The sequence below is a fragment of the Scleropages formosus genome, chromosome 13, assembly GCF_900964775.1.
Source record: "Scleropages formosus chromosome 13, fSclFor1.1, whole genome shotgun sequence".
Lineage (NCBI taxonomy): Eukaryota > Metazoa > Chordata > Actinopteri > Osteoglossiformes > Osteoglossidae > Scleropages > Scleropages formosus.
This window is the reverse complement of record NC_041818.1, coordinates 20,702,908-20,824,803: the sequence shown is the minus strand read 5'-3', so window position 1 is coordinate 20,824,803 and position 121,896 is coordinate 20,702,908. Positions and strand designations below refer to the sequence as shown.

General features: G+C 42.4%; 4 protein-coding genes across 11 annotated transcripts; all 4 read left to right on the top strand.

Annotated features, from left to right (window-relative positions):
- The first annotated feature begins 957 nt into the window (after positions 1 to 957).
- On the top strand, positions 958 to 6,125 carry LOC108923023 (arylsulfatase I). 2 transcript variants are annotated; one of them, XM_029257534.1, is made up of 3 exons: positions 958 to 1,065; positions 1,488 to 1,682; positions 4,562 to 6,125. In XM_029257534.1, the coding sequence occupies exons 1-3, from the start codon at positions 1,040 to 1,042 to the stop codon at positions 5,952 to 5,954; spliced, it is 1,614 nt and encodes a 537-aa protein (XP_029113367.1). In that variant the 5' UTR covers positions 958 to 1,039; the 3' UTR covers positions 5,955 to 6,125. The 2 variants fall into 2 exon arrangements, with proteins under 2 accessions (XP_029113367.1, XP_018588989.1); XM_018733473.2 differs by having other exon boundaries at positions 958 to 1,682.
- Positions 6,126 to 17,960: 11,835 nt separating this feature from the next.
- On the top strand, positions 17,961 to 68,281 carry LOC108923134 (calcium/calmodulin-dependent protein kinase type II subunit alpha-like). 2 transcript variants are annotated; one of them, XM_018733678.1, is made up of 19 exons: positions 17,961 to 18,223; positions 22,217 to 22,311; positions 36,822 to 36,881; positions 42,802 to 42,856; positions 47,412 to 47,477; positions 48,088 to 48,160; positions 50,144 to 50,246; positions 53,145 to 53,228; positions 55,162 to 55,256; positions 55,351 to 55,473; positions 55,563 to 55,646; positions 56,277 to 56,319; positions 58,292 to 58,332; positions 59,748 to 59,780; positions 60,156 to 60,204; positions 61,313 to 61,388; positions 63,047 to 63,141; positions 65,039 to 65,281; positions 67,000 to 68,281. In XM_018733678.1, exons 1-18 carry the CDS (start codon positions 18,162 to 18,164, stop codon positions 65,269 to 65,271), a joined length of 1,470 nt encoding a protein of 489 aa, XP_018589194.1. In that variant the 5' UTR covers positions 17,961 to 18,161; the 3' UTR covers positions 65,272 to 65,281; positions 67,000 to 68,281. The 2 variants fall into 2 exon arrangements, with proteins under 2 accessions (XP_018589194.1, XP_018589195.1); XM_018733679.1 differs by lacking the exon at positions 59,748 to 59,780.
- A 3,571-nt stretch (positions 68,282 to 71,852) lies between these two features.
- LOC114912140 (uncharacterized) lies at positions 71,853 to 75,318 on the top strand. 4 transcript variants are annotated; one of them, XM_029257660.1, is made up of 7 exons: positions 71,853 to 72,451; positions 73,259 to 73,368; positions 73,470 to 73,576; positions 73,960 to 74,214; positions 74,505 to 74,720; positions 74,867 to 74,971; positions 75,073 to 75,318. In XM_029257660.1, exons 2-7 carry the CDS (start codon positions 73,289 to 73,291, stop codon positions 75,198 to 75,200), a joined length of 891 nt encoding a protein of 296 aa, XP_029113493.1. In that variant the 5' UTR covers positions 71,853 to 72,451; positions 73,259 to 73,288; the 3' UTR covers positions 75,201 to 75,318. The 4 variants fall into 4 exon arrangements, with proteins under 4 accessions (XP_029113493.1, XP_029113492.1, XP_029113491.1 ...); XM_029257659.1 differs by having other exon boundaries at positions 73,259 to 73,576; positions 74,888 to 74,971; XM_029257658.1 differs by having other exon boundaries at positions 73,259 to 73,576.
- A 4,834-nt stretch (positions 75,319 to 80,152) lies between these two features.
- Positions 80,153 to 114,075, top strand: LOC108922844 (hemicentin-2-like). Of its 3 annotated transcripts, none has more exons than XM_029257656.1 (12): positions 80,153 to 80,372; positions 80,966 to 81,177; positions 85,782 to 85,888; positions 86,275 to 86,529; positions 87,154 to 87,408; positions 88,034 to 88,288; positions 88,911 to 89,165; positions 110,868 to 111,122; positions 111,498 to 111,815; positions 112,467 to 112,721; positions 112,957 to 113,124; positions 113,262 to 114,075. In XM_029257656.1, the coding sequence occupies exons 2-12, from the start codon at positions 81,131 to 81,133 to the stop codon at positions 113,408 to 113,410; spliced, it is 2,319 nt and encodes a 772-aa protein (XP_029113489.1). In that variant the 5' UTR covers positions 80,153 to 80,372; positions 80,966 to 81,130; the 3' UTR covers positions 113,411 to 114,075. The 3 variants fall into 3 exon arrangements, with proteins under 3 accessions (XP_029113489.1, XP_029113488.1, XP_029113490.1); XM_029257655.1 differs by having other exon boundaries at positions 80,966 to 81,716; positions 85,571 to 85,888; XM_029257657.1 differs by lacking the exons at positions 110,868 to 111,122; positions 111,498 to 111,815; positions 112,467 to 112,721; positions 112,957 to 113,124; positions 113,262 to 114,075 and adding exons at positions 89,793 to 90,047; positions 90,469 to 91,272 and having other exon boundaries at positions 80,966 to 81,716; positions 85,571 to 85,888.
- The last annotated feature ends 7,821 nt before the right edge of the window (positions 114,076 to 121,896 follow it).

The following is a 121,896-nucleotide window of genomic DNA, read 5'->3' as shown; positions in this document are numbered from 1 at the left end:
TGGACCACAGTCCTGCTCTTTGGTGGGTCTGGGGTTTGAGTCCTGCTTGGGGTGCCTTGTGACAGACTGGTGTCCCGTCCTGGGTGTGTTCCCTCCCCCTCCAGCCTTACGCCCTGAGTTGCCGGGTTAGGCTCCGGTTCCCTGTGACCCTGTATAGGACAAGAGGTTCTGAAAGTGTGTGTGTGTGTGTGTTTTAGGGGTTTGCTAATATTTTACATTGTATTTTAGAAGAAGTATTTTACATGTTTTGGAGATTCATGAAATATGATGTTTCAGGTTAGGCTGCTAATGAGGGACGGTCCATTTATGGTCTTCTTGGTGTGTAGAAGATGTAGGTCAGTTGTATTTTTTTTTAAGCCAGTAAGGGGATTGTTTTTTTTGAGTCTTGAATGCATGTTCTTGGAGAAAGCCTTTATATGATTTTATTATGACAATGTATTTCATGTAAAGATTTTTTAGTAAGTTTGGAGGAAATATAGCTTTTCAAAAAATTGTTTAGATTTCAATTGTGTGTGTTATTAAATAACTTTATTCCAATAAAAAGTTAAAAAGAAAACATCTTTTAAAAGTAATACAGGATAAACATTAAACATAATCATCAACCCTTTTTAGTTATATTTATAAATCTTAATAGCATGCCTTCAAGTCATCAAGGCAGTTTTGAAATTTTTATTAATTAATTTTGATAAAATTCGGGGAAAGTGTGAGGTGCAAAACGCAAAAATAAGGAAAGCGCTAATTAACGTATTTAAAGACTCCCCGTGCACGCGCTAGGCGCTCGCGACGCCGTCTTTTGAAACACGCGCAGCGCACCCGCGTTACAATACCGGGTTCACGCTATTCCGCAGCGCCCACCGAAGAGCCCCGCGCTGGCGTCACGTCTCGAGGGAGGTTTATTCAAGCGGCTTTCTCCTATTGGCTGGACCGCGTTCAACTGGGCGGTCCTAAGACGTCCATGGAGAGTGGGACGGAGGAGGCGGGGGACAAAAAAAAAAAGTTCTGAGGGAGTTTAAAAACTGGATTGAAAACCCAAACTCAAATGAACAGTTATGAGGTTACATCAAGGTAGGCGTATTTCGCCTCAAGGTACACATAAACGCTCAAAAGCGAGAGGATACACTCAATTACATATCATCAAGACTTGACACCACCAGGGCTCATCCAGAGGACACTTTACGCAGCATGCTCGTCTTGCTTTTTAGGCTAAGTGGAGAATATTTCAGATTTTTACCCTGAATTGTCTTAACTGAAGACAGCAAGTCTGCTTCAGATTATAAACTTAATTTTACTGTTTACAGTCAGGCATTTAGCTCTAGCTTTTATTTAGAATTGAAATATTTATAGAAGAGAGGAATCATGGCAGTACATGCGCTGACCGGATTCTCCCTAGTCAGTTTACTTGGGTTTGGCTACCTCTCCTGGGACTGGACGAAGCCCAACCAGGTGGAGAATGAACCCCTTTCGGACTTGACCAACAAGATCTCCAGATTCCCGCCCAGACAGGCGCAGCCGCACATCATCTTCATCCTCACGGACGACCAGGGTTTTCACGACATCGGCTATCACAACTCGGACATCCGAACGCCGACTTTGGACAAACTGGCGGCGGAGGGCGTCAAGCTGGAGAACTACTACATCCAGCCCATCTGCACGCCTTCCCGCAGTCAGCTCATCACGGGCAGGTAAGACTTATATTCCCGCCATTTTCGACCGCACGCGGGGGAGCCTCCGCGCGCGAGGCACTGCAGCCTCACGAAGCCTTTTCAGGTGATCGAAAAATGAAGGAAAAACACCGAAAAAGAAGTTTAACAGAGTGAGGAAAAAAATTTGTCTGCCCCAATTAGGGCTATGCATGTAAACATTTTTGGCAAGACAGCCTGAGCCTGACTCGTTCGATTGTGAAGTCATCGTCCAGTAAGTAACGACAGAATTAAAACAAGAAAACAGTTTACATCATTGCCAATTTTTACTGGAATCAGTGGAAGAAGGAATGAGTCACTGTGGGAAGATAAGCACTGTTATGTTGGTTTAACCTTTCAAACACATGGCATATGCACTCCCTTGCTTGCTTGCCTACTTTATTTTCTCTACCACCAGGAAACATTTCTATATTTTCCTTTATCTGATGCTTTCTTTAATACGTCTTACAAAGATAAGCTTCTTACAACGATTTACACATCTGTTCAGGTGGGTTTTTTAAACCGTGCAATTTATGGTAAGTTCCTTGCTCAAGTGGGATGTGAACCTGTAACTTTCACATCCAAATTCAGCGATAACCACTGTACACCCTGCTCCCCGTACACTAACACACTTAAAATACTCACTGCCATTGTTGTCATATGATTTTTATATATATATTACACAAATTGCATAAAGGGGAATGCTGAGGCAGATCTAATTTGTCCCCACAATGTGTCGGTGAGACTCCATTCCAATTGCCGATAGTATTATTGCTAGTATTTTTGGTTCTACCAACACTCGGAGAGTTTTTATGATGCTGATTTTGCACCAGTTCACTTCATTGGCTGCATCAAGTGACAATCATGTGGTTTGGTTAGATTGCTGGGATCAGTTAAAAACTGGAGGGAGTGCAGTGATGCTTTTATAGCTTAGAATGGACCGACACAACAGAGTTTTATTGTCTACAGCATCCCTTTAAGGTCCAAAAAAACTGACATCAGTTTTGTTTTGTTGGCAGTTTGACAAAATGCAGAGTACGGAGATTAAAGTCTTGCTTTGGCTTGCAGTAAATCTCTCTCTCCGACAGCGGCAAGTCAAGTTTAAAGAGATTGAACAGATAGTAATATTTGAACTGGAAAGTGATTTTTTTTTTTTTTTTTTCCCCCCTCCCCCCCCCACCCTTGGAATGCAGGTTGTGAGCTTTAAATGGGATAGAATTTTAACCCTGGGATGTTGGTCATACTGGTAAATACCTGTTTGAGATGTAGAGTGTGTGGCTTGGAACATCTTTGAGATGCATCATTGAGAAATTATGAAAGGGATGGGGTTGGCAGACTTATTTGCAACCATTTTATTCACTGCATTTGTACAGTAATTGGCAATTTTTGACAAATGAATCAGTGAGTCTGAAAGTCTCATAGAGTCTTAGTCTCATAAAGAGAAGCATGTTTGCTGTCTTCCTGGTGGGGGACTCTAATCTCACTAATTACACATGTGATCAAAGGAAACTCCCTGTGGTTTTTGTGTTTACTTCCAGAAGTAAATAAATTAATATACCGTTAAATTAATTTGTTGAAGGGATTATAACTAGGACTACATTTTTCTAGTCTCATGTGACTTAATTCATAAAGAACAAGGTGTGCATGTTTTTTGGAGGAGGAGATTAGCAAGGTTTTTAACAAGATTTTGAATGGCAAGTCAGACTTATGCTCAAAGGAGGAACATTATAGTCAGGAAGTTGACAGAGATGTAATAACCCTATTTGTTTTTATCCTGGGGAAAGACTTGTATTCTTCTGTTTAAGGTCACTCAATGCAGTATGTTTATAATTTATAGTGTTCAGCAGAAAGTGAAATGGAGAACCTGGCTTGAGTCATTGATGAGGAATGTTACTTAGAAGAAAAATAAAGCAAAGCTGTTCTGCTGAAATTAACTTTGATACCATATGTTTCAGACTATCTGTGAATGAAAGAAGTGGATTGCCACTCTTAAAAATATTTAGTACTACACAGCTAAATTTCTTTATGTAGATGGTAATGAGAAATATGTAATGTATATTGATCTTTAAGTAATTAGGATACAAATTTATCTCCTAAAATGAAGTGGTTATTAAATTCTTTATTGCAGTGGTTATCACCATTTTAGAGAAATTTTGTTAATCTTTGTGGTTTTAAGGCATGGTTTGCTTTGACCAGCCTAAATTTCAAGCTAGTAGGAGTGTGTAATCACAAGTTTTTTGTGTAGCTCTGCTTTGCAGGATTGGCTGTAACCACTGTGAATGTGTATCTTGTCAAACAAACCGTTTCTGTGCTTTGTGAGCTGCAGCCAGGAGAAAACAGCTGTAGGTTGTCCTGGCCAGTTAGTTGTATGACCTTTTTTACGTTGAATACTCAGCAGTCAAAGTGTAAACAGTTTTAAGGGAAGTGATTTTTCCACACACATGTGTGTGTGTGATTTTTCCACCATTCTGATCCCTCTATGTAGAAGTTTGCTATTGTATCATACAGTACATCTAAGTCTGGAATTACATTAGGTACCTGATATCTGTTTATCATATAGCTACACAGTTGAAGGGTTGGGCAAACTTTTTCATTAACTTAAATCCCCCATGGGGATTAAAAGAGTAATAACCTCCCAGGTTAGAAAATACAGTTAAGACTGGGTCTGCGTGGTCCAGAGAGGGACTGCCACAGACTATGGAGTAAAGTGTGAAAGCACTAAATGTATTCTTTTTTTCCAGGTAAATGATCTCAGTTCTTTTTTGGTTTACAATTTTCTCATGTTATTAGGCTTCTACAACTGTTTGCTTATACAACAAAAATCTTTTATACATATACATGATGCTTGGTTCAAAATGTTGAAATCAAATAATTCTTTTTAGATACCAGATCCACACTGGACTGCAACACTCCATCATTCGATCGCGCCAGCCTAACTGCCTGCCACTGGACCAAGTGACGCTCCCACAGAAACTGCAGGAGGCAGGGTATGCCACCCACATGGTGGGTAAGTGGCACTTGGGCTTCTACAAGAAGGAGTGCCTGCCCACACGTCGTGGTTTTGACACCTACTTTGGGTCATTGACGGGCAGTGTTGACTACTATACTTATGAGTCTTGTGATGGGCCAGGGATGTGTGGATATGACTTGCATGACGGAGAGACGGTAGCCTGGGGTCAGAGGGGTAAGTACTCTACCCACCTCTACACTCAGAGGGTGCGCAAGATCCTGGCCAGCCATAACCCCCGCCAGCCCATCTTCATCTTCCTGTCCTTTCAGGCCGTGCACACGCCTCTGCAGTCACCCAAGGAGTACATCTACCAATACCGGGGAATGGGTAATGTAGCCCGCAGGAAGTATGCTGCCATGGTTTCAGTTGTAGATGAAGCAGTACGCAATGTGACCTATGCCCTGCGCAAGTACGGATACTACCAGAACAGCATCATTATTTTCTCTACAGACAATGGGGGGCAACCGTTTTCTGGAGGCAGCAATTGGCCGTTGCGGGGACGCAAAGGCACTTACTGGGAGGGAGGCATCAGAGGACTAGGTTTTGTCCACAGTCCCTTGCTGCGGCGCAGACGTCGAGTGAGCAAGGCCCTGGTGCACATCACAGATTGGTACCCCACCCTAGTCACTCTGGCAGGAGGAAACATCTCTCTGAGTGAGGGTCTTGATGGTTACAATGTGTGGCCAGCAATCAGTGAGGGTAAGGAGTCTCCCCGACTAGAGATTCTGCATAACATTGACCCACTTTACAATCATGCTAAGCATGGCTCCTGGCAGGATGGCTTCCGCATCTGGAACACAGCTGTTCAGGCCTCACTCCGTGTTGGGGACTGGAAGTTGCTCACTGGAGACCCAGGATATGGAGACTGGATCCCACCACAAATGCTGGCCAACTTCCCAGGTAGTTGGTGGAACTTGGAGCGCTGCACTGACATCCAGAAGTCTGTGTGGCTCTTCAATATCACAGGAGACCCTTATGAGCGATATGATTTATCAAAGGAGCGGCCAGATGTGGTTAAACAGCTGCTGGCTCGTCTGGCCTACTACAACCGCACTGCCATCCCTGTGCGCTACCCAGCCAAGGACCCCCGGGCCAACCCTGAGTTTAACGGGGGTGCATGGGGGCCCTGGGCTGGCGATGATGAGGAATATAACTGGGATGAGGTATATCACAAGAATACAAAAACCAAGAAGAAGTGTAAGATCTGCAAACTGAGGTCTTTTTTCAGAAGGCTAAATACCAGGATCATGTCCAACAAACTGTAGTAGGGCATTATTGGCAGGGTTCCATTTAGTAACTCCTGTTGACTTGTGATAGTAAAGTACCACATTTCAAAAAGGTGCTTGAAATAAAATTGCTCCAAAGGCAGACCTTGACAAAGCCATTCTCTGAGCCCGCTGTGTGTTTGTTGTAGGACTTTGTAGGAGTTTTATTTATTCCAGCGTTTACACACAGAATAGACTTTTTTTTTAAAAAAAAAAAAAAAAAACTTTTTCTGTAGTCTGTATACAGCATGTTTTATGCCAGTTTGCCTGATTTTGTTACTGGGTTTAAGACAACCAAAGCAAATGTATATTGCTTTGGGTAAAAAATTCAGGTTTTATTCTTGCCTTAAAAGTCAGCATTGACAGCATGCACATAATACAGTTTAAGCCAGTTTAAGTGAGATATGAAAAACACCAGATGATAATGACTCTAGAGCACCTTGTCTTGGGTCATATGGATGAGATCCACTAAGAAGCTTGGTGGTCCCGCGCACGAAAAGTAAAGCACAGAGGTTCTTGGTTCTGCCTCCGTTGTGATGGAATGACCTTCCCTTCTCGCTCAGAACTGCAGAAACTCTGTCTACATTCAAGAAGGGTCTGAAAATGTACCTTTTCTGGACCCACTTCGCCCAAGATCTCTCCAGCTCATGTATGGTGTAAATGTTCATGCACTGTAACTTCATGATCATCCCCAGATAAGCCTTTACACAGCCACTACTCCAGCATTGTATGTGAATGTTTGTATACCTTATTGTAAAAAAAGTTTTGTAGGAGGTTATCAGGATTCATCTATCCTGCGTTTTATGCACCTACTCGAGCGATGAACATCGGTGCATCAAGTGGAAAGTAACCAACTAGGTTTACTTAAGAATCACATGTCTGCAGCCATGTTTCTTTCTCTTAATGTAATGCACAAATTGTATTTTTGCTGAGATGTGTGTCACTTTGGAGAAAAGCATCTGCTAAATGAATGAATGTAAATGTAAGAACACCTCCCATAGGCTTCTCAACACAGTACCTTTTGAAGCCATTAACCTGTCAAGTGGGCATTAGACATTCCATTGGGAGCATGTCCGTGCTGCACCAATCTTCAGAAGGATTCCATGGCTGCAGGCGATAGACATATGAGCAAGATGTCATTCACATGTGCCCCCAATTCTTCCTGCCTGTTTTCCTAAAACAGGCAGAGGGAAGGGATCTCACATCGATGATCTGCCCCCCTAACCATTCCTTCCCATCTCACTAGTTCAACATGACCAAGTTTTCTAATGTAGGACCGCCTGAAATAGTTCAGTGATGTAATGGCTCCCAAATGCAATAAATGGTACCAGTTTTATGCTTATGTAATTACCCATATTATTCTGATAGATCATCTTCTGGCTGGTTTGAAGTGATAGCTGGTAGCAGAGTGGTTAGAACTGATGCCTTTACACCTAAAGCTAGCATGTTTGAAATCCACCTTCAGCTGTAGTACCCTTGACCTAGGTACTTACTCTAAATTACCCAGTATAAACGGGTTAATAATTGTAAGTTGCTTTGGAGAAAAGCGTAAATAAATATATAAATAAAATATATATATAAGCATAAATTGGCAATGTAAACTGGTTTTACAGTTTATGGTGCCAATGATCAAACTAGTGACAAGGGTTTTGCAACTGGTTATGTTCATTATAGGAAAGAAGAAGTATGCTACATTATTGAAGTCTGTCTGGCACTGGTTTTAACATCTTCCTTTTCTTGTCTGTAACATGATTTTTGGTGGTAAATGTGCTTTCTATATTCATTTTCTCAGTCTTGACGGTTCTTTTCCTTCATAACTTAAATTATGCGTTACCATACATATGCAAACATAAAAAAACCCATCTTTAAAAATATTGAAATATCAATGGGTGATACCTTTTAACAGTTGCACATCACTCATCTGCCATTTCTTGATGTCTAGTATTACCATTTTATTCTCTGTCACATCTTCCCTGTAAGTTCTACTTCCCTCACATCTACGAGTGGAAACATTGTTCTTCCAGCAAATTTAAGTGTCATCAGGTCTCCAGAAAAGTAATACAACCAAGCAGCAGCTGCTGAAATGAGCTGTGCTAATTTCATCAGATTGCTACCGGTGCATTCCAGAAATCTCTTTATGACAAAATGAATAATCAGGTAAAGCTGACAATGAAAGGAAATCTCATCACGGAATCATAACCAGAGGCATGAGCCCATGGCAGGTGGGGGATGCTGTGAAAACCATTAATTTTACTGGCTGTGGTATGCTGCCACTAAAAACTACCAAGCTAGCAAACATTCCAAAAAGAATGTGTGGAGAGTCTGACCTAATTCTTGACACTTTAAACAAACAGCAATGCAGAAAGGGACAGTTCCTTTGCAAACCTCTGTCTGACATGAATGTCCGCTGGTAGTAGAGGGAAGCACTATCCTGAGGAGGTATTCATGGTACAGCTGGTATGGATTTGGTTACTCAGCAACACATGTCCTACTTGGGCAGCCTGAAGAAAACATGCCGTGGAACTTTTCTTGCTCTGTTGCACAGGGCCTGCAGACAGGCTCCAACAAAGTCATGAATGTCTTTGAGATAGTCCTCCTTGCAGGATCCACCTAATGAGGTGTCCCTGATTGGGTTTGAGGAGCAGGCAGAAGTGAAAGACATCCCATGAATAACTTGAGGATAGGCTTCAAGAAAGGACAGACTTCTGGAAACCTTCATCACTCTACTTGATGCAGAGGCCCTCGGGATGCATGTGTCATGGCATGTTGCAGGACTTCAGACTGTAACAATATTATTTTGACAGGTTTTATACCATTGCAGAAACAAAACAGATACTAAAATTAAAAAAAAGACATAACTTTATATGAGACAACTCATCTGATGTCATTTAAAGGAAAAAATAGTTCTATCTCGCAAATTCTGTTGAAGACATTTGTGGGAAAGTGAGGGTTTTTAGTGTGCACTGTTTTACTTAGCTTTACACAGTGTGTTCTAATGATCATGAAGAAGCAATCTGAAGTTTCTCTTCCTAGACTTTCACTCAATTATAGTCCTGCCTTTCACTGTGGAAAATACATTTATCCTGTCTTAGATGGGTACAAGGCTTAATTTTCCATGTGAAGTGAATAGTCCCTGAAAAGGCTCTCATGAACTGGCACTGAAGTTGCATTTTTCTCATTTGAACATTCTTTGCTGCCATATGGCTGTGCGTACTTTGCAAGAAACAGACGTATCTACCCTGAATATGAAAGAAATAGTGAAGAATGTATTAATTTTACTAAGTTATTGCCGTATTGCAAAATTTTTTCTACAGCGAGTGGTAGCCCGATCTGTTGAAAATAAATGGACCTTGTGCAGGTGCACTCGGGGCTCAGGTAATCCCACTCAGACTGTGCCATATAACTAGTGCAGATATTAGTTGGACCTCTGATACAATACGTTGAAAATGGAAATTTCAGTCTCAGTTGTGAATGTCACGTACGAGAAAGTATCTTGCTAAAATCATTTTTTTTTTCTTGTCTTTTTGGTCATTTTAATTGGATTTATTTTTCCATCCAGTCATTGTCAACAACTGCTTGTCCCAAGCGAGGTTGGGGCGAGCCGGACCCGGCAACACAGGGCGGAAGGCCAAAGGGGGAGGGGACACACCCAGGATGGGACACCAGTCCGTCACAAGGCACCCCAAGCAGGGCTCGAACTCCAGACCTGCCACACAGCAGGCACTGGCTGAACCTGCCACGCCACACCATGCCATGCCACTGCACCTCCCCCGATATATTTTTCAGTAAGTCTAATTGAATATTAAAACATTGGCGAAATTAAGTCAAAATAACACATCACAAGGCTATGCCCACTTCCTTACACAACACTTAGGGAGTGTATGTCTTTTCCAAATGGCTTTCCATAAAGAGCTGGTTTGCTGGATGGTCAGGATGTGAAGGACGCATAGACATGTGCTCTCAGAGCCACGTGGAAGTGCTCAGATTGTGCCAAGACCACCGTCCAAAGCCTAGACAACAGAGGGCTGCCGAGCCAGTAGAAACGGACCAAAGTTGGAACTGGCAGGGCAGACAGTAGAGAGAGGGCAAGCCAACAAGTCAGAGTACAGTAAATATGGAGCACAGGTAATGAGGGAAAGCAAAGTCAGATGCAGGTTTGTCAAGCGGTTTTTGTGATATTTCTTAAGTCCTTAGGAGCATTATCACTAGGGTTGGATAACAGCTGTAGCCCCAACCTCCTCGCCATCCATCCTGTGCTGTTTTCCCTATGCATTGCTGTGTCTTGGATTCTTCTCGTTTAGGGAAAAGCAACTTCACAAAGGCAATAGACAGCAGCGTTATTTTCATTTTCTGATATGCTTACTGTTCAGTTGAAGTCAGGAGATACAGCAATTCAAGCTTCTACTACAAAGACTGTGGTTAGAAGCAAACATTTGTGGTACATTTTGTGTAACAAGCTACTTTGTCTTGTGGTACAGAGGGGAGCCTCCACTTTGAAGGATGATAAGGTAGCCTCAGAGGAACTGGGTTTAACCACACTTTCACGGTAGACCGAGGAACCTGACGGTGTGTAGAAAAACACCAGCAGCCCCACTGAACTGTGTCCCTAAGGCTGAACATGAGATGATGAAGGTTTTTCATGACCTGGTGCTGCAAAAAAAACGCTGTTTGTTGAAGATGTGATGGATTCCAGTTGAAGGCCTATGTAGGATTGTGCTGCACTTTTACAAGCTGAGAGAAACTGCCAAGCTTGTTGCCAAAAGGCTGGAACAGGAATTGTCATGTAATGTGTGCAAGGTTCCTTTTCTTTTTACGGCCTGTATTGATATGCCATTACTTTAGTCCCATGGATTATATTTTCAGATGAGGAATTTAAATGTGCCAAAAAGTCCTTGCCTCATTGTGTACACCGTCCTCCTTCCAGTCAGCTGTGTACTGCCGTACTGTGCAGTCTGTTTTGTAAAATATCTTTTATGAATAAGAGGTGTCTTGAGGGCTCCTTTCTTTGCCTGGTCTGCCTTCATGTAACCTTTACCCAATTCATGTAGTGTTCAGGACAGCATATGATCGCTCGAATTAGCTGTTAAATATGACGGGTCTTTTGATAGTTCTCTGATAGACAAATAACATGGCTATCTCATACTATAAGAAAATGAAGTAAAATAAATGTTTTTCTTTATGGGTTAGGAAACTGGAGTCCTTTCAAAACTTTCCCTCTGCGTCTTTTAAATGTTTTTTTTTTCTCTACGTTGCTGGAATTTGACTACAAATGCTGTTTTTGCAAACATTATAGGAATTATTAGACTTTTTGTAGTACTTATAAGGTGCTGACCTTAGTCCACATTGAATGGTGTTTTTGAATTTTATTTATATATTAACAGTGAAAATAATTTGTGTGGTAAGAGAAAAGTGAGTCCAGATCTTGGTTAGCTGTAATGCTTTGTCTATTTATCTGTTTCCTTTTTGGGCATGTCCTATAAAATGACATATGGAATTAAGAAAGTATTTTGTGCTTCAAAACTCTAAAAATACTAATTCAAAATGATTAATGCAGTTTGTTGAAATAGATATGCACAAGTATGAAGAATACTGTGTTTGTAAATCTTATGTGAATAGCTGTGCCCTTAGAGCTGTTGGTTAATTTCACAATGTCTAAACTTACATGAGTATTATGGTTGATAATTAGATGGGGTGATTGCAGTGTTCATGAAATTTATTTCCTCTTTCTGCCTTAGTCTTTTTTTTCTGGTCCCAGAGGTTCTTTTTACTGGAAATATAATTCAAACATGTTTTCATTAAAATTTTGAGAGGAAGTCTAAAGAATCAAGCTCTGTTTGAAGATGTATAATTTTCTAATAATTTTTTTTCAGAAGAAAACACAATTAGAAGTTTAAACGAAGGGGCTTTTCTACTCACTGTTCTGTATTGATTTACCTTTATATTATTACTGACTGATTTTTGTCTTATCTTGATATGTTGTCTTTTGATACCTGAAAATGCAAATGCTGGACTGACTTCAAGTGCACAGTACTGGATTTCTTTGACTGTGAACTTTTCGTCATACCACATCCTGGAAATGTTAACAGATGGATGTTCTTCTGTAATAAAAGTGAGTGCTATGGAAAAAAAAATCTGTATTCTGCCTGGTTTGTCCATTGATTTTAAACATTTTACAAAGATTGCTGCCCCACTGGCAACTCTCATAGACAATGGGGCTCCGTTTTTAAATTGACATTTGGCTCAGGTTGGACCAAGGACAAAATCTCCTGCAGCATCTGAATCACAGTGGTATGTGTTTAGGGTTTGTTGAGAAATAGATCTTGTTCAACTCTAAGCCAAACACGGCTAATCTGATCCAGGCCTCTACATCTCCAGTGCAAACTTTCCAGTCTTTCTTTGCTTACATTCTGACTGTGACTAGGACTGAGTCGGGCAAATTTTGAGCAGCCAGCTAAGTAACGAGTGGATCAAAGAATGCATAATCTATCAGCAATCTCTTTATGATATTCCATAATATGTTATGGACTTGTATGAACTTTTATGTAATACCATATGATATACCAGATAGTTATCCTAATGTCATAGTGCTAAAGCTATCTTCTTACAGTCAAAGGACTCAGGTCCAAACACCTCTTGCTGTAGTACCATGAATAAGGTACTTATTCTGAACTGACACTGCAAAAAATTACATAGCTGTGTAAATCTCTAGGTAGCTTAATATTTTAAGTTGCTTTGAAGAAAAGAACCTACATGAATAAAAAATAATACCGTGATTAGATTACACACACACACACACATTTTCAGAACCGCTTGTCCCATACAGGGTCACGGGGAACCGGAGCCTACCCGGTAACACAGGGCGTAAGTTTGATAAATAGAGCATCATATAACAATCAAATGGCTGGAATTCAGAACACACCTGCTACTGTAGAACCCCTGAATAAGGTGCTTGTCCTGAATTGATACAGTAAAAATAGCAAGCTGTATAACTTGATGAATAAGCATAATTAGTTTGGTGTGGGGGGCATGGTGGCGCAGTGGGTTGGACCGGGTCCTGCTCTCTGGGGAGTCTGGGGTTCGAGTCCTCCTTGGGGTGCCTTGCAATGAACTGGTGTCCCCTGCCCCTCCAGTCTTTTGCCCTGTGTTGCCAGGTTAGGCTCCGGCTCCCTGCGACCCTGTATGGGACAAGCGGTTTTAGATGATGTGTGTATAGTTTGGTATGCAAACCTAATGTTGAAAGTCTCTTTGGAGAGGAGTGTCAGCCAAATGAGTAAAAAATTACACTGTGCTTTACATTCCTGGTAAAAAGGTCATTTTCTTCCTTAAGGTTGACCTGACCCAACTGTGACATGATATACAGATCTGCTAAGGAGTTTGTGGAGCACTTGTTCTTCTCAGAACTGCTCATCAGTGTTTTTACGGTGTCTGCCAAGAGAAGGCAAAGTTCTGAGTCCATCAAGATAACGCATGAAACCGAAGCAATGTTTTAGACTTGTGTTTCACGGAGGAGTCAGTCGAGTAGATGTGTGGCAATCTGCCATGCTCTGCTAATGCGTTCCCCCAAACTCAAGCAAAGGCATTGTTGCAGTGGCCATATTTAATTTAATCTTGATCCTTCAAGTATCTTGATGCCATCTTACTCCGATCAGTGAGCACAGAGCAAAGGGAAGAGGGTGTGGGACTAAATGTCACTGAGCACAGCTCTCAGAACCTACATCAAGAAGTCCACTTTCATCGGCTTCCCGTCGCCGTGATGCTATGTTGATCCTGATGGCTTCTGCCAGGTGAGTCTGATGGCCGCTGAGCCGCAGCAACACCTTGTTCAACCTCCACAGCAGGCTGGGAAATATGGCTCAAAGGTGGTAAAATTGAAGTCTACATTTCTTAGGTATTTTCCCTTTTTTCAATCAGGCAACTCCAGAGATGAAACATTTGGGCAGTTGGACTCATGGTAAGTCTCTTATCAGTCTCCTGGTAGCTCAGGGCTCGTGACACATGGAGAGAGTGAATGTTGGCTCCCCCTCTCTTGTGTAAACACTGGCAGAGCCAGCGCTCCCTGTGTGCTTGTGTGTGTGTGTGTGTCAGTGCAAGCATGTTTGTGTCTGCTGCGTTTGCTCTGGGGGAGGAATCTCCTTCCGGAATCTATAATCACTGTTGACACTGCAGTCCCAGCTGGCCATTCCGGCTCTGGAACTGGAGAGGAGAGGTATTATGGGATATGAACCAGAGTGGGCTGGGGGTGATTTTCTGTGTGAGTGTGAATGATGAAACGCCAGAGCTTGGCAGTGGAAGGAAGGTGATAATCAGAGGGATGATCGCCGAGGTGGCTCTCAACAGAAGCCTTTGATTTTCCCAACTCAAATTAATTGTGCGGCGCTTTAAATTCCCCTGCGTAGCGTTTCATCTTCGACATTCCTTGGATATGAGTTCTGAGATGAATGAGGCAAATTACATATGAGACAAATGCCTGACAAATTTTGTGAATTTCTTTAGAAATGACTTGAGTCATTTGTAGAATTAATGAAATTAATAGCTGCTTTTGTGTCAATGTGACCCACGCTCAGTGAAATTTGGTCCTTTTCCTGCCCGCCCCCCATTGTCCCCTTCATATCCCTGTGAAACTCTGTCCAGGTCGTGTACAGCTTTTATTAACCGCCCACCCATTTTCTGCTTGTCTCACTTCCCACAGACAGTGGAAATGGGTCTTTATCCTTAACTCTTCAACTGTTACTTTGTTATACGCTCTTTATCTGTACTTGGATCAGCTGCCACCTTCCATCCATGGCCTGGATGACCAAATGACATTTTACATCCCTACCTCACAGTTCCCAGGAGACAATAATCATTTTTCACTAGACTTGCTTTGCCAAGCTATGATCTTCGCATTCAAGAGCCAAGGGAGCACTAAGAGTACAAGACCATGAAGTATTCTGTGAAGTGCCTTAGTTGTCCACATTTGATGCCACATCATTTGCTTGGGAATATACATTTACATTTATCCAACACTTTTCTGTGAAGTAACTTACAATGTTAAACTGCCTACAGTTATTTACACATTTATACAGCTGGGTAATTTTAGTGGAGCAATTTAGGGTAAGTACCTTGCTCAAGGGTACTACAGCCAGAGGTTGGGATTAATATTTGTGACCTTTGGGGCCAAAGCCAGCAGCTGTAACCACTTTGCTACTAGCTGCTCCTACATACTGGACTATACCTCTGCTGCTACATGCATAATGTACAAATGAAAAAAGAAGTACTGAAGTGCAGGACTTTGACACACACACACACACACACACACACACACACACACACACACACACACACACACTAATGAAAATGCAAAAACACCATAGATAGAATCTTCTCAAAGTATACTATACCTATACCATATAATCAAAGACTCTTTGAAATGTCAGAGCATAGAGACTATAAATCAATTCTCAGGGCTCATGTATAGATTTTTCTTTATTTTTAAAATTATTTTGGCTTGCAGGAGCACACAAGTCAATAGTATTTTGTCACTGCAAGGAGGTGAACTTGCTGAGAGGAAATGCTGGTGCAGTTTATGTGCTGTACTAGTTGCTAACACTAGGCTCCAGCAGTGAGCTTTCAGTTTCACTTTAACTGCCTAAGAATCACACACTGCATTTGTCTGTTTCTCTGCATTTCAATTATTTACTTAATAATCCTCAGAATGCATGTTTCTGTCCAGTTTTTGGTTTTTTCTGCTACAAGTTCCCACGCAAAGCTGTTCATATGTGTTTGCGTGGGTTTTTCTGTACCTTGAGCAGGCCTTTTATTAAACGTCCCCACAGGGAAAGTAAACACGCAGAAATAAACATTTTGGAGATTTCCTCAAAAAAGCACTTTAAAGGTTTAGTTTGGAAAAAGAGAAAACAGTCGTAACAAACTTGTAGTTTGTTAGGTTTTAAGTTTAATTGAGGGTAAAGTTTGCAATGATCAATTTTTGTGACAGTGAGTCAATGTAAAATCTCCTTAAAGACAGAAAGAACATGTCTTGTGTGTTTGTGTATGTGTCAAATTTTGAAACAAGGTTTGATTTGCCTCAAGAACATTTTTTTTTCAGCTGGAAGATGTACTGAGGGCTGGCGAGAGACCACTGTCAGCAGTACAGGGAGCATTTGCTAAACAGGTTTACAAGAGAGTAGGGGGGCGCGGTGGCGCAGTGGGTTGGACCACGGTCCTGCTCTCTGGTGGGTCTGGGGTTCGAGTCCCGCTTGGGGTGCCTTGCGATGGACTGGCGTCCCATCCTGGGTGTGTCCCCTCCTCCTCTGGCCTTACGCCCTGTGTTGCCGGGTAGGCTCCGGTTCCCCGTGACCCCCGTATGGGACAAGCGGTTCTGAAAATGTGTGTGTGTGTGTGTTTACAAGAGAACAAAGTGAATTAATCGTGTCCAGAAAGTTGTTGTTCCTGAGTTGTAATGGGGTCTCAGTTTCCATATCAGGTAAACTATTGCACCATCAAAGCAGGATCTGATCATCTTCCATTCGACAAACAAGTTCAAAAAACAAATCATCGCGTCACAACGCTTGATCGCATGTCCAAAGAGAAATCATCACTTTGCCGCTGTTCCTCAGACGTGTGGGGCTGAACATGGTTTGAGTGACTTTGTGAAACCTGCAGCATTAATCACACCTGGCTGGTACAAATCAGGCAGGTTGGATGAGTCCCCAGTGATGGAGTGCCTGGACTTAGATGGACCTGTGGACCGTGCTGAGGGATTCTTGCAGAAGCAATGAGCTTCTTACTTCTAGCCCTGTCTGGGGAATTGTCTTACTGTATCTGTGTTCTGACACCAGCTGTGGCCATAGCAGAAGGCTTAAAAATTCACCCTTATAGAAGTGTGTGATTGATTTTCCGTCCTTCCATGGCTGTCAATCAGTGTGATGAGGAGATCTCTCTATTTTTGAAATCTGACATGGAAATCTAAATACCATAGATGATCAAATATACACCATGCAATGGACAGAACGAGGTGGATGAGGACTGACTCTTTATTTTAGCCAGTGAGGAAAAAAGCTAGAGCCCAAACAACAGGGTGTGAAGGAGAAGGGAAGGGTAACCTTGTACAATCATGACAAGGTCCATGGTTTGCATAGATATGATGAGGGAGGGACGTGTCCCCCAATGTTCAAGCTGGCCTAATGTGTCCTCCCACTGTCTCTTTTGTAATTTTACTGATTATGGCTGATATTTTTTCGGTTTGGACAAGTTGTTATGCCAAGATGGTTTGAGGTAGTGTCTGCAGGTCAGATACCCAGTTGCTTGTTTGCCTAGCAGTCAGGATGGGGTTTTTCAGGATGAGGTCATTTCAGTTCACTCTGAGCGATGAGCACAAGCACAGCCCTTGCAGGATGATAAAATGTGGGAAACATCCACCAGCTGATCCGCCAATCCATCAGTCTCTTTGATCAGCCATAGAGACACCCTCGGGGTCTGCAGACGGTGAGAGCCGTGTGAATTGTGCGATTCTTTTGAATCTTTTCAGTCTTTGGCTTTTCTGCCTTAGAAACGGACTACCTGGTGATTGGATAAAGAAAAATCTCTCAGGGATGAAATTTACAAATGTGGAGAGATTAATAACTGAAAAAAATGTGTGATGGAATCAAAGGATCAAAGTGTCTGAATAGAGAAACCAATTTTTCATGTTTTAATATATTAACAGTAATAAAAAGTGTAACATAAAAAAACTGCATTTACGTTCATTTGTATATTACATCATGATCCCAAATTCAAACTTTCTTTTTGACATTTGTCTGAGGCTGGTTGTTACAGCCACATATCAGCTGGCTGCAATTTCTGTGCTTATGTGAGTGTGTGTTGCCCAGTTCTGTTTGACTGCGCTCCTGTGTACACTTGCATATGTGTGCCAGCATGCAATACTGTGTCAAACAAGTGTGTGGAGGGGGATGCAGTTGCCATGACAACGGGGCTGTGTATTACAGACCATGGGAGCTTTGGGATTGGAGGAGAGGGAGGCACACGGGCAGACCAGACACCGAGCAGAGCCGTCAATCTGCAAGCAACCCCCCCTCCCTTGTCTCTTTTCGCTCTGGAGATTGGAAAAGTGATTTAGAAGCTCTGCTCAGAGCCAGGCTTCTACAAACCACATCTACATCTCCCACAAACCACACCAGGAACAAAAGCAAACATCTGCCAAGGATCCACGACGACCCCCCTCCCAGAATGGCCACCATCACATGCACCCGCTTCACCGATGAGTACCAGCTCTTTGAAGAACTGGGCAAGTAAGTTTCCTTTGTTCACTTCTTTCATGATGTCAGTGAGCATGAAGCAGAACCTGAAGGCAGAAGAGTGACAGGAGCACCTTAAGTGTGGAAGGTAAGGGGATTGTAAACTGTCAGAGATTAGCTCTTTGTTCTGGCTGCCTGTAAGGCATACCTTGTGGGAGGGAGAGGAGGAGGGACTGGGGAATGAAGTTGCTAAAATTATGGCAGGAAATAAAGATGGTTGTGGATGGAATGCTTTGTATTAGCGTGATGATGGCTGGAACCTTCTGAACTGTGATAGATGAACCTTGAGAAGTTTGTCGCATGCAGAAAAAAGGAGGTGATTGACACAGTGAGAGATGATTCCCCAACGGTTGCAAAAGAAGCTGCGGATCAGACAGAAAACTTCCTTTGTGCCGAGGAAGACTAAAGCTTCAATTTATAGAGTAAGTCAGAGGCAGCAGGTAGTGCAGTATGTAGAGCTGCTGCCCTGCACTGTGAAGGACCTGGGCTCGAATCCCACTTCCTCCTGTAGTACCCTCGATCGTGGTACTTATTGTAAATTTGCCCAACTGTGTAAATGGGAAAGTCATTGTATATATCTTGTAAGTTGCTGTGGAAATGAGCCTCAGCTCAGTAAATAAGTTTAAAATTACACTGACCAAGTAGTGAAACTCAACACAAAGTAACTCCATAATGAATTCACGTGTTTTACACGCACAAACAAATCAACTGAATCAATCTGTTGAAAACATGAGGAACCATTTCATTCCCCTGCTATGTTAATGTTTCAGCGAGCAACTGTTAAAAAGACCTTGCGTATTTTTTTTTTGCCAGTCCTGGTCCTGTTAGTTCACATGTGATAGATGTCATTTACTATCCTCTTCTGGATAAATATTATAAGTTCACTAAAAAATGGAAGTACAGAGTATAATCGGAGGAATGGCACAGATGGCTCTATGTGTTTTGTTCTGTTTTATTGATGGTGTGTGTGTTGGCATGTGTTCAGTTTAGTGTCTATTTTATGTCCCGTGTTTGTGTTTGTGTGTATGTGTGTGCATGCGTTTGCAGCACCGCTGGTCTCAGCGACGGCTTGGAGTGTGTTAATGAAGACGGATTTCCCTGCTGGCGAACAGGCAGGCTCACGGGGGCTATATCCCCCAGTAATCTCTCAGTAATGGGCAATAAGTCCACTTAATTTAGGCCTTTTCCCATTCCCCTGCCCACACAATATCGGAAGAGAGTCCACCACACAGGAGATGCAGACACCTCCAGATCGCGGCTGGCTCCACCTTCCTGGTGATGACTCCCACTCGCTCCTTCTCGGCCCACGCCAGACAGCGAGAAACTGCTTATGTAATTTGATTTTGTGTTGGCGAACAAATACACTTCTTCAGCTGAAGTATTTCATAACCCAGTATCCTCCAAGATGCTGTGTGTCGCTCTTACAAAGGGAAACAACATTGCTGCTTCTATTCATTGAACTGCTTTTCATTTTTTGACAAAATGAACTTAAAATGTTGGATAAAGACATGCAAGCTTATTTCTTATTTGACAAGACATGCAGGAATGCCTGATAATCCTTCTTTCCAGTTTCAAGAACCGCTTGCCCTGAGCTGGTCTTGGTGAGCCAGAACCTATCCTGCAATCATTAAGCACATGTCTGATGGGAGTACACATTGATAATCTCTCCATGAATTGTACGAAATCTACCATGAAATTATGTCAACATTATTGATATTGCCGAATGACTCTGACCCCTTGCCCCGTTTCAGCCCTTTATCCTTCTCTTCCTTCCTTTGTGATTTTTGTTTTGAGTGACAGGTCAGTGTAAGCAATAAAACATCCTCACCATCGTCAGAAACTCATTACAGACAACATACACTGCAGTCCATAAATTCACTTCTCGCAAAATCCGTAAAATCAATCAAGCAGCCGCCTCACAGCCAGAGGATTACCACAAGGACGTGCCAGCATGTGGAGCCAGATGCGCCTCTTTTAATTGTGTTTACTATAATTAACTGGCAGCGGCCTCTCGCATTGTCCGGTAAGGACGTTCAATTCTTCGGTTCCTCCAAGGGCTGCTTCTGTTAGCGCGGAACCACAACAAAAGCTGATGGCACAGTGAAAGAAAAAGGAGTAAAAGACTGGAATATGAAGTGAAAGAAAGGTTTAGAAATCCCTTCCTCTCTCACCAGCTCTCCGCCATCCCAATTTGCAAAAGACTCTGGGGATCGAACATTCAGAACGTCAGCCAGAATAATAAAGAAACACCACTTGGAAAATATGTCAGTCTTTTGTCCGATAAGACTCGAGTGGGCTAAGGGGGTGGCCTGCAGTCAGTCTGAAGTCAGTTCAACAACTATTTAGCCTGAGGCAAGGAGAGACGGCTGTAGACAAGAGCCATGGAGGAAATGCACAGCCAGAAGAGACTCTACTGTGTGGCTCCACCTGGCAGCCGTAACAGTGCATCCATTCAGACAGGTGGGAGATGTTGCATGTTGGCCAGCTGTTTCAAAACCAGTTGCCCGGGCTGAAAGAGCCCTATGATGAAGGATGAATGAGCAAATAAATTCAGTAAACCCTTATGTCATGTACAGGACCCAGAAGAATGGCCCACACGGCAAAGTCAAAGGCAATTAGAAACACACATCTGCTCCACCAGAGCAAACGTAAAACACTCAGGCGCTGTCGTGTACTGTCCTCCCGTCAAGTGAAGTGCCGCTAACAGCAAGCAGTTAGGCTGCAATTAAACATGTAAATGTGAGCTTTCATTTCATTGTCATCATCCTCTTACTCAAAACACTCCAGGCTGCGCTGAGCATTGCATTGCAGAATTAACTACAAAATAAAATACATAGTTAGCTGTTTTCACTTCTGCTGTGTGGGGCTGGTTCTTGTTCCTCTGGGTATTGTGGCTTATCCATTCTCATGTTTACATGTCTTTCTTTGCATTTTCATCTCCCTGCAGCTCCAGACATCAGATGAACCTCCATGAACTGCCCCAACTCCACACCCACATGCACCAGACTTCACGATAACAAATACATGCACTGATATAGACTTCTTTTCCAGAGGAAACCACAGTCCATCTATGCTATGAGCTTCAATGAATCCTTAGTAAACATAACAATCAAGCAGCAAAAAGACACTTGGTATATAAAAGCAATTTTGAAGGGTTTTAAAATCTAAAAATTATGTCTATGGGTAACATATACACCTGGGCAAGCATGATGTTTATGCTGCTTGGAAGGTAGTCATTTAACTGTATTTATCCAGGAGGTCCAGGATTGGTGATGTGAATTGGAGGTTTGAAGATATAGATGTTACCATTCCATGACTCTTTGTCTAGAACTTCCATAAGTTGAGCCTTACCCTTTTCACTAGTATCTTGGCCCTTTCGTAAAGTAAGTCATCATAGCACAATCATCACAGCAATACCTTTATTTTTCAGGCAAAGTGATTCCATCCTTTCTCTCAAGGGTACACAAGATTCATGGCCAGTACTCGCGTTAACTTCTGTGTCCTCGCTAGTTGCTAAAATATGCATGACCCACGTCCTCTGTGGGGGAGTCCTGTCACTGCTTTGTCCCATAATCTGGTTCCTCGTTGGAACACTCTGCAGGAAGCACCGCTAGGCCGTGTCACTCCTTTGAGGATGAGAATAAGCCGTCTCCAGAAAGCACTTATTGAGAAAATGGAACAAACAGGGGCTGCAGACGTTTTGAAATGTCACAAGAAGTTAACGTCGCGCTGGATCGCAGGCAGACCCTCAACAGGATTTCAGAGGTGTTTGAAAAATCTTCATGCTAAAACAAAAGCTGATGCCAGAGAACGGTATCAACATCAAGTCCCAAAAGGCAAGCGTGAAGTAAACAATCTCCAGTTTCATTGTGGGCTTCTCCCGTAGCTGACTGCTAAATGCACACAGGTCTGTAATCTCTTATTTCCTGGAGGATTCTCACATCTCTCATGGCCCACCTGTCTCTCCCTCTTCCATGTCTTCCTCAGGGGAGCCTTCTCAGTGGTTCGCAGGTGTGTGAAAGTGTTGTCGGGCCAGGAATATGCTGCCAAGATCATCAACACCAAGAAGCTGTCCACCAGGGGTGAGCACACTCTCCTAGCGAACCTCTGCTTACTGTTGTTCATCTGTTATACTGCTGTTGCTTTCTCTTTTTTTTTCCAAGCCAGTTTTGGGTAATTTTCTAGGCAATTCATTTAACCTTTGGGCAGACCAATTGCATTCTCAAGTCTAAGGTGTTTGGAATCTTAATTATTACTATCATCAAATTCAAAATTGTGGCATCGTTTATTACATGCTTGAATCCTTTCTATAGCTAATGTTAAAATAAAGCACAACTGGGACTAACGTCCAAATCAGTTTATTATTACTAACATCATGACTGTGGTACCATTTGCATGGCCACTGAGAAGATTGTTTTTTTGGGACATTCACGAGTGCCCGTACACCCCTCCCCCAAAACGCCTTCTGTACACGCTCTTTGATTGCGGTGGGCAGGGAAGGGCTCTCTGCGGCCGCTTATTGGAGAGCAGATGGAGCACATGGCTTTTGCTGTCCAGGCTGCCCCCAGGATCCCCTTCTCCTTCAGTGGAGCAGAACGGTACAAGGGGCACTCTCGCACAGGAAGTTGCAGACCGTTTGTGTCTAAAGCCTGTAAGCAACAACTGTAGGAGAATCTTTGAAATACATGATCGTGCTGTTGTTTTGCAACATCATGAAGACAGTTCACCTTTCATATTTGTAGAATTTAAGGTTTTGCTTTTGGTCTTCTACATGTCCATTGTGCTCCCTTGCCAGGTGGCCGAGACAGGCCTCATGTAGAAGGTGTTGCTTTGGGAAGCGGGTATCAGCAACTCCCGTTGAGTCTGGATTCTGTGAGAAAGTTGTTTATGTGAAAAATGATTTAAACACAGTTGGCCCTATTAACTGTTTCATTCTGAATTTAACAAATGCAATAAATGTACAGACCACTCTTAGACCTTAGCATGGAAAGGCAAACCTGTGTGTATCTTAACGGCAGAGGAAAACATCTTCTTCTGAGTGTTTTCATGTGTTTTGGAGCCTCTGGAGTCGCTGAAGCTCAGCTTAGGCATAGTTCTGAAATTGACTGGACCATTTTTACAGTATTTACTGCCATTATTACATCTCAGATAAAGCATCACCTGTTTTACTAGCACATATTATTTAAAGTATTTTTAGATAATTAAAAAAATTTGAAGCTCTTCTATCGAGCTATTATAAAACATAATAGTAAAGGCAGCTATATTGATGCGTTGGTGTCCTGCATCGAGCTGGTCTTAGGCCCATATGGGTTTAGTTTTTCTTGCCCCATTAGCTCAATTTTTTGCTTTGCAGATGTGTAGGATCTTCCTACTGGTTCTTATGCATAGCTGCAAGGTTTGGAAAAGTGCTCTGTAAGAATATACTCAACTGAAGACAGTATTAGAACGGGCAGTCAGTCACCTTTTCCCTTTTCTGCATGCTCAAGAAATGGGTGTGAAGGACATGGGACTGCTGAACGTTGGAAATTCAGAACCCCTGAAGACATTCTTTTTAATGTCATGCAATTTTGATATTCTGACATCAGTCATGGTGACCTTGTGAGCAGCTGTAATATTTCAGACTGGTAAAAAAACAGGCAGTAGATTCACCATGGCCCTTTTTGACAGGGTTCATGAATTTTTAAAACTTGTTGTTTGTTGCTTTTCCATTCCTGCAGCAGAGGGCTGGTGCTGTCTCTACCTGCCAGAGGAGAAGCCCATTTCCATAACCTTTTGGGAATGGACTTGAAACCTCATAGTTGCTGGATCATTTCTCAGTACTTATACTTTAAGCAAAGAAGTGACCCTGATCCAATGAAATAACTCACTAGCACTGTAGGATGGTTTGATGAAAGCTACAACTAAGCAACAATATGTCATCCACTTGTTTTTGATGGTGTGAGCAGATCCCTGACTTGCTCGAGAACCAGTTTATAAATAAGTGAGCATCTTCTATTTGTGGAAACTGACTAAATGTTCCACACATTTTACTAATATGTGTTTTTGCGAGCCTGTGTCAAAAACACACTGAGATGCTGCACTCAACATTGCTTTAGATTGATTTTTTCTAGAAGAAATAAACCAACAAAAGTGAAATTAAAATTTTTTTTTTTTTCTGAAGTTACAATGGAAATAACTATACCAGAAGTAATAAATTTTGATTTTAGCTTGTTTCTGAACTGTAATGAAATGCAGTGGGGGTGGAACTGACCCAAAGGTATTTTAGAGATGAGCTGTGAACACCTCCTACATTCCGTTGCTAGGCACATAGTTCATGTGTAATGTATGTTTTGTCATACAGTGGACTCTTCAATGGGAAGTATTTCAACAGTGTCATAACTACGTTGAAATTAATACGGAAAAAAGTTTAATTCGATAATGCTGTTATTCAGTACATGCAAGTGCAGCATTACAGCAAAGGAATATGAATTTATAGATTAAATCGTCATCCATAAACCACAATTTATATACCGCACAGCTTTTGTATTCCTCAGACAATGAAAACAAAATAACAAAAAAAAGGAATATTCAAGTTTTTACGTGTTAAACTTTTTTGTGAATGGAGTGCATGTGATGAGTTAGAGACATTGTCAGCAAAAGAATACACACAAAAAATACGAAACGGGATCCTGGCATTGTTTTTGCGTCATGTTCAGATTGTTCAGATTTTCCATGAATTACTGCTGTAAGTGTGGTGAAAGGGCAAGCCGTTTCAGCAGAGGATGGAGGTGGTGTGGTCGGGTGGGGGCGTTCATTTTCTCCCGTCGGATAATGATTTTCTACCTTGCGGAGGCTGCAGATTACAGCCAAGTGGACACAAGGGAGCCATAACAAGGGGCCACGGGGGGTGGAGGGTGGGGGGTTATTGAACCCTGCTGTGCAAGTGTTGAAGTAATCTACTGTAGCACTGCGGCTGAGAGCGATTTGGGGAGCCATGGGGGAGTTAGACAGACAAGCACAGGAAAGGGATGGAAAGAAAAAAACTGGCATATCGACCATGAAACATTCAAACGTTCCTGTTATATAACTGCTCTTACTGCTGCTACCAGGAATACCAAATACTTCTATAAAAGACACCTTGGCCTGATTTATTTTAAAAAGTGAAGACTTCTTACTGCAACAGTTATTTCCTTGACACTTCATGAATTGCATATTAGTAACCATTCCATGAACTCTGATGAATACTTATTTAGCATCAACCATTTATAACACTATATTTACCATTAATCATTCATGATACTAGGAGAAAGAACATGAAAAGATGGCTAGTTTACCAATCTAATCAAAAATGTACTAATAATGTAATGCTCACATATAACCTATATAACTCAAAAATTTCTTCATGTGCTGTTATTTGCCATTAATTTAATGGTTATCTTTTCTTGCTAATTCCTCATCCAGTGATTAGAATTATGATACCAATAGAAGGTATTTCAAAATCAGACCTGAAAAATCTAACCATAACTGTAATGTGAATTAATAATCTGAATGATCCTCCAAATTTCCCTTGACCTGGTCTTCTTAACCATGAACTTGTTGGTTATTTTTATTTGCTCATTTCTCACAAAAGTAATTGTAATTCTAATAGAATCCCAAAACATGCTCCTGCATGAGGTATCAGTAAGCTATTTTGGACTATGGGCCAATACTAGGATTTAAATGTTGGTATTGTGTTTCATTTGGATTCTGTTCAATATTTCCAAGTAATCATGTGTTCATTTATGATTAATGGGTGTATTCATTGTGGGGTGGTTTCATAGATTAGTGACAACAAACTTAATTGGTCATATGAAGCATAATTATTCACCAGTGTAATGAATGAAAACCTCATGCAGATGCAGTTAATGGTGGATTATAAGCACTCAGTGTGTGTTATATCTAACCATTTGACTCTCTGTCATTTCATATGTCTTATACATCATCTCATGTCAAGGGTGCAGCTAAAACATACTGCAGACAATGTACATTTGTTTATTTAGCTGAAACTTTTCTCCGAAGTAGCTTGCTTTGATACAATCATTTATACAGCTGGGTAATTTTTACTTTAGCAATTGAGAGTACGTACCTTACTGAAGGCACTATAGCAGTAGGTGGGACTCAAATCTGCAACGTTTCAATACGAAGGTGGAAGCTATAACCACTGTTTTACTTACAACACCCTACTGTGTGAAAAAGAGAACTATGTGAATATTTTAAATATACACAAAAACTGATCTAAAAGGTGAAGATGCAAGAAATCCAAATGAAGAATTATCGAGAAAATGAATAAATATTCAACAATTATGTACTTCATCAACAGTTCAATGGTAGTGTCAGAGCTTACTGAGATGCAAGGACATAGCTCCCCACGGGAATCGAAATGTTCTGGGTTATTCGACAGATCACTGACACTCTGTCACTGAAAAGCTTGACTCATGGTGGGTGTGAAAAAAAAGGCTCAAGCCACCCCCAGAGTGTGCAGGGTCACCAACGAGGTAGTGGAGCATTTGCAAGCCCGCCGTCTATGTGCTGGGGGTGGGATGTAGGGTGGGAAGTGAGTGAGTGGGCAGGTGACGCCCTCGCTGGATACAGAGCCATGGTGAGGGATGCAAATGACAGCACTGTCCTTTGTTAGCACTCGCCTCCAGTGTGCTGGAACTGCAGCCTCCATCCCCAAAGAGCATTTTTAGCAAGTCCTAATAAAAAGGAAGGAAAAGGTTGTTATGTGATTTCTGATCTCACAGAGCTTGCTCCAGTGTTGCTTTTACTTTTCAGTGGTGAAACAGTTAAATCACACCAAGTATAGCTATAGCAGATAGGACACATTGATGACAAGCTCTGGTCATTGCTCTTGTATCATATTCAGGTTGTTTATATTTTCCATGACGCAGAGTTTCTCAGACCGACTTGTACAGATGTAACAGGTTAACTTGTAAAGCCAAGCCTTAGAGGATATTTATCCAGAAAGTAAAATAGTTGAGGTGCAACATCTATCACCCCTGTCATGCGGAACACAGGGAGCCGGGATGGCTGAACCCAAGTGCAGCATTGTTCGTCAGAAGTTGAGGGAAGAGGCAAGTTCTCAAAACCAGGGCCAGGCGAAGGGTCGGTCGAACAGGACAGGAACGAGCATCCATGGATGTGGTCGGAGAACAAAGCAAGGAGTCAAAAAACCGGAGATCGTGAATACAGTAAGAGTGTGTGTAGTAACGCGAGGAAGGGCGGTTGTCCCAAACGAGATTCCGCAACGGTACGGGAGCTGAAGAGAGTCTTTATAGGGTGAGCTAGTGCAGAGTCAGGTGTTGTCGCTTGTGTTATGGGCGTGGACGTGACAACCCCATTGGCTAACCAAGCATTTTTAGATGTCAAAATTAGGGGAACTATCATGAAAAAAAGTTCTAAATAGGTTCACAGCAGTGGAAAGTTTACATAATTTCTTATTTGACTTCATGGTTATGTTGTTGCTCCTTTTTGATAAACATACTTTTGTGTTCATACGCATTTTGATTAAATCAAAATGAACATGGGCTACTTATGAATGCAGAATCAATCATTTGCGCAAATATCTTAGTGTAATGCATTCACTGTCATTAGACAGTGACTGTGGTCTGTTTGCCAGATTGTCCTCTGTACTCGCTCACCCTTGACAGCTTAGGGTTTAGAACAACTTAGAACATTTCCTCATGCGATAGTTTGAACAACAGTTTTAGGCCAGGTTTTGATGCTTTTTTCCGATTTTGTAAATGGAACAGAAGACAGAAAACCTGCGGCAACAATGGAATTTCAAATAATGTGCCCTTCGAAATGTGACCCAGCCCTTGTGTCCCTGTTTCCTGGATTGAGGATAATAGTGCAGCTCTTCTGAACGTCATCAGCGACACCCTTAAATGAGGACCGTGGAGAAGGAAAGGTGGAAAAGGCAGTGAGAGTTACTTGCCTCAAGGTTGGTTGAAGCACAAGGTTCCCTCATTAGCTGCACAATTACTTTGAGTGGCAGCTGAGCGTTGCGACTGGATACAGCCCTGGAGGCTTCCAGTCTGTAAGGAAGAGGAACCAGTGGCACAGACCTCACAGTGCAGACATGCTACCCTGCTGGATGCAGACTGCAGGGCTCGGGTTGGGTTTATACACCTACACGGGGCGTGTACCACGATGCCAATCTGATCTACAAAAGCCCATTGTGTGTTGGGTACATCAGCACCGCAGATGACAAAATAAGACGCTGATAGACCGGTCCAATTCTTTGCAAAGTCATTGAAAATAAACCCAATAATTTGGGCTTTCCCTTTTCATTCATTTAATGCCCAGTAAAGAAACAGATCAGGAAGAGTTATTAATGGCCAATATCTTTTCTTAAATTACATTATTTCAGTATTCTCACCCATGAATACTGAAGAAAGCCATCTGCTAAGGTCCTGGCTCATGACATGGCTGCTGATACTGTAGTGGTTAGAGCTGCTACCTTGCTGGTTTGAATCTTACCTAATGCTGTAGTACCCTTGAGCAAAGTACTTACTCTAAATTGCTCCAGTAAAATTACCCAGCTGTAATAAGGGATAAATGACTGAAGATACCTTAACATTGTAAGTTGCTTTGGGGAAAAGTGTCAGCTAAATGAATAAAAGTGCATAATGTGTTAAATAGAATATTAATAGTATAAATGTCTAGCAGTATTAGATATATTTTGAAGATGTGCAATTGAACATTGTACATTTGACCTGTGTGTTTTGTTTTCTGTGAATAATGTGATGTTGAATAATAAGCACACAAGCGCAAAAGGACACATTTCAGTAAATGGATGACACTTGTGAGTACTGTTGTATTGTTGCTCTGAGGACTGGACAGAGGCGTACTGTTGGAGAGTGTGGAATAGGCTTGCTGACTCACAGGAGAGGGTCCGGGGGTGGGGGGTTGTCGGAGGGAGCCGGTAACCCTCGTTCACCCAGATCGTGTGGTGGGAGGCTTCCTCTCCTCTTCAGTCGCTCCTGTAAAGAACATCAAAAAGGCAAAGGGAAAAAGAGTCTAGAAAGTGTAGATGGAAGCAGGAGCGGCGGTGGAAATCGGCAGGGCCGAGGGAGGTAGCAGATTCGGATGGGGGATGCGTTCGGCGCGTCTGTTGTCAAACCTGGGAGCTGCTGTCCGCTCAACTGCGCACCCCTGGAGGACACGAGAGCTGAGCCATGCACTCCAGCCACGTACCACCGCCATCAAAATATGACACACACATTAAAAAAAAAACAAACTTACCTGCATGTCACTAGCTTTTAGCTCAAACTTACATAAATGTCAGACGTTTTTTCCTGTTACTTTGAGAAACTCGGTTCTTTCTTTCCTGCATCCTTTCAGGAGAGGCGACAAGCTGCTCCAATTATCCATTGTACTGTAACTGAAATACAAAACGGAAACACCGCTGGGCACTGCCCCCCCCCCCCCCATACCCACAGAACAGAAACCATCTTATTAGCTGTGGCACGTTTAGAGCTCCCGTGAAGGCGCCTTTCTCTTCTCGGAAACAATGGTTTGTCGGAGGCCGGATATGTCCGCAGGCTGCTTCACCGCGTCGAGCCGTCAGCTAAACAACAGCTGTTGTCTGTATGTCTGCCCCCCCCAACCACAGTCGCAACGCTTTCACCTTGTCATTTCTACCCTGAAAAGCTCGAAATTGAACCATTATAAAACTAATAGCCATCCAGATTACTCCGTGGGCAGACATGTTGATACTTACACTGGATTGCTGCCTTGTATCTTGGCTCAATCACCATGTACTTATAAAAGGTACTTTTTTTCTACATCTTGCTGCTTGACAGGTTTTCTTCAGTTACGTGAAGCTTGGGAAGCTGACAAGTTTCAAAGGCGAACAGACATTTCAATATCCTCTTTATCAAGTGCACTTTCTTCTTGGTCTGTAGATAAATGGGAATCTATTGGGCTGCTAGGCCTTAGATCTTCGGGGCTGGGTTTAAAGTGTGTGGGGGACTTGAACAGCCTTTTACTGGAGTTCGAGATTGGAAATATTCTTCATCCACCTCCCCATCACTGGCCGGAAACAGAGCACCTCCAAGGTCAGCAGGGTCAGCAGGTTCCCTCACCTGCTCTGCTTCCACAGAGGGACCGAGCAATAATGCATTATTATGGACTGAGGTTTCTCAGGGTGGCTTCGATATTGGGCCACACTCTTTGAGCAGGATAGCACTGCATGGTAGAGGAAGGAAGACTGTGTGTCCTTGGTAAAGGCATAACTTTTCAATTAACAATGTAAAAAAAAGATTTATCGTTCTTTTACTTGCCAAACTCTGAAGTATAAACCCAGGAGAAGGTAGGTCAGGAGATAAGAGTGCAGTGCAGTGAGTTACACCTTGTCAAAAAATTTATTCTGGTGTAACGTCATAATCCACAGGGCGAGACAAGCTGGAACATATTTCTTGCAAAACAGCAGCACTCAAGGGGTATTACTGGGTCCATTTCAGGAAAGTGAAATAAAAATGTTAATGAAATCATTTTGCTGAGATCTTCACCTGCTGTAGGCTTTTGGAAATAAAAGGATTTGTTTGTGTGTGTGGAAAGGGTTGGTGATGCTGGTGGGGCAGGGGGTGTTATGGTGGTTGATTGATATTCTGTGCAAATGCTCTTGTCAGGATAAATAACAGCTTTGATGACTGTGGAGGGAAATCACAGTCTTTCCTCACTCTCGGTTAACCTGCTGTGCTGTGACTCACAACACAGCCACTTTGGAGTGACAGAGGTAAAGAAGAACCTCACACTGGGTCTGGTTCTGCCAAAGTGGATTGGATTTTGGTTTGGAGTATGAACTCATTTAAAACTCATTGTGATGATACAGATTTCAGGTGTTCTTCCTTTTGTCTGAGTTGCTGACAAGAAATCATATTTTACTTGAGGGTTGTCATCAGACACACACACACACACACACACACACACACACACAGACACAGAGTCTGAAACTGCTCATCCCGGGCAGGGTCGTGGCAAGATGGAGCCTAACCAGGGCTGGAGGGGAAGGGGACACACCTGATGGCACACTAGTCCGTCACAAGGCACCCCAAGCAGGACTCGAACCTCAGACCCGCCAGAGAGCAGGAATAGGCCAAACCCGCCGCGCCCCCGCACCCCCCTTCTGTTATACATAAGTGTATTCATAATAAAAAGGAAAAGTGTGAGTGTACTTAGCCAACACTCATACGGGATGAAATGGACAGAAGAGGGAAAGCAAAGCAACCCACAAGTGTCCTGCCTCCCTGGGAACTGTTGCAGGGAAGCACTGAAGACATAGCAGCTTATTTCTTGGCCACACCTGTTGAAAAAACAAGTTTCCAACAAGTGTACTCAAACTTTTGACAGGGACCGTGTGTATGCATGGCTCCGTGCTTGCACTGAGGATTGCAAACAAAGTATTGTGAAAGAAAGATGTTTTGGAAAACCTTTCAGTGACCTCTGAGTTTTGAGGGACTAAAGCATTTCTCACCCAGATAATTAATCCCTGTGCTGACAGGTGCTTTCACTACTTCACAGCAAACTTTGACCCCGAAAAACACATTTATTTTGGTTAATAACCAGATTACTGGAAATCAGAGCTGTATGGCAGATTGCCTCTTTATCATCATTTTTTTCCCTACCGTTAATTTGAATTAGAGGTGATTCATCAGCTGCACCTTGCTGAGCATCAAATGCTTTCAGGCAGAATCACAAATACGAATTCTCACACAGACTTGAAATGGCAAGAAAGAGGCAAATAATTTTATTTTTCCAGCAAATGTAGCAGAAGGGTTAATGGTTATTACCATCTATTACTTAAAATGTCAGTATTTTTTATGATGAATATGTTAATTAGATGAAGGGTTGGTTGATTGTTGCCGTGGTTATGTATCACAGCTGTGTATTAAAATGCATGCGGGAAAATGCAGACTTTAAAAAGGCGCTTGCTTAGAAAAGACTGTAGCAAGAAGACACGTGTGCGCAACGTGCTCTAATGAGGAAGGTAATGCTTGACAAGAAAAAAAAAAATTTTAAATGATCAAAAATTACTGCAAGACGCATCCATCTGCACTCAGTACCCTGGCCCAAACCATTCATATTTCACTTCACTTTTATGATTGAACATACTAATGTAATGGGATGTTAAATCTAATGGCCCTTACAAGTACAACTGCTAAATGCTCATTGCTTCTAATTAGACTGTCTATAAAACACATGGAGGTCAGCCAGACTTTTTAAATAGCCCTATGCGTGTGTGAAAGGCCTGTCTTTACATATGCATCTCCCAGTAATGGGTCACACTTAATTAGCATGTTACAGTAATTAGTACCTGCAGCGGGTCAGGAGCACATTCAGCGCTATGGCAGCTGCATGTTCTCTTTCGTTTGTGCAGGAAGAGCAACGGATGGGGACGGAGGGCAATGCAGCCTGCCAAATGTAGTTTGTCTGTCACTGAGGTGGGAAGTTTGGGGTAGGGTTCACATCCGTGATCTCGTACAGGTAGATAACATGAAGAGAAGTGTCAGGGGTGCTTTCCATCTGGCGGTAAGCGCAATGTTTCCGGCACATTCTGTGACAAGAGGGATGCACTAATGAAGTAGCTGAACAGAACATGCATAAAGAGGTGCACAGCTGGTAGAGAATGTATTATACAACCGTGGTGCTATATCCAGTGCAACAGCTATACACAAGGCTAACTGCATCTGAGCATCTGAAAAATTACTATTTTAATAAATCTTTAGACAAAAATATAGAAAAGCACTTGGATTTGCCTGGTTTTATGTTATTAGTTGCTTTTAATTTCTTTCTCTGTTATTGAGATAATCCATGATTTGACATTGTGAAGGTGTCGTATTTTGAAGGTATGTATGGAGCTGTGGTTTAACTGGTTGTTGAGTTTGTGGAGTTTCAGTATTTGTTAAGGGTGAAGGGCATCTAACATGTGTGTGGAGGAGGGTGGGTCTGGGATGCCAGACTGCACTGTTGAGTCTTTCAGAGGTGTCGTGGGCTTAATTCAGCTAAACACCGACGAAGGGAGGTGCCCAATTGACAACCTCAATGAAATACTCATGTGATACCCTGTGGTTATGTTGATTGGTTGATTAGAGAAGGAAGTTAAGCTTCTTGGTCTCAAGTCATGGAGATATATGTTGGCAGTGCTGGATGTTGTTCTCAGTGGTTTCATGTTGATCTTGGTTGGACTGAGTCTTTATGTACAGCCGTTGTAATATACACATGGAGTATAACATCTTGTCCTATGTATCTTGAATGAATGATTACTATTAGTAAGTTGCCTAAGTCAGCTGGATTTAACCGAGTGGAACGTGGTTCATGTCCTTGATCTGAGGTACTGCGTGATGTCCCAGCACCATCTTTCAGGGTTATTGTCTTGAGTCCGATAAGGACTTGAGCAAAGTCAACAGAGTGAACAGATAGCGAAATCCCCTTGCAGACATTAGCCACATGTGCAAGAGGAGCTGTAGGCTCCTTTTCAAGTGCTCCAGAGCAGGAACACTACCAACCCCACAGTGCACAAGTCTGAATCCTCATGTGGCCTTGTCCGACTTTTGACCTTGGAAACAGATAGGATATGAGCAGCAGATGCTAGAATTATGGGAGGAAATGAACAGAATGTGCCTCAAGTGCCTTGAGATGCTTTGCTGCCACCGCTACATCGCAGCTCGTGGACTCCAAGGAAACACTCTGTGTTGGCAGGATCTTTCCTCTAATTTGCATATCTTTTAAAAATCTTTTTCTCCCGTCAGGAATCAACATTTTATTATTTATTCTGTCAAGCGACTGCCATTTTAAAGCATTTTACAGTGCTCAGTTTTGCAGATATCCATTTATATAGTCTGATGTTGAAAGCACTGCATCCTTGCTCAGCTGTACAACAGCAGTTAACCCTGATAGAATGATCACTATTTCCAGTCTTGGCTCTGACTGTAGGACTCCCATATTTCCAGTTTGAGAGACATCTGCTCAATGGAGTCTCCAGGGATGATCAACAAAGGCTTTGAACAAACTCACACCCTTGTCTGCAGGCAGCACGTCATGATGTGCCACCTCTATGTCACCCACTCTGCAGAACCCCTGGAGACCACAGTGTTTGGACTCAACAAGAACCCCTCTGTCAGAGAACCAAGCCAAGTGAGAATAACACCCCTCTCTTGCCCACAGTAAAATGACCTCAATGAGAAGAATGATGCTGGGAGAGGGAAGAGCGTTTGTCCGTGTTCAGTGCAAGACCAGTGTTTTCACTATCAAAGGAAATTATTTCCATTTGATGGCATTCCTTGTAACAATTAAATCTCAGTTTAAGGAAGTGAATAGATTAAAGCAAAAATCTAGTATCAGTTTTATCGCTTTTAAAAAATTTACTTTGTTCGTGAAGCAGTTCTCTGATGCTGTTGGCATGAGAAATTAAAAAATGTGTTTTTCCTTTTTAATAAAACTTTTATACTAGCATTAAAAAGCACTAATGCTTGCTGATGTTATGAAAAGAGTTGTTCAAAAGAGCCTCAGTCTGTGGTTCTGGCTAATCCATCTGCTCTGTCTCAGTGACAGAAGTACCTTCTGGCTATGCCATATTGGATAAGTGAAGGGATTCCCCTCTTGAGCAGAGTGGACAATTATGCAACAGATTATTACAGATCAATGCATTGATAGGTCACTGAGCTATCATTCAATCTGTGAAGCATCTTGTATTTGATATACACAATTCTGAGACTGGAGACCTTTCCATTCAAGGTTATACCACGCCATGCCACTTTTTACAGCACCTAGGACTTGAACTCACAAGCACCCAGCGCAAAAAATGGAACCAGAATTGCCACTGGTCCTGCCAATTTGCACCCCCACTCTACACTACTAATGTAATAAAAACATGCATTATCCACAAAGAAAGAAATAAAAGTCATAAACACCCACCTGCTCACCCACATAATCACTTACTCAATAAGATACTCATGAATGCTGTGTTATAACAGCATTGTTTGTTTTGAATGATGGAAGAAAACCAACTCAGTAAGAATAATAATTGCCTTTGGGTCCAGTGTGGAAAAATACTGTCTTCACTAACTTTGGGCTCCCTCTGAAAACCAAGTAAAGGTGTTCTTTTAGGATTACAGCATCTCCACTTGACTTTCCCTCTGTGCTCTTTTTTCCTGTTCCAAGTGCATTCTGCAGTGTTGCTTAGCAACGCCAGTTTCCAAAGTCCAGCACATATCTTTGCTTATGGTATTTCTAACACTGACAATATAGCAGTGAGAGATGGAAGGAAAAACTCCCTGTTGAATAAGGTTTCAATGGTTGGTCAGCAAAGGGAATAAAGGTCACTATGCAAAATATGCATAGTAACAAAGGAATGCGGTACTCTTGGTCTCTTCAGTTAGAACTTGTTAAGTAACCTGGTCATGTAACTTGGTTTTGAAGTACCTGCCAGTAATTTATTAACACAGATCTTTCAGTACCCTTTTGGGTAAAGATTGCAATTTTGACATCAATCGTCTCCTCTTCTGTGGTTGAAAAGTGGCAGAAACAGTGAAGACTACTGGGGGACAGGAAAGAGAACGTGAGCAGTAGCAATGTCCTGTTCTCAAATATGAGCACTGTACTGTACCACTCCCTTTCTGTGTTCAAATTATTTGGATGAACTGCTGTAACATGGTCATTTTTTTGGCTAAACCCTGGGGCCCCGATGTCACCATTAATTTAGTTTTGGTGGAGAGTTGTAGGGGAGCAGGGAGACCCCATCATAAAAGACTCCTAACTCATTTTTTATTACAGTGTTAAACATTTCAACCCTCTTCCCCTACAATGTGGCAAGCCTACGCCTGCCTTGCCTAATGCTTTATTTTATCCTAGCTGCCGCCCAAATCCAATTTCTCTCATTTTTCATTTATTCCGTGTGAAAGTGCAAAATCATTATGTTTTCGAAGCCCTCATTTTTTTGTATAGCTTTCAAGAGTTGGATTTGGATCATCTACCTGGAATTTTCCATTGCTTTTGAAAAAAAATGACACGAGCACCCTAAGAGGAAATCAGGAGACCATTTGTTTCTTGGCGTATGGATGTGAACAGTTGTGTTATGAACGAGGCCTGCTGGATATGAAACTCTTGGGGTGACTGAACAGGTCCTCCTACATAACGTAACCACCTGCGTTACCGCGAGTTTAAGTGGGAAAATGTTAATTGTAAATGGTTGCATTCTGGGTAAAATGTGATCTAAGTGTTTAACCACTAGGGCGACATACGGGGAAAATAATGGGGCTTGTCAATTGGAGGGGCTTGATGGATTTTCAACTGTGATTGATAATCAGGGTACAGCACTAGCACTAGCACTAGCACTAGCACTAGCACTAGCACTAGCACTAGCACTAGCACTAGCACTAGCACTAGCTTTAGGTGTTAATAAGAAAAATTAAAATAATTTGCAAGCCCTGGTGAATTTTTAGCCCTCTCTTTAAAGGCACTTTTACCTATTTTACCCTTACATCTGAGATCTCCTTGGTTAGACCTTTGAGAGTTGTTTAATTTCTCTAAAGGTATTGAAGGAAAAAGAAAACTTTTTCTTTTCTTTCAGATCACCAGAAACTGGAGAGAGAGGCACGAATCTGCAGACTGCTGAAACATCATAACATTGGTGAGTGGCATTAGCGGCGAGGCCTTCTGGGCATCTGAAAACCTGATTGGCTCTGAGATCCCCCATCACAATAAAGTTTTTTCGGGAGACTGAACGCAAAATGATCCAAACAAACCATACATCACCATGGGCCTGTAACAAGTGGAGTGTGTTAACTTGGCCAAGCTACCTCCATTCATCTGTGTCGTATCAACCCCAATTAATAAGTTGCAGAGAGAGTGTGGCTCCTCTGGATCCCTCTTTGTTGGAGGCAGGCTCCCATCTCTCTGAGGCTGGGGGCGCTCGCCGAGACGGTTTGGCAATGAAGCCTGTCATTTTCTGATTAAGAGATCGTCAAAAGGCCCTTCATAAAATCTTATGTGCTAAATAATGTAGCTTGCTTGCTGCAGAGAGCAGCTGCTGCAATATTCATCTCTGGTTATTCTCACCAGAAATTCTTTGCTCACTTGGGGGGGCCGTGAAATAGGAAAGAGAAGGAAGGGAGTCAAAGTGCGACCCTTGATGGGTGCAATTTCAAAGCGACCACACATATCTGATCTTGACTGAAGTGACAGCAGCAGGGCCGCAGACAGTCGGTTATTGTGGTAATCTAGACCAGTTTCCTTCACTCACAGTGAAAGAAGGAACCCGTTAATCGACATCTATTGGACCTTTCCGTATTTGCTTTAAAAGCCCTTGTAGACAAATTATTCAGATTATGTTAGAGCTGATGCCAATATGAAAAGCATTGCATAACTGCAGCCATTCGACCTTTGATATTACAGCTGAAACAGCCAAGATTCTTAAAATGGCTCAGATCTGATTGACCTGTTACATTTTCACTGCAGGGAGCCAGCACCACTTCAGCAGCATTTTACTGCTCCATCTATAGAATAATTTCTTGTTCATCACTACCATTGATCAGAATTATGTGCCCAATTCTCCTGTGACCCTGTGCAGAGTTGAGAGGCCACTGTTTGGCAGAACGAGAGCCTCTGCCCACATCTATGTCTGAATAATTGCACGTAGTCCTCTTTACCCTAAACTCAGATTGCGGGACAACTCCAACAAACAGAAGTGGATGTTCTGATGCAATTTTGCTGAAAGTTATTCCATGTGCTTCAGGCTGTATATACTCCACTAGAAACACCACCTGACACTGCCGGACTATAGATGTTACATATCATGTCTCTCGTTATTATGTGATCTGTCATTATTTTATCCTCTTAAATAGACATTTGTCAAAGACACTGTGTTGTGTCTTCGGTAGACAAGAGAAGCAGGAGAATTATTATTCAAAGATTTTAATAATGAAAACGAACAAGCATCGAACACACCAATTCAACATCACCACTGCACATCCTCTCTCTTCTTCTTCTCTCTATCTCTCTAATTGCATCGTAAAACTTTGAACGCCAACTAGTGGTACGCCAATGCAAAACACCACACACTGGGAATAGATTATAGTTTCTTTCATATGGAGAACTGATTGAAGGTTATTTATAACACATTGCCGTAACAGTAGGATTTCACTTCTCTGTTTTGAATCAGCTTTTGTCTTTTTTTGCTGAAAACAGCCCTCCCTCCATCTCTGGTTCCTGGGTGATATATTCCATTCTCCCAGAAATTTTCCAGAAACATAAACACACTCAAAATCACACACAAGTGCATGTCAGACATATAGGAGCGTTTCTTTGGTCAACGATATATCAGGGAAGAGGGCGAAGATGAAAGAATCACCAACTGGTGTAGTGAGAGGACAGAGTGCAATTTGAGGAGGAATGATTTCAAAGTCTTGTTGCAGAAATTAATTCCTTGCATTGGAAATTATGGTGGAAGAGGTCAAGGAGAGAGGTATGCAGAATTTTTGGGATGCATTTAACTTCACAAAGATGAAAAGAATGGAAACAGCTTGTTCTCCAACCTTGTACTCCACATTCATCTTATTTTAAATTATGTTCTTGTTCATTGACTGTTTGGAATGGAAAAACATTCATAACTGACCTCACAAATCCCTCACGGTCAGTCTGGGATCAGGACACATCATTACATTGTTCTCTGACACAGCAGGGAGACCTATGATGGCTATCAAGTCCTGAACTTTCTCAGACCTAAGTATACATGTTAATTTGTAATACAGATGAGGATCAATATACCCCAATCAATATAGACTGTTTAATAAGACTTAACACAAAGACAGACTGGTTACTCAGGCTAGCCTACTGTCATAAGCACCCAAAATACACAGTGATGTGCATCTTTCCCCCAAAAATTATCATCATCCCACAAAAAAATGAACTGTTGAGTAGAGCTTGGACAGACAAAATCGTGTTATCAAATACAATTCTGCATACAGCTAGAAACAGTACAGATGGTACAAATTCCTATTTTCACTTTCACTTTTACAAGAATTTGTTGCTCTGTGGGTTTGTGCATCGGTCGCATGCTAAACCTCAAAAACACCTGCCGTCTGTGTTACAGCTGCAAACTATATTTTTCCTCTAGCTGATTTTAATATTTTGCAGACTAATTGTGCAAAGCATAATCAAAGGAAGGTGCTATGAAAAGGTCATTAGATCATTTTAGCTATTTTTAAAATGTGGAACCTAATGAATCCAGTAATGAATGCAGATGAAAAAATTATTAGTCCACATCATGCCATTTGGGTTTGAAAGCATTTAGAGGAAAACTCTGACTGGAAAATGAATCTGGTTTCCTCAAAAATTACATACATCCACCAAATAATTATATGCCAATTTTTCAAACTGAGTAGTTTACACCAGAGATAAATATATTCAGTTGTTTAGCTCATTGCAGTCATTTACTATAGGTTTAATAAATGAAGAAAAGCCTCAAGCATTGCAGTACATTTGCAAAAAAATGGTCTTCATTAACATTTCTTATTGCGCTGCCTTGCTTTAAATTCTAATTGGACTTTGAATGTAGTGCCAACAGTCACAACACATAAACACTACCAAATAGACTGAAAATATTCCTTGGATCGACCCATTCAAATCTCTTTAAATGATTTTGCATTGAAGTCCAGACTGTTAAAAGATTAAGAGCAGTGTGTCTCATGGGGTGTTGAGCTGCATGAGGTGCTTCATTTAAACACCACTGAGACACAGGAAAGAAACTCTTTTCGATCATCAGCATCCACTCCCAAAGTCATTAAGTAAAACACTGGCATTATTTGTAGATCCGTTCAGCACGAGAAAACTGCTGAAACTCATCTAATCGTTCTTCTTCTGAGATGTGTTCCGCTTGAGCTACTGGAAAAAAGACACAGAGAAGGAAAAGGAGCACATAGCTGTTCAGTTCCCATAGTTGACTTTTTGGGAATGCTAAAAGTAGGGCTGTAGGAATGACCAGCTGGGAAGTAGCTATTAATAAATAATATACTATGTCATGTTCTGACATTTTTGCACTTTGTGCTGTTTTGTTTGCTTCAGAAGAACCGATCCATTTGACCATGCACATGGCTCCGATAGCAAAGTCAGTAATGATTTCAGTGTAAATGTGTGTCAGTGATGCAAATGAAACTCAAACACTTGAATGAGGGTTTATTTGGTAATACATGAGCAGTCAGTGTCACAAGATGCTAAGCAGGTGGCTCTCTCAGAGAACTGATGCACTGAAAAGGAAACACAACCACATACTGAATTGTAGTTATTTTCTGTCCGCTCTGGCATGCAATAGACATAGTGGTTGTGGTGAATATTTTCAAATGCTTTTAGGTCTTATCTCTTGACATCTCTTTTATTCCTGCACGGGCACTTTTCTCTTCCCTGCCATCTGCAAAACGACTTAGGTCTATTTGAACCTGCACTGCTAGGTACAGGAACAGCTTTTACCCCACTGCTGTAATACTATACAACACTAACCAATGTGCCACCTTTAGTAACTAGAGTTGGACTGCTCCACCCAAGCACATTGGTAATTACACTGTCACTTTAAGCATTCTTATTCTCATTCTCTTGTTCTGAGTTCTCTGGCTGTCAACTGGTATTATTGTTATTACTGTTACCCTTATTTATTGCGATTGCTGTTGCACTACTCACTGTCATTGCCATTATTTTGTTTCTGCAGTATTTCTATTGTCTCTGTCTTTGCCCATAGTCTGTGGAGAAGCATTCAGGAAGAATTTCATGATACTTGTACGTGGTACTTGTACCTATGACAATAAACAATAAACCTGAAACTTGAACTTGAAGTTATGTTGTGATATGACACAGAACAGTTCTTTAACAGCTCATATGTTTGGATCCTGATCCCAGCCAGGCAGCTGCAAAGCTGCAGCCATGATGATTTCCAAAAAGCCTGATACGCTATGTATTGGAACTGGAGGTGTTGACCTGTAACTGTCCTGCCGTCTGGACATACTCTGCTTCAGTAGGACTGCAGATTGTCAGAAAATGCTTGCTGGGCAGACAGCTGGCAGGAAATGACTGTGGATGCGAGTTTGTGAAGTCCACTGGGTAATGGTTTTAGATTGATGGCTCTGCAAGGCGGTGTGGAGTAGTGTCTGCCACAGAGGCAGACAGACACCCTGCTGGGTTGCAGACGACTGGCATCGCTGCACAGCTGTAATCAGCTCTGAAATTGCCTTAATTTGCCTTAACTGGTGTACTTGTCAAGTCTCATGGAGACGAAGAGGAAAAGGAAACTGACCACTGCGGCCGAGTAGCTCTCAGCATCTTGGCCACCTGACCATGTCATCGATAAAGAATGTAATCAGGACGAAACAATAAAACCAACAATAAAAAGTCTGTATCTAGGGGACGGGTGATAAATCGTCAACCACAAAAGGCAGTCACTACAAATAACACATAAATATAATACTAAAGAAGGAGTTTTACAGTGGAAAAGGAGAGATGAGCTGGTCCGGTATTCGGTATCTCCTCCAACATCAGATCTCAGCTAGCAGTCCTTTTAAAGAATATAACTGTCAGTTATTTCATATGTCACTATTTCAGGCTGGTTTCATGCCCATGGACAAAGACAAACATGTCTATGTTCCACAAAACAAAGGCCAAACTGAATACATACTTGGGGTGGAACTGTACCAGAATGGAGTTTTGAAATAGTCTGGATGGTGGTAAAATAGGAACCAGTGCACTAATTTTTTCAGTGCAAGTTGGAAGAGGATTTACATTCACTGGATAGAATTTGGATACTTTTTCTGGTTGCAGCCCTGGCTTTGCTGTTGTGCAAGTGTAACTGCAGGCATCTGAAGTGTCTTAGCATAGGCACAAACTTCCAAAAAAATGCAAGGGAACTGCAATCCCACAGATGCAAAATGCTAGAAAACAACTAATTGGCATGGAGTGATGTAATTATGCATAAATTCTCTCAGAAACAAATGAGAGGTTTGCTTTTTAAAACCGATTTTAGATGAAGACTTCAATGACACCATTTGCATACTCCATCCCTCTGCTTTAATGTCACTCTCTCAATACCTTTCCAACACAGTAACCCCAATTCCCAGATTTTGTGGTATTTAGAATTTTTGTGATTGCCAGCCCAGTGAAATTGGAAGGGAGAACATAAAGTTCATTTTAGAATACGGGATGAAAGTAAAATAATTAGTATTTATGGCCCACTGTGCAACATTTGCGTGATGGGAAATGAACTCTGCTCCGTTTAATGCAGTTGTTTATGGCCTCCAATTAATTTACCAGTGATTATAGTGATGTGGTCATTGAGTGCTGTTGCAGTTTGAACAAACTTTCTCATCTCTTTTCACTACTGAGTAATGGAGCTTTGAAATTAATTATTAAAAAAAAGTAAGGAAAAAAACCAGATGTCGCTGCTTTGGACAGGAAATCACTACTGTACACATCAGACCTGAGGTGGCAACCGAACTTATGGATTTTGACCTATTAATGATGCAAAAAATTCCAAATTCCTCACAAGCCCTTTTCTTTTCTTTCATTTGCAGTGCGGCTTCACGACAGCATCTCAGAAGAAGGATACCACTACCTTATCTTTGACCTGTGAGTATCTGCTCTACTGCACATGTTCACATTAATGGATCTGCTATCGGTCTTTGACTGAGATTTCTTCACAGCCCATAGACAATAGCATTGCTAGTCTGACTTTGGTGCTTTTGTGGCTCCATAAACTTGGTGTACCCAGGAAGTAATTACCTTTTAGAAACCCCTGAGGACATGGGTTCCCCTTTAAAAAGTAGTCGCTGCTATTCCATCAATCAGACACAGCCAAAATTTTCAAGACAGCAGTTATTTTCCATGAAGGAGACAGAAACTCTTGGGAATTGCTGACTTTGTTGATATGCACCTTGCATGAATAGCTTTTGTGAAGTCTGCGATGTTCTATATTTTATAGCATTGTATTTTGTCCTTGTACTGGGCTTTATTCCAACACGTTGTATTTTACTGTAATTTCTCATTTTTCATGTAGCTCTTTCATTCTTTGTTTATTTTAGTACAAATGCACAACCATCAGACGCGATGGTAAATGTTACATACAGATTCTTTTATCTGTACAAAGGATAACTTCAGGATAAAGAGCCCATAATTTGTTTTATACTTGTTGTTTTAACTAAAGTAGGATACACTTAAAAATCAGTCATGCACTTAAAGCCAACAAACACTTATTATATAAATTAATGACTAATGCGTTCTGAGTCCTACTGAATGCAAATTATCACAGAATAATGAGAACAAATAAATATAAGACTGGAACACAGGTTTGTGGAAAAAGAACATCTAAACATGTCATAATATATGCTTCCAATAACACCTTTTCCTGTAACTGTTAGGAATTTTATGAAAAATATTTCAGTTGATAAATTGTCCTACTACCACGTTTTTAATCAAATTGTCTGAGCAATATTAAACTGTCCACAGCTGCAGAGCTAAGGGAATGATATCTTTACTCCACAGCTGTGCATGCTGTGACCTTTTTGGTATCCAAGGTGTACATGAGGCACTAATCATGTCCTAATCAGAGCCCCTGGGGCCTGTAAAATCAATTTTGCCACCATTACGCTGATTTATTCCTATGTAGCTATCAATCACAAGGTGGCATTCCGAAAAATCTATACTTATTAGCATTTGAAGAGAGTCAGTACAATCCTCAAGGAAGAGAATTTCATGATTTTGAATCATTCAGAAGGGTTTTACAGCCAGGGTCTTATCTACGAGAGTACCAGTGAACAATATCACAGCATTGTACCCAGCACAAGTACACTGAGGAAATCTGAAGGGAGCCCAGTGAAGCAGAACCAAGCCAGGTGGCCCGATTAGGGCATTAGATTCAACAACGTCTGACATCTTTGTGCAGTGTGAAATTGCTCTTGATTTGATGTAGATTACCTGAGATGGAAATAAGATCTTCAGTAACATATTGTGGGCTCAGCTTGAGGACATTAATGCATTGGGGCTCCCCGGTTCATAACATTAACTTGGCAAGTTTCATTGCAGCAGATATTACCACTATTGCCTTTTATAATGAGACGATGGAACCCGATAAAGAAAGACATGTCCCACAATCAACCAGAGCAGTCATCTAATATAGAGTCGGACCAAGGACACGCAGAACAACAATACTCACTTCAGCTGTGATGGAAAGAAAAGTATTTTCTTGGGTGCAATAAACTGGGGACGGCTCATATAACAGGCTGTGAGAGCCAGGTTCGAAATTTAGCTTTAAAACTACAAAGTATAATGTTTAAGAATTGTCCAAAGGGAGAAAAGCCTGAAGCCTTTTTAAGCTTTCATGCTTAACCTAGAGGTATGAATGTCCCTGTACGACCAAGAGACGGCTTTAAGTAGTCTTCGGTACCTAAACGTCCAATATCTTGGAAGTCTCATGGATCAAGACCAAAAGATGTGTGGCTAGAGAGATGGAGTAATGCAGTAACATGGATGCTCTGCTTGACCCTTTTTGGAGTGGAAAACATAAAAATTGTGGATCCTCTGTGCACAAGTTCCTTCACATCAGAAATCAATGAACCTTTACCTTTTCTTATATACCACAAAGGAAGGTCACCCTGCACCACTAAGACTTGTGTCGTGGCAACCCAGACACTCCATTATCACAGACATAAACATGTATAATCTTCAGTTTTCTATAATCACAAATGCTAAAATACAAAATGCTACATAGGAAATAGATTTGTCTTATTATTATTATAATATTATTTTTATTATAATACTGTAACTCTAGGGGGGTGCGGTGGCGCAGTGGCGCAGTGGGTTGGACCACAGTCCTGCTCTACGGTGGGTCTGGGGTTCAAGTCCTGCTTGGGGTGCCCTGCGACGGACTGGCGTCCCGTCCTGGGTGTGTCCCCTCCTCCGGCCTTACGCCCTGTGTTGCCGGGTAGGCTCCGGTTCCCCGCGACCCCATATGGGACAAGCGGTTCAGAAAATGTGTGTGTGTGTGTGTGTGTGTGTGTGTGTGTGTGTGTGTAATGAAAATGCAACGCGGATAATTTAATAGACACTTAGCAAACACACATTTTTTTGAAAATAAGTATGCCCTATTATATAAATGGCAAAATATTATGTAGCCTGTATAACCTTGCCACTTACCGTGGACAGAAATGTTACCCGAACAATAATAACTGTTAGCAGTAGCTGTAGATGTACAGCCATAAAGATGGGATGCTATAATTTAGTAAAAATATGTAGCCTCTCTGCCCATCTCTGGCCATCTCACTTGTGTGAAGTTTTATAAAATTTTTATGATGAAGATTTTTTCTCAAACCCAAGGCAGCTGGAAATGAGATTTTCTGTGCTCTTCTGGGAGAGCAGCTGTTAGGATCCCCATATTTCACAGTATTTAATGTCTGTCTGTAAAAGCGCTCTTAGAAGAGGTTGGGTGTAACTTGCCGTGCTGTAAGATTCTGACTCTGGAGGGTCAGCAGTTGTGCTGTGAATACCAGCTGTTTTGCATTCTCCGAATGTCATCTGTCCGTTCACATGTTCTCATTCTCATCTACTTAGCAGGAGGCAATGTTGTACATGCCTTTTTGTGGATATAAAGCTTCTTCAGAACTCACACTGAAATATACATTCGGAGAAATATCCTCAAAGAGATGATGTAGCTTGACTTTGATCAAAACCCAGGGACTTCCTGGGGGCGTCTCCTTAGTGGTCTGGAGATCCCATGTGTCACTTCTCGAATGCAATTGACCAAATGATTCGGTCTTTTAGTACTTTGCAGCAGTGCAGAAAAAAAAGAAGAGGGACACTTATTGGTCGAATAACCATTTTAAAATATCAGTGAGTCAGTGAGTCATGTGAGTTGAAATTTAAATTATATCTGCATGGAACTTGCATTAAGTACCTAAAACACCATTCTGGCTGTACTTCAGATGCATGAGATACTTTCTCTAGATAACTTAAAGAAATGAGAACAAGGGTTTAATATTAATTAAGAAAGCTGCCAAACATTATGCTTTGAAAGCAATGTGGAGTAAAATTTGCATAATTTTCCTTCTTGTTTTGGAATAACATCTACATAAAGGACACTTTATTTGTACTAAACAGTACAGTGAGAACCTCATCTGGGAGTTTGTGCGTCAGAATTAGAACAGAATACTACCAACAGAGAAATTATTTAAGTTTCGTTTGAGAGTGGAGGAAAATATTTTTATATTTAAGATAACTTCTGTGAGCTTACTATTACTTGCATACCCATGGCGGCACCTTCTAGAAAAGCAAAGCATCATGATGATGCATTCATTGGCTTCATTTATTTCAGTTTGGTGCCGCATCAGAAACTACCCACAGAGGAGTATCTTCCAGAGCTTTCGCTTCTCCTGAACCCTCCTGTCCATGGTGGAGGCTCTCCATGAAGCTAGCTGCTCAGGCTGGGTTTCAGGCAAGGGTAACACAGTGCTCCAGAAGGAATTTTCCCACCCAACAACCACCATGGTAGAAGATTGCTTGCCCACTCATCTAGGAGGTTCTCCACATGTGATATAGTCTCTAGAGAGAGATTCACATGATTAGTGTTTGCCTGCGTGGATGTAGGTGTAGAGAGGCAAGTGGATGAGAAATGTGTGTGACTGTGTATACAGTCCGTGCAAATGGGATGGTCATGTCATGGCAGTGACATAACGCCAATTGATAACACCTTGGGAGCTTTGGGGGCGATGCCTTTGGACAGAGAGGTAATTTCTGTTGATCTCATACTCCTGGTTGCTTTAAAGGTCATCTTGCCTTCCATTTTGCTTATGCAGTTGACAGCCTTTGGATAGTACAGCTACCCCATCATACAGAGATATCCGGGACAGTGTAGATATTTTCTCAGCAGACCTGGTAACAGGTGGAGAGAGGAACATTGAGGCATGGCTTCAGGCAGAACCATCAACATCTACATTTTCCACCCAGCTTTGATACAATCAGAAGTGCGGTTTAGAATAAAATATAATTAGCACTTGAAAGTTCCTTGTGTGAAGTATAGGTTACTGCATTGGACGTCAAGTGTGGGTTTGATGTTTCTATTTTAGCAAATGCTGGTTATTGTGTGGCCATTGCTATGATTGCTGACCCTTTGCTTTCCATTTTCTCCCCACAGAGTGACGGGTGGAGAGCTCTTTGAAGACATTGTTGCCAGGGAATACTACAGTGAGGCTGATGCCAGGTGAATGAATCTACCCCTTGTTCACCTTTATTCTAGAACTTCATGTAAAAGGAATAACAACATTTGACCAGTTTTGTATGAGTAACAACAACCCTGTCCTTTATGTCACATTGCAAATATGATTACCGTGCAACACAGTTTATTTCTTCTACACCTATAACTCAGCTGTTGCGACATTCAGTTTTGTTTACTCTGAGTTGTATGTTGCTTTGGATAAAGGTGTATGTTTAAATGGTAGTTCCTCATCTGCCAGCTTGTGTAACTACAGTTGCACAAATGAAGGAATGCAAGTGCTTTTGTTTGCTGTTTCTGACAGTACATTCCAGTATACACCTCTAGGTTGATCAAGCGAACAGTGAATGGGCGCTCTTGATCAGAAAAGAATGGGAAGACCGATAAAACCGGAAGTAAAGGAACAAAAAGGATTTTAATTTTGTCTGGCACCATGGACTTTGGTCTTAAAAAATGTGTATTTTTTGGTTTCCAGAGGTTATGGTGTTCCCTGTGTAAGGCTGAAAAGGCTGAAAAGCATGTCCACTGACCAGCTAGAATCAGGTGTAAGAATAAAGCCAGTCAAAAGGATGTCTATGTTTTTCTGCTATTCCATTAGCCACTGTATCCAGCAGATACTGGAAGCAGTTCTCCACTGCCACCAGATGGGTGTTGTTCACAGAGATCTCAAGGTAGGACTCCTGCAAACGCCATCAGTGCCAGAAACGTTCTACTTCCAACTTCTCTATTAGTAAACTCATCATGGGTTGGTTTTGATGTCTGGGTATATCATTCCTGAATTTTCCCACATCTCAACCTATGATTATGGAGATATTGTCCTGGTACCCAGCCATTAATTTTTTTGACTGTAGAGGACATGTCTATGCGGGTAACTCAGAAACTATTCATGCTGAAATGTTAAATCCTAATTTACCTTATATATGACATTGTATGCTTATAAAGGATACCACATGTCTGGGGGTGGGGCTTGGACCCTTTCCTAGACAATCTACAAATATATCCAAAAACCTTTATTTTCTGAGTCTCAGGAGGATATGCCAAATGATCTCCTTATTACACCTAAATGAAGAGTAAACCGAAATCCAGATCAAAGTCAGCATCTCTTGATCATTGTCGTCGACATGATCTTTTTAAAGGATTTGCCATCAAAGTGTACATGTTTGTAAAAAAGTAAATATTAAAGGTTTTATTCTTATTATTCTTTTTATGGGATCATAAAACTGATTGATGTCAAGACAAGGCTAGAACTGACTGGAAGGAACCCAAAGCTGGAACCTGCAGCAATCTGTATTTTGCATAGTCTACTGCACACAGTAATTATCTCATCTACAGCAGCTATTATATTCCTTCTTGACCATATATAGTGCACAATCTTGCTTTGCAAAAAATTCAGTTTGATATCCACAAAAAAGTGAATTTGTGTAAATGTGTGGATCTCTGCTATTGCTGCAAGGCAATAAATAAATCTATTTCATCGGTTCCTTAAAGAAAGAATTTCTTTCACTTCCCATTAATCAAATGTCTGAAATATCTTTGCCAGCAGTAAGACCTATGATTATGGGAGACCTCCTTTGGCAATACTTACATATTTGCTCATGGAACATGAACTATTTGCTTGCTGGAAAAAAATGAACTGACAAAGAAAAATGGTAAAACGGAGGAATAAGTCAGCCTTGACACAGTTAATGGTTTTGTATTCCCAAGGGTAAAGAGAGTCCTGAGGCCATCAAATGAATCCTGGTAGGTAATTGTAAGAATGATTATCGGCTGATAATGCAAGTGTGGCATGTCATGATTTATGGATAACCGGACAATAGCACTGAATATGAACAAAAGTTATAGAAGTGTTATTCAGCCAGGGATTTTCTGAAACTGGGTCAGCCAATGAAAACAGTTGGGAGATTGAGTTTACAACACAAGAGAGTTAAATAATTTCCAGTTCAAATTCCGAGGTGCTTTTGTGTTATTGATATTACTTATTATTATTCATTGTTATTGGCTGTTTATTATTCACATCCTGATGTGCAGTATTTTCTACAATGTAATTTCTAATTAACATCTATACATGTTGCTAAAGCGGTCCAGTGTTATGTAACTTGTTCAAAGGTAGAACAACTGGCCATCCCTATTCGCTTTCCCTGAGTTTCTCCAACGTTTCCTCTTGAACCTGCAAAATTTTGGATCCTAGTTGGTTTGGCAATATGCTGCTTGTTTCCAAAACTGGTCATGGTTCCCATGACATTATGGCTGTGCAGGGACCTCAAGGGAATTTCTTCCTGAGCTATCACAGTTCCCTTAGCCATTGCTTCACCTACCAGTAGATGTGCTTCTCGGTGAGATGCTCAGCTATGCTCAAACCACAATCCTGCCACAGCCTGAGAGCTACAAGAGCTGATTCATTCACATTGTTCTCTGCCGAAGTGTGCCTGAGATGGCAAGAGCGGGGGACGAAGTGGGTCCCGCGGCGGCACAAGTGGGAGAGCGGCTACTGAGGAAAACTGGTGTGGGTGGCTGGAGAGCACATGCAATTCTATAGAGTGAAACATCTCCTCAGCAGTCTTCAGAGCACTATTCATCAGTGCTGGGACAGGGGGTTGTAGGGGTGTAGGCTGGCTCTGCGTGCGGTCTGATGGCTTGTGTGTTGCTGTGTGCAGCCCGAGAACCTGCTGCTGGCATCCAAGTCCAAAGGAGCAGCTGTCAAGCTGGCTGATTTCGGCTTGGCCATTGAGGTTGAAGGGGACCAACAAGCATGGTTTGGTAAGGATGGAACTGACAGAGCACAGGCAAAGAGGCAGAATTTCTAAATCCAGACACCCAGAAAAGCTTTTTAATATCAAGTTACACAAAAAGGATAAAGGCATTTTGAGAACAATGAGGAAGTATCTCTGTGGGATGTGTGCAGTATACTAAGAGCATAACGTGAAAATTAAACATCAAAGATTAGATGAAAAAACTGAAAGTACTAGGCAAATGAATGGTAATTACTCACATTTGCAAAATATTTTAATTCTATTTATTTTTCAGATTTTAGTGTAGTTAACAAAGGATATTACTAAGCTTACTTAAAAGGTGAATGAAATTACATGACAACTTACTGTCGTTCTAGAATTGTTTCACATTTTTTCAGAACATTTTAAATGATAATCAAGGAAGATTTTCCTCTAGGCTTGAATGACAGCATGATTGAATAATAGCTCCTAAAAAGCATAATTTTGTGTACCAGAACGCTCATGGAGTTTGGCAAATTCTGAACGATGTGCCCTATGAATATTAATTATACAAGAATGTAGTTTCGTCATCTCATTAAAAGCAAACACAAATACAACAGCGGAAGCGACAACATTAGCAACAGTAACAAAGCGGCACTGGAGGGGAGAAGCTTGCTGGTAATGATGTGTTTGATCCATAAATCCCTTGTCCCAGCAGACAGACATGTGGCAGTTGCTCAGTTTAGCCTCATTATCTGCATGCCACGCTGTGTCTCTCCGCTCACCTGGGAAGGTACCCTCCCGAGCCCCCCGTCTTCGCTCTGCCCTACGGGTGATCAAAGGTAGCGATGGGTGCATTTTTTAATGGTTTCTGCTCCAAGTAAAAGGTTACCTTGAATCAATTATTTCTGACACGAGTGACTTCCCCTGCTTCTCTCATAGGAGTGGTTTCTGAAAGGGCTGGAGGGGTCTGGAGACTCTCTTTCTGTTGCTCTCTTTCGCTGCCATTTTGGGTCAGTTAAAACGATTTACCTTACTGTCCCATTAAACTGTGTGTTCATGTAAGCTCTCATGATACATAAATGACTAATTAACTCTGCTTCTGCATGCCAAATCATATTTGCTTTCATGGTTTAATAATTTACTCCAGTTACTCACACACCAATTACTGTAAGAAACTCTGACATTTGTGTCCGAAAGACCCACAAAGGAAAGCTTACGTGATTTTATTTAGATTACATTCATTGCAGTTGACACAGATCATTTTTAGGAATTATGTAATTCTCTGAAGGATATAACCCTGCCCTGTGAGTGCAAGGTTGGTCGTGAAGTGCTTTTTCAACAGAATGGAGACATCATAAAATCATTTTGTGCAGAGAGACAATGAAAAAGATTACCACCATATGGCGGTTACACACAGACAATAGCAAAGGCCTTGGGATGGATTTGTCCTTCTTGTTGTACAGCAGTCCTGTTTATGAGACTGTCTGTAACTGTGGACCCTTGGTTTGTCCTTTTGCCATGAATATATAAGTATAGTATAAACACACCCATGGCTGCTTAACAGTAGGCATGCACAAAGAAAGTGATAATGCAGCTCCGAAGCAGCATTTTCATATCTCCAAAGGAGCGATAATTACCCTGCGGTCTCTTTAAAAGCTGTCAGATCTCAAAAGACAAACACCGTACAAGGGACTCCCCGTTTTGTCTCCATGCCTAAAATTAAACTGCATTGAGAAAGAAGGTGGGGAGGTATTGAGGTTAGGGGAATACCTTTCTGACTGAATCTTAATTACATTTACCTCCCCTGAGATAATGCATGACATTAAAGATGATTTGCAGTTTGTGTGTGGTAGGCCATGCCAGTGATGTAGTTGAGATGTTTCTTGCTATGGAAATAGCAGAATTAAGAGGAACTAATACACATTGGAAAATATATTAACTTTTAATAGATGTCACATGTCAGTCCTTTCACTGTGATATACCGATTGCTCATCTGTCCAGTAAACCACAAGCAAAATGAGCTGAAGATCTCAAGAAGTCAAGCTTATAGCTGTGGGAATATGTTAGTGTAGTCAAGCACACTAACGTAATTGCATAGTTCATCCTTGAGCCTAAACCCTATTCCAGCACAATATTTTATCTTCGGAAATTAATTTAATTGTGCCTTTTCAGCTGCGGTACATGGGAGTCACATATGGCTTGTTTTCACGATTCATAGATTCTGTCCTTGCTGCAGCCGAAAATACATGTAATGTTAAACTGATTACATTAAATGAAAACAGCAAAGCTCTCTTTAGATTCCCTTATTTCCTTAAAGCTTAGATAATAAAAATTGCAGAACTATCTGCACATTTATGTGTGACGGACTGATGGTGGTTTACAGGCATGATTTAAAGAGTGATCTTGTCTCCTTGGAAACAGAGCAAAAATAATGAAGCAATAAAATTCCTCTTAAATCACTTGGTGTGCAAGTTGTCTCGAAACATACCAAATTATACTGGAATTGCTGTGGTGCTTACAGTACATTGATACCCTGGGAAAGGTGGAAGGAAACAGCTAGAAAGATTTTTTAATTAAACGAAAAACCAACATTTGTCTGAATGCAATTTCTGCTCTTAATGACCATTGAATTGATCGGCCTGTTGAATACAGTCCATTCCAGTCATTCAAATAACGACTGGCATCTGACTTTTCCCACTGAAGTACTAAAGTGTTTTTCTCCGTTATTGAAAGACTTTCACCAGTTTATCCAGGAGCTTTATTTGGCACTGAAAACAACGGAAATTAAGCCAGCCTAACCCGAAGACTGGATGTGCTCTGTATACATGTAGTGTAGAGAGCAACTGTGCCCCAAATGAACTTGAGTGAGTTGAAATGAAGACCAGATCTGCACTGATTTTGTGACCCCTTTTTGCTTAACTTCTCTCTCTGTGTGTGATTGTAGGCTTTGCCGGCACACCTGGATACCTGTCACCCGAAGTCCTACGCAAGGATCCATATGGGAAAGCTGTGGACTTGTGGGCATGTGGTGAGTCGGGGGGACAGGCTTGGGCCTGTGCGAATGCAGCGAGTGGTCAGTGGTTGGGTTCTGGGAGCTTTCTCTTCCTCCATTCTGCTCTTGATCCCTGCAGGTAAAAGGAAACCTTTCGACCTTCACCAGTCATAACCATCCCTGTCATCACTTGATTATGCTTCTTGTTTATGTAACACCATTGTCGTATCACTCATCATCTGTCCATCTGAGTCCAACATTTAATCATTCCTGTTCAGTGTATGAATTGTAAATAGCATTTTAAACTGTACTTTCAGCTCTGTTAAAGACACCTCATTTCTTTATGACTCATGACGGTCTCCAAGCTGCTGTATTTATCATTCAGTGTTCAACGGAACTGTGGACTGTTTGTCACTCGGACTTCCTTTCCATTTGCTCCTCAGTACTCCTTTTAGTCAAATTATCGATCCTACTCAGACACTGTCACACAAAATGGAGTTCACTTTCAGCTGTTCTCTAACATGTCACCATTACTCCAGCACCATATTGCAGACTGAGAATGGCAACCGGAATGATTTTTTTTCTTTTTGCCTCCGGATAATAATGATGGTGTCTCTCTCAATTGTTTCCTGCAGTTTGGCTTTTTGCCATTTATCAGTAAAATATAAGAAAACTGCTTAGAAAATCATTGTCACAACCTCAGCATACTGCTCTTTTTTGCTTTAAAAAATCATATCCTTTAGTGTTTAACGAAAAAGTTAAAACTTATTGTTGCAAGTGATCAACATTAAGTCATTGAGCACCACGATACCAAGGCTTGGATCCAAAGCTGGCATCTTTAAATGGTTCTTTGTTACTTGTTTGAAGCCCTGTGGGTGGCTCAGTGAATGTGTACATTTTTGGGAGCGCGTGCCATCCTGTTGGAGCCTTGCTGATCTCCCGCCCTCCTCCATCCTTTTGAGGGAAACAAACGACGCACCTAAGCATGCCTACAAGCTTGTTTGCCTCGTTTGCAGTCAAAGGGCACATCGGGGTACAATTAATTACTCACAAATCAGGCAACCATGCAAGTAAATAATCATGAGAAACCTCTGTCTTTCCATAGCTCCTGGATTTCTCATTTTCTCTTTGTGATGCCTTGATGGGACAGTCTAAATTGTTGGCAAGTTGCTCCTACTCGAGGGCTTAGCTTATGAAGAACATTAATGCTTTGACTGCAGTGGCCATCCCAATATCATTTCAACATCCCAATGCCTTTTTGGCATGCAGCTCACAGTGCTGGCTCTATATGCCTGCATGACTCTCAGCAAGAGACCATGTGAATACATTGGTTGATGGAAGGTCCTGGCACTGGAGAACCTGGTATCTTGTGAGGAAGGTGTTCTGCAGTTCTCTACAGTCTGACTAGTAGCTAATGTGTTTCAGCTGCACAGCTGTAAAGGCTTAAGTCCAGGAATAATGTAACATTCTCTGGTTTTAGAGGTCCCTGCCCACTGACTGATGTAAATGATCTGAAAACAAAGGATTTACAAGACCCTGTAGTCTTATGGTGGTATCCATTTTGGAGTTGGTTAATTACAGAACTGCACATGCCTCTCTTGGAAAAAATGGGGTATTTTTAGCTGGCCCAGAGGCCCAGTGTCAAGAGGTTGGATAGTGTAGCTGGGTGAGGGGGAAGGGGGCATGACTATATGGCGCTGTGCTAAAAACAAAAAGTAAACTCCCCGTTGACTGAAGGATCTACTGCCATACCATCAGTGCCTTTCAGAGGTGGGGTTCTAATTTGAATCTGTCAGAGCAGTTTGCGACATCCTGTGGCCCTGTAGCATCTCTACTGCACTGTTGTCGACTGACAACCATAAGGCCCCCCTACTACAAATGAACATGGGTGTTTTCTGTATTCTTACTTCCATGAAAAAATTTATTTCTTAAAATGATAACTTACGTGTCCCCTCATTGGCACCTTTAGGTGTAATACTATACATCCTATTGGTGGGTTATCCCCCCTTCTGGGATGAAGATCAGCACAGGCTCTACCAACAAATCAAGGCTGGGGCATATGATGTAAGCCATTCTTCTTACGTTAACATTTATTTAACATTTCCTGAGACGAATGTGCCCCAACATAATATCTCATCTCTCCTCCTATTTTTCTCAGTTTCCTTCCCCTGAGTGGGACACTGTCACACCAGAGGCCAAAGACCTCATCAACAAGATGCTGACCATCAACCCTGCCAAGCGTATCACTGCTTCTGAGGCCCTGAAGCATCCCTGGATTTCAGTGAGTGATGCTCCATCTCCCTCCTCAACTTTGTCTTACTATATTTTTGCCCCTGGCCTGATTCCTCCTCTCTCCATGTTTCTCCCCAGCACCGCTCCACCGTGGCCTCCTGCATGCACAGACAGGAGACCGTGGAGTGCTTGAAGAAGTTCAATGCACGGAGGAAGCTCAAGGTATTGAGGAGCATTATGAACATCATGAATTGTACAGTCAGAAATAGCAGGTGTCATGGATTAACACATTTCCCAGCTTGGTACTGGGTAGCAAGAAGAAGGCTTTATTGGGCCGGTATAGGAGACAGATGGATTAATTTGACAATATGTGTCATTATTGTGAAATGTTTAGCTACTTATTGCTTATGTATCCTTTTTAATTGTAAGTTCTGAATCTTTCTCAATGTACTGTGAATGTTTCAGTCTGAGAAGGTTTCTGCTTTAATTGGAAGTCTCCTGAATAGTTATTGTACTCTGAAAGCAACACCTGTCTTTTTGAGTTACAAATTAAAATAGAAACACAACTGATTTCTATATATGGACCATAATTGATATGACATATTTAGCAGGCTGCTGTTAAGCTGCTGTGTAGTTTATGGGTTTTTCTCAGATCTTTGTGACTATGTGGGTAGATGAGGCTGAAAAGCACATATGAGAAGAAAAATACAGTTCAGTTCATTCATCGTTACAGCTGAAGGTATCCAACTCCATGTGTTTTTGCTGTGACAGTTTGTGAAATTTCTACTCGAATGCCAGCATCTTGAAACCAGACTCTTTTGTTTATGACTGTCTCTTTTCTCATTATTCCAGGGTGCCATTCTAACAACAATGTTAGCCACACGCAACTTCACAGGTAATGCTGAGTTCAAGTGTTGACCAGAGGCCAAGTTCCAGTGAGCTGAGTCAGTCTGGCTGAATGACTCACAAGCCTGGCTGCGCCATATTAGGCCAAGTTATGGGAAAGATGAGTCTGGTACAGGTTGAAATGGCAATCTGTAGCCCTCTCAGCGGTTGTATTCCCAGATGGTGTCCTACATCTAACACAATGGCAGGTTCAATTCCATCTTTTCTGGAAGAGATTAGTGTCAAGAAATTCCCAACTACAGAAATGTATGTTAACGTTTTTCACTAGTAGGTTAATTCCGTTAAAATTCCAGTGATGCCTCTAGGAGGGGGTGCGGTGGCGCAGTGGGTTGGACCACAGTCCTGCTCTCCAGTGAGTCTGGGGTTCGAGTCCCGCTTGGGGTGCCTTGCGACGGACTGGCGTCCCGTCCTGGGTGTGTCCCCTCCCCCTCCGGCTTTACGCCCTGTGTTGCCGGGTAGGCTCCGGTTCCCCGTGACCCCGTATGGGACAAGCGGTTCTGAAAGTGTGTGTGTGTGTGTGTGTGTGTGTGTGTGTGATGCCTCTAGTGCCTGCGAATGATTTAAGTATCTTTCACAATGTCATCAAGGAATCTACCGGAAACCTTGCTTTTCATTGTTAATTTTAAGTAGATCAGAAGGTCAGTTATCCAGGGTGACATGATCCTTGACATTTCTGCATTTAATTCATGTATTGGATAGTTATGGGAACAATTTTAGGTTAAGTACTTTAATTACACAAATCAATAGCAAAGGTCCCATTGGGATTTGAAACTGTGAACTTGGTGTCAAGAGCCCAGATTTGTAATATGAAATTATGGGTTCTCCGTCTTAATATTAATTCCTCCGCCCGAGACAAATGGAGCTGTGCAGCCACCCACAAAATGAAACTCTGCTCTTAGCTCCCCAGCTTGAAATGTAAAAATGAACAATGGACTAAGAGGGAGGAAATAAAACCAGAACAGGCCTGAATTCTCAGCCATGCAGACCACGTGTAGTGACAAACCTGTCACCGGTTGTGCCCCCACCCATCCGTTCCATTTTAAAACAGAAGTGCTTGTCTGTCTTTAGGCCTGTTGAAGACCGCCGAAGGCTCAATCAAGAGATTTACAGCCTGTTGTTACTATTTTTAATCCTGTCTAATGGGTGAATTGCCCTGTTCAGTTTTGTCCCTCGCTAGATCCATGGGATGACCCCTCCACCCCCATGACGTCAAAGTTATACACCGCATCCTACAAGGGTAGGAAGGGGCCACATGGCCGACAGGGGAGGGACTAAAGATGAACCCTCCCAACCCCAGGCTGATGAGATTGACGCCTGAAGGAACCAACCCCGAACAGGGTAGCTAAAATTAGCAAAGTGTTGATTGAGACTAAAGGGAAAACATCCTGTCTCAGCTCTTTGCAAAGGAGGATATAAAATACTGGAAGAGCAAGAGAGAGAAGGAGGGCGAACAAGCATGCGAGAGAAAGACAGAGACAGGAGGCACACCTTACAGTAAAGACTGATAGGAGCAAAGGGAAACTGCCGATGAACTGTTGATTTAAGTACTTGCTTCAGAATGTGTCTTTATTGGACTTACTGACTACTAAAGCAAGACATCCTGTGTCTCAAACCTGGATTGTACAGGCATCTGTTTATGGATTTAAATCAAAATTAAAGTTCTTCATTTTTTAATGTAAATTGTTTCAAAAACTTTTGCTCATTGGGTTCCTAGCTGTTGGATATTCTAACTGGCAAAATTCTCTGGAACTACGTTGGATGGCGAAAGACCGTGTACCTGCAAGACTTCATCACCAGGAAACAAGCTGCCAGGCAGTGTTCACCACAGGCCACCTTGACTTATTTCTGTGGATATTCAGCGGGTTGGATGAACTTTTCCGCCATGCCCTTGGCAGTCTTGTTTTGGGCTTTCGGGCCATTCCTGATTGCTGTTTCCCTGTTTCTCTTCATGTTCCGCTCAGGGCCAAAGAGTGTGCCGAACAAGAAGGGCGATGGTGTAAAGGTATGAGTGAGCAGAGTTCGGATTCATGTTTGTGTCAAACAGGAGAGAGGCTGAGTGATTCACTGTGAAGGAACTCGAACGAGTGACACTGCAGACACATTGGCCATTCTCACTCATTTAACTATATGCTGTTTTCTCTAGGGAAAAAGCGAAACACTTTCGATTTAGTACGTTTTTGTATTTAATACTAAATTTATGCAAATCTAAGTTGTGCTGTCTTGGACATTTTCAGCATGCTGCTGAAACACTGCAACTGCCTGATTTTACAAGGCTGGCCTATAATTTTCTAAATCAAATGGCAGTTTTGTTTTACATGGCCATGTCAGATATATCTGTTGGAACAAGTAAGCATAACTTTCCTCTGACCCCTGGGAGCTTTTGTCAGCCCTTCCCAAAACTGCTCATGTGCCTTGAATTTACAGTGACTCACCCAGCTTGCCACCTCTCTACAATGACTGGCCAACTGTACACAGACCCCCTGAGCCAAGGAAACCAGGCTTTGGCGGTTGGTTGGAAACACCTGGTTGTGTTCTTTCTGCCCTGCTGCACGACAGATGGCATTTCAATGCGCCCAGAGAAACTGCGTCTATTGTCCTCTAGGGAAACTCTCTCCCTTTTTGTTTATGTGGTATTGCTTCCCGAGAGACCCTGAAAAATGAAACGGGGAATACTCTTAACTATTATCATTACAGTTTGGTTGCATTGCCAATTCTTCGACCCAAAGTGTTCAACCCATTTGGAGAATTGGATATTTTACACTCTCTATTAAATATACTTCTTAAGACTTGACCAGTAAGTTTTCCTTGTAAAACTTAAAGGTCTTAGTTATACCATGTGTGATTATGTTCTCCTCTAAGGGATTAATGAGTAACAGTCATTCCTCCGTGCAGCAGGGACCCTACAGGTGACTGCAGTCCTCCTGGATGAAGATGGTGCTCTAGCAGAAGCAGAAGAAGTATGTGTGTGAGCATCATGGCTGTCGATGTGTATGCTTTTGGTGTGTTTATATTTCTGGTTTTCTGAGTGGTCCATTCAGGGTCAGGGATAGCCCCTGGCTTGAGAAATACTGGATATGGATGCCTGAGGAGTGAAATAAGGAAATAAAAATGGGGGCTACACTGCCAGGAAGAACCTAGAGCTCCTCCATGGGAAAGGGAAGCAGAAGTGTGAACAAAAGCACACACTCACACATAAACACACAAACCTTTTCGAAATCAAACAACTTAAAAAAAACATTTCTTTAGGATGTCCCTCTTCAGGATTTACTATTCTTTAGAGACATCTTCCCAGAAACACACACACATCCTCATGCGACAAAGCAGTCTACGTCCTCTCTCTTTTTCTGTGGTGTCTTGGCTTCCGCTCCCATCTCATCCTGTGTGTTTCTGTCTAACTTCTTCTCATTTCTCTTCCAGAAAAGGAAGTCCAGTTCCAGCGTCCAGCTCATGGTGAGTGTGCGACTCCCTTCGTGCCGTCCCTAACAGGGACAGGGCCCACCAGCAGCCCAACCCATTAACATTAGCAAGCAGGGCTGCCCCTCGAAATGGAGCTGGACTTTCTTTTTGTCCTCCTATCTATGTCTGTGTGGTGGAAATCCATTTTTAATGTTCCCAGATTCATCTTGTTTTTTTGGCACAGTTTGACTTGGAAGCAGTTGCCATGTCTCGAGGTCTCGCCCCTCCCCTCAACCCTTCTTGCCCATCCAGGGTGTTTCCCCCCAAAGGTGCCGCTTGCCAATAGGGAAGGCAGAAGCTCACCCTTAACCCCCGGTACCACCTCTCTTACCAGGAGTGGCTACCTAACAGTACCTTTTTCCTCCACAGGAGTCGTCGGAAAGCAGCAACACAACCATTGAGGATGAAGACACCCGAGGTATGGACACTCTCATATATACTTGCCATCTGGATGTTATTGATAAGATGTCAGAATGCAGAGGGTGATTCAGCTTTTGTCATACCTTTAATATAGAGCTGTGATTCTTGCCTTTCCATGAGTGGCACAAGAGCGGTGTTAAATAATAACGTAGTAAACTAGGCACCAACACTGAGTACGTGTTACATGGTGTTAACAGGAAGCCCAGTGGACTGAAATGTTACTAGTTCGATAGCAGGAGTGTAGTACTAGTCTGCTAGAGTCAGGGGGGGGTTGGTTCTTTCAAAACTTCCCTCCAGATTATGGCCTGTACCAACGTTTGGTGGCCTCTCCTCGCTACACCCTCTCCCCCACACATCCTGCCACCTCCACTGTAGGATAAGAGCCAGGCTGTTGTAGGAGGATTGCTCTCCTGCCACAGGCGCAGCTGGAAGGGCTTGGTGCGTGGGCCGTAAAGAGCTGCCCCCGTGATGCCTGGAGATGAATACAGACAGGAGGGCATACATACACACAGACACACACACACACAAACACAGACAAATGCTAGCACATGGACACACACATGCTCTCACACCCAGACACAGACATTTGCAAACAGTATTATACACATAATTGAATTTTTGGGAAATATTTCAGTGAAATTCAAACATACACAGTAATAATGATTAGACAGACAAACAAGCTGCTTCATGCTGATCTGTGAAATGAGGGCACTGTCTGCTGAAGGTCAGTGTAAAAAATAACTGGCTATTTTCAATTAGACAGATGGCTTAAAAACGGAATGGTTTTTTTGCGCTGTCACTCAGAGACCTGGAGTGGAACCTCATTTTTGTTCCCTACAATGCACACATAACCAACCAGCTAATGTCAACAACCAGCTAATGTCAACAACCGCTTGTCCCGAGCGGGGTCGCGGGAAACCGGAGCCTACCCGGCAACACAGGGTGCAAGGCCGAAGGGGGAGGGGACACACCCAGGACGGGACGCCAGTCCGTCGCAAGGCACCCCAAACAGTACTCGACAATATACACCTGCTAAGAATAAAACTAAGATTTCAGCCTTCAGCTTTAAAAGTTTATGTTGCTGATTTTTTTTTTATATTTTGCAGTTAAGAAACAGGAAATCATCAGAGCGACAGAGCAGCTCATTGAAGCCATCAGCAATGGAGACTTTGAGAGCTACACGTAAGCTTCGTCCCCTGAATGCTGTCCTTCTTTTCTTCCCTACGCTGATCTTAAAACCTTTTCCTCCTTTAAATGTGACCTTTTTTGTTTTCTTCATTGATTCGAAGATGCTGAGCACGGCAACGCATCCGGTTATCAATGCAGAATTTGCGTAATGTCAATTCAGTAGAGTATATATCTATACTGTCCCTGTTCCATAGCTCTCTTTTGTTGCATTTTAAAGGACTGGCTCACCAGCTGTTCCTTTTGACATGGTTTCTGAATGGCAATTTTGGATCGACAGGGTTATTATTCCTTTTCAAATCCTTGCACAGTGGGGCATGGAAAGCCGAAAATTTGTGAAGGTAGGAGGCTGGAGGAACCATTTTTAAGAGAAAAGGCTAATGTTGGTCTGAGCCGGAGACCTGAGTCAGAGCAATGACTTGTAAGGGAAGGAACATTAGTTCCTGCTCCTGAGCCGAACTGCTCAGAAGGGGAACCCAGAGGAAGTGTGTGATGGAGGCCATACTTTGCACTGTGCTAACAATGAGGTTAACAGTGGGCAAATTTAAATCTTGGATGCAGAAGAGAGAGGATGTCCTAGCTGAAGTCTGGTGGTGGCGTAGATTTTTTTCAAAAGAAAACATATAGAATGTTTTAAAATGTCTACTGTCCATATTGCTGCACTGATATGCACACTTATGGAAATCTTTGTTGATTGTGGGGTTCACGAACTGGGTCTATTGTGTCGAAGCTTGGCCTAGAGTGTCTGTGTGTTCAATGTGCTGATACAGCCCAAACACCACAAAAAAAAAGATGCAGGGATTGAATATTTTCATTGGAGTAACAAATGAACCGTAAGACAGTTTCAGAAACTGCATTTCATCAGCCATATTACAGTTTCACACTGACAGCGCCCATGTTTCACTTTCACATTCCGCTGAACCTAAAACCTTCAGCGAATGTAATTTTGGGTATCAACATTTTTAAAAATTATGATACGGAAAGAATGTAAATGACTGTGTTTTTTTCAAGAGAAGTACCTTTAACAGGGATTATCAACCACAGTGTCGTTACGACTTTTGTTTGCATTGAGAGAGACAAGTCATGCTGGGAAGGATCTGGTTACTTGCTCTTCTGTCGCCCTGGGAGTTCATATAAATACACAGATGCAATTAAAGTAATTAACAGTAAAGCAAACTGCTGCAGTATCATTCCTCACTGCAGTAAATCCTTTCTTCTCTAAATCCATGCCGCAGAATATCCTGTTACTTAATGTCAGTGCCAAGGGCATCATCAACAATTTGAATCGTTCTTTTCATCTTTCATGGAGGCCTATAACTAAAAGCATCTCAGTAAACCCTGCTTGCACAGCAGCTTCTCACCTTTCTCAGACATGTCTCTTTGCAAACTTTTTTCCTGCTCAAGCCAGCATGCAGTTATTGATGACTGATTCGCCAGCAATGCACACAATGCATAAATCAATTGAGTCAAAGACGTGGAGTGTCTAGAAAATACAAAGAAACGTGATGCGGAGCCAGTGACAAGGCAATGTGTCAACTGTGCATGAATGTAAAAATTTTGAATTTTCTCCTGATTAAAGATAAAGCTTCGATGTCAGACCCTTGTGGATGGAGAATTGCCAGCGTTCAGGGTGGCCTTTGTCTCCATGTCCACAGGAAGATGTGTGATCCCAGTGTGACGGCCTTTGAACCCGAAGCCCTTGGCAACCTGGTAGAGGGTTTGGACTTCCATCGCTTCTACTTTGAGAACTGTAAGCCATGTTCCAGCACTAAAGGAGTTTTATTTTAAAGCTTAGATACATGTTGCGAACAAATAAAGAAAGAAATTCCTAAAAGAGTCATAAAGTAAATTAGTTGAAAAGATATCGTTGAACATTTCCTGGTTTAAGCCTAGAGCAAAGATAAACTCTCAATGGGAAAATTCTGCAAGCGATGACCTTTTTCGAGCAAATGGAAAGCTTAGTTTCATTCTCCTACTTTGCTTTTTCTTGATCACAGATGTCCGTATTGAATTTATATTAATACTTGTCTTTCCATGGTAACCAGTTATGTTTTTAAGTTTATTTGCGTGATGTTAGTTTCTGTTTTCTACAGAAATGGAGATGTGCTTCAGTGGAGCCAGTAGTGGCTATTATAGGGGGGAATGAAACAAAAAGCTAAAAATGGCACAGCCAGCAACTTATTTTGGTCTTCATGAGAATAATGAAACACTGCCAATGAGATGAGCTTGATCACTGTGGATGTCGATTTTCCACCATAGTATGAAATGCAAATAATAAAGAAACTTATGGATACAGTTTCATATATAGTAGCTTGTTTAAACAGTCTATTCCTCAGTAGACTGTACGAAACATTTTACATTTACATTTATTTCTTTAACAGATGCTTTTCTCCAAAGCGACTACCAATGAACACTATGTAGTGTTACCAGTCCACATCTTATTCACCAAGGTGACTTACACTGCTAGATACACTACTCACACTGGGTCACTCATCCATACATCAGTGGAACACACTCTCTCTGTCACTCACACACTATGGGTGAACTATGGGTGAACCATTTTTTGTTCATTACTAACAAATTAAAATAAGATGAAAATTCTACGAATCAATCTTTCAGCCAACTGGCCTATTTGGCAATAAAGTGCACAGTGGTTTTCTGGCTCAGAGACACACATTTGAATAAATAGGGCAAACACCTGATGGAAACCCTGCATGCCCAGTTTTTACAAAAATATCCCAGTGGTTTAAAGGAGAAGAGCCTGATATCAACACAACACATTGTATGAGTGAAACCAATTCTCTGATTTACATTATTTTCCTGTTTTGCCTGAAGTGACTAAACACACACACACACACACACACACACACACACTGACTGAAACTGCTTGTCTCGAGCGGGGTCATGGCAAGTCGGAGCCTAACCCGGCAACACAGGGAGTAGCACTGAAGGGGGAGGGAACACACCCAGGACGGGACACCAGTCCACCACAAGGCACCCCAAGCAGGACTCAAACCCCAGACCTACTAGAGAGCAGGCACAGGCCAACCTGCTGTGCCACCGCACCCCCAGCAACTAAACATTTTTAACCATTAATTTGGCTGGAGGAGAATTTTTTGGGGTAAATGCCTGGATTCCTGCAGAGCCCATCCTGGGACTTTAAGCAGAAGCAGCAACTCCTAAAATGATATGAGAAGGCTTGGAAGGCGACTGGCTCTTAGCGGGAAATACGAAATTAGGGACAACAATAGGAACTAGACCTTGTAAAGTGCAATCTGGGCACCGACACAGTTTGATGTGCGTTGATGCAGCAGCCCAGGGAGAACAATCTGTTCTATCCACACAGTCCACAGGAGATTGAAATAGAGCTCAATTTTCTCCTGAAACCCAGTAAACACAAGACAACAGGAGGAATACTGAATATCTGCTGCATCAGTGGCAGCAAAAGGCTACCTTAAAGCTGTCTAAGAAGGGGTAGGTGAAGTTACAACATCAGGATTACCATAAATCTTGGTATTGTACCATGCATCTGTGGGGAATTTCTTTCAAAGCATGCACCTGCACTTCCAATGAAGCGTGCTTAATTTTTAGTGTTATTTATTTGATACTTGACTTCCATACTGTACTGCTCTGCTTTATTGCTGCAGTGTGGTCCAAGAACAGCAAACCAGTCCATACCACCATCCTGAACCCCCACATCCACTTGGTGGGGGATGAAGCTGCCTGCATTGCCTACATCCGCATCACCCAGTACATCGACACCAACGGCATGCCACGTACCGCCCAATCCGAGGAAAGCCGCATCTGGCACCGGCGTGATGGAAAGTGGCAGATTGTCCACTTTCACCGTTCGGGTGCACCCTCTGCCATTGCTAAATGAGACCTCCTAGGTATGTCTCCATTATATTCATATTTTCCTGTAAATATGCTAAATTGAGAAGGGTTGCTATGTGACTTGGATGTATAACTGCAAGAAGTGACAACCACGTCTATAAGGGCTTATTCAGTCTGGGTTGCAGCAACTGATATTTAACTTACATTTACATTTACATTTATTCATTTAGCAGACGCTTTTGTCCAAAGCGATGCAGATCTCAGCAAAAGTACAATTTATGTATTATGTTGAGAGAAGGAGACATAGCTGCAGACATGAAAGTCTCAAGCAAACCTAGTTTGTTCCCGACCACTTGCTGCATCGAGGTTCATCGTTAAGGTAGGTGCATAAGACACAGGATAGACAAATCCTGATACCCACCAATTTTTTTTTTTATTTATTTTTTTTTTATTAAATATTATAAGATACACAAATGAGCAGTACAATACCAGAGTAATGGCTGAATAAAGGTTCTATCTGGGGATGCTTCTGGAGTTACGATGTTTGAACAATTACACCACAGTTGATCTGAAGAGATCTTGGGCAAAGTGAATCTGGAAGAGGTGGGTTTTCAGACCCTTCTTGAAAATAGACAGAGTTTCTGCAGTTCTGAGTGACAGGGGAAGGTCATTCCACCACAACGGACCCAGAACCGAGAACCTCCGAGCTTTACCTTTCGTGCGCGGGACCACCAAGCGAGCAGAAGTAGATGAGCGAAGGGGCCTGGCTGGGGTGTACCGGTTGATCAAGTCCTGTAAATAGCTGGGAGCAGTTCTATTGATCCATTTGTACACAGTAACCAGGGTTTTGAATTTGATTTGGGCAAGTATAGGAAGCCAGTGCAGAGAAATGAGTAGAGGAGATACATGGGAACACTTTGGCAAATCAAACACAACTCGTGCAGCAGCATTCTGTAGAAGCTGCAGAGGTTTGATGGCATTAGCAGGAAGGCCACACAGAAGAGAGTTACAGTAGTCCAGATGGGAAGTCACCATGGCCTGGACAAGTAGTTGGGCGGAGTCAATAGTGAGGTAGGGGCGGATCCTACGAATATTATGCAGGATGTATCCGCAGGACCGGGTTGTGGCTTCAATATGTTGAGAGAATGACAGACTCGCATGAATCGTAACTCCCAGACTCTTAGCAAAGGAGCTAGGCGAAATGAGTGAGTTGTCCAGTTTGAACTTCCATGGACTTTAGCTGTCTCTTAACTGACACACTTGTTTTTGTGTAAGACATATCCATAAACCCCCCCGGACACAACAGTAGAATTCCCAGGAGGGGTGGGCAGCCCCTAGTACTTGGACCCCCAGAGGTTTTTTCCTGCCTTACTTTGTAGATAGTAGTATTTTGTTTTCCTCTCCTCTGTTGCTGGCTGGCTACTCCATTGTTAACTATATGTTATACTTGCAATTTTGGATGATTTGCAGCAAGCTTGTTTATTCCTCCGTGTCACTTTGTTGCGAAGAGCACTCTGTAACAGAAAATTTAATTGAATAAAATGGAACTGAACCTGTACTGGAAAACAGGACAGAACACAGTCTAGCTGATTATTATTGAGGTGACTTTATTTCTCTCCCATCATAATGAATTAATTGTAATAAAACCCTAAAACCTGAAAGATGATTGCAAGACATTTTGGCACTTACATTTCTATTTCTTTTCACAGTCTTTTGAGGGTGATGACGCAATCAGCTTACAGAGATCACATTTGTTCATCTTCTCTTATTCTAGTTCAACATAAAGGGATGGAGGGACAGGTCTCCCCAAACCATGGTGACAGCTGGCAGGGTGCGAACCACCCTGAGGAGCTGGACCTCCTTCATCTCATCGTTTACTTGAAACCTGTTTACACTTCTGCTCCGTCAGCATGCACGGTGTCGTTCCCACGCGTGCTGTGTGTGTGTCTGCGGATGCCGCTGCCGCCATGCCGCTTCTTATTCCTCCATGCTGCCAATTTGGTCCAATTTTTCATAATGACAAGGCTACTCCAGTTATATCTAATTTTTATTTTACATTTTTCAGTTTTTTTTTTTTTTTTAATTTAATCGTAGTTTTAAAATGTGTTGAAAATCCAGCCACTGCCTATGAGTTACTCAGAACTGTTGTAACCAGAACTGGAAGCTTGGATCCACTGGCACTGTCACACAGCAATGATGCTTGCGAATGACGCTTATTAAATCCACATTTTTTGAAGACTAGCAAGAGAGATATTCTTCATGTACTGCACTGTGTAAAACACTCTGTTTGGTTACTGAGTGTGTGGTGAAAATTGATGTGTAACCAGTACATTTGGTATGAACCACTTTACTGATTTTTTTACTTAAATGTTATGGAATGCTAATATTTATACTTATGATGACAAATTATGTTTATTTGGTTTATTCATTACAGGTGAAAAAAAAAGATTTTTGGTCAGGGTTTAACCTAACATTTTTCCCATTGCAGTAGAAGCATCTGCTTTTGGCCTGTGGGAAGTTTGACAAAGCATATATGTGTTTTTCAATTTCTTTTCAAGTTCTGATTTGAATGGTGAACATTAATCAAGGTTCTCAACAAAGTGTGGACAGGGTAAGGCATTGCTGTTGTGTGCATTCTGCTGGAGTTCACAGAGTGTTTTCTTTTGGGGTCTTCCATTGAAGTACTGCATAGGAACAAATATGATGGAGTATCATGGAATGTCAACCAAATGGAAACATCTGTGCATGCTTGTGTGTGTGTGTGTGTGTGTGTGTGTGTGTGTGGTGAGAACTGAGAACACCTGCACCATGCAGAAAGGGAGCTACAATTACAGGTGCAATGCTCCCTCTGTAATCATCAAATAGCTCTGCATGATATGATATTGAGTGTGTCTGGAAAATGGACAATAAACATAACAATGATATTTACTGTATGTTTAATTTATGCATATTTTATTTGTGTAAAGCAGAGAAAAAAGACATTTATTGTAGATTTTATGTTATTTAGATTTAGGTCACATGTATGGTAATATGATAAAGCAGAGAATAACATAAGAGCTAAATCTATTTATTGAAAAAAGACACGTGGAGAAAAAATAGTACAGATATTTGTACATAGTTATCCTAATTATATTCATTTTTGCATATTTTGCTGGTTTTGTGCAAAAAAGGTAATAGAAATTTTAATATTATTAATCTCCCCTCTAGATGGGTTTTGGTTGTTGGTTTTAGTCATTCACTAGTCTAGATTTGGTTGCCAGATTTGAGTATTCGTTATCGATTCATGTTTATTTCAGCATATTTGTATTATTTCAGTTTTTTTCAGCTATGATGGGAGCTTTTAAAAATAATGTCCCCTCTAATATTTTGCAGTAAATAGTAAATAAATGTAAATTAACTGCCACAGGTTGATGAAAGTTTTTTGAACAGATCAAAGCAGGGGCGACATAAGTCACGGATTGTGGTTTTATTTACATATACGAGAGTAGTGAGGCCTTGATTAAATGTACTAACTTTTATAACTTCGGGACCAAATTCACATGCTGTGGAGATACTGATTATTTTTATTTTACCTTGCATTTGGCCAAATGGTACAGCTTTGCAGATGTGCTTATGTGCATGAAAGACTGCAAATTGCAATGTTTGTATATACCTGCATATGTATTTTCCCATCTGGCGTAGGGTTTCGTATTCTCCCAGATTCCATATGACCTTATTCCAGGCTTTCAGTATTTTCATTTCAGTTCCACTGACACAGAAAGGGAAAGAATTCACCGACAGGTTATGTTGGTGTACATACATTGTTAATGCAAACTTTTTCTGGAATAATTTTTCCGTTTGATGTTTTCGCCTTTCACTTTTTGAACTGTAAAATATACATTGCATACTAAAACTTTGCTACTAGTAAAACTGCAGTGCACACCAAGTGGAGGTAGAGTTCACACTATTTATTCTTGTAACATTTAACAACAAATAAAACTGAAAACCATGTCAGCAAAGAACCTTCGGGGCGAGTAGCTGTTATGTATAAACTCCATATACATATTGCCAAATTTCTACCTGAAAGCACAGCTATAGCTTCTATGCCTCAATTAAAAAAAAAAAATAAAAACAAACCCAGTCAGACTGCAGATATTAAGTTGAGGATTAAACAAAAGACACAGTTGAAGGGTGAACTCTAGTGCTGATTGGTCAAATAAAGGCTAATTAATGCATCATTTATAGTCGAGAGCACTGCAGACTATATAATAACAGGAATTTACAGGAATAGCCCTGACTTGCACTTGTTCTAAAAACATTCAAAATTAAGATTTAATAAATTATTCATTTATAATAGCTTTTAAGATATTAACAAAACAAAATGAAGCAACTATTAAAATAAAGTAGGGCTGATTTCTTTTGTTGGCTGGTTATTGGTAATTATTGTCTTCCCATGCTGGTCAGTGCAATCTTTGCAATAGAATATATACCTATTTATCTATATATGGTTTTGATTTCATTTACACTGTTTTTTCTAATCATTTACACTTTTTGTTGCAGCCTTCTAAAGCTACTCCACAAAACTATATTTGACAAAGAAATATTTACCAAATGTATTCATATGAACAGGAATGTGGTTTTGCAACAACTGTATCAGTATTTCTGTGTTAAAATGACTGCCTTATGAATATTTTTTGTAAGTGACTTTGATATTATTGATATTATTGTAATCCTATGTTTCACTGCAGTATCAAACTGGTTTATTGTTTTTGGTCTACTTTCATTCTGCTTGAGGTTTTAGTGAAAATATCACTGCCATGAAAAAGTAATGAATGTTCTTTGAAAATAAAACAATAATTCCCAGCTGTTTGCTTTCTTATTTTCACTGAAATTGCACCAGTTGTGGGTAAAACCTCTCGCTCCTGATCATAATAAACCTGTATGCCTTATTGAAAAGCAAATTTCACTGCTTCCCACAACAACTCAATATTAAGAATTTAACACACTAATTCACAGTAGCCCATATGAAGATAACTGGCTATAAGTGACACCTGAAGGTTACCAGTTCAGACTGGAAAATGGTATCCCCTGACATCCCGTGATGGTATCATGTGCATTATCTTCATTTATCATGCACAAGAATTCCATCCAAATGGTTCCTTTATTAAAAAGCCACTCTTGATTATAGATGAAATCATTCATTTAGCTGACATTTTTCTTCAAAGCAACTTGCAATGTTAACTACTCTTTACCTATTAATACAGCTGGGTAAGTACCTTGCTCCCAGGAACTACAGTCAGAAATGAGATTAGAACCTACAACCTTTGTGTCCGAAGGCAGCAGCACCAACCACCACATGACCAGCTGTCCCTATTTGTTCACCACACACATACATTGTCTGAAACCACTTGTCCCGAACGGGGTCACGCTGAGCCAGAGCCTAACCCAGTAACAGAGGGGGCAAGGCTGTAGGGGGAGGGGACACAGTCCGTCACAAGGCACCCCAAGCAGGACTCGAACCCCAGACCCACCAGAGAGCAAGCACACAGTGAACCTGCTGCACCACCACACCCCCTATTTGTTCACCAGCTTCTGCTAATGTGAAGTGGCTCAAGCACTACGCTTTGACACAGGCTTGCAGTGTATAACTTGCCTCTCGCATTGGATTCCACGTTCCATATTTGCCCTGCTGTTTGGTGTTATTTATCCTTCTGTGTGTGTCACATGTTCATGCTGCATGTTTCAGATAGTAGGTAGGTGCTGTAGTGGTTAGTGCCTTTGCTTTCAACTCAAAGAACCCCTGGCCTTTACCTGAATTGTTACAGTAAAAATAACCCACATATATAAAATGAGTAAATGCAAGTTCCCAAGCATTCATTCCTACTGCTGTAAGTTGCTTTGGAGAAAAGTGCCATCAAGATTCATAAACAATAATGTACTGTATGTAATATAGCAATCCATTATCAACAACCCCTTGTCCTGAGCAGGGTTGTGGCGAACCGGAACCTAACCCGGCAACACAGGGCGCCAGGCTGGAGGGGGAGGAGACACACCCAGGATGGGACACCAGTCCATCGCAAGGCATCCCAAGCAGGGCTCAAACTCCAGACCCTCCACACAGCGGGCACCAGCCGAACCCGCTGCACCACCATGCCCTATGTAATATATAGTAACAATAATAAAACAAAATGCTTATTTCTAATCAGCACTCTGACTTAGGAGAGTCTTCCTACCTTTAAAAACAACAATTTAACATTCTTGTTGAGAGGATTGAAAGATTCAACCACTTGGTATTTTTGCCTGTGTTTCTATGGTAGGTCCGCTTTTCTAATTCCCATCTTAAGGTGCTTCATGTGCTGCATTCACCGTGGTTACATATGTACTTTTTTGTTGTAAAATGAAAAGTAGTTTCAACACCTGCCAAGTCACCTTTTCATACTTTCACAGCTCAAATGCAGACAAATGAAGACCACAGTCTGAACTTCCACTTTTTTCAGAGTTACCCCTGCTGTTGTCTAGGAGCGATTGAATACGTACCATTTCCTGAAACTGATGTTCCGGAACACTATTTGTGCTCATCACATGCCATCATCCAAATGATTTTATTCAAATGTGGTTTTCACCAAGTACTCATTTACAATATTGGATGTTTGACATTATTCAAATATGGTTTTGCCTGTTTACACATTATTTCGCTGAAGGAATTCGGTACGTCAGTTCAATATGAATGTCAGCAATGTAGCGTGTTGCACGGCAAAAATGATTCAGGGCTGGAAAGAGGAAGTAAAGAGGTGTTGTAAGTTTCTCATGCTATCTAACTGTTAATATTTCTGTAAAATGGCTTGGCGAAAAGGGGATGTATGCAAGAAAAACTGAAACATAGTTCTTTCTTCCACCTGTGGCGTGTTGAGGAGGTCTGTAAGTCTTGAATTCAACAGTTTGACAATAGACGTGTGAAATATTTTATTTAGGTCTCAAAAAACTTCCTCTCTTTTAAGTTTTTTAAGTTTTTTTTTCTGAAAAGAAAGAAGTCGGTCTGACACTTTCTGACCACACAAGTACTGTAGAGAAGTATGACTGTTGATCTGAGAAACGAACTAAGGCTCATTACAGTATGAAGCTTCTTCTTCTTGAGTCCATGTAAACTTGGTCCGAAGACTCAGTTCATTTTGGATGTGAGTGACAAAGAAGAATGTCTGCTGTTTTCGGACTGGCGCTTACTCTGGCAGCAGTAAAAGCGGTACAAGGTAAGAAGCAACAGTTTCTCATGTAATTCTGTGTTATTTATTGGTAGACAGCAAGTGCTAAATCGTGTTTAATCCATTATTAATAATTCATAATTACACAGAGATGACTCTCTTCCGTATGAAAACAACTTGAATTCATTGATAGTGAAAACATTTTGCTTTACGAACAGTACCATACTGACTGATCCTTTATATAAAGGAGTATATATAGTATATTTAACAGCTGGAAACAATAAATTTATTTTCTTAACCGAAATTAATAACAAGATTTTTTGACACATTTCACATTTCCCATGGTTCCTCTCTGAATATACTCTACTTATACTTTCTTGGTTAACTAAAGATTTCTTTTTAAAAAATATAATGAATGCTTATATTTTGATTTTTTGGAACTAACTTGTATGAGCCACTATAAGACATAAACTATTGTAACTTAAACTATATATTTAGTAGGTAACAAGGTCTGTGCTTTAAAAATTAAAATCTATCTCGGAATAATTATTTCATTGTTTAGTTATAAGTTTTATCCAATGCTAGTTTTACTTCTTGCACATTTATTCAGTTGCATATTGTTTTTGTTTCCATTTTTATCTATGGAAATATTGTGAGAACTCTCCTGTAACTCAAGCAGTTACCTTTAAATGATAAGCCTGAGGTTTTAACTACCATAATGTCTATATGTACAATATGGTTCACAGGGCAAGTATCTAACATGTCATATGGTTATTGCTAATTATGAGTGGTGGACAAAGAGACCATGTTTCACTGAGAGGAGCTCAAGACTCTTGTTTCCTCTCACTCTTCCAGGTGCTGCAGCCTATTGTGACGTCACAAAAAATGAACGTTTTCATCAGTGTTATGGAGCTCTGGGAAAACCTGTGTTTATACAGCTCGTTACCAACACCAGCGGTTATCAGGTTGAACTTAAACATAACAACATAACATTGTTTGTATTTAGAGGAGGACGACTTAAGAAAAATTTATGCTGTTTTGATTTTTTTAACAATGGCACCTTAAGGCTGGACAAAGCAGAAAGAAATTATTCAGGCCAATACACCTTAGAGATGTATATTCATACAACTGGAGCTCAATTGCCAGGAAAGGAAATTCAGTTGATCCTTGAAGGTGAGTTATTTCTCCATCAAATGTTTAATGTGGTAAAAAACAGAAATATCGTACATTGTGCATAGGTACTCCATTGTCAGAGTACATTTTCCACACAGTGGATTTGCACACACTGGTTTGGTCAGTACTCTGCTTCAATGATGTAACACGACCTGGTAATTACAGTAAATAGTAGTGTACTTTAACTGTGCACAAATTGTGAGACAGAAATGACTGAGACTCCTCCTTTAGTTTGCTGACATTAAATAAATATAAAATAATGAATGGATTTTAAGTTTCTCATTTATATAGCAGATCCCAGAACAGGGTTTCACAAAAGGTCACTTTTAATATCAAACACAAAGACACTCAGTGGCTGAGATGCTGTTGGTTTCTTCCCCCAGAAGCCGTGTCTATACGTGGGCTGTCCGTAGCGTGTTTACCTCATGGAGAGCTGAGGGTGTCCTGCTCCGCTGGGGGGGACAATCCCCACTACAACTGGACACTGGGGGACCAGCCACTTGGAGAGGACATTCCCCATATGAACTCTGGAGATGGTGTTGTTTTGTTGGGAAAGGGTGAGAGTGGAGAAATCACCTGTACAGCCTGGAATAATGTCAGCAGGGAAAGCAGAACCCAGAGTCTCCCCACCTGTTCAGGTAAAGCGTCTTTCTCAATTTTACAGCACCGAAGTTTCCAAAAGAAGGGTTTATAGTCGTACAGGTACAGAACCTGGGAGTAAATATCACTTCAGCTGTGGGGAGTACAGCACCCTGGTGGCCAATCGATTAGTGATCAAGTTTAACACAGTTTTTGCAAACAAAAGACTTACACATATTTTCTTACTACTACTGCTGCTGCTACTACTGCTAACAATAATAATAATAATTATAATAATAATAATAGTGATAATAATAATTTTTCTCCTGGTAATTATGAAACCCTACAGAACTTGGACCGTCTGTGAGTTGCACTTTGACAAATGGCACAGAGATTGCCGTTAGGATGAACACTACAGAAGGCCTTTCTCTCTTGGAGAATAAGAAGATCTTCTTCACTCTTCATGGGAGAGAGATGTTGTCTGCTCTGTGCTACAACCAACCGAAACCCACAAGCAATGAAAAAGACACATTCGAAAAAAAAAAGGATTGTCTTAAATCAGAGGGTGAGGCTTGTAATAATAATTGTTATTATTACTATTGCAGTAGTACTAGTGGTAGTAGTGTCAGTTCTTTGGAATGCAAGAAATTTAAAAATATGTAAAATAAAAGTATTTTTGTCTGTTTGCAATGAAGATTTTCTGTTTTTCAGTGATCTTACCTGTTTCGGCAGCACTAGCAATTATCACCGTGCTTCTTGTCGTCACAGTGGGAGTTTACTTCTTGTACAAGAGGAAGAAAGATCGAGCATCAGTAGGTCAGTTTGTTAGTTACAATATTCACCTATTGATAACGACGCCATGTACTCATGTACCCATGTGGACCTTGGAGTACCTTGTCTTGTTCTCTTCTACCTAGGGGATAAAGCCTACAGCCAAGATCTGGTGTATGCAGACGTCAGGGTCAGCAGGAACGAGGGCAACGGCAGGACCCGGATGGGGAAGAGGGCAGAACCAGAGGTGGTGTACGGAGAAGTTAAAGTGTGAAGTACTTCTGAACAGAAATGATACAAGGGAAAACACACAATTGCTAAAATTGGTCTTATTTTTTTTCTGAAAACCTTCCTCTTTTCTCAAGCAATTTTTGAAATAATACTCAGTTTCGACTCCCTCTGCTTCTTTTTTTAACTTTTTAAAATGTATTTTTCATATCTCACATTCATTAAAGGTGAAATTTTGCTGAAAATTGTAATAAAAGCCTTATATTGTCTCACAGTTTATATAGTTTTTGTGACATTTTTTTCTGTATACTGTGTATTGTGTCTCATTTAATATATGGATGTTTTCTTTTAATATATATATATAAATATATGTAAAATACATATACACATATACATTTAGATATGTATATTTTTTTCTTAAAGGGACCTTAATTGTTTTAAGACACTTTTAAGAAGGGTCTTAAAATTCACCTCTATCAGACTCACTTCTCCCCTAATACCTTAAGTTCATGATAAACGTGTAAATGTTTATTTTTAGTAATTTTTTTATAAGAAATTGTAGAATAATGAGTAAACTTTTACTTTGTAGTAAAGCGTCTCAGAAATGAATAACTATAAATGTGAATATAAATGTGTATTTTTGTTTATATTTTTGTTTAATACTTTTATTAAATTGTCAGTGTACCAGTTGTACTGTAGTCACGTTATTGTTTCAAAAAAGAAAACCCACATCTGTTATGTCTTATATATAGTCTGCACCGTATATTTTAAGGCTGGACCATAATGCAGGGTTCACTTAGTATTAAAGTTAGTATTAGTTGTAAAACATTCATGTTGCAATGATCTTTCATGTTGTAACACATCAGTCTTCTAACATATTTGCTAAAAATACACTAGAGAAGTTGAAAATTGGCTGATTAAGTTTCTTCGGACTAGAATAAACTGGTTAGATGAGAAAAGATAGAAAACAGGAAGAGTGGGCAAACCAGCTTTGCATGCATTCTCTCTGCTCTTGTTCCCTCTCATCCAGAGACCCTGCAGAGCACAGGCTCTTAGAATACTTCATTATTTGGTGGGAAGTTTCTGTGGCCTGTTCTGATGCTGGGACCGCTCTCTTCTGCGGTCTCTGCTTTTGACCTTGAAGGGGCACCTGCTGAGGGTCTTCAGCTGAGCTTCTCTCACGGTCCTCCTGCTGTTCACGATCCAGTGGGATGATGCAGAATTAACCCAACATGTTCTACGAAGGGGGCGTGGTGGTGCAGTGGGTTGGACCAGGTCCAGCTCTCCGGTAGGTCTGGGGTTCAAGTCCCGCTTGGGGTGCCCTGCGATGGCCTGGCATCCTGTCCTGGGTATGTCCCCTCCCCCTACACCCTGAGTTGCTGGGTTAGGCTCCAGTTCCCCATGACCCTGTATTGGATAAGCAGTTCAGAAAGTGTGTGTGTGTGTGTGTGTGTGTGTGTTCTATGAACCACACTTAGCTTTCCAGTATATGACCCTATTTATTATTAGCATAAGGAACACTCACAAACTGTGCATTTCAAGCTTTTTTACAGCTTTGCTGAGTTACAGAATTTGCAACTTGGACAAGTGATGTCTGAGCTGAACTTCCTTCTTGAGAACCCTGTCAGCTCTTGGAACCTCTGTGGTATCTCTGGATTTTGTAATATAGCTCGTTGGACTTCCTCATTTCTCTCCTCTGCGTTCAGAGACTCAGGAGCCCAGGAAGCCAGCAGAAGGCCCTGCTTCACATCTAAAAACACCTTCTTTGTGTGGTTGTGTGGCCTGTCCCGCACATGCTACCACGTCAAAGACATCAAGGTACCCTTATGGTTATCGCACACAGTTAGCTCCGCTGCTGGGCAGTGATTCTGGTTTCAAAAGTGATTCAGCTCATTTCAGTGTAATACTGAACAGCAACCTGCCTCTCAAGAGATTCCAAAGACTAATGCAAACACAAACAGCATACACATGGAACCATGAGCAACTATAGATGATTGCAAAGCACATTCATCTAATATCATGTAAGCAATGGAACTTCAGCTCTTGGCACTCAGAGGCAGACTGGTCACTATAACATTTTTTTTCATCTCATGAAGACAGTTTGCTGCAGCAGCTACAGACACAATGCATTGATGAAGTGATCTGTGTATCAGTGCAGGAATGAAACTGAATTCATGTCCCTGTCTGAGTGTCTCTGTAAACGGTAATATGAAGAGAGAATGATACTGGACTCAACACTGAACGGTGAACCATTGCAGGTGTAGAAACACCAGAGAGGAGCAGTGTAACATCTGTGGCTAATGTAGATGCAGTACGGCGGTCTTGGTGCCAAGCAGAGAGTTTTATGTTATGTATAAGAATGACAATGTCTCTCTAGGAAATACACTGTTCCTTTCCCTGCAGTTTTCAGCAGTGAAGGGAGATCTGATGGTGTTGCAGTGGGAAATGCTCTAGAGTCCCTGTGCTCAGCATTTGGCTGTAGGATCAAATCCAGCTCAGTGTTTTGCGTGTTCTGCCTGTGTCAGTGTGGGTTTCCACTAGGTGCTCTGGTTCCTCCCACAGTTCAGAGACATGGATAACAGTTTGCTCTGTCTTCTGATATGATCAATATCTTTTGCAAAATTACTTTAGGGTATATTTGGAAATGATGGGTATAATTGGCTGTTTAAGATAATTTTATAATATAAAATGGTAATTTCTAATGATTCATTTAGAAAAAAATTGCTGCAAAAATGTAAGATGAAGGCATTCTACCTACTGCACCTGGTAGTGTGAAAGTGTTCAGGCCAGCAGGTGGAGAAGTGGTTAAAGTCATTACTTGGTAGTTGCTGTAGTACGTTGAGCAGTTCTGTGGCCCTGGGGCCAAGCAGAGATTTCTGTGTGACACATAAGGATGAAAATGTCTTTTTAGGTAATACACTGCTCCTTTCACTGTAGTTTTAAGCAGCAAAGGGAGCTATTACCATGAATTACTGCAGTAAAAAGTAATTAGCTGTTTCGATGAAGAAATAATTGCAAATACCTTAGAATACAAACCTAACCCTGTTCATTACTTTGGCGAAAAGTCAGTTAAAAGAATAAAAGTCGAGGTTTCCCAAAGGTGGATGATGATGCAAAGGTAACGAAGATTAGAGACCAAAAGGGGGCGCTGTAAACATTCTTTGTCTGGCTGCTTACTGTTAGTGCTTCCTAAAGGTTTTTATTCTTTTCTTTTTTCTTTTTTCTTTTTTTTTTCATACCGTCATCACAACTCAACAAAGTCTGTCTAAAATGTGTTGCAGAAAAATGAGAAGCAAGGAATTCAAGTCAGGTCTCTACATTTGAATATTTTTCCCAGATATTTACAAAAGTGGGAATATTTACAAAGTTTGCAAACCGAGTTAAAATACTCTGTATTCAGTGTTGAATTAGGCAGATCAGAAACAGGTCAGGTGTTTTTGATTGATCTTCACTCTCCATTGATCTGATCAACATGACCAAGCCATCATAGGAAGTTCTAATGCAGATTTCGACGTTCTTAACTCAGATTTGACATAATAAGTGTTCAGCTCTGTGAGATTAAAAAATTCAAGACTGTTTCTGCATCCCCACCCCAAAAAAACTGAATGACAGCATTTATGGTTGAATTTTGAATTTTTATTCAATATACAGACGTGTTTCTGCAGTCAGCCTGCTTCTGCATGAACAGACCGCCAAGTGAACACCATTCACACAGAAGACACGTTGTAACATGACTCACTGTGACGTCCTGTGCAATTTGGTGGGATTGAACGGTGGGTCTATGATACAGGAAGCATTTCGAAGAAGAACACGTCTCTGATATAATAAACAACACACAACAAAAAAGGTAAAGTAAACATAGTGCGGAGAAAGTCAGGGAAAATATTAAATAAAGCATTTAAACTGAAATGTATTTCCTTCATAAAAAACTGTGTCCAGAACATATATGTAGTGCACCTCTGTTTGCAGAAGGTCTGTATTTGTCACAGTCTCTTCAAGAGTTTATGGCTTTGAGATCATTACATATTAATTATTGATTCAACGATGATTTAACTTTAGAAACTGTCTGATGCCAGTGTGCAGAAAAGGCAGCTCCACCTTATGTTCCTACAGAAGTGTTATGCTGAACTCACAGACTATGAATAAATACTATTATTAATCACAAATTTGTGCATCATTACTGAACTTGATTAACCTGAAGGACTGAATGGTTTCACAATATATTTGCATGCGTTTATTCTTGATATCGGGGTGCGGTGGTGCAGTGGGTTGGACCAGGTCCTGCTCTCCCGTGGGCCTGGGGTTCGAGTCCCGCTTGGGGTGCCTTGCGGCGGACTGGCGTCCCGTCCTGGGTGTGTCCCCTCCCCCTCCGGCCTTATGCCCTGAGTTGCCGGGTTAGGCTCTGGTTCCCCGCGACCCCATATGGGACAAGCGGTTCAGAAAATGTCTGTGTGTGTGTGTGTGTGTGTGTGTGTGTGTATATTCTTGATGTTTAACAAGTGGCATTAAATACCATGAAGTACTGTAAAGCTGCTTTTTTCTCATCTTGTAAGTTGCCTAAAGTGTCTGAGATAAAGATAAGAGGAAGGAAGCATGAACATAAGAAAAAACTCTACACCACAAGCTCCCTCTGCAGTGACTTCTGTGACTTAGTTTTATAAACAAGAAATTAAATTCTGGAACCCTGTCTCTTGTGTGTATTATATTTTTGTATATGTCTTTCTGTCTCTCAAATTGATCCTGTATCTGTGTTGCTGTGATCCACCTGATCAGGTGTTCTCCCATTAATATGTAATAAAAGAACAACTATTTTCTTAGTGCCAAGAAACCCATCATGTGTTTGCGAAAGCAGAGCTGGATGACGTCTTACAGAATGAACTTCCTTCTTTACTAGTTCTTATTTTACAAACTTCTTTTCACACTTTATTGTCTGCTCCAGTGGTGTTTAACAGTTGATCGGTTGTGACTAAAAGCTTATAAATCTTAATAACAGTTTAATTTATGAATTACAAAGTTAATCATATCAAAAGAAAAATACAGGTTAAGCTTTTAAAAGCTTATTTCCATTTAGATTAATTCATTTGACAGATGCTTTTCAGATGCAATATATAATAGAATCTATAGTTGACATTCTGACCTGTTGAGTCCATAACTATGGAGAGAAGTGGAATTTATGCATTTATTGGACTGGTCATATTTTTAGCACCGGTGACACAAGGTAAGCTGTTTTCTATATTTTTTTCCAGCTTTGTCCTGAACAATATTCTGTACAGAGACTTCTGATGTCATCATTAAATAAAAAGGAAAAATTCAGATTAAAATTCTTGTTATTTGAAATAAGCTTTAATAATAATATTAATAAATGTTCATTTTAATACTGAAGTGGAACATGGCTCCAGTGTAGTAAAAAATTATTACTATCAATACTTATTGAGCTGATGCTTTGGTCCAAGGAGACTTACGAGTGTTTGGTTTGTGCTACTTACAGCTACTTAAGCTACTTACAGCTGTTTACACTTTTATACAGTAAGGTACTTTACACTGGAACAATTGAGGGTAAATATCTTGCCGAGAGGTGGTGCAACAGGAGCAGGTATTTGAATCGGGGTTCTATGATTTATCCATAACAAGGCTCTTCCCACTGTGCACCATAAGGTGAACAAAGTCTGTTTGAAGCATCATAATTTAAGAAAGTCTACATGTGGTTTAATTACAAAAATACATTTTCATTGGTAGTTAGGAGAAATGGACAAAGAGACCATGTTTCACTGAGAGGAGCTCAAGACTCTTTGTTTCCTCTCACTCTTCCAGGTGTTGCAGCCTATTGTGACATCACAAAAAATGAAAGTTTTCATCAGTGTTATGGAGCTCTGGGAAAACCTGTGTTCATACAGCTCCTTACCAACACCAGAGGTTATCAGATTGAACTTTACCATGACAACATAACATTGTTTGTATTTAGAGGAGGACGACTTGATGGGATGGTTTTGCCTGTTTACACATTATTTCGCTGAAGGAATTCGGTACGTCAGTTCAATATGAATGTCAGCAATGTAGCGTGTTGCACGGCAAAAATGATTCAGGGCTGGAAAGAGGAAGTAAAGAGGTGTTGTAAGTTTCTCATGCTATCTAACTGTTAATATTTCTGCAAAATGGCTTGGCGAAAAGGGGATGTATGCAAGAAAAACTGAAACATAGTTCTTTCTTCCACCTGTGGCGTGTTGAGGAGGTCTGTAAGTCTCGAATTCAACAGTTTGACAATAGACGTGTGAAATATTTTATTTAGGTCTCAAAAAATTTCCTCTCTTTTAAGTTTTTTAAGTTTTTTTTTCTGAAAAGAAAGAAGTCGGTCTGACACTTTCTGACCACACAAGTACTGTAGAGAAGTATGACTGTTGATCTGAGAAACGAACTAAGGCTCATTACAGTATGAAGCTTCTTCTTCTTGAGTCCATGTAAACTTGGTCCGAAGACTCAGTTCATTTTGGATGTGAGTGACAAAGAAGAATGTCTGCTGTTTTCGGACTGGCGCTTACTCTGGCAGCAGTAAAAGCGGTACAAGGTAAGAAGCAACAGTTTCTCATGTAATTCTGTGTTATTTATTGGTAGACAGCAAGTGCTAAATCGTGCTTAATCCATTATTAATAATTCATAATTACACAGAGATGACTCTCTTCCGTATGAAAACAACTTGAATTCATTGATAGTGAAAACATTTTGCTTTACGAACAGTACCATACTGACTGATCCTTTTCATAAAGGAGTATATATAGTATATTTAACAGCTGGAAACAATAAATTTATTTTCTTAACCGAAATTAATATGATTTTTTAACACATTTCACATTTCCCATGGTTCCTATCTGAATATACTCTACTTATACTTTCTTGGTTAACTAAAGATTTCTTTTTAAAAAATGTAATGAATGATTATATTTTGATTTTTTGGAACTAACTTGTATGAGCCACTATAAGACATAAACTATTGTAACTTAAACTATATATTTAGTAGGTAACAAGGTCTGTGCTTTAAAAATTAAAATCTATCTCGGAATAATTATTTCATTGTTTAGTTATAAGTTTTATCCAATGCTAGTTTTACTTCTTGCACATTTATTCAGTTGCATATTGTTTTTGTTTCCATTTTTATCTATGGAAATATTGTGAGAACTCTCCTGTAACTCAAGCAGTTACCTTTAAATGATAAGCCTGAGGTTTTAACTACCATAATGTCTATATGTACAATATGGTTCACAGGGCAAGTATGTAACATCCATCCATCCATCCATCTTCCTCCGCTTTATCCGGGGCCGGGTCGCGGGGGCAGCAGTCCGAGCAGAGTACTCCAGACTTCCCTCTCCCCGCACACCTCCTCCAGTTCCTCTGGGGGAACCCCAAGGCGTTCCCAGGCCAGCCGGGAGACATAGTCTCTCCAACGTGTCCTGGGTCTGCCCCGAGGCCTCCTCCCAGTGGGACAAGCCCGGAACACCTCCCCAGGGAGGCGTCCAGGAGGCATCCGGAACAGATGCCCGAGCCACCTCAACTGGCTCCTCTCGATGCGGAGGAGCAGCGGCTCTACTCCGAGCTCCTCCCGGGTGACTGAGCTCCTCACCCTATCCCTAAGGGTGCGCCCAGCCACTCTGCGGAGGAAACTCATTTCTGCCGCTTGTATCCGCGATCTCATTCTTTCGGTCATGATCCAGAGTTCATGACCATAGGTGAGGGTAGGAACGTAGATCGACCGGTAAATTGAGAGCTTCGCCTTACGACTCAGCTCCCTCTTCACCACAACAGACCGGTACAATGACCGCATTACTGCGGACGCCGCACCGATCCGCCTGTCAACCTGCCGCTCCATTTTTCCCTCACTCGTGAACAAGACCCCGAGATACTTAAACTCCTCCACTTGAGGGAGCAACTCCCCCCTAACCCGGAGGGAGCAATCCACCTTTTTCCGACTGAGAACCATGGCCTCGGATTTGGAGGTGCTGATTCTCATCCCCGCCGCTTCGCACTCGGCTGCAAACCTCCCCAGTGCACGCTGCAAGTCTTGATTCGATGAAGCCAACAGGACCACATCGTCCGCAAAAAGCAGAGACGAGATCTCGCGGCCACCAAAGCAGACACCCTCCGTTCCCTGACTGCGCCTAGAAATTCTGTCCATGAAGATAATGAACAGAATCGGTGACAAAGGGCAGCCCTGGCGGAGTCCAACATGCACCGGGAAAAGGTCTGACTTACTGCCGGCAATGCGAACCAAGCTCCTGCTCCGGTCATACAGGGAACGAACAGCCCGTAGCAACGAGCCCCGAACCCCATAATCCCGAAGTACCCCCCACAGGATGCCACGAGGGACACGGTCGAATGCCTTCTCCAGGTCCACAAAACACATATGGACCGGTTGGGCAAACTCCCACGAACCCTCCAGCACCCTAGTGAGGGTATAGAGCTGGTCCAGTGTTCCACGGCCAGGGCGAAAACCGCATTGCTCCTCCTGAATCCGAGGTTCGACTATCGGTCGGATTCTCCTTTCCAGTACCCTGGCATAGACTTTCCCAGGGAGGCTAAGGAGTGTGATCCCCCTGTAGTTGGAACACAATCTCCGGTCCCCCTTCTTAAAAAGAGGGACCACCACCCCGGTCTGCCAGTCCAGAGGCACGGTTCCCGAACTCCACGCGATGCTGCAGAGGCGTGTCAGCCAAGACAGCCCCACAACATCCAGAGACTTGAGAAACTCGGGGCGGATCTCATCCACCCCCGGAGCCTTGCCACCGAGGAGTTTTTTGACTACCTCAGCAACTTCAGCCAGGGTAATGGACGAGTCCCCCTCCGAGTCCCCAGCCTCAGCTTCCTCTACGGAAGGCGTGTCGGAGGGATTGAGGAGATCCTCAAAGTACTCCTTCCACCTCCCGAGAACATCCTCAGCTGAGGTCAGCAGCGCACCACTTCCACTGTAAACAGTGTTCGTGGAACACCGCTTCCCCCCTCTGAGTCGCCGGACGGTTTGCCAGAATCTCTTTGAGGCCGACCGAAAGTCTTCCTCCATGGCCTCACCGAACTCCTCCCAAGCCCGAGTTTTTGCCGCGGCGACTGCCAGAGCCGCGCTCCGTTTGGCCCGTCGGTACCTGTCAGCTGCTTCAGGAGTCCCATGAGCCAGCCAGGCCCGATAGAACTCCTTCTTCAGCTTGACGGCATCCCTTACTTCCGGTGTCCACCACCGTGTTCGGGGATTGCCGCCGCGACAGGCACCGGAGACCTTATGGCCACAGCTCCGAACCGCCGCACCGACAATGGAGGAGCGGAACATAGTCCATTCGGACTCAATGTCCCCCACCTCCCTCGGGACCTGGTTGAAGCTCTGTCGGAGGTGGGAGTTGAAGACCTCTCTGACAGGGGCCTCCGCCAAACGTTCCCAACAGACCCTCACTATGCGTTTGGGCCTGCCAGGTCTATCCAGCTTTTTCCCCCGCCATCGAATCCAACTCACCACCAGGTGGTGATCAGTTGACAGCTCAGCCCCTCTCTTCACCCGAGTGTCCAAGACATATGGCCGAAGGTCAGAAGAAACGACTACAAAGTCGATCATCGACCTCCGACCTAGGGTGTCCTGGTGCCAAGTGCACTGGTGGACACCCTTATGCATGAACATGGTGTTCGTTATGGATAAACCGCGACTAGCACAGAAATCCAATAACAACTCACCACTCGGGTTCAGATCAGGGAGGCCGTTCCTCCCAATCACGCCCCTCCAGGTATCGCTGTCGCTGCCCACGTGGGCGTTAAAGTCCCCCAGTAGAACGACAGAGTCCCCAGTGGGAGCGCTTTCCAGCACGCCCCCCAAGGACTCTAAAAAGGCCGGGTACTCTACACTGCCGCTAGGCGCATAAGCACAAACGACAGTGAGAGACCGTTCCCTGACCCGAAGGCGTAGGGAGATGACCCTCTCATTCACCGGGGTAGACTCCAACACATGGCGGCAGAACTGGGGGGCTATTAATAAGCCCACACCAGCCCGCCGCCTCTCACCTTGGGCAACGCCAGAATAGTGGAGAGTCCACCCTCGATCGAGTAGAGTGGTTCCAGAACCCAAGCTGTGAGTGGAAGTGAGCCCGACTATATCTAGACGGTATCTCTCAACTTCCCGCACCAGCTCAGGCTCCTTCCCCGCCAGTGAGGTGACATTCCAAGTCCCAAAAACCAGAGTTGGCGCCCGAGGTTTGGGTCGGCCGGGCACTCGGCCCCGACCACCGCCCAACTCACAATGCACCGGCCCCTTACGGTTTCTCCGGCAGGTGGTGAGCCCACCGAAGAAGTATGTAACATGTCATATGGTTATTGCTAATTATGAGTGGTGGACAAAGAAACCATATTTCACTGAGAGGAGCTCAAGACTCTTGTTTCCTCTCACTCTTCCAGGTGCTGCAGCCTCTTGTGACGTCACAAAAAATGAAAGTTTTCATCAGTGTTATGGAGCTCTGGGAAAACCTGTGTTTATACAGCTCTTTACCAGCACCAGTGGTTATCAGGCTGAACTTAAACATAACAACATAACATTGTTTGTATTTAGAAGAGGACAAGTTAATAAACATTTATGCTGTTTTGATTTTTTTAACAATGGCACCTTAAGGCTGGACAAAGCAGAAAGAAATTATTCAGGCCAATACACCTTAGAGATGTATATTCAAGTAACTGGAGCTAAATTGCCAGTAAAGGAAATTCAGTTGATCCTTGAAGGTGGGTTATTTTTCTATCAAATGTTTAATGTGGTAAACAAACATATAAATATCGTACATTGTGTATGGGTACTCCATTGTCAGAGAACATGTTCCACACAGTGGATTTGCTCACAGTGGTTTGGTCAATACTCTGCTTCAATGATGTAACACGACATGGTAATTACAGTAAATAGTACTGTACTTTAACTGTGCACAGATTGTGAGACAGAAATGACTGAGACTCCTCCTTCAGTTTGCTGACATTAAAAAAATATAAAATAATGAATGGATTTTAAGTTTCTCATTTATATAGGGGAGCCCAGAACAGGGTTTCACAAAAGGTCACTTTTAATATCAAACACAAAGACACTCAGTGTCTGAGATGCTTTTGATTTCTTCCCCCAGAAGCCGTGTCTATACGTGGGCTGTCCGTAGCGTGTTTACCTCATGGAGAGCTGAGGGTGTCCTGCTCCGCTGGGGGGGACAATCCTCACTACAACTGGACGCTGGGGGACCGGCCACTTGGAGAGGACATTCCCCACATGAACTCTGGAGATGGTGTTGTTTTGTTGGGAAAGGGTGAGAGTGGAGAGATCACCTGTACAGTCTGGAATAGCATCAGCATGGAAAGCAGAACCCAGAGTCTTCCCACCTGTTCAGGTAAAGCGTCTTTCTCAATTTTACAGCACCGAAGTTTCCAAAAGAAGGGTTTATAGTCGTACAGGTACAGAATCTGGGAGTAAATATCACTTCAGCTGTGTGGCGTCTGTCCAGGGGGAGTACAGCAACCAGGTGGCCAATCGATTAGTGATCAAGTTCAATGGAGTTTTCGCAAAAAAAAAAAAAAGATTTTCATAATAGTTACTTGTTATGATATATTGCTGGTTTGAAACCCACTTCTTTCTGGTTGACGTACTCTTGAGCAAGGTACTTACCCTAAACATAGAAATATTGTACATTGTGTATGGGTACTCCATTGTCAGAGAACATGTTCCACACAGTGGATTTGCTCACACTGGTTTGGTCAATACTCTGCTTCAATGATGTAACACGACATGGTAATTACAGTAAATAGTAGTGTACTTTAACTGTGCACAAATTGTGAGACAGAAATGACAAACTCCTCCTTCAGTTTGCTGACATTAAATAAATATAAAATAATGAATGGATTTTAAGTTTCTCATTTATATAGCAGAGCCCAGAACATGGTGTCACTAAAGGTCACTTTTAATATCAAACACAAAGACACTCAGTCTCTGAGATGCTGTTGGTTTCTTCCCACAGAAGCCGTGTCTATACGTGGGCTGTCCGTAGCGTGTTTACCTCATGGAGAGCTGAGGGTGTCCTGCTCCGCTGGGGGGGACAATCCCCACTACAACTGGACACTGGGGGACCGGCCACTTGGAGAGGACATTCCCCACATGAACTCTGGAGATGGTGTTGTTTTGTTGGGAAAGGGTGAGAGTGGAGAGATCACCTGTACAGTCTGGAATAGCATCAGCATGGAAAGCAGAACCCAGAGTCTTCCCACCTGTTCAGGTAAAGCGTCTTTCTCAATTTTACAGCACCGAAGTTTCCAAAAGAAGGGTTTATAGTCGTACAGGTACAGAATCTGGGAGTAAATATCACTTCAGCTGTGTGGCGTCTGTCCAGGGGGAGTACAGCAACCAGGTGGCCAATCGATTAGTGATCAAGTTCAATGGAGTTTTCGCAAAAAAAAAAAAAGATTTTCATAATAGTTACTTGTTATGATATATTGCTGGTTTGAAACCCACTTCTTTCTGGTTGACGTACTCTTGAGCAAGGTACTTACCCTAAACATAGAAATATTGTACATTGTGTATGGGTACTCCATTGTCAGAGAACATGTTCCACACAGTGGATTTGCTCACACTGGTTTGGTCAATACTCTGCTTCAATGATGTAACACGACCTGGCAATTACAGTAAATAGTACTGTACTTTTACTGTGCACAGATTGTGAGACAGAAATGACTGAGACTCCTCCTTCAGTTTGCTGACATTAAATAAATATAAAATAATGAATGGATTTTAAGTTTCTCATTTATATAGGGGAGCCCAGAACAGGGTTTCACAAAAGGTCACTTTTAATATCAAACACAAAGACATTCAGTGTCTGAGATGCTGTTGGTTTCTTCCCCCAGAAGCCGTGTCTATACGTGGGCTGTCCGTAGCGTGTTTACCTCATGGAGAGCTGAGGGTGTCCTGCTCCGCTGGGGGGAACAATCCCCAATACAACTGGACACTGAGGGACCAGCCACTTGGAGATGACATTCCCCACATGAACTCTGGAGATGGTGTTGTTTTGTTGGGAAAGGGTGAGAGTGGAGAGATCACCTGTACAGTCTGGAATAGCATCAGCATGGAAAGCAGAACCCAGAGTCTTCCCACCTGTTCAGGTAAAGCGTCTTTCTCAATTTTACAGCACCGAAGTTTCCAAAAGAAGGGTTTATAGTCGTACAGGTACAGAATCTGGGAGTAAATATCACTTCAGCTGTGTGGCGTCTGTCCAGGGGGAGTACAGCAACCAGGTGGCCAATCGATTAGTGATCAAGTTCAATGGAGTTTTCGCAAAAAAAAAAAAGATTTTCATAATAGTTACTTGTTATGATATATTGCTGGTTTGAAACCTACTTCTTTCTGGTTGACGTACTCTTGAGCAAGGTACTTACCCTAAACATAGAAATATTGTACATTGTGTATGGGTACTCCATTGTCAGAGAACATGTTCCACACAGTGGATTTGCTCACACTGGTTTGGTCAATACTCTGCTTCAAAGATGTAACATGACCTGGCAATTACAGTAAATAGTACTGTACTTTTACTGTGCACAGATTGTGAGACAGAAATGACAAACTCCTCCTTCAGTTTGCTGACATTAAATAAATATAAAATAATGAATGGATTTTAAGTTTGTCATTTACATAGTGGAGCCCAGAACAGGGAGTCACTAAAGGTCACTTTTAATATCAAACACAAAGACACTCAGTCTCTGAGATGCTGTTGGTTTCTTCCCACAGAAGCCGTGTCTATACGTGGGCTGTCCGTAGCGTGTTTACCTCATGGAGAGCTGAGGGTGTCCTGCTCCGCTGGGGGGGACAATCCCCACTACAACTGGACACTGGGGGACCGGCCACTTGGAGAGGACATTCCCCACATGAACTCTGGAGATGGTGTTGTTTTGTTGGGAAAGGGTGAGAGTGGAGAGATCACCTGTACAGTCTGGAATAGCATCAGCATGGAAAGCAGAACCCAGAGTCTTCCCACCTGTTCAGGTAAAGCGTCTTTCTCAATTTTACAGCACCGAAGTTTCCAAAAGAAGGGTTTATAGTCGTACAGGTACAGAATCTGGGAGTAAATATCACTTCAGCTGTGTGGCGTCTGTCCAGGGGGAGTACAGCAACCAGGTGGCCAATCGATTAGTGATCAAGTTCAATGGAGTTTTCGCAAAAAAAAAAAAAAGATTTTCATAATAGTTACTTGTTATGATATATTGCTGGTTTGAAACCCATTTCTTTCTGGTTGACGTACTCTTGAGCAAGGTACTTACCCTAAACATAGAAATATTGTACATTGTGTATGGGTACTCCATTGTCAGAGAACATGTTCCACACAGTGGATTTGCTCACACTGGTTTGGTCAATACTCTGCTTCAATGATGTAACACGACCTGGTAATTACAGTAAATAGTACTGTACTTTTACTGTGCACAAATTGTGAGACAGAAATGACTGAGACTCCTCCTTCAGTTTGCTGACATTAAAAAAAATATAAAATAATGAATGGATTTTAAGTTTCTCATTTATATAGGGGAGCCCAGAACAGGGAGTCACTAAAGGTCACTTTTAATATCAAACACAAAGACACTCAGTCTCTGAGATGCTGTTGGTTTCTTCCCACAGAAGCCGTGTCTATACGTGGGCTGTCCGTAGCGTGTTTACCTCATGGAGAGCTGAGGGTGTCCTGCTCCGCTGGGGGGGACAATCCCCACTACAACTGGACACTGGGGGACCGGCCACTTGGAGAGGACATTCCCCACATGAACTCTGGAGATGGTGTTGTTTTGTTGGGAAAGGGTGAGAGTGGAGAGATCACCTGTACAGTCTGGAATAGCATCAGCAGGATAAGCAGAACCCAGAGTCTCCCCACCTGTTCAGGTAAAACATTTACCAAGTTTTGTTTTTTTTTGTTTTAGGGAGTTTTACAAAAATATTTCAGGAAAGCAAAATTTTGCTCCTCCATGGATAGTTTAAAAACAGAAACTTCCAGTTCTTTCACTGAATAAAGGAATTTTTCAAATAGCATGGCTGTTATCATGACAACTACTCATACTACTGCTACAACATGTCGTGCTACTACTAGTAATAGAACTTGGATTATATCGTGTTTGTGCATACTATGGTAACATAAAGAACTTGGAGCCCCCGTGAATTGTGTAATGGGCTAATAAGGACATTTTCCTCGAGGTTGGTGACAGAGAGATACTGTCTGCTCTCTGTGACAGCAGATTTGTTTCCACAGGTAATACCCTAATATTTAGTGTTTTGTAAATATTTTGTTTATCATTTGTTTTCCCAGGTTTCAGTGACTTATTTTGCATGTTAGTGGGAACAGCCTTCTTCCTGGCAGTGCTGGCGGTGCTGTTGTACTACCACTGCAAGATGAAACGCAGCAAAGAGGCACCGAAAGACCACAATGTTTACGAAGTTACTTTAAAGGAAAATTAAGTATAAAACAGTGATTCTGTGCTCTACGTAGGATTGCGTGTCTCCCTTTTGGAGCGTCTCTACTCTTCTGTTGCGCCCCACTGTAATGCTTACTTACAGTAAGTTCACAACAGTAAAAGGGGAGTGATTACAATTTTATTTTACAAAATACGTGCATTAAATCGTTGGCTTGTAGTTTAGGTTTATATTATAAAATGTATTGTTTCAAAATGCAAACTATTAGTAATATGTTTAGTGCTGGCATGTAAAACTTTCTGTCCATTTATGAGTATAGCAAGCATTTACATATATAATAAAAATTGATATATTGGACTGCAACATTCTCAAGCTGACTTTTTCAAATCTAAAGAATGTGTTAGATATGTTTTTTTTTTTTAAATTTGTTAAATTGTCTCCTCTGCTTTAAACAGTTTGATCACAGTCCTCTTGTGCTGCATGTGTCTCTCTTGGAGCTTCTGTTTTTTCTTCATTCCAAAATTTCTGTTTCACTCTACTGCAATAATTACTTACTGTAAACAAAAAAGTAAAGGGGAAGTGATTTACAATGTTGTTTTTCAAGTAACGTATTTTAAATTTAAGTTGTTAAGGTTTCTAAAATGTCACTTTCTATTTCAGATGACTCTATTATTGCAGAGTGAAACTTCTTGTCCATTTGTGTGTAGTAAACATGGTATCAATATGTATATGAATAAAGATTTGGTCATGTGAAATACAGCAATCTCATGGCAACTTTTTAAAATACAAAAATTTGTTGTATTGGTTGTTTATCGCAAACGCTGTCTCAATGAACCGATCCACCACCCAGTCCTCCGTGCGGTAGGTGAGTTCTGCCTGGAGCCAGGGATTCAGTCCCACCCGAAGAGTAGCCAGAAGGGAAGTTTCGTTCCAGCCGTTCTGTTCGGCCAGAGTACGGAACTCAAGGGAATATTCTGCTACGACGCAGTTCCCTTGGCGGAGCTCCATCAGGGGCGCGTTAGCCGTGCGGGCCAACCCTATACATCCAAAAATGGCCCGAAAACACTACTTGAACTCCTCATAAGTTGCCTGTGTGCTACTCTCCTGGGTCGCTGTCACCCACTGCAATGCTAGGCCTGTTAGCAACGTGAGGAGGTTGGTGCTGTTTCTCACATCGGTGCAATACAGTGGGAGACTAGCAAAGACAAGTTCACATGAGAGAGCCTTGACATTTTGTGGGGAACCATCATACTGCAGCAGGGTAGCAAGAGGTCTTGTGGTATAACTGAGACACCATTACGCATGTATGCGGCTGGGGCTGTCCCTTTGCCTTTGGGCAGAGGAAGTTCTACCTGTCCCTTTTATGGAGTGCTCGGAGCAGGCCTTGGAAAGCATCCGTAAGCCTGCTCAAAGTTTTTACATGTCCTATCTTGGTACTGGACCACGCAGTGTCCGCGTTCGAGCTCCGCTGGGTCCGATGTGTAGGCAGAACCTTTTGTCATGTTCGCCGAGGAGGTATGAAGGACCCAAGCGCGGTTGCATAGGCTCTCCAATTGCATAAGCCAATAAGGACAGACTGAAATGAGAACTGAGGGGCAAGCAGGAGGTCTTTGATGAGCAAATGTCGTTTCTTGGAGGATCCGAAGGTCGTGGTCAGGAGACAGAGCACAGAGATGGAGTAGGCAAACATGGGGACGGGGAAAGTGAGGTAAATGTAGGAAGCACTGTGCTCTAAGGTTCCATGACTAGAGGTGGCTATAGGTGCTGTGCTTTATGCTCCTGTGCCCTGATCCTCTGCACTTGCGGCCGCTCCGTGCGGAGGCATGACATAATACAGCAATCCCATGGCAACTTTTTAAAATATAAAAATAAATCAAATGTAGCTTTTCCTGTTATCAGAATCTTTTCCTGATGTTCATGGAAAGTCTCATTTAAAGTATCTATTGTACCCAATTTTTTTGATACCAGTGGTTTTGGAAAAATGTGATTGAAGTGAACATACAATATAAACAGCTTGTTGACTTCTGCCATATACTGTATATTATGTAATTTCTCCTGGAATGGGGTTCAATTCATCACTCAGCTGAACCTTGCAGATTTGTCTAAGGTGTGTCACACTCTCAGGTGACTGGTATCTGTGCGGGTTTCACTAGGTGCTCTGGTTCCTCCCACAGTTCAAAGACATGGATAACAGCTTGATCTGTCTTCTGATATGATCAATATCATTTGCAAAATTACTTTAGGATATATTAGGAAATTATGAGTATAATTGGCTGTTGAAGATAATTTTATAATATAAAATGATAATTTATAATGATTTATTTACAAAAAATTGCTGCAAAAATGTCAGATGAAGCCATTCTACCTACTGCACCTGGTAGTGCAAAAGTGTCTGGGCCAGCAGGTAGAGAAGCGGTTAAAGTTATTTCTTCATTGTCGCTATAGTGTGTTTAGCAGTACTGCAGCCCTGGGGCTAAGCAGAGATTTCTATATTACGTATAAGAATGAAAATGTCTTTTGAGGTAATACACTGCTCGTTTTCATGTAGTTTTCAGCATCTAAGAGAGCTATTTTCATGAATTACTACACACACAGCCTGAAACTGTTTCTCCCAAGCGGGATTGTGGCAAACCAGAACCTTATATTTACACACACACATTTTCAGAACCGCTTGTCCCTTACGGGGTCACGGGGAACCGGAGCATACCCGGCAACACAGGGCTTAAGGCCGGAGGGGGAAGGGGACACACCCAGGACGGGACGCCAGTCCGCCGCAAGGCACCCCAAGCGAGACTTGAACCCCAGACCCACCGGAGAGCAGGACTGTGGCCCAACCCACTGCGCCACCGCAACCCCCCCTTATATTTACATTTATTCATTTAGCAGATGCTTTTCTCCAAAGTGATGTACATCTCAGCAAAAATACAAATTACCCATCAACACAGGGTGCAAAGCAGGAGGGGTAGCGAACACACCCCAGAGAGGATGCCAGTCTGCTGCTAGGCACCCCAGAGGTATTTTTTGAATACAAACCTTATCCTGTTTATTGGGTACTTTGGTGAAAAGTCAGTTAAAAGAATAAAAAACTATTTTTTCAAGAAGTGAAGAATAGAGACCAAAAGGGGGCGCTGTAAGCATTCTTTGTCATGCTGCTTACCGGTAGTGCTACTAGTTAGAGTGCTTCATATATATAACATAACGAAACATGCCTTCAGGTCGACTGTAGTGGGGAAGGAGAGTATATCAATCAAGTGAATAACGATATAGAACGTCTGGTCAACAACATGGAAGGCTTGAAGGCTACAGCCTACTGCTATGGCAAGACTTTCTCCAGCTTGCGAATGTTGCACATACACCAGTCTCATTTGTGCTCTGCATATAAACAACACAAGCCTTCCATTGAGGCCAATAAGTCGATTAATGGGAACCAGGGCCAGGATAAACACCACAGTGCTCAGGAGCCCATCGCTGATCAGTACCAACTCCCCTGTGACACCCCCAGCAAGCACAGTATTAAGTGGCCCAGAAGCAACGACATCTCAGTTTGGGCAAATATTGACTGCGAACTCTGTGCTGTGAAGATGTTTCAGCAATTCTCTGACCTTTTTGCTTAGGCTCGAATGAAACCAAAAGCAAAACATGGGAAGGGCTAAAGCCCATTGACCAGATTCCCCTTCCTGGGAAACTGGAAGTCTCGTGCTTTCAATTTGAGCTTCTGCCTCGAGTACTGTGGTCGTTACAGATGTATGAAATGTCTCTCTCAAGAGTTGAAATCATCCAAAGGCACGTTTGCAAGTGCCTGAGGAGGTGGCTTGGGATTTCACCCTGCTTTTCCACAACAGGACTTTACATAAAATCTGGACAGTTGAGTCTACCTGACAGGGGGGCGCAGTGGCGCAGTGGGTTGGACCGGGTCCTGCTCTCCGGTGGGTCTGGAGTTCGAGTCCTGCTTGGGGTGCCTTGCGGCGGACTGGCATCCCGTCCTGGGTGTGTTCCCTCCCCCTCTGGCCTTACGCCCTGTGTTGCCGGGTAGGCTCCGGTTCCCCGTGACCCCTTCTGGGACATGCGGTTCTGAAAATGTGTGTGTGTGTGTGTGTGTGTGTGTGTGTGTGTGTGTGTGTCTCTACCTGTATAGTCACTGGTGGAGGAGTTCAAAGTTGGCAAAGCCCATGTGCATTTCATGATAAGGCATTCATCTGATCAGGTTATATGGGATGTTAAATCTGACATTCCCACAGCTAGAAAGTGGTCTGCTACTTCTGCAGTGGGAGCTGCTGAAGCCAGTCTATGAACCAAAGAGGTGATGGGTGCAGTGCAAACAGGAAGAGCTAGTCTCAGCAGCACACACCACAAGTGGTTCTCAAAGGAGGGTCCAGCAGTTTGTTGTGGTCTGGTAGTCACAGAAGTACGTGCACTTGAGGAGGAATCCCGTCTCACATTTTCAGCTGGTCATCTCAAGCAAGGTGAATGGACAAAATGGGAGGCAGTGGAGTCGTGAAGGATCACATGAACATATCTTTGGATAATGGATCAGCCTTCCATTTCATTCTTGCTACACTCAGAGTATGATCTCTTGCCATCTTCGCGAAACCTCAAATTGTGAGGATATGTAGAATCTGACTGGTGTACCTGCTGTGGCTTTGAGCACAGTTCACACTGCTATGTGTTACCTGTGTGCAAGCAAATTCTAAGGATGCACATTTGGCACCATAACCAGGTACTCGAGATCCTGTCAAGCATTGTGTGGGAACAGTGTGATGCCATCAGCAAGAAACCTGCTCAGAAGACACTCCAGAGAGTGGTTTTCTGGAGGCAGTGTGAACATCCACCTCGGAGGGAGCAATCTGGTTGGTTGGAATGGAAGAGGCATTTCAGTGCAAGAAAGCAAGGTATGAGCAACTCCGCATGACATGTGAGGATGGCGGCTGGTCTGCTTCTGTGTGGCCAGTGGAGGTCGGATGTCAAGGCTTCATTAGCCGATCCATGACTTCTTTCCTCTCCCGATTGGGTCTTGGTGCTTGCACTATGAGAGCAGCCTCTAAGTGTCTTCAAACTGCTGCTGAAAAAGCATCGAGCTGGATATGGTCAAAGTCAAGAAAGCCACTGAAGGAAGTGACCTGATGTCCGTGATGTGGCCATCAACATCAGACACCCCCCAATGGCATTATGCTGCTGGGGGGGCCAGGGATGGCAGTACTGCCAATAGCCACCGAAACTGTGTTATTGTCCCTTGCTGGTGGCAGATGAGGGGGTTGTCGAGCAACAACTGGCTGTATGTATCTCTCTTTTAAAAACATTTGGCTACAAGTTAAGGAAGTCAAAAGAAAGGACGTAAAAACCGAAGGAGTGTGACTCAGATATATGTTCTGCTGTGCAATACTTCCATCATACCATCATCACAACTCAGCAAGGTCTGTCTAAAATTTGTTGCAGAAAAAGGATAAGCACGGAATTCAAGTCAGGTCTCTACATGTTAATATATTTTCCAGACATTTACGATAGTGGGAATATTTACAAAGATTGCAAACCCAGTTAAAATACTCTGTTTTCAATGTTGAATCAAGCAGATCAGAATCAGGTCAGATGTTTTTCACTGATCTGATCAACATCACCAAATCATCATAGGAAGTTCTAACGCAGATTTCGACATCTTAACTCAGATTTTACATAAGTATTCAACTCTGTCAGATAAAAAAAAATTCAAAACTGTTTATGCATCCCCTCCCCAAAAAAACCTGAATACAGCATCTATGGTTGAATTTTGAATTTTTATTCAATATACAGACATGTTTCTGCAGTCAGCCTGCTTCTGCATGAACAGACCACCAAGTGAACACCATTCACACAGAAGACACGTTGTCACATGACTCAGTGTGACATCCTCTGCAATTGGTGAGACTGAACAGTGAAAACAGCAAAGTTAAAAATGGCTTCATGATACAGGAAGCATTTTGAAGAAGAACACATCTGATATAATAAACAACACACAACAGAAAAGATAAGTAAAAATAGTGCAGAGATAGTTAGGGAACTGTCATAGTGTCACAACGGGAGGAAGCCATCAGACCGAAGTGTGGAGCGCTGGGGTTCAAAAGGGGAATCCAAAAACCGTGGTCACAAGACAAAATGAGGGTCTCTGAGGCACAAACGTAATCAAAGGGACAAACAGAAAGCCGTAATCTGTGAGTTAGGCAGGAGATCTTGGAAACTGTGAGATCCATCAAGATAAGGCAGAGGAGATGGGAGAACAAGGCTAAGGGTGGGTGGAACAGGAGAGATAAGAACTCGGGAAGCACACTCGTGATGATCTAGGCTGAACAAGGTTCTGCGTTTGAGTGTGCTCTGGAGCACCCTTTTATGCGGTCGCTCCCCGATTAGAAGCAGGTGTTCCTCATTGCGCAGAGAAGGGCATGACAGGAACATAATAAATAAATAAATAAATCATTTATATAAATGATTTAAATAAATCATTTAAATGAAAGTTTGCTTCCCTCATAAAAAACTGTGTCCAGAACATTTATGTGGTGCACCTCTGTTTGCAGAAGGTCTATATTTGTCACAGTCTCTTCAAGAGTTCATAGCTTTGAGATCTGTAAATAATATTAATAATAAACTTGCTTATTGGGTGTGGGACAGTCCGGATGGTCCCTATGGAAGTCACGGATCAGGTCCGGGTCTAGCATGTCACGGGTGGCCGCCCAGCATCGTTCCTCCGGCCCATAGCCCTCCCAGTCTACTAAATACTGGAGGACCCCACCTCGACAACGGGAATCCAGCAGCAACCGGACTGCGTAGGCGGGTGCCCTGCCGTCTTGCAGGGGAAGTGGAGGAGGCGAGTCTAGGAGTGGCTGGTGCAGGGATGTGGTGCACGGCTTCAAAATGAGGCATAGAACGTCGGGTGGATCCTCAGGTGCTGTGGCAGCTGGAGGCGGTATGAGACCGGAGTCACGCGACAAAGGACTTTGAAGAAACCGATGTATCGAGAGCTGAGTTTTTTTGACAAGTACGCCTCCCGGAGGCCCCTGGTGGATAACCAGACTGTTTGTCCAGGTACGAAGGAGAGCGGGCAAATGAGGTGTCGGCGGACGGCACGCCACACTCTTGCGCTAGCTCAATACTAGGCGTTGACAGCTGGGATGTCACTGGAGCCTGGATGCCAAGGAAACAAAGGAGGCTGGTAGCCCAATACGCACTGAAATGGAGAACATCCTGTGGAGACATGAGGCAAAGAGTTATGTGCGTATTCGGCCCATGGTAGGTAGTGCGCCCATTGTCATGGTTGCTCTGAGCAATAGCTGCGCCGGAACCGGCCTATGTTCTGCTGCAGTCGTTCGACCTGCCCGTTTGCCTGCGGATGGTACCCGATGCTAAACTTACGGCCACTCCTAATTTACTCCAAAAGGCCTTCCAGAGTAGGGAGGTGAATTGGGGTCCTCGATCCGATACAATGTCTTCTGTGAAGCCAAAAAGGCAAAAGACATGAAGAAACAGGAGCTCCGCTGTCTCCAGTGCGGAAGGGAGCTTTAGGAGGGGTACCAACCGGCAGGCCTTGGAGAATCTATCAATTACGGTCAAGATAGTGGTCTTACCGTCGGAGTTAGGGAGGTCTACCAGAAAGTCTAGAGCAGGACCAGAGCGACCAGGTTTGATTGGGCACCCGTAAGGGTTCTAGGAGTCCTGCGGGTCGTTGGTTCGAGGGTTTGGCTTGAGCGCAAACCCGACATGCCCGAACATAGTCCTGCGTGTCCTCTGCCAGTAATGGCCACCAGAAGTGTTTCTGCAGGAGCATCAGAGTCTTACTGAATCTGGGGTGGCCGGCTGCGGGATGGTCGTGGACCCATTGCAGGACTGTGGCCCTCATCTGGGGGGGAACATACTGCTTCCTATTGGGCTTACCTGGAGGTTCAGGCTTGGTAGCCTGGGCTTGGACGAGTTTTTGGGAGAAGTCCCATTGGACTGGGGCTACGAGGCATGTCCAGGATAGGATGAAACCTGGGTCTCGTTCTGTGGACTCCCGCTCGTGTATGCGGGACAGGGCATCGGCCTTTGTGTTCTTACTACCAGGTCGGTAGGTCACTGTAAAATTGAAACGCATAAAAAAAGGCCCACCTGGTTTGTTGGGGATTGAGTCGTCTCGCCGTCTGTAGGTTTTCCAAATCCTTATGGTCCGTGAGGATGAGAAACGGGTATCCCAGCTGGTTGTTTGGTTGTTTTTTATTACCTTTATAAAAATGCATATTAAATTTACTTAAGTAACAAATTACTAACTCTGTTCTAACTTCTCGTTGAGCACTACCTTGCTACATAAGACCTGAGGAGGCTGGCCAGTGGTGACAGACGAATCCCGTGCTGACAAAAGATGATGTCCATCTGCCATGACTATTGAGACGTTCCATGCCGAGCTGGGGATCCAAGATGCCATTTACCAACATTATCATTATTACTTGTCACACACTGGCTTACAAATTGTTACTTTCTAGAATGCCCAGGAGGGGTGGGCAACCACTGGCCCATGGACCCCCAGAGGTTTTTTCTCCCTCAACCTTCAGTTGGGAGTTTTTGTTCCTTTCCCCGGTGGCCAGTAGGTATACTTATAGCTCTGTAATAAGTTCTTCATTATGGTAGCCATTAGTCAACTGTCTTCTTTGTTTGTATCTGTTTTTCTTGCTTTATGCCTCTGTTAAAGCATTCTGTGTCACTGCGTGAGAAGAGCGCTCTATAAAAATAAATTGAACAGTAAACTGAATCTGGCCCCCTCTAGCCAGTGTCGCCACTCCTTGAAGGCTAGCTTCACAGCCAAGAGCTCCCTGTTACCAATGTCGTAGTTCTTTTCTGCCTGGGACATTTTCTTAGAAGAGAAAGCACATGGGTACAGTTTTGGTGGATTACCTTCTCGTTGGGACAGCACGGCTCCTACCCCGGTTTCAGAAGCGTCCACCTCTACCTCAATGGCTTGTCTGGATCAGGGTGATGAAGGATCGGGGCTGAGATGAACAGACTTTTCAAGTCCTTGAAGGCTTGCTGGGCCACCTCTGTTCAGAATGACCGAGAATGACTGGGACCTCAGATGAAGCAAGCAGGTAGAACTGTAACCGTTCTTTGTGGCAGACCCACATTCCCAGGTCTATTGGACAGGTTTGGGTATCCACATACTCTTTGCCCAAAGGCTGTCCATCTAAGGTGCTCACCCTCATCCGGATATTACACCTTTGCTTGGGGACCTGATGTGTCCTCACAAAGAAGGTGTCCATGAAGCACCCAGCAGCCCCTGAATCCACCAAAGCTCTTTTTGCTACTGTGGTGGTGCCCCAGGATAGAATGATGGGTACCATGAGACAGTTACAGGTGAGGGTGCGACTCACCTGGGGCTTCAGACTGACAGGACAGGTGACACAAAGATGACCTGCATCGCCACAGTGCAGACACAGGTTACCTCGGAACCTCCGCTGTCGTTCCTCGGTGGTGAGGTGGCCATGTCCCAGCTGCATGGACTTAGCCAGGCTTTGTGACGGGGTAAAGGTCACAGGTATGGGTCTTTGGCGGGGCTCGCGGTCCTGGGTGAGATTGTCCAGCATGATGGCTGTCTCGATGAACCAGTCGAGCGTCCATTGTTCAGTGTGGAACACCAGCTCTTTTTGAAGCCTGGAAGACAGCCCGCGCCCAAAAATGGTGAGCAAGGTCTTCTGGTCCAAGCCACTGTGCGCAACAAGGATCCTGAATTCCATAGCATAATCTGCCACTGAGCGGTCTCCTGCACCAGGTCCAAGAGGCATTCGCTGGTGGTCTGGTAAGTGCGGGGGAGCCTGAACACTGCCTGAAATTGGCTCTTGAATTTATCGGAAGAATATTGGGAACAGCGTCCCCATGCGGCAGCGGCCCAATCTAGAGCTTTCCTGGTCAGGAGGGAAACCAGGTATGTGATCCGTCTCAGATCTGTGCTGTAGACCTGTGGCAGACTGGAAAAGATGAGCAATAGATCTTGGAAGGGCACTGAGGGGGCGTTACCTGTGGTGTGCTCTGTATGCAGCGGTCTCTCCTCACACCGGGGTGCTTGGAGCAGATTCCGTAGCGCGTCGCAGAGACGAGCGAGTGTCTGCTCATGAGCATCCAGCACTGCTCCCTGTGAGGCGAACGTGTGCTGAATGTGCTCTGACTCCGCTGAGTCCGCGTGGAAGATGGAACCTTCTGTCATGGTTTCACAACGGAAAGAAGCCGTCGGACCCAAGCGCGTAGCGTCGGGGTTCAAAAAGGGAATCCAAAAACCGGGATCACAAGACAAAATGAGGGTCTTCGAGGCACAAACGTAATCAAAGGGACAAACCAAAAGCTGTAATCTCTGAGTCAGGCAGGAGATCTGTAAATAATATTAATAATAAACTTGCTTAGTGTGTATGGTGGTTCTGGTCTATCTCCGAGTCTCCCTTGGGCCTTGGTCACTGTGTTCCTGGTCATTGCAAATAGAGGGTTTTATAACATGATAGTGAGTCATATCCATGGTAACAGGATGTGCAGTGTAGGTGCTTTCTGGGTGGCACTATGGCAGCAACATGTGTTCATATGGATCTGTATGTGTGTGCATGTGTGTGTGTGAATATGTGTGTGTGACTCTAAGTAGGTGTAAAGACAGTGAGAATTTGTGAATGTCACTGTGATTGTCATAGTGCAGCTTCTCTTCTGTGTGTTGAAATCATAGAAACTGTACCTTGTTAAAAAATGGTCCTTATGCTTTCAACTTTTCTGAAGGGAATGCTAATAGAATACACACACATATTTTCAGAACCGCTTGTCCCACATGGGGTCACGGGGAACCGGAGCCCACCTGGCAACATAGGGCGTAAGGGCAGAGGGGGAGGGGACACACTCAGGACGGGACGCCAGTCCATTGCAAGGCACCCCAAGCAGGACTCGAACCCCAGACCCACCGGAGAGCAGGACCGTGGTCCAACCCACTGCGCCACCGCACCCCCAACTAATAGAATATTCATGCATTATTTAAACAAGAATTTGGTGTTTATTCTGCTGAGACAAGAAAAATAGAATTTTGGACTAAATTGAATATCGAAGACCAAACATGAAGTATCAGCAGAAGCGTTACGCTGAACACACGGACTATGAATAAATATTATTATTAATCACAAACTTGTGCACCATTAGAATCAGAATCAGAACGAGCTTTATTGCCAAGTATGTTCACACATACAAGGAATTTGTCTTGGTGACAGAAACTTCCTCAGCACAGACAGAGTGACAGTGACAAGACACAGATGAGAAGATAGAATATGTGAATGAAGGATAAAAAATACAGAAAAATATGAAGTACCCAATATACAAAAAATAGTCACTAGACACTATATGTATGTACAGGTATGTTCTATACAAATGCAAGGGAATGTGAGTAAGACAAGTGATGTGATAAATAGACATAATTACAAATATAAATAGCATTGTGTATTGCACTGGTTTACTCTCTAGGGGGAATTTAGCTGTTCATGAGGTAGATGGCCTGAGGAAAGAAACTTTTCTTGTGCCTGGCTGTCCTGGTGCTCAGTGCTCTGTAGCGTCAGCCAGATGGCAAAGGTTTGAAGAGTAAGTGGCCTGGATGCGAGGGGTCTAGAATGATTTTGCTAGCCCTTTTACTGACTCTGGATGAGTACAGTTTTTGGAGAGCCTGGGGGGGTGTGCCGATGATTCTTCCAGCAGTCCAAACTATCTGCTGTAATCTTCTGATGTCTGAATTTGTAGCTGAGCCGAACCAGACAGTTATAGAGGTGCAGAGGACAGACTGGATCACTGAGGAGTAGAATTGCAGCAGCAGCTCCTGTGGCAGGTTGAACTTCCTCAGTTGGTGAAGGAAGTACAACCTCTGCTGGGCCTTCTTCACAATGGAGTCTATGTGGGGCTCCCACTTCAGGTCCTGTGAGATGGTGGTGCCCAGGAACCTGAATAACTCCACTGTTGCCACAGTGCAGTTCATGATGGTGAGTGGGGAAAATACTGAGGTGTTTCTCCTAAAGTCCACAATCATCTCGACTGTTTTGAACGTGTTCAGCTCGAGGTTGCTATGACTACACCAGACAGCCAGCTCTTGGACCTCCTGTCTGTAAGCAGACTCGTCACCCTCCCGGATGAGGCCAATGAGTGTGGTGTCGTCTGCGAACTTCAGGAGTTTGACAGAGGGGTCTTTAGCGGTGCAGTCGTTGGTGTACAGGGAGAAGAGCAGTGGGGAGAGCACACATCCCTAGGGGGCGCCAGTACTGATCGTGCGACTATTGGATGAACATTTTCCCAGCCTCACTAGCTGCTGCCTGTCTTTCAGGAAGTTGGTGATCCACCGACAGATGGAGGTGGGCACAGAGAGTTGGGTTAATTTGGATAGGAGGAGGTGTGGGATGACGGTGTTGAAGGCCGAGCTGAAGTCCACAAACAGGATCCTCACATAAGTCCCTGGTTTGTCCAGATGTTGCAGGATGTAGTGCAGTCCCATGTTGACTGCATCATCCGCAGACCTGTTTGCTCGATAAGCAAACTGCAGGGGGTCCAGCAAGGGTCCAGTGATATCCTTCAGGTAGGCCAACACCAGTCTTTCAAATTCCTTCATGACCACAGACGTTAGGGCAACAGGTCTGTAGTCGTTCAGTCCTGTGATTTTGGGTTTCTTTGGGATGGGGATGATGGTGGAGCATTTGAAGCAGGAAGGAACTTTGCATAGCTCCAGTGATCTGTTGAAGATCTTTGTGAAGGTAGGGGCCAGCTGGTCAGCACAGGTTTTTAGGCAGGTTGGTGAGACACTGTCTGGGCCTGGTGCTTTCTTTGTCTTCTGTTTGCGAAAGACCCGACACACCTCCTCTTCACAAATCAAAGGTGCAGGAGGGGGGAAGGTGGGGGTTACTGGAGGTGTTAATCGATGCATGGAGAGAAGATCAGAATGGGTGTGGGGTGTGAAACAGGGTTTTTCAAATCTGCAATAAAACTCATTCAAATCGTCGGCCAGTTGTTGAGTTGACATGGTGCTGGGGGATGGTGTCTTATAATTGATGATGTCTTTCAGGCCTTTCCACATTGATGCTGGGTCGTTGGCTGAAAACTATTCAGCTTTTCAGAGTAGTTTCTCTTAGCCACTCTGATCTCCTTTGTTAGTGTGTTTTTGGCCTGTTTATACAAGACTCCGTCCCCGTTCTTGTAGGCATCTTCTTTGGCCTGACAAAGCTGTCTGAGTTTTGTAGTGAACCATGGTTTGTCATTGTTGTATGTTAAATGAGTCCTGGTAGAGATGCAAATATCCTCACAGAAACTGATATATGATGTTACAGAGCCTGTGAGCTCATCCAGATCGGTAGCAGCAGCCTCAAAAACACTCCAATCGGTGCACTCGAAGCAGGCTTGTAAGTCCTGCTCTGCTTCCTCAGTCCATCTTTTAACAGTCCTTATTACAGGTTTAGCTGATTTCAGTTTCTGCCTGTAGGTCGATATAAAATGAACCAGGCAGTGATCAAAGAGCCCCAAAGCTGCCCGTGGGACAGAGTGATATGCATCCTTTATTGTGGTGTAACAGTTGTCCGGTAAATTATTGTATCTGGTAGGACATGTAACGTGCTGTCTGTATTTTGGCAGTTCATGGGAAAGATTTGCTTTATTAAAGTCCCTGAGAATGATTATAACAGAGTCCGGGTGTTGTTGCTCTGTGTCTGTGATCTGATCGGCCAGCTGTTGCAGCGCTGTGTTCACACACGCTTGCGGTGGAATGTAAACACGAGAATGAACGAGGAAAACTCCCGTGGCGAGTAGAAAGGCTTACAGTTGATGAAAAGCACTTCTAGGTCAGGACAGCACATCTTCTTCAACGCTGTTACATCTGTACACCACCTTTCGTTGATGTAGAAGCAAGTCCCACCGCCAAGTGATTTTCCCACTGATTCCGCGTTGCGATCCGCTCTGAACAGCTGGAAGCCCGGCAGATGTAGCGAGCTGTCCAGAATGGCTTCATTCAGCCAGATTTCCATGAAACACAGAGCAGCAGAGTTTAAAAAGTCCTTGTTTTTTTGGGACAGGAGGAGAAGTTCGTCCATTTTGTTGGGTAAGGAGCGGAGAGTCACCAGATGGATACTAGGCAGCGCTGTTCTAAAGCCGCGCTTTCGGAGCTTTACTAGCGCACCGGCTCGCTTTCCACACTTGCGTGTCTTGGAGCGCTTGAGCAGCGCCACTGCACCTCCAACTACAATGTCCAGCAAAACGTCAGAATAATCGAAAACCGGTAAAATATTGGGTGGTGTGTACTGCCGAATGTTCAGCAGTTCTTCCGTGGTAAAACTGACTGTAGGAACATAACTAAAGACAGGACAAACTAACAAAAACAATAAAACAACCGTGGAGCTCCACACCGAGGCGGTCATTCGCGGCGCCATTAGTTCCTATTATCATCACCATTACTGAACTTGATTAATCTGAAGGACTGAATGCTTTTGAAATATATTTGCATATGTTCCCCCCGATGTTAAACAAGTGATGTTAAATACCATGAAATACTGTTCAGCTGCTTTTTTTCTCCGGGGGTGTGGTGGTGTAGCAGGTTTGGCCGGGCCCTGCTCTCTGGTGAATCTGGGGTTTGAGTCCCGCTTGGGGTGACCTGTGTTGGACTGACATCCAGTCCTGGGTATGCCCCCCCCTCCCCTGTGGTGTTGGGCCAGGCCGCAGCCTGTTGCGACCCCACTCAGGACAAACAACCTCAGCCTGTGTATGTGCATTCTTTTTTCTCATCTTTTAAATTGTCTGAGATAAAAAAAGAGGAAGGAAGCATTAATATAAGAAAAAATATGCTCCAGAAGCTTCTTCTGCGGTGAGTTGTGTGCTTTTGTTTTATACACATTTTCTGAACCGCTTGTCCCATTCGGGGTCACAGGGAGCCAGAGTCTAACCTGGCAACACAGGGTGAAAGGCTGGAGGGGGAGGGGACACACCCAGAACAGGACGCCAGTCTGTCAGAAGGCACCCCAAGCAGGACTCAAACCCCAGACCCACCAGAGAGCAGGACACAGTCCAACCCACTGCATCACCGCACCCCCCACTTTGTTTTATAAATCAATGAAATTCTTTAACCTTGTCTCTTGTGTGTATCATGTATTTGTATATATTTTTCCATCCATCCATCCATCCATCCATCCATCCATCTTCCATCCCGCTTGTCCTAATAAGGTCGTGGTGGCAGCAGGGAGAGCAGAGAGGCCCAGCCGTCCCTGTTCTCCGCAACTTCCTCCGGCTCAGCCTGAGGGATCCTCAGCCGTTTCCAGGCCAACTGTGAGATATAATCCCTCCAGTGGGTCCTGGGCCGACCTCGGGGCCTCGTCCCAGTTGGCCGTGCCCGATATACCTCCAAAGGGAGGCGCCCAGGCTGCAGCCTTATCAGATGCCCGAACCACCTCAACTAGCTCCTCTCAATGTGGAAGAGTATTGGCTCTACTCTGAGTTCCTCCCGGATGTCCGAACTCCTCACCCTGTCATGGAGAGTGAGTCCCAACACCCTGCAGAGAAAAATTATTTTGGCCGCTTGTATCCGCAATGTTATTCTTTCGGTCATAACCCAAAGTTCATGACCATAGGTACGGGTTGGGACATAGATCAACTGGTAAATGGAGAGCTTTGCCTTATGGCTCAGCTCCCCTTTCACCACTATAGTCCGGTACAGTGACCGCATTACTGCTGCCGCTGCTCCCAGTCTGCGGCCGATCTCACGCTCCCTTCTCCTTTTACTCGTGAATAAGACCCCAAGATACTTGAACTCCTTCCCCTGGGGCAAATTCTCTACCCTTACCTGGAGGGGGCATGCCATCCTTTTCTGTAAGAGAACCATGGACTCAGACTTTGAGGTGCTGATCCTCATCCCAACCGCTTCACACTCGGCTGCAAACCATTCCAGTGCATGTTGGAGGCAACCCTATGATGGTGTCAAAAGGACAACATTATCTACAAAGAGCAGAGACGTCACCTTCCGACTACGACACAGAAGGCCCTCCTGGCCTCGACTGCGCCTTCATATCCTGTCCATGAAAACTACAAACAGGAGTGGAGACAAGGCATAACCTTGGCGAAGTCTAACACCCACATTGAACAGGCTTGACTTAATGCTGAGTATGTAGACACAGTTTTCGCTCCGTATGTACAGAGACAGAATGGCTCGCAGTAGTGGCCCCAGTACCCCATACTCCCTAAGCACCTCCCACAAAATTTCTCGGGGAACACGGTCATAGGCCTTCTCCAAGTCCACCAAATACATGTAGACTAGATTAGCAAATTCCCATGCCCCTTCAAATATCTGTGAGAGGGTAAAATACTGGGCCACTGTTCCACGGCCAAGGCGGAATCCACATTGTTCCTTTTCAATCTGAGGTTCAACTATCGGCTGGAGACTCTTCTCCAGCACCCCAGTATAGACTTTCCCAGGGAGGCTGAGAAGTGTGATACCCCGATAGTTGGTACACATTCTCTGGTTCCCTTTCTTAAAAATAGGGACCACCACCCCAGTTTACCAATCCAAAGGCACTGTCTCCAAGGTCCATGCAACATTGCAGAGGTGTGTCAACCATGACAGCCCTGCAAAATCCAGGGCCTAAAGCAGTTCTGGGTGGATCTCATCCACCCCCAGTGCTTTGCCACTGTCGAGCTTACCAACTACCTCAGTGACTTCCACCAGGGAAATGGACTCTGACAGCCTGAAAGCCTCAGGCCCTGACTCCTGTAAGGGAAGCATATCACTTGGGTTTAAGAGTTCTTCAAAGTCCTCCTTCCACCTTCTGACAATGTTCACATCAGATGTCAGAGTTTCTTCACTCCTGCTGAACATAGCCTGAGCAAAACTCCTCCAACCCCTTCTGAGCTGCTGGATGGTTCTCCAGAACCTCTTTGAAGCTGACCGATAGTCGTTTTCCATGGCCTCTCCAAACTCTTCCCATGCCCTGGATTTTGCTTCTGCAACCAGAGCCGCTGCTGCCTTTCTCGCCTGCTGGTACCTGTCTGTTGAGTCAGGAGTCCCCAGAGCCAACCAGCCCTAAAGGCCTCCTTCTTCAGCTTAACGGCTTCCCTCACCACCGGTGTCCACCAGCGGGTTCTTGGGTTGCCGCCCTGGCTGGCACCAACAAGCTTTTGGCCACAGGTGTGCCTGGCTGTTTCCACAATGGAGGTTTTGAACAGGGTCCATTCAGACTCCATGTCCCCTACCCCTTCTGGGACATGGGAGATGCTCTCCCGGAGGTGTGAGTTTAAATCATTCCGGACAAGGTCTCTGACAGTCGTTCCCAGCACACCCTCGTTAAACGTCTGGGCCTACCGGGTCTGTCTATAAGTTTTCCCCTCCATCTGATCCAACTCACCACCAGATGGTGATCAGTTGACAGCTCAGCACCTCTCTTCACCCAAGTGTCCAGAACATGTGGCCTCAAGTCAGATGAAAGGACTACAAAGTCGATCATTGACCTTCGGCCTAAGGAGCTCTGGTACCAAGTACACTTATGAGCATCCTTGTGTTCGAACATGGTGTTTGTTATGGACAAACCATGGCTAGCACAGAAGTCCAATAACATTTCACCATTTGGGTTTAGATCGGGCAGGCTGTTTTTCCCAATCACCTCCCTCCAGATTTTCCAGTCATTGCCGACTTGAGCGTTGAAGGCCCCCAGCAGGACTATGGAGTCTCTAGGTGGAGCCCCGTCCAGAACCCCACCCACCCTCTCCAAGAAGGCCGAATACTCTGAACTGCTGTTTGGTGCATAAACACACACAGCAGTCAAAGTTTTCCTCTCTGCGACCCTAAGTCACATTGAGGCGACCCTCTCGTCCACCGGGACAAACTACAACTGTATGGTAGCCAGCTGGGGGCTTGTGAGTATCCCCACACCCACCCGGGGCCTCTCACCCTGTGCAACCCCTGAGTAGGAGAGAGACCACCCCCTATCGAGGAGTTTGGTTTCAGAGCTAACACTGTGAGTGGACGTGAGCCCAACTATATCTAGTTGGTATTTCTCAACCTCCCGCACCTGTTCCGGCTCCTTCCCCCCGAGTGAGATAACATTCCACGTGCCAAGAGCCAGCTCCTGTTGCCAGGAGTCACAATGCCATGCACCACCCTGCCCCCTCCCGCTGCCTGATACACATTGCACCTGACCCCCATGATGGACCTTGCAGGTGGTGGGCCCACATGGCACCCCCACGATCCCTTTTTGTGCTGAGCCCGGCAGGATTGCATGGGCTACCTGGCCACCAGGTGCTCACCTAGGAACACTACCCCCAGGCCTGGCTCCAGGGGTAGGTCCCAGTGACTCTATTCCGGGCAGGGTAAACGTTTTTCTGTTTTCATTTTTCATAGGGTTTTTTTGTATTGTATTAGTCTGGATCTTCACTCCAGACCTGTTTGCCTTGGGAGACCCTACCAGGAGCATACTGCTCCCAATGACATAGCTCTGGAGATCCCTAGATCACACAAGCCCTTCCGCCACGCCAAGGCCCCGATCTAGGAAGGGGTATCTTGCTGTATCTCATATTAATCCTGTATCTGTGTTGCTGTGATCCACTTGATCAGGTGTTCTGCAATTAATATGTTAAAAAAGAACAACTATTTTCTTAGTGCCAAGAAACCCATCATGTGTTTGCGAAAGCAGAGCGCAATGACATCTTACACAATGAACTTCCTTCTTTTCCAGTCTTTATTTTCCAAACTTCTTTTCACACTTCATTGTCTGCTCCAGTGGTGTTTAACATTGATCGGTTGTGACTAAAAGCTTATAAATCTTAATAACAGTTTAATTTATGAATTACAAAGTTAATCATATCAAAAGAAAAATACAGGTTAAGCTTTTAAAAGCTTATTTCCATTTAGATTAATTCATTTGACAGATGCTATTCAGATGCAATAGAATCTATAGTTGACATTCTGACCTGTTGAGTCCATAACTATGGAGAGAAGTGGAATTTATGCTTTTATTGGACTGGTCATATTTTTAGCACCGGTGACACAAGGTAAGCTGTTTTCTATATTTTTTTCCAGCTTTGTCCTGAACAATATTCTGTACAGAGACTTCTGATGTCATCATTAAACGAAAGGGAAAAATTCAGATTAAAATTCTTGTTATTTGAAATAAGCTTTAATGATAATATTAATAAAGGTTCATTTTAATCCTGAAGTGGAGCATGGCTCCAGTGTAGTAAAAAATTATTACTATCAATACTTATTGAGCTGATGCTTTGGTCCAAGGAGACTTACGAGTGTTTGGTTTGTGCTACTTACAGCTACTTAAGCTACTTACAGCTATTTACACTTTTATACAGTAAGGTACTTTACACTGGAGCAATTGAGGGTAAATATCTTGCCGAGAGGTAGTGCAACAGGAGCAGGTATTTGAATCGGGGTTCTATGATTTATCCATAACAAGGCTCTACGCACTGTGCACCATAAAGTGAACAAAGTCTGTTTGAAGCATCATAATTTAAGAAAGTCTACATGTGGTTTAATTACAAAACTACATTTTCATTGGTAGTTAGGAGAAATGGACAAAGAGACCATGTTTCACTGAGAGGAGCTCAAGACTCTTTGTTTCCTCTCACTCTTCCAGGTGCTGCAACCTATTGTGATGCCACAGAAAATAAATATTTTCATGAGTGTAATGGAGCTCTGGGAAAACCTGTGTTCATACAGCTCGTTACTAACACCAGCGGTTATGAGATTGAACTTTACCATGACAACATAAAATTGTTTGAATTTAGAAAAGAACACCTTGTTAAACATTTATGCTGTTTTGAGTTTTTTAACAATGGCACCTTAAGGCTGGACAAAGCAGAAAGAAATTATTCAGGACAATACAACTTAAAAATATATAATAATGATGGAATTCAACTGGAAACAAAAGAAATTCAGCTGACCATTGAAGGTGAGTTGTTTTTCCATCAAATGTTTAATGTGGTAAACAAACATATAAATATTGTACATTGTGCATCGAGACCCACATTCTCAGAGAACATGTTCCACAAAGTGAATTTGCTCACAGTGGTTTGGTCAATACTCTGCTTCAATGATGTAACATGACCTGGTAATTACCGTAAATAGTACTGTACTTTTACTGTGCACAAATTGTGAGACAGAAATGACAAACTCCTCCTTCAGTTTGCTGACATTAAATAAATATAAAATAATGAATGGATTTTAAGTTTGTCATTTACATAGTGGAGCCCAGAACAGGGAGTCACTAAAGGTCACTTTTAATATCAAACACAAAGACACTCAGTGTCTGACATGCTTTTGATTTCTTTCCACAGAAGCCGTGTCTATACGTTGGCTATCCGTAGTGTGTTTACCTAATGGAGAGCTGAGGGTGTCCTGCTCTGCTGTGGGGGACAATCCCCAATACACCTGGTCACTGGGGGACCAGACACTTGGAGAGAACATTCCCCATATGAAGTATGGCAAAAGTGTTGTTGTGTTGGGAAAAGGTGTGAGTGGAGAGATCACCTGTACAGTCTGGAATAGTCTCAGAAGGGAAAGCAGAACCCAGAGTCTTCCCACCTGTTCAGGTAAAGCATCTTTCTCAATTTTACAACACCAAAGTTTCCAAAAGAAGTGTTTATGGTCATACTGGGACAGAACCTGGGAGTAAATATCACTTAAACTGTGTGGGATCTCTCCAGGGGGTGTAGAACACCCAGGTGGCCACTCGATTAGTGATCGAGTTTTGGCAAAAAAAAAAAAGATTTTCATAATAGTTACATGTTATTTTATATTGCTTGTTTGAAACCCATCCGGTTGCAGTACTCTTGAGCAAGCGACTTACCCTAAATTGCTCCAGAAATATTACTGGCAACATTAACTGGTAGTTAGGAGAAATGGACAAAGAGACCATGTTTCACTGAGAGGAGCTCAAGACTCTTTGTCTCCTCTGACTCTTCCAGGTGCTGCAGCATATTGTGACGTCACAAACAATGAACGTTTTCATCAGTGTTATGGCATTCTGGGAAAACCTGTGTTTATACAGCTCGTTACCAACACCAGCGGTTATTGGATTGAACTTAAACATAAGGAAAAAAAATTGTTTGAATTAAGAAAAGAACACATTGACAAGCATTTGTGCTGTTTTGATTTTTTTAACACTGGTATCTTAAGGTTGGAAAAAGCAGAAAGGAATTACTCAGGCCAATACATCTTAGAAATATCTAAGGATGCAAGTGGAAATATATGGCAAACAAAAGAAATTCAGCTGATCATTGAAGGTGAGTTGTTTTTCCATCAAGTGTTTAATGTGGTAAACAAACATATAAATACTGTACATTATCCAACGATAGCCACATTGTCATAGAACATGTTTCACACAGTGGATTTGCTCACACTGCTTTGGTCAGTACTCTGCTTCAAAGAGGTAACATGACCTGGTAATTACAGTAAATAGTACTGTACTTTTACTGTGCACAATTTGTGAGACAGAAATGTATGAAAATACAATTATTTCTGAATTTAGAAAAGAGGATTTTCCTAAGTATATATGTTTTGATTTGTTAAAAAAAAATGCTGGACAAAGCAGAAAGAAATTATTCAGGCCAATACATCTTAGCGATATATAATGCAGACTGAGGACATATTCTAGCTAAAGAAGATGACAGGTAACTTACACATTGCCTCAGCGCCCAAGTTCTTGCGAGACATCTTTCTAATGGAAGGTACGTTTTCATCACAGTATCCATAATGTTGATATTGTTGGCTATCTTGGTCAATAGAAAATGTCCAATGAAACAACTGTTAAGGATTATAATTTCATATCTATTTTTAATTTGTAACTTTATAGTTTTATATATATATTCATCCATTTTATATAATTGCATGTATGGAGCACACTCAGAGGATACTGAGTTGGTTTTTTCTCCCAGAACCTGTGTCCACACCAGTGTTTTCCACACTGTGTCTTCCCCATGGAGAGCTGAAGGTGTCCTGCTTCGCCGGGGGAGACAATCCCAAGTACACCTGGAGTCCGGGAGACACTTCGTCTAAAAGGATCATTCCCCATGTTTCCTATGGAAATGGTGTTATGGTGTTGGCAACGGGTGCGAGTGGAGATCTCATCTGTACAGCCTGGAATAACATCAGCAGGCAAAACAGCACCCTGAGTCTCCCCACCTGTACAGGTATAACAGTTTCAAAACTTGACTTCTTCTAAAAAAAAAAACAATAAAATGTAAATATAAGAGTAATTATTTAAAGACGCTGAAAGATAATGTTACGTATCCTGCGAGTGGTCATGTCAGTGGCAAAAGCAGCTCCCAGAAACTAAACTGGGTTTAACATTTTCCACAAGTGATTTTATTGTGTCCTTTCTCGATTGCCAAAGTATGTATACTCACTCATCATCAACATCCGCAGGTCTTGTGTCATCTGTGAATTGTACCTTATCTAATGGCATCAGCATAATAATAAGCATGAATGCTGCAGAGGACCTTTCTCTCTTGGATAAAAAGGAGATTTTCTTTACTAGAGATCGGAAAGAGATGTTTTCTGCTATGTGCCAAAGCACAGGTCCCACACAGATGGGTAAGAGAATGAGTGAGATGTGTGTACAACTGGAATTAATGCAGTGGTAAAAATCAATGAATCCATGTTTTATTATAAATATCAATGTCACATTTTGGGAGGTGAAACATGTTGCTGGTAATTTTCTTCCTTCCCAGGTTTCGGTGACTTATTTTGCATGTTAGTGGGAACAGCCTTCTTCCTGGCAGTGCTGGCGGTGCTGTTGTACTACCACTGCAAGATGAAACGCAGCAAAGAGGCACCGAAAGACCACAATGTTTACGAAGTTACTTTAAAGGAAAATTAAGTGTAAAACAGTGATTCTGTGCTCTAGGTAGGATTGCGTGTCTCCCTCTTGGAGCATCTCTACTCTTCTGTTGCGCCCCACTGTAATGCTTACTTACAGTAAGTTCACAACAGTAAAAGGGGAGTGATTACAATTTTATTTTACAAAATACGTGCACTAAATCGTTGGCTTGTAGTTTAGGTTGAAACTATAAAATGTAATGTTTCAAAATGCAAACTGTATTAGTAATATGTTTAGTGCTGGCATGTAAAACTTTCTGTCCATTTATGAGTATAGCAAACATTTACATAAATAACAAAAAATTGGCCTATTGCACTGCAGCATTCTCACACTGACTTTTTCAAATCTAAAGAATGTGTTAGATATGTTTTTTTTTTAATTTTTTTAGTCTCCTCTGCTTTAAACAGTTAGTGCAGTCCTCATGTGCTCTATGTGTCCCTCTTGAAGCGTTTGTTTTTTCTTTAGTCCAAAATTTCTGTTTCACTCTACTGTAAAAATTTATTGAAAAACAAGTAATATATTTTAAATTCAAGCTGGTTGTTAAGGTTTCTAAAATGTCACTTTGTATTTCAGATGACCGTATTATTGCAGAGTAAAACTTCTTGTTCATTTGTGTGTGTGTGTGGTAAACATGGTAGCAATATGTATATGAATAAAAATTTGGTCACGTGAAATACAACAATCTCATGGCAACTTTTTAAAATATAAAAATAAATCAAATGGAACTTTTCCTGGGGGGTGCGGTGGTGCAGTGGGTTGGACCAGGTCCTGCTCTCCAGTGGGTCTGGGGTTCGAGTCCTGCTTGGGGTGCCTTGTGACGGACTGGCGTCCCATCCTGGGTGTGTCCCCTCCCCCTCCGGCCTTACGCCCTCTGTTACCGGGTAGGCTCCAGTTCCCCGTGACCCCGTAAGGGACAAGCGGTTCTGAAAATGTGTGTGCGTGCGTGCGTGCGTGCGTGCGTGCGTGCGTGCGTGCGTGCGTGTGTGTGTGTGTAGCTCTTCCTGTTATCAAAATCTTTTCCTGATGTTCATGGAAAATCTTGTTTGAAGTATCTATTGTACCCAATTTTTTTGATATGAGTGGGTTTGGAAAACTGTGATTGAAGTGAACATATTGTATAAACAGCTTGTTGACTTCTGCCATATACTGTATATTATGTAATTTCTCCCGGAATGGGGTTCAATTCATCACTCAGCTGAACCTTCCAGATTTCTAAGGTGTATCAGACTCAGGCGACATGAAGGTCACTCATGCTGATGAATAAACCTTCAAGCAGAGTGAAAGTGTCTTGATGACACTGAAAAATGTGACTCTGGTATGTTGCCAGTCAAGCTGCTAGAAATGACAAATATAAAATCATGGTACAATGAGGTATAAACATGTGTCACAATTTCCAGTGATTCCAGCTACCGCTGAACTTGCATTGAACTCAAGCCAACCTGTTTTATTGACATGAAGGTCACTCATGCAGATAGACAGACCTTCACATAGAGTCGGAGGACCTGGCCTAACATGTCCACTACTACCTGTACAGGCAATACAGCACTACAGCAGAGTAACACTGCACAAGCCTCATCTATACCATCTCTGGACGTAACAACTGACTATTTATTGCTGGGAAGTGTCTTCACACCTCACTGTTTGTACTTCCGATGAACAAGCAGTAGGTGGTTTGTAGGTCAAGACCTCGTGTTCAAGACCTCAGCTTTGAGCTTCTGCTGCATGCACCCCTAGAGACTACATCTACGTGAAGAACACACCGTGTGCACTTTGGAACAGGAGAAGTGAGACACTGAACACACCAATGAGATGGACTCTGGAAATGACAGACTAGATCTTCAGTCAAAACTGCATTGGCAGGAAGTAGCAAGTGCAAAATTTTCTAGGTGTAAGTGGGGGGGGGGGGGGGGGGGGGGGCATTGTTTAAACAGGAGCAGTGGAAAAAGGCCGTGTCACTGAGAGCAGCTAAGGTTTCATAGAGTTTCCTCAGACTCCTGCAGGTGCTGCAGCCTCATGTAACACCACAAAGAATGAAGAGTTTCATCAGTGTTATGGAACTCTGGGACAACCTCTGCTTAAAAGACAAAATAAATAATATCTTCATACTCAACGAAAAAAAATACAGTACAGTATACCCCAGATTTATGCGGTGTATTGTAAATTTTATTCTAACGATGGCACAATAGCTTCATTATAGAAACTTAAACATGACACTGCTACTGAATTTGACAAACCAAAGTTATTGTAATGTCACTCAAAGAGGGTACATACTTCAGAGATATAAAGCTTCATTCAGATGTTTGACATTTTTTCATGGAAAAGAACCCAAGTTAAAAATAGTTGCTTTTCTGTTGCTTACACCTGGGTTATCTTTTAAGGAACAAATCACCCACCCCAAAGCTGTGGGTTTCAGACCCAGAGTTAGAAACACATTCAGGAACACTTTCTGTTGCAAAACAGGTTTGATTGCATCTATTGCTATTGCACATTAACTGAAAATACACAACATGAATTTTGTCCCCAGTCTGACTTGGAAGAAGTCCACTATAAAAATTGTTGCAAAAAGGACCTTAGATTTAACCTTGAGTGTTTGTAATTTTATTAAGAGAAACGGAAGCATAATTCTCTTTTTTTTTTACTTGAGAAGAAATATGTAGTGGTGTATTTCAGAATTTGTCCATTAAAATATTTTAACCTAATTTATTTTCTGTTGGATGGAAAACTTATGGGTGGATGAAAACATTAAAATGTATGTCAGGCTTTCAGTGTCTCTCGTGAGCTGTTCTTAGAGCAGTGTGTTTAAACCACTGCTTAAACCACTCCATCACAAGGCACCCCAAGCAGGACTCAAACCCCACACCCACCAGAGAGCAGGACCCGGTCCAACCCACTGCACCACCATGCCCCTGGTCAAAATTACCAGCTGCATTTTTTGAGCAATGTTAGACTATGCTGAGCTAGTGGTTTATTTATTCGTAAACACTTGCATATGTATGTCTTTAACTATTTTAATTAAGTGTCTGAAATAAGGAATGGTAGAACAATGCATAACTGAAAAAGCCCCAACTTTTGTAATATTTGAATTAGCAGTACTATATTACTCAGAGGTTCTTTACTTTGAGGACAATTCTTTTACAACATGCAATTTTTCACAGTTTGTCAGTGTTACTTGCATGATTACCAATACTTCTAGGCAGGTGGCCTTGAAGAATTGCTCAGGTGTGCCCCTGACCAAGCAACACAATTATTTCAACATGGGTAGTGCCCCGTTTTGATTGCATCGCAATACCCAAACGATGACAGGAAGTAAAGTGCAATATTAGTTGCAAAATGCAGCCTCTTTTTTTGCAGCTTTATTTGCAAAATTGCATTTACATTTACATTCAGTAGGTGTAAGTGGGGAGAAGCATTTTTTAAATTCTAAAATAGATTTTTCAGTATCAGTTGTGGTGCAATCTTTGGCAAGATGCTATTGAAAAAAGGGAATGGGAATTAAATAACACTTAGCCCCATGTGCATTAAGCTATCAGACCAGTCCTGTGGAGCTACGTATCTTCTCCCACTTAATTATATTTGCATTTTTTCAGTGTCAACCTCAAAACATGATACTGCCACCAGGTATAATTTGGAATCCATGCAATGTTGACTTTGAATAATCATGCACGGCACTGTAAACAGCACTTAAACAGACACGCTGTGAGTCTTTTGTGAGGTAAAGTGTCTGAACACTTTTGCAAGTTGTTCTACAGTTTTAACACCAAGATGTTTACGAGGACTTTTTGTGGTTGGGTTTTTTTGAAAGGCCAAAAATAGTGTGTCTGTTACGTGGCACCCAGACTAACTCTTCGTCTTATTGTGAAAAGTAAACGCCTTGATTCGAGACTCTGGGCAACTCAGTGCTAAATAAACTGTAGTTTAAAAAGCACAATTTTTCCAGAGAGTGAGCTTTAGTGACTATTTCAGTCCAGTCTAAACCTGGCAATTAGTACCTAAGACATTCACTCACCTGGGGAATGAAGAGAAATGTTACACCTTACTGGACCTTTGTTTATTTTAATAGTAATGAGACACGGTAAGAAAGACAGCCTTTGTATTTAGATATTTTAAAAATAAATTTAAATAAATGTAATATTTTTAAAATTGTATATTTTCTATGATTGGACTTTGATCCAAGATATGCAGTAGAGAACTGAATGTACAGGGAAATACACCTATGTTAAAAATGTTTTTCTCATTTGAAGTGTTTACAAATAATTAATAAGTGTGCTTTAAGAATGATTATAAATAGAGATTTTGTAGAAATGATGTACCTGCTTGTATTCTCACATTAACTGGATGGTTACCCAAAAATACCACATAGTGACTGATAGACAGGAACAGCGGAGAAAGGCCATGTCTCATTGAGAGCGGCTAAGGATTCAAGGAGTTTCCTCTGACTTCTCCAGGTGCTGCAGCCTCCTGTGATGCCACAAGCAACGAAGAGTTTCATCAGTGCTATGGAGCTGTGGGGCAACCTCTGTTTATTCACTTGATAAATAACATAAGTGGATATGAGATTCTGATGAAAAATTCTGAGAATAAAAGGATTTTTAAGTTTAAAAATGGAAATTTTGATAATCAAACATGTTGCTTTATTTTTTTAAACAATGGCACCTTGAAGCTGGACAAAGCAGAAAAAAAACATGTGAGCCAATATCTTTTGGAAGTGTTTAACTCTGCAGGAAAACGTTTGCAAAACAAAACAATCCAGCTAATTGTTGAGCGTAAGTGTCGTTTTCACCCCATGTACTACGAGTATGAAGAAAAATTACTCTTTGAAGAAGGAGCAAAAGATGTGAAATGGGTCTGTTTTCTTCCCTAGAACCCATGACCTCACCTGCGCTGTCCACACTCTGTCTGTCCCATGGAGAGCTGAAGGTGTCCTGCTCTGCTGGGGGGGACAATCCCCACTACAACTGGACACTGGGGGACCAGCCACTTGGAGAGAACATTCTCCATATGAACTATGGAGATGGTGTTGTTTTGTTGGGAAAGGGTGTGAGTGGAAATCTCACCTGTACAGCCTGGAATAATGTCAGCAGGGAAAGCAGAACCCAGAGTCTCCCCACCTGTTCAGGTAAAACATTTACCAAGTTTTATTTTATTAGTTTCAGGGAGTTTTACAACAATATTTCAGGAAAGCAAATTTTTGCTCCTCTGTGGACAGTTTAAAAACAGGAACTTCCAGTGATTTCACTGAAAAAAAGGAATTTATCAAATAGCACTGCTGTTGTCATGATAACTACTCATACTACTGCTTCAGCGTGTAGTTCTACTAGTAGTAATAAAACTGGCGTTACATAGCATTTGTGCATACTACGGTAACATACAGGACTAGGAGCCCCTGTGAAGTGCACTTTGCCTAACGGCACGGAGATCACGGTGAGGATGAGCGCTGGAGAGGATCTTTCTCTCTGGGATAATAAGGAGATTTTCCTCAAGGTTGGTGACAGAGAGATACTGTCTGCTCTCTGTGACAGCAGATCTGTTTCCACAGGTAATACCTTAATATTTACAGTGTTTGGGTGGTTCAGGTGGAGTTGGTCAAAGGGATTAATGTTATTAGTAATTATACTCCAGTGATACTACCAATGATACTATCAGTGATGTTGTTTGCAGCCACTGGATTCTGAATTGTTTTTATTCACAGTATTCACTGTTGTAGAAGTACAATGTGCTACCATTGCTGTATGGTATGGTGCAGAATGAGTAACAGTAGCACTGTTGCGCTTGTAAATATTGCAAAAGTATTTATTTTTTTGTCATTTCTTGACTCAGTGGAAAACAATAAATGAGGGATAATTAAAGAGTGTTGATTTAATTACCGAACTGTTGATTATTTAAATATTTCTATTTCTCAGTGGTCTTTGTGATGTCAGTAGTACTTGGAGTTGTCGTCGTGCTTCAGGTGCTGATACTGGCAGTTTATTACAAAAAGAAAAAACACCACACGAAATCAGGTCAGTGTTTTTGTGTATTTTCGCCTCATGATAAAAATGCCACCATGGATGTTTTGCTGTGTGGCCTAACTCCTCATGTGTCCTTAAACCTAGAGGTGAAAGCAGATGCCATGGAACTGGTGTATACAGAGGTCACGGTCAACAGGAAAAGAAAGAACAGGGTGGAGAAGATGGGAGAACAGGCTGTGGTGTATGGGGATATTAGAGTCTAACACAATGCTGACAGTGCCGAGGTCTGTCACAACACAATGCAGAAATACTGTAATCTCTTGGACAACTTGTTAATTTTTTCATGTAAAAATTCTCTTATACACGGTATACACAGACTTACATAAACTTGTTACTTTAAATTTGTCCAGGGGTGAGCATGGCATAGAAGAAATAACACAAAAGAAATAATGCCTTCACACTCAATGAAAAAATACAGTACAGTATACACCAGATATATCTTAAGCTTGACATATCTGGTGTATATAGATATATGTTCATTTAAATCGTAAATTTGATTACAGTGACAGCATAATACCTTCATTGTAGAAAGAAAAAAATCACACTGCAACTAATAACTGAATCTGACAAAACAAAGTTATTGTAATGTGACTCAAAAAAGGCAGATACTACAGCGATATAAAGCTTCGTTCAGAAATCTGGCATTATTTCATGGAAAAGAACCCAAGTTAGAAATAATTTTTTTTCTATTGCTTACACCTGGGCCATCATTTAAGGAACAAAACACCCACCACAAAGTTGCGGGTAGGAACACATTCAAGAACACTTCCTATTGCAAAACGGGTTTGATTGCATCTATTGCTATTGCACATTAACTGAAAATACAGAGCATGAATTTTGTCCCCAGTCTGACTTGGAAGAAATCCACTATAAAAACTTTTGCAAGAAGGACCTTAGATTTAACCGTGACAGTTCATAGTTATATTAAGAGAAACGGAAGCATAATTCTCCTTGTTTTTACTTGAGAAGAAATATGTAGTAGTGTATTTCAGAATTTGTCTATTAAAAAATTTTCACCTAATTTATTTTCTATTGGACTGAAAACTTATGGGTGGCTAAAAACATTAAAATGTATGTCAGGCTTTCAGTGTCTCTGAGCTGTTCTGAGAGCAGAGTGTTTATTGCTGTGACTATACCTGTCTGTTACCCTGACAGTTTTATCTCTTTTATTCATGCTCCAGAATAAATAAGCAAACAAACAGTTCTGTGTGTGTCTTCCTTGCGAAAGTCTAGTTCTTGTGGACGTGCTATGAAAACTACTGTAAAACTAGTGAGGTCAAAATTACCAGCTGCATTTTTTGAGCAATGTCAGATAATGTTGAGCTAGTGAGTGAAAACAACTTTATACAGCATTCAGCTAACATAAGAAAAAAAGGGCTTCCAAGGTGGTGGTGTATTTATTCGTAAACACTTGCATATGTATGTCTTTAACTATTTTAATTAAGTGTCTGAAATAAGGAATGGTAGAACAATGCATAACTGAAAAAGCCCCAACTTTTGTAATATTTGAATTAGCAGTACTATATTACTCAGAGGTTCTTTACTTTGACGACAGTTCTTTTACAACATGCAATTTTTCACAGTTTGTCAGTGTTACTTGCATGATTACAAATACTTCTAGGCAGGTGGCCTTGAAGAATTGCTCAGGTGTGCCCCTGACCAAGCAACACAATTATTCCAACATGGGCAATGCCCCGTTTTGATTGCATCACAATACCCAAACGATGGCAGGAAGTAAAGTGCAATATTAGTTGCAAAATGCAGCCTCTTTTTTGCAGCTTATATTTGCAAAATTGCATTTACATTTACATTCAGTAGGTGTAAGTGGGAAGAAGCATTTTTTAAATTCTAAAATAGATTTTTCAGTAACAGTTGTGGTCCAATCTTTGGCCGACATTTCTTTTGCAGCATGCAGTTTCTCATACTTTGTGGCTGTTATGTGCGTGATCACAAATACCTCTAGTTTGGTGGTCTTGAAGAACTGCTCATCTGTGCTGTGACTGAGCAACACATATTTATTTCAACATGGGTACCGCACCGTTTTGTTAATTTTCCGCTTCTGTGATCGGGCTCTCAATGTGTATATTTCCGTTGATTCATTGAATCTGTATGCACATTAAAGAGGGGTCTCGAAACTCACCTCTTTCGGACTCACTTCTCCTCGATCTTGTAAGTGTTTAATTAGAATTAATAATTTTTGACAACAATTTTTTAGTAATGGATAAACCTTTTGCATTTACTCATGTGGGGTATACTGGTTCATACTGTGGTATGTGACAATTGGACTGTAGTCTAGAATCGTGTGTGCATCCAAATCTCTCCTTCTGTCGGTGTAATAGAGGCTTTGTATTGTTCTCTGAGATGTACATCGCTTCAGAGAAGAGCATCTGCTAAATGAATAAGTGTGAATGTAAATCTAAACGTGTTTTTTGTTTATATTTTTATTTGTCCAACCAGTACGACTGAGTACATGAGCCT

What these genes read in the sequence shown, in the direction of transcription:
- LOC108923023 (XM_018733473.2), top strand. Translation starts at nt 1,357, where the DNA reads ATGGCAGTACATGCGCTGACCGGATTCTCCCTAGTCAGTTTACTTGGG. An exon ending in AGTCAGCTCATCACGGGCAG is followed by an intron (nt 1,683 to 4,561) that starts GTAAGACTTATA and finishes AATTCTTTTTAG; the next exon opens with ATACCAGATCCACACTGGAC.
- LOC108923134 (XM_018733678.1), top strand. Translation starts at nt 18,162, where the DNA reads ATGGCCACCATCACATGCACCCGCTTCACCGATGAGTACCAGCTCTTT. An exon ending in CACTACCTTATCTTTGACCT is followed by an intron (nt 42,857 to 47,411) that starts GTGAGTATCTGC and finishes TTCTCCCCACAG; the next exon opens with AGTGACGGGTGGAGAGCTCT. An exon ending in TGTGGACTTGTGGGCATGTG is followed by an intron (nt 53,229 to 55,161) that starts GTGAGTCGGGGG and finishes TGGCACCTTTAG; the next exon opens with GTGTAATACTATACATCCTA.
- LOC114912140 (XM_029257658.1), top strand. Translation starts at nt 72,397, where the DNA reads ATGTCTGCTGTTTTCGGACTGGCGCTTACTCTGGCAGCAGTAAAAGCG. An exon ending in GAGTCTCCCCACCTGTTCAG is followed by an intron (nt 74,215 to 74,504) that starts GTAAAGCGTCTT and finishes GAAACCCTACAG; the next exon opens with AACTTGGACCGTCTGTGAGT. An exon ending in GGATTGTCTTAAATCAGAGG is followed by an intron (nt 74,721 to 74,866) that starts GTGAGGCTTGTA and finishes TCTGTTTTTCAG; the next exon opens with TGATCTTACCTGTTTCGGCA.
- LOC108922844 (XM_029257655.1), top strand. Translation starts at nt 81,662, where the DNA reads ATGTCTGCTGTTTTCGGACTGGCGCTTACTCTGGCAGCAGTAAAAGCG. An exon ending in AATTCAGTTGATCCTTGAAG is followed by an intron (nt 85,889 to 86,274) that starts GTGGGTTATTTT and finishes TTCTTCCCCCAG; the next exon opens with AAGCCGTGTCTATACGTGGG. An exon ending in GAGTCTCCCCACCTGTACAG is followed by an intron (nt 112,722 to 112,956) that starts GTATAACAGTTT and finishes CAACATCCGCAG; the next exon opens with GTCTTGTGTCATCTGTGAAT.